The sequence below is a fragment of the Bufo bufo genome, chromosome 4 (assembly GCF_905171765.1).
Source record: "Bufo bufo chromosome 4, aBufBuf1.1, whole genome shotgun sequence".
Taxonomy (NCBI): Eukaryota; Metazoa; Chordata; class Amphibia; order Anura; family Bufonidae; genus Bufo; species Bufo bufo.
In genome coordinates, this window is record NC_053392.1 from 244,312,607 (window position 1) to 244,426,761 (window position 114,155).

The following is a 114,155-nucleotide window of genomic DNA, read 5'->3' on the forward strand; positions in this document are numbered from 1 at the left end:
CTTTGGCAAAATGGGTCAAAAGAAGGACTTGACAGGCTCAGAAAAGTCAAAAATAGTGAGATATCTTGCAGAGGGATGCAGCACTCTTAAAATTGCAAAGCTTCTGAAGCGTGATCATCGAGCAATCAAGCGTTTCATTCAAAATAGTCAACAGGGTCGACTAGTCAAGAAGCGTGTGGAAAAACCAAGGCGCAAAATAACTGCCCATGAACTGAGAAAAGTCAAGCGTGCAGCTGCCAAGATGCCACTTGCCACCAGTTTGGCCATATTTCAGAGCTGCAACATCACTGGAGTGCCCAAAAGCACAAGGTGTGCAATACTCAGAGACATGACCAAGGTAAGAAAGGCTGAAAGATGACCACCACTGAACAAGACACACAAGCTGAAACGTCAAGACTGGGCCAAGAAATATCGCAAGACAGATTTTTCTAAGGTTTTATGGACTGATAAAATGAGAGTGAGTCTTGATGGGCCAGATGGATGGGCCCGTGGCTGGATTGGTAAAGGGCAGAGAGCTCCAGTCCGACTCAGACGCCAGCAAGGTGGAGGTGGAGTACTGGTTTGGGCTGGTATCATCAAAGATGAGCTTGTGGGGCCTTTTTGGGTTGAGGATGGAGTCAAGCTCAACTCCCAGTCCTACTGCCAGTTTCTGGAAGACACCTTCTTCAAGCAGTGGTACAGGAAGAAGTCTGCATCCTTCAAGAAAAACATGATTTTCATGCAGGACAATGCTCCACCACACGCGTCCAAGTACTCCACAGCGTGGCTGGCAAGAAAGGGTATAAAAGAAGAAAATCTAATGACATGGCCTCCTTGTTCACCTGATCTGAACCCCATTGAGAACCTGTGGTCCATCATCAAATGTGAGATTTACAAGGAGGGAAAACAGTACACCTCTCTGAACAGTGTCTGGGAGGCTGTGGTTGCTGCTGCACGCAATGTTGATGGTGAACAGATCAAAACACTGACAGAATCCATGGATGGCAGGCTTTTGAGTGTCCTTGCAAAGAAAGGTGGCTATATTGGTCACTGATTTGTTTTTGTTTTGTTTTTGAATGTCAGAAATGTATATTTGTGAATGTTGAGTTGTTATATTGGTTTCACTGGTAAAAATAAATAATTGAAATGGGTATATATTTGTTTTTTTGTTAAGTTGCCTAATAATTATGCACAGTAATAGTCACCTGCACACACAGATATCCCCCTAAAATAGCTAAAACTAAAAACAAACTAAAAACTACTTCCAAAAATATTCAGCTTTGATATTAATGAGTTTTTTGGGTTCATTGAGAACATGGTTGTTGTTCAATAATAAAATTAATCCTCAAAAATACAACTTGCCTAATAATTCTGCACTCCCTGTATATCTTACATTGTATAGCTAAAGGAATACCTTTTGAAAGTGTATTAAAAATGTTTACGAGGGATTTTAGAAAAAATTATCGTGTTGTGCGCTCCTTTGTAGCGAAGCGCATGAAACAATTATGTATACGCCGTTGTAGTTACACACAAACTTGTCAGTCCCTAAGTGGTTGTTAAAAATGTAAGTTAATGTGTTGTAAATAAAGATAAATTTGTAAAACTTTTTTAAATGATTTAAATTTTGTCATCCTTGATTTTTTTTCGTTGCTATTATAATTAAAAGACGCCCGGCCGTGTAGCATACGTCTTTTGGACATGTCCAGGCATGCCAATATATAAAAGGCATATCAAAATGATATCAAAGTGATATCAAATCACAAAATGATATAAAAGTAGTATAAAAACGTATCAAAATGTTATAAATGGGATATAAAGTGGTAATAAAAGCTTATCATTTGATAAGGACTTATAAAGTGATATAAAAAGCTTATCATTTGATATAAAAAAAAATATTAAACCATATAAAATGATAGGAAAATCATATTAAAGTGGGAGGCATTTAGGCGTGATTTGGGACGGCGAGGGGAGAAAAATGGGTGGATCTGGGCGGGGTTAGGGCGTTTCTGGGAGGGGTTATGATGTGAAAAAGGGGCTGGCACCTGTCACTTTGAGTTTGACGAGACATGTCCCACTATACTACTTGTATGGATGGCACAGCCAGGGTTAACAATCCTGGCACAGCCCTTATAGGAGGCTAGGTATGGGCTGGCTCCACCTGTAACCCTAGGCCTGTCTAGACTGGAGTTCAGGGAGATAGGAAGTTGACATATGCTCCCTCTTCTTAAGCCCAGAAAGCTATACAGACTTACCGATCTCTGCATGATCTACAGAAGGAGAGAGGCCAAGCACTGGAATCACTAAGGTAACCTTCTACCAAAAGCACTGTTAATACACAGGGCCGGCTCTATCATAAGGCAGCCCAAGCGGCTGCTTGAGGGCGCAGAGAAGGGGGGGCAGCGCCGGGGCGGAAAACAATTAACTTGCTGTGTGCCGAGCAGCCCGGCCCTCACTGTCTCAGTCACAGAGCGAGCGGCACGCAGCTTACAGGCTAAGGCAGCAGCCGCAGCAACACACTCTCTGAGCTACGAGACCCGGGTATATTTAAATCTCATTTAGCATGTCTTTCAGAAAAGTTTCTCCTGGGATTCGAACTCGCGACCTTTTACATCAGAGGCAAGGCATTTACCCACACAGCTATTTACCCACTTACTTAAAAAAAAATATATAAGACTTCTACTGTAGATAACTTTGATACCTAGTGTACATACACATGACAGCTGCCCCAGCACACTGTGTATGGATGTAGCAGAGATGGGTGTGTTGGGGCAACTGTCATGTGTATGGTTGTACACTAGGTATCAAAGTTATCTACAGTAGAAGTCTTATATTTTATTTTTTTTAAGTAACTGGCTATACAGCTCTATGTTTCAGCATAAACTTTTCTGAAAGACAGGCTAAATAAGAACACGAGCACCAAATCTTCAACACTAAAGGCTGGTGGGAACACAGGCCGGAAGAGGCCTGCATCGCATCGCTGACATGGAGGTAAGTATAAAATTATATATATATCTATTTTTTAAATACCGGACTGTTACTTTACTGCCACGGGGGAGGGGGGAGGGGGGGCTATTGGCGCCATGATACTGGCACATGGAGGGGGGAGGAGAGAGGCACTTGATACTGGCACATTAGGGGGCAGGGGGAGAGGATGGCACTATGATATTGGCACATGGGGGGCAAGAAATGGACATGAATCATGAGGGGCAGAAATGTGAAATGATGGTGGGGGCAAGAAATGGATATGAATCATGAGGGGCAGAAATGTGAAATGATGGGGGCAAGAAATGGACATGAATCATGAGGGGCAGAAATGTGAAATGATGGGGGGGGGGCAAGAAATGGACATGAATCATGAGGGGCAGAAATGTGAAATGATGGGGGGGGCAAGAAATGGACATGAATCATGAGGGGCAGAAATGTGAAATGAGGGAGGGGGCGCCAAAATGTAGATTCGCTTGTGTTGACAAAAATCCTTGCACCGGCCCTGTTAATACACCCTTCACAATACCGGACTGTTACTTTACTGCCACGGGGGAGGGGCGTAGGGGGGGGGGGCTATTGGCGCCATGATACTGGCACAAGGAGGGGGGAAGAGAGAGGCACTTGATACTGGCACATTAGGGGGCAGGGGAGAGGATGGCACTATGATATTGGCACATGGGGGGCAAGAAATGGACATGAATCATGAGGGGCAGAAATGTGAAATGATGGTGGGGGGGCAAGAAATGGATATGAATCATGAGGGGCAGAAATGTGAAATGATGGGCGGGCAAGAAATGGAGATGAATCATGAGGGGCAGAAATGTGAAATGATGGGGGGGCAAGAAATGGACATGAATCATGAAGGGCAGAAATGTGAAATGATGGGGGGGGGCAAGAAATGGACATGAATCATGAGGGGCAGAAATGTAGATTTGCTTGTGTTGACAAAAATCCTTGCACCGGCCCTGTTAATACACCCTTCACAACTTGACATGACCTAGCCAGTCATATCTCTAAAACCCTGTATCCCTCATTGGACATTTCATCCAACTTTGCAAGAGTACTATTACCTGCCATAGACCCTTGAGACAGATAGAGAGGGAAGAGGGCCATAACTCCCACCAGTGCCAAAATCCATACATCGTTATCTGGGAGGAACTGCAATGTGTACAGTTGGAACTGTGTCTTGCTATCGTTAGATGCACCACAACTCCTATTTTGCACTACAGTAAAGAGAGATGTTTATTCTGTCACCTCTGGCCTGGTTACTGACTCCTGCCCTGCCTTGCACCTATACAGACATTTAACATCATGGGCACCCCAACTACCGTCAGGCAGAAGCCCCAGAACCAGGGTGTGATCTGGGGAATAAAAGGTGCACCCTCCTTCAGACAGAAGCAACAAATGCTAATTCGGGCTGGATCAATGATTTGTTGAGTTTCCTCTCTTTTTAGAAGTGCAGAACAAAGCTGAAGCAGGCAAAGATTATATCTGGAGAAGACTTTTCCACTCCTCCTAACTTGATGGCGAGCAGCTCACAGTGTTCGATGGAATAATTGCACTCTACTGAAGTGAAGGACTTGGAGAAAAAGCCACAGGTAATGTTGTACCACAGGAACTCTTCTGAGTCGAAACCAGTCCAGCACCCACAGAGGAGGTATCTACCTCAAAGGAGAAGGCCTATCTGGAATTAAGCTTTGGCCTCAGGTATCCATTCTTTGCATTCACCCCTTCCTGGTGAGATCAGAGATTGGCACAGTGAGCGCAGAAATGTATGGAATAATCTGCCAATCATAGCTAGCAAAGTCTAAGAATCACTGGATGACATTCGGCCCTGAGGATGGACCTGCCCATTGTCCCACGGTAACCCCAGCAACAAATGACTGATGGATTCTGGGAGAATGTAGATGGAGGTCTCCGAATGCAGGATCCCTACCTGGAGATCCATGGGCACATTAGTGTACTGGATATGTTCTGATAGAGGTACTTCATTGACAGAAGCCACAGCCTAGTACTTCTTCAGGCATAATGTTGGAATGCTGTACTAGATTACTAAGGTCTGAGGCAAGAAGTTGCCAGTGGAACTGGCATGCAGAATGGCCTGTTCAATGAGTTAGACGTCATCACAGCTTCTGCTATAACACTGTGCTAATGACCTTATTTCCTTGTCTGAGCAAAGAGGTTTCTAGCTTGCTAAGTTTCTTGCAAAGGTGAGCTGTTTCCTGTTGTCCGCCCGTCTACCGACCTGTGCATGTTTACCATTGTGAACCTCTGCTGCCAGCCCTGATCTCATATCCGTTCCATGTATTTTCATGAACTTTGCCTGCCCTAACCTCGGTCTGTTACTGGCTATACATTTTGCCTGTTCATTTGGTGCCTTGCACCAGTGACTCTGACCCCCATGGGTCAGCTGTGAACCACACTGGGACTACTTGAAGAGGTAGCAGCCTGGTAGTTCCCAGCAGCGCAGTCCAGATCTCTGTATAGGGGTGAAGGGTGAATACCAGGGAGCCGCCAGGATAACACCCTTAGGTTTAGCCAAAAGTCAAACTGGCAGGTTGACACAGTGGTTTCACACCCACTGCCATAATAGCACCAATTGTAGAGTTCGCCTTTCCTGATCTGAATCGAGACACTCCGTGAAGCAGATATGTATGAGTGTGGCCAGTGTGATTAGGACATTCATGGTAGCTGGTAAATCCTGACCTGCTAATTCGTCTTTCATACAGCCTGCCTGACCCTCCCATAAAATGGCCACCATTGCCTCATTCTTCCTGGACAACTTTGAGGACAGGGTAAAGAATTGGATGGCATACTGCCTGACCATTAAGTTGAACTGCCGGACTCGTAGCAAGAATGATGCTGCAGAGGCCATCCAGACGACTTCCTGAAAGACCTTACAGAACGTTGACAAAAAAAAACTGAATTTAATGCAGGTTAAATGTGAGGGAGTTTCCTAATTCCTAGAGGGGTGTGGCCCCAACAAAGCTTCACCTGACAGGAGGGACATCAGGAAGGCAACCTTGGCACAATGTGAGGGGAACTGGTGGGCCTGCAACTCAAAATGTATTGTGTACTGGTTCAGGAAGCCAAGGCAGGTCTTATGATCTCCCTCATAGCACAGTGGAAGTGGTAGAATCTAGCTGGCACCACCAGAGGGCAGGCTGTGGCTGTGGTGCAGATACTGTGGCTTGAAGAAATGGAGCAGAAGCTAAAACCATCAAGGAGTACAGGCAAGCAGAGATATTAGGTATTGAAGGACTGGTTCATGCAATTACGCTGGTCAAATCTTTAAATATGTCTTGTGGACCCAACTTGGGTGGGACAGCAGGGTCCATAACCTGAGCAATTGTAGCACCACAAGTGTGCACCCACTGTGTCACTGAACTGATTTGATTTATGGGTTACTCCTAAGGGTGTTATCTAAGCAGCTCCCATCATCTTCACATTTTAACCATGATACAGGCCAAAGGTCTGGGTGGAAAGCACAGGGTCAGTACAACAAAAAAACTGGAAGACATGTACAATATGATAAACAGAAAGAAGTGTGGAGATCCCAGAGGGCACAGACCACCGGTGTTACAGATACATTGCTCAGCATTTTGAAGAAACATGTATCTACCTACCTTGCAAAAACCTACCTGCAAAGAATTGACGTGGATGCTGCATGCAGATCTGGACACATGGATTTCAGGAATGCATTTTGGTACTTTATGGGCTTGTCCCATTTGGACATTTATGGGATATCAATGGCATATGCCAAAAATGTCAAATAGTTGTCGGTCCTCTGAGACCTGCTCCTAAGTCAAGAATGTGCTGCAAAAAGTCAGTGTGAATGCTGTAAGTAGACTTGGACACATATTATATAGAGGAAGATATCAGCAACACTTGGGGCTGCTTAATTTCCATTTTGTCAGCTGTTTTCTCCCTCTTGTGGGCTGCAAAAGGCAGCTATTAGCACAAGCAACTGGCCTAGTCCAACTCAAAGGCTGACGGATACTGTAAGTCTCATTGAACCTCTGCATTGATGGAACACTGGGCATGTCATAATGAAGCTCCTCAGCAACCAAGGATGATGACCTCATAAAGGGGTCTGGGCTGATTCATTGCTTAATCAAGTATAAAAGCATTCTGTGTAGTAGGAAGGGGAAGTTGTGGAAATGGATTAAAATGCACAATATGTTGAGGAGGTAACAGAAAAAAGATTTATAATTTTTTTTGCAACATGACTTTTTTCATGTGTGTCATTCCTACGTTATGTGTCCAAACAATGCTCCCCCACCCCCAACCTATGTTTTAGGTAAGAAGCAACCCCATCTCCTCCATGTTTTAGTTAAGAAGTGGCACCTCTAATTGATCCTCACATTTTGAAGCAACAGGTACCCACCTTGCAAAAATCTGGTGAGAATGTCGCAAGCAAACCTGGATACATAGCAAACTGTGGAGGATGTCAGCAATGCTTGTGGGGTCTTAATATCTGTTTTGTTAGCTGTTGTCTCCTACTTGTGGGCTGCAAAAGGCAGTTTTTCACGAGGGCAAGTGGCTTGGTTCAAATCACAATGAAGACAGGGATGTATTTATAAAGCATGCTGCCCTAGGCCCATGTACACTCCCCACTCCTTTTAAAAGGCCTAGTCACACTTAGTACCTAAGATTTCTTTCTTTCTGAGGAATCATACAGTTGATTAGCCAATTGTAAGTTGTGTACCGTGTGGGCTCCCCAGGATACAGTGAAGTCGCGAAGGAGGATAGCAACCCCAACACCAGCTTTTGCCAAAACAGAATTTTACTCAAATGTGTCAATAAACACAACCACAAATGTTGGGAACTTACAATCAATTTACATACACCCAGCCCGAAGTCATACGATGGATGCAGGAGGAAAGTGCGGTAATTTACCTACTAGCGGGCACAACTGAACTGCCACATCTTACCTGTTATTACCCTAGAAAAACAAGAACCACTGTATGGGGGTGTGGTACGGGATAGCCTGCAGGGCAGCACAACAGCTTACAATCTTACAAAGCGCTACAGGATTCCCCCTCCCATAACTGGTCTTGTAGTACGTGCCTGAGTATTCCTTCTGAGTAAAATGCCAGCCTTGCTTGATTCTAGGCGCCAACACGGTGATGAGGTGTGTGCACAATCTTACCGACCCAGGTCTGCTTTGCATCCACTGGTGACTCTGAACAGAACAAATGTCTCTCCAACAAGCATGCGGTACCGCAGTGTATGTTGCTTTGTTCCTCTGCTCTCATCAGCGTTCCTGGCAGCAATCCTCCTTCCTCTGGACAGGATTTTGGACATGATCAGCTTCAATTAGCTGCAGCTCTGGTCACTGTGGGATGCTCTCACACCTGGATGCCGTCAGATTCTCTGCTCACACAGTTCCTTAGTTTCACCTCCCTCTAAGATGGCTGCTCTCTCCTTCTCTTCTCTCCAGACTCTGAGTAAACCCCACCTCTCTGATGAATATGGAGATATATGTGCAGTCTGTAGCTGTGTTTAGGAAACAGCAGCATCTTGTGGCCAAACAGCAGAATGTCAGTCCAGAACATTTAATTTAATCACACAAACAGTTTTCAGACAAGGTGAGCTGTTTCCCCATCTCACACAATGACTAAAAATACTGCAATAAAACTGAATAAAATCACCTTACCATGACTGGATAACACTATGATACCACAACTGAATTGTACCACCATAACATCAAAGCATAACACTACCATGCCATCTTTGGACCACAAAACCATACTGTGACGGAATTATATACCACCACACTGTGCCAGCATATCACCCCCATACCATGATAACGCCACCATACAGTGACTGGATACTCTGACTAAATTATACCACCACAATGTAATAGCATAGCACCAGCATACCAGGACTGTATAACACCACCATACCATGACTGGCCAACAACACCATACTGTGACTGAATTATACCACCATACCATGACTGACTAACACCACCATACAGTGGTTGGATAACACTACCATACTCTGAATGAATTATACCAATGTAAACATCATAGCATAACACCAGCATACCAGGGCTGCATAACACCAGCATACCAGGGCTGCATAACACCAGCATACCAGGGCTGCATAACACCAGCATACCTGGGCTTCATAACACCAGCATACCAGGGCTGCATAACACCAGCATACCTGGGCTGCATAACACCAGCATACCTGGGCTGCATAACACCAGCATAGCAGGGCTGCATAACACCAGCATACCATGACTGGATTGCAATGCCAAACTGTGAATGAATTATATTACCATACCATGACTAGATAACAACACTTTACAATCACTGGATAACACCACCATAACGTGACTAACACTAACACTGCTACACAGTGACCTGATAACTCTACTATACAGTGCTTGGATAACACCAGTTATACAACCATAACATCATAGCGTAACACTAACATACCAGGACTGGATAACAACACCATACAGTGACTAAAAACCAGTACCATTAAGTGACTATATAACACCACCATACCAAGACTTAAAGGGGTTTGATGACTTTTTTATACTGATGACCTATGCTCAGAATAGGTCCTCAGTATCTGATCAGTGGGGGACCCCTGCTGATCAGCTGTTTGAGGAGACCGCAGCACTCACCAGAGCTCCTGTGAGCACCACGCACCAGCTTACCATGCACAGCTCCATACATTGATTAGCGCCTGTGCTTGATATGGCAGTGCAGCCCCATTCACTCGAATAGCACTGAGCTGTGCTTAGACCATGTGACCAATGAATATGATGTCACTGGCCTAAGGTAAGCTGCGAGAAGGCCTTCTCAAACAGCAGCTTGGCAGGGGTCTCTGGTGTTAGACCGCAACCGATCAGATACTGATGACCCATCTAGAGAATGTCATCATCACTATAAAGAGTCGGAAAACCCCTTTAAATAACACCACTATAGTGTTGATGAATAATAGTGCTACAGAAATAACAAAACAACCACTAAACATTATATAAATATTAGCACTATTTTGAGACTGACTACATGTGATCATATACCACACAAATGATCAGATCCCCCCACAGGCGGCCTGCAGAATATCGTCACAACGTGTTAAATCAATAAAATAATGATTAGGTGCACTCAGAATAATCAATCTGTGGATTTGTGAGCCTGTGCCCCCACTGAGGATTTGCAAAGAAAAGGGGGTTAGTCAGCACATCCCAATGCGCAGGTGCACGCTGCCATGGCTAAAAACATAGAGAAAAAAGACAATGCAACAGCACTCTGCATACCAGATAAAGTACAATAATACCATAGTCACAAAAAATATTATAGTGCTAATGCTACGCTTATTTATAAAGTGAGATGCTTGACAAATGCATTTTGTACAAAACCACCTGAGCCCGTCTGCCGAATGTCAAGGCGATCTCTGTAAGACGGGTCCTAACACTAAATACTACCTGTTATGCGCCATAATGGCCGCCATAAAGTTCAGGAAGTGTTGGACCCAGTATGCAGACGGGCTCAAATGGTTTTGTACAAAATGCATTTGCCAAGCATCTCACTTGATAAATAAGCGCAGCATTAGCACTATAATATTTTTTGTGACTATGACATTATTGTACTTTATCTGGTATGCAGGGTGCTGCTGCATTGTCTCTTTTTCCCACTGAGGATTTGGCAGCTGCATACAGTGCATTGAGGTCTGTGGCACCTCTACCCCTTCTCCCTCCCCGAGGATTGAGCTGTGTGGTCTGTGCCCTCCAGAGGATAGTACATTGGGGCCTGTGCAGCCTACCCCTCCCCGCCAACCATTATGCCCTGTGCCCTGTGTTCTCATATCAACAACCCAACCCCCAGGATTTTTGGTTGTCCCAGTTATAAAAAAAGGTCAAAAATAATCATTGCTGCAGCCATGATGTCATCTTCTTGGCTGCAGCGTTGATGTTCCCTCATACCAAACACATACTGATAGGAAACTTAGATTGGGAGCCTCACTGGAGACAGTGTGATGCTAATGTCTGTAAAGCGCTGCCCTGCTATATAGGTGCATAAAATAAATACCCCAAACACTGCTGCAGCCAATCACTGGCCTCAGTGGTATGCAGCTGCAGTGGCCACTCACGGGGATTATACAGGTATGTCATCACTGCAGCCATTGAGGATTGGAGCGGTGGACTGGCGGCGCTAGAAGTGTCATGGGGGGGGGGGAATAGGTGAGTATATGTTATTTTGCTATTTTATGCCCATACCTGTCTGGGGCGAACCCTTTTTTTTTTTTTACATGGACAACCCGTTTGAACACAGCCCTAATAGTGAAGACTCCTATAAAGTAAATAATATAATAAAAAACGCTAGTCTATCGCTAGAGTCTGCCACCCCTTCAGGAATCACTTCTCTTATTGACCAGCAGGTGTCGCTGTACGCCCACACAACATCCCGGAAATGTGCTGCTCAGGACGTCATCTTGAAACCGCTCTATCTATCGCCTTATGTAATGCGCTGCTGTGTGTGGCGCGTCCGTGTGAATGTTACACAAGGAAGAGGCGCGTGAACGGAAAGCACCGGGCTCGGTGAGTGGGACTCCGTGCCATGCAAGGCATTGTTATTATTATGATTACTACTGGAGGGTTCAGGAAATGTTCTGGCACAGATGTTGCTCAGGATGGGGGGAAAGTTGTCCTTTGTGTCAAGCGCTGTACTTCCTAGCAAAAGGCAGCGGTTTATTTTTACTATTTTCAGATCTCGGCTTTTTGTCTAAATTAGAACTTTCTTGTTTCCATCCAGAGGGTTAAAAATCCATCCAGCCATTAACCCCTGCATGCCTGCAGCTCCTCTGAGTGATTGCATTTAAAAGACAAGATGATGGCGGAGGTCCTGTGTATAATAGTTGTATTTCTTTGAATAAGAGGAATGACTTTTTAAAGGGGTTGTCCAACACAATTAGAAATATGCCCTGCAGGTATGTGGCACGTGACCACAGCAGTCAGTCACTTTCCTTGGTGGTACACCTCTGAGGACCGCGACTGCAGCGGTCATGTCCCGTACACCTGCATGTCACTGATTCAGCTTGTAACTAAGCAGTGGCATGACCGCCAGCGCCAGAGAAGGAGGTAAGTATTACGTTCATCTTTATTTTACAGGGGCATGTCTGAGATTTTTAATTATCCCAGGCAAGTCAGTGAATGGCTTCAGTGGTGATATCTATGGCCACAAGCATCACAATACTGCTGGAGTGGTGGAGCATGTGGACTGGAAGATGGAGACCGGAGTGGCGTGGATCAGGTAAGTATGAGTCTTCTTTTTCAGGAGGCAGGTTGGGGGCATTACATAAAATATAATTATTACCAGAAAAACCCTTTAAAGTGGCTGTCCAACTTTGGCAGCCTTTCTTGCTGTTTGTTTAAATTCCATCTGCTTAGCTGCTACTGTAAAAAGCTCTTGATTTTGCGGCAAAATAAATCTGCCGTGTATATGTTATGCTGTCTCAGCTATGGCTTTCAACTACAATTCATTATTGTAGTTTGTGTTATATGTCATCCACTATACTTAGTGTACTTTGCTGCCATCTATTTATTTTATGTAAGTTATATATGGCTGTAATTCCATATGCTTTTCATCTTGTAACCCCCTCCTTCTCTGTGAGCATATATTCTGTGCCCTGCAGTATTTTCCTGTTTGTCAGAGATGCATCACAGAGCCCCAGAGAGGATTTTCCTTTAACCCATGATTTCTCAAGGTACATTTAATAAATTATCTAAAGGCATTCCATATCCATTGCGTGTCCCTCACTGGAATTGTACATGCAACTGGTGCCACCAGGGGACTGCGTATAGTGAGTTCACTATCTTCCATTGCTTTTACAAGAGGTTGCCACTAACACTTATCAGACTCCCTGCTATAGTTTTATTATTGGAGCCTCTCCCATTAAGAATGGCCTCAGTTCTTCTAATAGCCCTGTAAGGCTGAATCTCCGGCATCACACGGGTGCAGTTTGCGCTGTCATAGTGCCCATCAGAAAATTGCAGCCAGCCCTCAGAGCACTCCATTAACAAAATACACCTCTGTACTGGTGACACCTCTGTACTGTAGACCAGTAGTATTGTCACTAATTGCTTCAGTCGTAACTATATATGACAGGACGTTGCTGAATGGGCAATTCTGTAAGATTATTTTTGTCCATTTTGACATGCTAAGTCCCCATTAACTGGTTGATCCTCAGGTACGATGCTGTTAGGACCTTCTCTACAGGGATAGGGTAGATGGAGGAAACCTGGTGCTCAGTGCCAACTCACAGGACTGTTCACAGTTGTTGTGTGGACCTGCCAGTACCTTTTTAAAAATTGTTCCAGACTATTTAATCATAAATATACACCAAGGGGGACAAGTGCAGAGCTTGTTTGTACTGCTGTACATGTGCATGGATAAATATCATATACTTGTACTGACATAGAAGCTGTAATATTGTAAATAATTTCTATCCTTATGAATATATTATTTATATTTTCTCCTAGACCAGCCCTATCTGTTAAAACTGATCCTGCGGTACTGGCATCTTATTCTTCCCTTGACTATAACCAGAACCATGTCTCAGAAGGCAAGGGCTCCAAAGAGAAAAAGTGAAGGGTCTGGAAATGAGAAGTCTGACACGAGCCAGAAAGATGACTCCAAGACAAAATCAATAACTGCCACCAAAAGCCAAGGAAAAAGAAATCCCCAAGAACATAAGAACAAGTCTAAAGTAATATCTGATGCAAGTAGCAGTGAGACCTCAGAAGTTGATGTAAAGAAGAAGAAGCTGCAAGAGAAAAAAGTTGATGTGGATGGAGGTCTCTTAGAGGCAGTGAAGAAGTCTCGTCTAAGTGTTGCCACCTCTGTGTCTGACTTTAAATTTAGCAAGAAGAGGGTACGGTTAGTGTCTGCAGAGGAGAACCTGAAAGATGATGCCTTGGGAATAGTATACTGGATGTCGAGAGATCAGAGAGTTGAAGGTAAGACTATTAGGAAGTATTTTGTGAAAAGTGGAGTAGTTACCCACATCAAACCAGTCAGTCCTTTTGAAAAATGACATCATCCTCCTTGGTTACTCTACTTTTCCCTAGTTTTGATATGAACAAGTTTCTCCTAACATGAGCTGTTTCTTCACTGTTAAAGGGTTTCTGTCACCCCACAAAACTCATTTTTTTTTTTTTGGATAGTTATATTCCTTATAGCGCGATATAGGAGAATATAATGCTCTTACTTACTTTCATGCGGCCGTTTCTTTAGAAAACGAAGTTTTATAATATGTAAATCAGGGCTCTACCAGCAAGTAGGGCGTCTACTTGCTGGTAGCCGCAGCAGAAAACCGCCCCCTCGCCGTGTTGATTGACAGGGCCAGCCGTGATCTCCTCCTCCGGCCGGCCCTGTCAGTATTTCAAAAATCGCCGCCTCTGTTCATTCTGCGCAGGCGCTCTGAGATGAGGAGGCTCGTCTCCTCAGCACTCCCTCAGTGCGCCTGCGCCGATGACGTCTTCTCTTTCGGTGATGTCATCGGCGCAGGCGCACTGAGGGAGTGCTGAGGAGACGAGCCTCCTCATCTCAGAGCGCCTGCGCAGAATGAACAGAGGCGGCGATTTTTGAAATACTGACAGGGCCGGCCGGAGGAGGAGATCACGGCTGGCCCTGTCAATCAACACGGCGAGGGGGCGGTTTTCTGCTGCGGCTACCAGCAAGTAGACGCCCTACTTGCTGGTAGTGCCCTGATTTACATATTATAAAACTTTGTTTTCTAAAGAAACGGCCGCATGAAAGTAAGTAAGACCATTATATTCTCCTATATCGCGCTATAAGGAATATAACTATCCAAAAAAAAAATAAAGAGTTTTGTGGGGTGACAGAAACCCTTTAAATGTTCTAGAAGATTGTGACAATCATTACATGTATCTCTTTCAGATAACTGGGCCTTTTTGTATGCTCAGCGCCTGGCCCTGAAGCAAAAGCTACCATTACATGTTGTCTTCTGTTTAGTCCCGAAGTTTTTAGATGCCACCATTCGACACTATGGCTTTATGTTAAAGGGCTTGCAAGAAGTTGCTGAGGTGTGTATAAGAGGAATCAGGATTAGAAGTGGAAATAAGATGAACGTCTCAAAACACCTAGACTGTCTTTGTTTTCAGGATTGTAAAGGCCTCAACATTCCTTTCCATTTACTTATTGGATATGCCAAGGATGTTCTCCCAGACTTTGTGAAAGAGCATGGCATTGGTGGGGTGGTGACTGACTTTTCTCCTCTGCGTGTACCCTTGCAGTGGGTGTCGGATATCTGTGAACGCTTACCTGAAGATGTACCTCTTGTCCAGGTGAATTTTTATGAGATTTTACCTTGTCCGCTTTTTCTGTATTGATAACCCAATGCCAGATGTGAATTCATACACATTCAGTAGCTGTCGGCTATCTTTCCCTCCTCCTCCCCATACACATACGTCATGTTCAGCTCAAACAAACAAATGTGTAGGTCTTGGGGAGAAAGATTCTGCCAGACACTTAAGGTGACGACTTATCTCCTAGGAGAACAAGAGGATCAGGCAAAAATATTCACTTTGCCAATTCTTCTCTCCTCTGACATCATCTGTCTGGGAAGCGTTGACCGACTGAAGCCTCAGTGATTTTGTAGTCCTGTTGTATGTTGGGTATGTCGACTGTGTCTTGGTACAGGCTTTGAATTTCTGACTGTTAAAAGGAAATCTCTGATGGTGATGATGGGGAGGGAACTTCTGACCAGGAGATCAATGTTTTGGTGGTTGTCTTTGTCGAATATGGCTACAGATAAAAACTTCTCAAGATGTTCATTTGGAGGTTGCCTTCTTTTTATTTGTAATCCACGAGGTTGCTTCCAACACAATCTGTGCTCTGTGTTCTCTATAGGACTAATAGGGTGGCTCACCCCCTATGACTCTGGATAGGTCCTAAAACCCAGGAATTGAATCGCCCTATTCAATAAATACAGATAAATACAATAACGCTGGTGGGCTAGCACTCAAAACATCATGGAGCTAACAATGTGGATAAAGCTATCAATATTTAATGCTGCGACAATGGATAAAAATAATACACACAATAAAATAAAATACCAAAAATCGCGATTAATATGGCACAATAATCAATATACAAGTATTTAGAGAGGGCTCACCTATATGTTCAGGAATGGAAATGGGTGCACCTACCAAGAGGATTCACCCAATCCTCAAAAACAGTAATAAAATTAGAGCAAAGAAAGGTAGGGCACACCAATATTCGGTACCACACGGACGGTTATTATACCAATATTTTATTTGTTGGTGATATACACTGTTAGATAAACATATATAAAATGTAACAATCTTAAAATTAATAAAATACAAAAAATAGAAAAACTATTGAATACAATAAAACCAATATAATAATAATAGTATAATAGTGTAATATTGTGTTTTTATATAGTTTCAATAGTTTAACTGGATATATACCAAGATGATAAATAGTGTCCTTCCAGATGGGTGCTTTCACCCAATCGATACCCCAAGAATTGGGGACTACACCTGCTTACTTGGATAAAGTCTTTTTGAATGAGGGCTTTTTGAATAGTCACTGCGGCTGTTACGGTTCAATAGTCGCTATGTATATTATATCGATACACTCTTGCTGCTTGATAGTACAAAAGAGCCGAAGCACTTATACTCACAGTTTGTAGTGCAGTATTGTCGGCTTTAGTGAATCACAGGTGGCGTCCCACGTGTGGTAAACGGTACTTGCACAAGGTGCAGCAAATGAGAGTGATGCGGCTTTGGGATCCTCAGTGTTTTTTAATATAGCCGTACTGTGTTTGGGGATCAGTCGGTGATATATTCCTTCTGTATTTAGATAGATTCTTTACAGGAGTGGACTCTGCCACGAGGCCAACTCTCCAAACAAACAGGTATCCGGCTGATCTTGGATTGTTCAAGCTGGAAAAACAGCGATCCCTTATTTCTTTATTTCCTTCTTCTTTTAGCGCTTTAGGTCCTCCGGTATACTACTTTATTCCATGGGGTAATTACCAAACATGTTTCGGAGTTAACTACGACTCCTTCATCAGTGGCTGAACTACCCATGGAAAATGACTGACTTTTATATACCTGAATCAGGTGCAGATTAAATTAATTGACTTTGAGTCGGAAGTGACATGCTTTTTTTTCCCTTCAAATCAATGGTACAAATAGGTCGCTTACATATATACTATAAAACTAATAAAAATAGATTAAATATATAAACTAAGTATATCACATTCTAACTGCAAGTTGCGGTAATACAAGTTTAAACAATTTTAAACAATTCACATGTGTATACACGCATATATATGTGTTTGCATATGTCCCCGCAACACCTTCATAAAATCTATTTTCATAAATAATAATAATCCATTTTACACTATTCATTCCTACTAATAAAATAGCGTAGTAGGTGAATAAGAAGGAAACAGTAGAAAATGTCAAAATCCGCACAATATTTGTGCAATTGAATGAAACAATTTTATATGTGTTGCGGTTTCATTGCGTTTTTATTTTATTTCCTTTTTAATTCAACATTATTCCTACATCAATCCTATATCGATAGTTCTATTTGGTACTTAAATGTGAAATGGATATATAAAGCAGGTATGTTTAAGAAATACATAAAAATATAAAATATAAAAATATAAAATACATATATTATCAATGGTTGTATACATCACTAAAATTAGATGGGACAGATAGATATTTCATATTGATTTTATTCATTCTTATTTATTTTATATAATTGCACACGGGAGAGCTTCATAAGTTTCAATATTTGTAGATAATTATCTACAAATATTGAAACTTATGAAGCTCTCCCGTGTGCAATTATATAAAATAAATAAGAATGAATAAAATCAATATGAAATATCTATCTGTCCCATCTAATTTTAGTGATGTATACAACCATTGATAATATATGTATTTTATATTTTTATATTTTATATTTTTATGTATTTCTTAAACATACCTGCTTTATATATCCATTTCACATTTAAGTACCAAATAGAACTATCGATATAGGATTGATGTAGGAATAATGTTGAATTAAAAAGGAAATAAAATAAAAACGCAATGAAACCGCAACACATATAAAATTGTTTCATTCAATTGCACAAATATTGTGCGGATTTTGACATTTTCTACTGTTTCCTTCTTATTCACCTACTACGCTATTTTATTAGTAGGAATGAATAGTGTAAAATGGATTATTATTATTTATGAAAATAGATTTTATGAAGGTGTTGCGGGGACATATGCAAACACATATATATGCGTGTATACACATGTGAATTGTTTAAAATTGTTTAAACTTGTATTACCGCAACTTGCAGTTAGAATGTGATATACTTAGTTTATATATTTAATCTATTTTTATTAGTTTTATAGTATATATGTAAGCGACCTATTTGTACCATTGATTTGAAGGAAAAAAAAAGCATGTCACTTCCGACTCAAAGTCAATTAATTTAATCTGCACCTGATTCAGGTATATAAAAGTCAGTCATTTTCCATGGGTAGTTCAGCCACTGATGAAGGAGTCGTAGTTAACTCCGAAACATGTTTGGTAATTACCCCATGGAATAAAGTAGTATACCGGAGGACCTAAAGCGCTAAAAGAAGAAGGAAATAAAGAAATAAGGGATCGCTGTTTTTCCAGCTTGAACAATCCAAGATCAGCCGGATACCTGTTTGTTTGGAGAGTTGGCCTCGTGGCAGAGTCCACTCCTGTAAAGAATCTATCTAAATACAGAAGGAATATATCACCGACTGATCCCCAAACACAGTACGGCTATATTAAAAAACACTGAGGATCCCAAAGCCGCATCACTCTCATTTGCTGCACCTTGTGCAAGTACCGTTTACCACACGTGGGACGCCACCTGTGATTCACTAAAGCCGACAATACTGCACTACAAACTGTGAGTATAAGTGCTTCGGCTCTTTTGTACTATCAAGCAGCAAGAGTGTATCGATATAATATACATAGCGACTATTGAACCGTAACAGCCGCAGTGACTATTCAAAAAGCCCTCATTCAAAAAGACTTTATCCAAGTAAGCAGGTGTAGTCCCCAATTCTTGGGGTATCTATTGGGTGAAAGCACCCATCTGGAAGGACACTATTTATCATCTTGGTATATATCCAGTTGAACTATTGAAACTATATAAAAACACAATATTACACTATTATACTATTATTATTATATTGGTTTTATTGTATTCAATAGTTTTTCTATTTTTTGTATTTTATTAATTTTAAGATTGTTACATTTTATATATGTTTATCTAACAGTGTATATCACCAACAAATAAAATATTGGTATAATAACCGTCCGTGTGGTACCGAATATTGGTGTGCCCTACCTTTCTTTGCTCTAATATGGCACAATAGCAATAAAATCGTATTAAAATAATCATTAAAAAAATCGAAGAAATAATCGCATTGAGGTTTCGAAAGCAAGGAAATCAAGGTATTGTTCTTATTTGCGCATCTGATGATTCCACTAATTTCGTGACAACCTATATATAGCAGCTGATTCGATAATGGCCTATATGTATCGGCTCATGCAAGCTATGATCTAGCGTTGCGATTTTTGTTCGAATTGTCTCAGAACCGTAGGCTGGAAGGATTCGTAGCCGCCATAAAGTGTCAACGTGCGGGTAATAAAATCTTGCTCACTGAGCACTCACCCCACCTAACATGCGGTCTTCACGCTGGCTGGTGTGCATTCGATGTGCACAAACTTGGAACAGGTCAATGACCTGTGATGAGATCCGGCTGGCTTGTGGTTTTTCAAACCGCTCTGTGTGTGGCTCCGTATGTAATTCCCGCGAGAACTTAGATGTGAAATCACGGGCCGAATTTCTTCTCGCGTAATATTCGAGTATAGCTGAGAGATTGTTTCATAAATCGCTGAACTCGTTCATAAAGTTTTTCAATCGCATGGCCATGCTTAATGGAGTCTTTCAAAGCATCGGTATATCCCTAGACGCGTTTCGAGGTCTTACTGACCTCTTCCTCAGTGGTTATACTTCATATGCCTAGACTCCCTTATTTATACTCTGTTAAGTATTAGACAAATCCTGGAAAAACAGATCTCAAAGCAAAACAATGGTGGAAGATAAATCCTGGAACAGCGGATTTTCAAAAAGATAAAAATCGATCCAATCCGATTTTAATGCGTTTTTTTTATGCGATTTTTATTTTTATTTTTTTTATCAGATGCAAAAAACAAAACAATTCATTTCAATGTTCTAAAAGTTCATTCTCATTCCTTGATCATTCCAAAATAAATGATACGATTTTAGATGAACGACACAATATAAAAAATATTTAAAATAACTAAATGAGTTAAAATATATGGAAATAAATGTGGGGATGTGAGATCTCTGTAGCACCAACAACAAATAGACAAAATACACTTTTTCATAAGATGTCTTTCAGGTGTATTAGGATTTCTTTCAGGTGTATTAGGATAGAGGCCTGCCTCCAAAGGGACACCGCAGCGCAAGAATTACCACTGCGATCTCCCGTCAGAGGCAGGCGCCCACCCCCCTCACAAGAAGCCGAAGATCTCTAATTTGGCATTGAGACCCGCTGGAAGCAAGCTCCCAAATTCATAAATCCGTCTAGACTCAATTCTAGACATGTGATCACCGCCCTTCCAGTGTCGTTCCACCTTCTCCAGTGCCGCAAATGTCAGTTAGTATTATTTTTATCCATTGTTGCAGAATTAAATATTGATAGCTTTATCCACATTGTTAGCTCCATGAGGTTTTGAGTGCTAGCCCACCAGCGTTATTGTATTTATCTGTGTTTTATGAGCCAGAACAGAAAGCTGGTCTGTAAAAGGGTCTCCCAATCTGGCGGACTTGAATAGTACATGTATCATGGGCACAGCCTTTCTTCTGAATGGCAGTTGTGTAACGCAGCACATCTCCTCCTGCAGCAGCAGCTTTCTAGGGGGCCACGGCTGGGGATCCAATCTGAAATGGGTTGTTTTGTTTCTGATGAGACAACCCATTTAGATATTAATCTGAGATTGCTCAATAGTCCAGCAATATGCAGACGCAAAGAAATCCATGTGGCTCTAATATTTCTTTGTTCAGGTCAATGGGTTTTAAACATTATGTTCCTTTCCAGGTGGATGCCCATAACATTGTTCCATGCTGGGTGGCCTCCAATAAGCAGGAGTATGGAGCTCGTACCATTCGGCGGAAAATTCATGACCAGCTTTCTCAGTTCCTTACTGATTTTCCGCCTGTCATTACACACCCATACAAATCCAACTTGAAGGCTGAGGTTAGTACTGGTGTTGGTAAATTCAGTAAGTAAAAATAACCAGTAAGTGCCCGCAGGTAATATTTAAAGAGTAAGGCTACTTTCACACTAGCGTTTTAGTTTTCCGGTATTGAGATCTGTCATAGGGTCTCAATACCGGAAAAAAACGCTTCAGTTTTGTCCCTATTCATTATCAATGGGGAGAAAACTGAACTGAACAAAACCGAGTGCTCCAAAATGCATTTCGTTCCGTTTAGTTGCGTTCCCATACCGGAGAGCAAACCGCAACATGTTTGCTTTCCGTCCTGGGATGCGGAGCAAGACCGATCCGGCATGACCCACAATGCAAGTCAATAGAAATCCATCTTGCCTATGTTAAAGATAATACAACTGGATTCGTTCATAACGGATGCAGATGGTTGTGTTATCAGTAATGGAAGTGTTTTTGCTGAACCCTGCCGGATCCAGTAAAAACGCTAGTGTGAAAGTAGCCTTACTAAACTTTTGTATAAATTAGTGTTAACCTGTCCCTAATGCCCTAATAACACTTTTTGTAATATAGTTTATTAATGTATTTTTATTACTCCTTTTTTTTCCTCCCCCCTAAAGCTCACATTTCGCTGTGCGCTTAAAATCTACTCCTCTGTTCACCACTGACTTGTCAGCGGTGTATGGAGTTGACATTTTTAAGAATGGGGCCGCAGCGCAGCGAGTACGGGCAGGAGCGCATATTGTTGCTCTTGCCCCCCCCGGAGGTTTACTAAATCCTGGCATAACACACAACACATGTGCTATGCCAGGATTAGCTGAGCGGAGCGGGCTCCTGCTTCTCTGACATGCAGAATTGCAGAATTTTAGCAAAACGGGCACAGGCAGGTGCCCGCTCTGCTCAGCTAATTCTGGCATAGCACATGTTATGCCAGTGTTTAGTAAACCTCCAGGGGACACAGGCAGGAGCAGCAATAGGCGCTCCTACCCGTACTCCCTGCGCTGTGGCCCCATTGAGAAGCTGTGTACTCTATACACCAATGAGAAGTCAGCAGTGTACTGAAAGTAGATTTTAAGTGCACAGCGAAATGTGCGCTTTAGGGGGGAAAAATTTATACAAAAGTTTTAGTTACTCATTTAAAATTATAATTAAAGAGTATTTCTCTACCAGCTAGTTATCCTCCATCTACTGGATAGGGGATAAGTGATAAATCAGTGAATGTGCGAATGGGACAGTGGTTGGGGGATAGGCATTTGAAACTTGAATACCACATTAAACATGACATGTTTCCTTCAACGTACCATTCAAATTAACAAAAAAATAAATTTCTGCCATTTTTACATCCTGTATTTTTCTACACTTTTGGAGAATTAACCAGCTAAGATTTAAAAACATGTTTTTAGAAGATGTATGAAAAGCCCAGTATTCCAGGTTAGTCTTACGTATGAAGTGCTTACGCTAACAATATGTAGTTAATACCAAGCAATAAGGGATAGGAAGTCTTGAGATATGTATTGTCTGGATGTTAATGTGCCGTCATATTTCTCCTCTCCAGCCTGTAGACTGGGATAAATGCTACGCCAGCTTAGAAGTGGATCGTACAGTCAAGGAAGTAGAATGGGCAAAACCAGGTTCAAAGGCAGGAATGAACACGCTCCACTCATTTATATCCGAACGACTCAAGTTCTTTAACTCTGACCGAAACAATCCAAACCGGCGAGCGCTGAGCAGCCTGTCTCCATGGTTTCATTTTGGTGCGTTAAGAAAAGTTAAAGGGAGTCTGTCATCTCCAAAACTGGTGTCAAAGTAAGCATCTGGTCCTCCAATCCTGGTAAACGCTTCTATTTGGTGCACCATCACTGCACCAGTAACATTGCCCAGCACTACCCCCCTCTTGTTTGATTGACAGTCCATGAGATTTCAAAGCCAGTCGTGATAACACAGGATTTTCACAGAAAAGGTATGGTATGTGTCAAGGTACCAACCTTATATGGTGGAATGCTTACTTTGACATTGATTTTGAAGGTGACACACTCCCTTTAACAATGAAAAAAACATTATTTTTACCTGTGATCACCATTTTACAATTTGCTTTTAGAGTTAGGGCTCTTTCACACGACCGTATGCCCTCCGAGACATGCGGGCCATATATTCTGGAGCGGCATTGATCGTGTGCAGAAGAGAGCACGGCATCATGGATTACAATGATGCTGTGCACGTCGGGCCACCCGTGGGACTATTGTCCCGCACTCCTACGATCTTATGAGTGCAGGACAATAGCCCTGCGGGCGGCCCGAAGTGCACATTATCACAGTGATCTATGATGCTGTGTACTCCTGTGCGCATGATCAATGCCGCTCCGGGATATATGGCCTGCTCATGGACTGTATGTCTCGGAGGGCATACGGTCGTGTGCAAGGGCCCTTAACCAAAGGTTAACCTTTAACATTACATATATTGTACTGATACGTTATTCGTGTTTCTGACGACTTCAAAATTGAAACCTTTGGAAACGCCCTTCTCTATTCGTTCAGGTTCTTCATAGAGATTGTTGCAGTGATGCTAATTTTTAGAGGTGTCCTATAAATATCTGGCTCTGTACAGTCATCTGGTGTATGAAAAAGTAACTGTAGTACTGCTGTTATGGTGACTGACAAGCTTGCTGACTGTTTCAGGAAGCAACCGTCAGAATTGTGAGTACAGTATCTCACAAAAGTGAGTACACCCCTCACATTTTGTAAATATTTTATTCTATCTTTTCGTAGGGCAACACTGAAGATCTGACACTTTGATACAATATAAAGCAGTCAGTGTACAGCTTGTATAACAGTGTAAATTTGGTGTGCCTTCAAAATAACTCAACACACAGCCATTAATGTCTAAACCACTAGCTACAAAAGGGAGTACACCCCTAAGTGAGGATGGCCAAATTGTGCCTAAAGTGTCAATATTTTGTGTGGTCACCATTATTTTCCAGCACCGCCTTAACTCTCCTGGGCATGGAGTTCACTAGAGCTTCACAGGTTGCCACTGGAATTCTCTTCCACTCCTCCATGATGACATCACAGAGCTGGTGGATGTTAGAGACCTTGATCTCCTCCACCTTCTATTTGAGAATGCCCCACAGATGCTCTAGGGCAGCAGTCAGCAACCTTCGGCACTCCAGATGTGTTGAAACTACGACTCCCAGCATGCTCCATTCACTTTTATGGGAGTCCTGAAAATAGCTAAGCAAGTGTGCATGCTGCGAGTCGTAGTTTCACTACAGCTGGAGTGCCGAAGGTTGCTGATCCCTGCTCTAGGGTTTAGGTCTGGAGACAAGCTTTGCTGGTCCAGCACCTTTATCATCAGTTTCCTTAGCAGGGCAGTAGTCGGTGTGTTTGGGGTTATCATGTTGCAATACTGCTCTGCGGCCCAGTTTCCAAAGGAAGGGGAACATGCTCTGCTTCAGTATGTCACAGTACATGTTGGCATTCATGGTTCCCTCGATGAACTGCAGCACTCATGCAGCCCCAAACCATGACACTCCCACCACCATGCTTGAATGTAGGCAAGACACACTTGTCTTTGTACTCCTCACCTGGTTGCTGACACACATGCTTGACACCATCTGAACCAAGCAAACTATTTGTGGCCTTTCTTGTGCATCATCTTTAGAAGAGGTTTCCTTCTGGGATGACAGCCATACAGACCAATTTGATGCAGTGTGTCTGGTTTATGGTCTGAGCACTGACAGGCTGACTCCACACCGCTTTAACCTCCGCAGTAATGTTGGCAGCACTCATACGTCTATTTGGAAAAGACAACCTCTGGATATGACGCTGAGCACGTGCACTCCACTTCTTTGGTCGACCATGGCGAGGCCTGTTCTGAGTGGAACCTGTCTTGTTAATCCGCTGTATGGTCTTGGCCACCGTGCTTCAGCTCAGTTTGAGGGTGCTGGATATCTTCTTATAGCCTAGGAGGCCATCTTTATGTAGAGCAATAATTCTTTTTTTCAGATCCTCAGAGAGTTCTTTGCCATGAGGTGCCATGGTAAACTTCCAGTGAACAGTAAGAGAGTGTGAGAGCGATAATACCAAATTTAACACCCCTGAGAGCTTGTAACACTAACGAGTCATAAGACACCTTGGAGGGAAAATGGCTACTTGGGTACAATTTGGCCATCCTCACTTAGGGGTGTACTCACTTTTGTTGCCAGCGGTTTAGACATTAATGGCTGTGTGTTGAGTTATTTTGAGGACACACCAAATTTACACTGTTAGGCTACTTTCACACTAGCGTTAGGAGCGGATCCGTCTGATGTTTCATCAGACGGATCCGCTCCTATAATGCAGACGTTTGCATCCGTTCAGAACGGATCCGTCTGCATTATAACTTAGAAAAATTTCTAAGTGTGAAAGTAGCCTGAGCGGATCCGTTCAGACTTTACATTGAAAGTCAATGGGGGACGGATCCGTTTGAAGATTGAGCCATATGGTGTCATCTTCAAGCGGATCCGTCCCCATTGACTTCCATTGTAAGTCTGGACGGATCCGCTCGCCTCCGCACGGCCAGGCGGACACCCGAATGCTGCAAGCAGCGTTCAGGTGTCCGCTCACTGAGCGGAGCGGAGGCTGAGCGCTGGCAGGCGGATGCATTCTCAGCGGATCGTCCACTCAGAATGCATTAGGGCTGGACGGCTGCGTTCGGGGCCGCTTGTGAGCCCCTTCAAACGGAGCTCACGAGCAGACACCCGAACGCAGGTGTGAAAGTAGCCTTATACAAGCTGTACACTAACTACTTTACATTGTATCAAAGTGTCAGATGTTCAGTGTTTTACTATGAAAAGATAGAATAAAATATTTACAAAATTGTAAGGGGTGTACTCACTTTTGTGAGATACTGTACAGGCTATCCTGTGGGGGAGATTTACTGAGCTAAATGGAGTTCTGGCTTAATTTGTGCAAAAAAAAAAAAACTGTCATACGTGTTTTGAACCACATTTACTATGTGTTTTACACTCAAAAGATGCACCTAATTTGTCATCCAGCATCAGCCACTTTGATAAATCTGATGCAGTCAGTATTAATAAGTCTGCCGCATTGTATGGACATTGTGTGCAGGTGCCTATATACCGTAGGTAAGGGTCCGAGTGGGAAGTACCTGTCAATGTTAAGCATGGCCTTCATGAGTAATGTCCTGTACAAAATCTCCTGCTCCTCACAATATATAATGTATTACTGTCCAGGATGGACAATTGGACACATCTAATGGGCGCAAGCAGTTTGCAGCCCATGACTCACTGTCAATGAATCCATGTACATCTCAGGTCAGCTGTCTGTGCAGCGAGCAATCCTGGAGGTGCAGAAGTATCGGAGCAAGTACAAGGAGTCGGTGGACAGCTTTGTGGAGGAGGCTGTAGTGAGGAGAGAGCTGGCCGACAACTATTGTTACTACAACAAGAACTATGACAAAGTGGAAGGTATGGATTTACTTGTATCGCACAGAACGTCGCACCACCTCATCCCTCTCCTGTACGGGTGTGTGACATTTCCATCACATGTATAGAGCTTTTGTAAACTAGTATACTCCATCACATGCCAGCCTAGTGCAGTATTTCATGCCACGCCGGTATCGGGGGATATGTAGACTGGCACTCCCTGCCTATGCCATGCTATATTTGCTGTCTAAGTGGATATAATGATCTGGACTATAAATGGCACACAGCTATAGAAATAGTCGGTCATGGTGTAATGTACAAACATTTCAGGATTTTTCTACTTATTTCTAGGCTTGTTACATATGTCTGTGCAGAACCTGTTTGCAACACAACTGTATTGGTTAAATTGTTCATTTTTAAGTCCATTTTGAGTTTTTGTAGAATCTACATATACAGTGATTTAAAGGGGTTGGCCCATTACAATAACGTGTTCTCTATCACCTTGGATAAAGGACCAGTGTCTAGTCGGCAGAGATCTGACTGCCCGGGCGCCAACCGATCACGAGAACAGGAGCTCCGTGTCCCGTCCCCCTCCCATTACAATGGAGCGGCAAGATCCCCAGTGCCCACCGATCAGACACTTGTCCCTTCTGTTGATTAGGGTATACATTGTTCTAATGGGATAACCCCTTTAAATATTGATGTCCTGTCATCAGGATAAGCCATCAATATCTGATGGGTGGAGGTCTGACTCTTGGGAGCCCACTGAGCAGCTGTTTTGGCCTCTTCATAGTATACCAAGTACAGTGCTGTACATTGTATAGTGGCTGTGTTTGGTATTGCAGTTCAGTCCCTTTCACTTGAATGTAATTGAACTACAAAAGGCCCAATGGACATGACCTCACAGACCAAGGAGGAGGCCCCCGCTTGGAGTTACATCGTATTTTATAGACTACTCTCATCCACAGCTATATGCACAATTCTGCAGACTTCTAAGCTCCATTTTCCCAGCATGCCCTACTGCCTCAATGTCTGCGACCTACTTAAAATAGCAATTTTCATTCTGAAAGTGGAGACTTAACTCCAGGGACTACAGCATAACCTAATGTAGAGCTCAAAACAATGCTTTCTAGGAGCTCGGCTAAGATGTTATTAGACTGTAATAGGCAGAGCATTTTGAATGCAGCTCTGGGGTATAAATGCAGGCTGTAAACTAGGATCAGTAGTAGATAAATAAAGTGTTGTACTTGTAAAGTGACTTAAAGCAGTGATCTCACCTTAAGCATTATGGCATATCCACAGGATACCCCGTAAATGGGTGCAAGCCCCACCTCTCATACTCGAACCTAATGCGAGAATAGTTAATTGTATTGTGCAGACTTTTCCTAAAAGTACTGTGCCTAAAACACTTGATTTTTGACAAGGTGCATATGACTGGGCCAAGAATACACTGAAGGATCATGCAAAGGACAAGCGGACTCACCTGTACACTCTGGAGCAGCTGGAGAGTGGAAAGACGCACGACCCTCTGTGGAACGCGGCCCAGGTACTGGTCATATCTTTTGTTTCAGTTATTTTAAAGGTGTATTTATTAACTTTATTTCATATTTTTTTTAAATAAATATAATTCGGAATATGTAATGTTTGTGGGGAAATAGGTTAACCAGTTCAATACCAGGTCACTTGCCTATCTTTCCTGACCAGACTCCTTTTCCATTTTTTACTACACGTATCTTTGAGAGCATTAACTTTTTCAGTTATGTACCACTTTTTTTTTTTGCTCCCATTTTTGATTATACTTAGACCTGACGCTCCCAACGTGACCATGTGATCAGGTTCTGCTGCCTCACGCTCCTCTGAAAGATCCTTCTACGCTCCTGTACCAATTTTTAACCACATTTAAACAGATGCCCATCTGTCTCAACGCCCTATAATAATGTGCCAGTTGATTTTAATGGGATCTGTCTGACCGTCAAAACTGCCAAAAATAGGACATGTCTTTTTTTTCTGGACATCCGTTATTCACGGATTCACGTGAATAGCCCTATAGACCGCAATGGTTCTGAAAACAGCCGTGTTTCATTATTTTGTGTACAAAATTGAGAAGGTTCAGCCCTAAAATGAACACTTTGTACTGTCCTCCCCTTGACTCAGTTACAGATGGTGCATGAGGGCAAGATGCACGGCTTCTTGCGGATGTACTGGGCTAAGAAAATCCTTGAGTGGACCAGTTCCCCAGAAGAAGGATTACGCTTTGCCATTTATCTTAATGACCGTTTTCAGTTGGATGGGCGTGATCCAAACGGCTATGTAGGTGAGTACAGAAACACTACTGTATCTGTTGTGCTGCTTGAATATGTCTGAGTGGTTCTGTCACTTGAAATGATATTCTCACCTTGTAAGTGTATGGTATATTGCTGTGATAGTCCATTACATGATCAGTGGGACAGTGAAGCACCCATCTACCCCACTGTGCATGAAATTAAAAAAAATAAAATAATTTTAAGTGCATGAAGTCGCGTGTCAGTGGTGGGAGCCATATAACTCACGGAGGACTTGTCACCACTCCTGACATGTCTGTTTTAATAGCTCCGCGCATTCCCTGTGTAATAACCATTCTGTAACATCTATTCTAATGGCTCTATGTTGTGCCTTTCCTATATTATTTATACTAGAAGTTATGAATGAATTGCTAGCAGTCTGCAGTAAGGGTACAGAGGGGTGGTAACCAGTTGGGGGGGGGGGGGGTGTACCTGCACAGTCTGACAACGGCAGCACTGATTGGATTGAGTGAGACCAATTAGTGTCATTCAGTGCAGGTTACTAAAGCCTCATTCAGACGTCCGTGTCCATGCTCAAATCCGTGAGAAGGTGGTCAGTGATGCATCTGTGAAGCTGTCCGCGAAGGATCCGTGTTTGGTCCGCGTGACATCCATGTTTCACTGACCCTGCACAGCTGAAAAATTATTTTCAAAGCATCCCTTCCCAATGATCCATGAAACACGGATGGCATCCGTGGCTTTCATGGACCCATAGACTATAATGAGCGTGATGAATCTGTGAACACGGACAAAATAGAGCATGCATCCGTGCTTAAAAACACGGACCCATAGACCGCGCTAAATACACACATTAAAATGAATGGGGACGTGTGCTGTTTGTGGAGAACACGTACAGCACACGTCCGTGAAACACCGACGTGTGACTGAGGCTTAAAGGGGTTATCCGAGTAATGAAAGAAAAGAAAAAAAAACTTATAAAACTCATCAGGACTTACATATACATTAGTTAGAGAGTCTGTCACCTCCATATGGCCATATACAGTGCTTACATTGTCCTATAGCACACCTATACATGAATGTTATGGTACCTTTGTCTTTACACTTGCAGAAGCTGGAAAAACTAAATTTGATTGATATGCAAATGAGCACTCGCAGGTGCCCAGGGGCGGCGTTCACTGTGTTGGTGCCCAGACTGCCCTGCCTTTTTTTTATTATTCCCCGGCCCCAGCCTCTGCATATGCCCGCCCTCCTATTCCCTTGTGTCATCCTAAGGTCCGGCTGGTTTTGCGCCGTTCACCGGAGCATGCGCAGTAGTTAAAGCGATGCCGTGTCCACAATGGGCATCACAGTGCGCATGCTCCAGCCCGGCGAGGCAGTGCACAGTCGCAGGATCTCGGCCGGACCTTAGGATGACGCAAGGGAATAGGAAGGCGGGCATATGCAGAGGCTGGGGCGGGGGAACAATGAAAAAAGGCAGGGCAGTCTGGGCACCAACACAGTGAACGCCGCCCCTGGGCACCTGCGAGTGCTCATTTGCATATCAATCAAAGTTCGTTTTTCCAGCTTCTGCAAGTGTAAAGACAAAGACACCATAACATTCATGTATAGGTGTGCTATAGGACAATGTAAGCACTGTATATGGCCATATGGAGGTGACAGACTCCCTTTAAGCTTTATTTCTTAAGAGAAAACACCATACTTACACCTTTTCGCATAGTTCTGTTATTCATGCTTTTGTTTACATGCTGCAGTAAAGTTGTGGGGGCGTGTAATAACAATGACTGAGCTCTCCCTCATGAATAGTTGTAGGCAGTGCAGTTTCTAGGTAATTTCTCTCAGGGCGAGTGTCCCCAACCCCCCCCCCCCGTCAAAACTGCTCGATGAAATCATATCAGAAAATTACTTGCAACCGTCTCACCATTATATATATATATATATATATATATATATATATATATATATATATATATATATACCAAAAAAGAATCACAGCAGCACAAGACCAAAGACCGCGGGTGCAAGTCCTCTCAGCCGCAGGCTCAAACGGCTGTAGATGAGTATAGTATCCAAAGAATGAGGCAGCACTCCAGGTAAAATGAAAAAAGTGGATCCTTTATTCCCCTCTGTGCAACGTTTCAACCGTCTCAATGCGGTCTGAGACGGTTGAAATGTTGCACAGAGGGGAATAAAGGATCCACTTTTTTCATTTTACCTGGAGTGCTGCCTCATTCTTTGGATACTATACTCATCTATAGCCGTTTGAGCCTGCGGCTGAGAGGACTTGCACCCGCGGTCTTTGGTCTTGTGCTGCTGTGATTCTTTTTTGATATATATATATATATATATATATATATTATAATTTTTTCTTGTGCAGTGTACCTGCACAGTCTGACAATGGCAGCACTGATGATTGGATTGAGTGAGACCAATTAGTGTCATTCAGTGCAGGTTACTAAAGCCTCATTCAGACGCCAGTGCGGGGCCCCCCCCCCCCCCATCATCATTCCATCATTGGTGGCAGCGAAGAGTTCCGATCAGAGTCCCAGTTTAATCGCTGGGGCTCCGATCGGTTACCATGGCAGCCAAGACGCTACTGCAGTCCTGGCTGCCATGGTTACTTAGCGCAGGTAAGTATAATGCTTCTAAAATTGCTAAGTAACCATGGCAGCCAGGACTGCAGTAGCGTCTTGGCTGCCATGGTAACCGATCGGAGCCCCAGCGATTAAACTGGGACTCTGATCGGAACTCTCCGCTGCCACCAATGATGGGGGGGGTGGGGGGTGATTTTAATTAGGGGGGGGGCCACACTGGCCACCAATGAATTTAACCCCTTAAGGACCGGGCTCATTTTCACCTTAAGGACCAGGCTCATTTTCACCTTAAGGACCAGGCCATTTTTTGCAAATCTGACCAGTGTCACTTTAAGTGCTGATAACTTTAAAACGCTTTGACTTACCCAGGCCGTTCTGAGATTGTTTTTTCGTCACATATTGTACTTCATGACACTGCTAAAATTGGGTCAAAAAAGTTAATTTTTTTGCATAAAAAAATACAATTTTTACCGTAAATTTTGAAAAATTAGCAAATTTCAAATTTTCAGTTTCTCTACCTCTGTAATACATAGTAATACCCCCAAAAATTGTGATGACTTTACATTCCCCATATGTCTACTTCATGCTTGAATTGTTTTGGGAATGATATTTTATTTTTTGGGGATGTTACAAAGCTTAGAAGTTTAGAAGCAAATTTTGAAATTTTCAGAAATCTTCAAAATCCCACTTTTTATGGACCAGTTCAGGTTTGAAGTCATATTGTGAGGCTTAGATAATAGAAACCTCCCAAAAATGACCCCATTCTAGAAACTACACCCCTCAAGGTATTCAAAACTGTTTTTTCAAACTTTGTTAACCCTTTAGGTGTTCCACAAGAGTTAATGGCAGATGGAGAAACAATTTTGAAATTTCTATTTTTTGGAAAATTTTCCAATATAATCAATTTTTTCCAGGAGTAAAACAAGGGTTAACTGCCAAACAACACTCAAAATGGGTTGCCCTGATTCTGTAGTTTGCAAAAACACCCCATATGTGGTCGTAAACTACTGTTTGGCCGAACGGTAGCACATAGAAGGAGGGGAACACCATATGGGTTTTGGAAGGCAGATTTGGCAGGACTGGTTTTGTTTATACCATGTCCCATTTGAAGCCCCCTGTTGCACCCCTAGAATAGAAATTTCAAAAAAGTGACTCCATCTAAGAAAGTACACCCCTCAAGGTATTCAAAACTGGGTTTACAAACTTTGTTAACCCTTTAGGTGTTCCACAAGAGTTAATGGCAGATGGAGAAACAATTTTGAAATTTCTATTTTTTGGAAAATTTTCCAATATAATCAATTTATTCCAGGAGTAAAACAAGGGTTAACTGCCAAACAACACTCAAAATGGGTTGCCCTGATTCTGTAGTTTGCAAAAACACCCCATATGTGGTCGTAAACTACTATTTGGCTAAACGGCAGGACATAGAAGAAGGGGAACGTCATTTTTGGAAGGCAGATTTTGCTGGACTGGTTTATTGACACCATGTACCCTTTCAAGCCCCCTGATGCACCCCTAGAGTAGAAACTCCATAAAAGTGACCCCATCTAGGAAACTACGGGATAAGGTGGTTGTTGTTTTGGGACTATTTTTGGGGTAAATTTGATTTTTGGTTGCTCTATATTAGTCTTTTTTGAGGCAATGTAACAAAAAAATGTAATTCTAAAATTGTTTCTACATTCACTATTTGGTTTTGTGGAACACCTAAAGGGTTAACATAGTTTGTAAAGTAACTTTTGAATACCTTGAGGGGTGTAGTTTCTTAGATGGGGTCACTTTTTTGGAGTTTCTAGTCTAGGCTACATCAGGGGGGGCTTCTAATGGGACATGGTGTCAAAAAAAAAACTGTCCATCAAAATCTGCCTTCCAGAAACCATATGGAGTTCCCTTCGTTCTATGCCCTGCCGTGCGGCTATATAACCATTTACGACCACATATGGGGTGTTTCTGCAAACTACAGAATCGGGGCAATAAATATTTAGTTTTGTTTGGCTGTTAACCCTTGCTTTATTACCGGCAAAATGGATTCAAATTGAAATTTTGCCCAAAAATTGGTGTTTTGGCACAGTTTTTATTTTATATTTTTAACACCGTTCATCCGAGGCGTTTGGTCAAAAGTTATTTTTATAGCGACGACTTTTACGCACGCGACGATGCCCAATATGTATGGCTCTCAGACTTTGGAGACACTAAGCAGGCATCCTAAAACTGCGGCCCTCCAGATATTGTAAAACTACAATTCCCACCATGCCCTGCTGATGGCTGTAGGTTGTCTGGGCATGCTGGGAGTTATAGTTTTACAACATCTGGAGGGCCGCAGTTTGAGGATGCCTGCTCTAAAACTAATATTTTTTGGGGAAAGAAAAATTGTTTCCGTGTCTCCAAAGTCTGAGAGCCATAGTGTTTTATGTTCTCTAGTGGACTGTTGAGGATTATAAAAATTTAGTATTCCATGGAAGTGTGATACTCCCTGAAGCAATTGATAATGCAGAGGCCCGGATGATCGGGGCAAGTGTCACATTGAGTAGTGGTGTCCTTCCGTATCCCCCTCTTGTGACACACTCTGCACTTTTTTTGGGTTCGTCCCTTCTTTCCAGTATGGGGGACCACACCTGGAAAGTGTTGGCCAGGGACGATCCGGGCGCCTCCAATTCCCGAGGTAATCCGGCCTGCTCTTTCCCGGTCCGAAAAGATCAGGTCTTTGAGGACTGCCTCATAGAACTGGAGGAATGTCCCTGTGCTGCCAGCGCTTCGGGATAGTACAAAAGAGTTGTACATGGCAACCTGTACCAAGTAGACCGCAACTTTTTTGTACCATGCCCGGGTTTTGCGCATGGCGTTATATGGCGTGAGGACTTGATCAGAGAGATCAACTCCTCCCATATACCGATTGTAGTCGACGATACAATCGGGCTTGAGGACCGTTGCCGCGGTACCTCGCACAGGGACAGGGGTGGTGCCGTTACCGTGGATTGTGGACAGCATAAGGACATCCCTCTTGTCCTTATACCTGACCAGCAACAGGTTTCCACTGGTAAGGGCACGGGTCTCACCCCTGGGGATAGGTACCTGGAGGGGGTAGGCAGGGAGGCCGCGTTGATTTTTTCCGCACGGTCCCACAAGCGAACGTGGATCTGGCGGCAAGGGACCTGAACAAGGGAATGCTGGTATAAAAGTTATCCACGTACAAGTGGTAACCATTATCCAGCAGTGGGTACATAAGGTCCCACACGAGTTTCCCGCTAACACCCAGAGTGGGGGGACATTCTGGGGGTTCAATACGGGAATCTCGCCCCTCGTACACACGAAATTTGTAAGTGTACCCTGAGGCACTCTCACAAATTTTGTATAGCTTCACGCCATACCTCGCCCGCTTTGTGGGAATGTATTGGCGGAAACTGAGTCTCCCCTTGAACGCAACGAGAGACTCATCAACCGCGACCTCCCTTCCAGGTACGTAGGCCTGCTGAAATGTGGCCCCAAAGTGATCGATGACCGGCCGTATCTTATACAGCCGGTCATAGGCAGGATCACTTCGGGGGGGGACATGCTGCATTATCGGAATAATGCAGACATTTCCGGATGGCCTCAAACCGGTGACGTATCATGACCATACTGTACAGTGGGGTCTGGTATAGGACGTCCCCACTCCAGTATTGCCTGACACTGGGTTTTTGGACTAGACCCATATGCAGCACGAGGCCCCAAAATGTCCTCATTTCGGCTGCACTGACCGGCGTCCAGCCACCGGGTCTAGCCAAAACTGAGCCTGGGTTTTGAGCGACGAACTGTTGGGCGTACAGATTCGTCTGCTCCACCATCAAATTCACCAGTGAGTTACTGAAAAAAAAACTAAAATAGTCTATTTCAGTAAACCCCACTGTGGGAATCTGGATTCCAGGATTGCCAGCAAAATCCGGAATCTCAGGCTCAAAGTCCACTGGGGGACACCAGCTAAGTTCATCGGCAGGGGGCTCCGGTGGACTTATTTGGTGGGCCGGGAAACCAGTACGAACCCCAGGGCGGCTCGTACTAGGGTGGGCCACAGGATCCCTAGCATGTGGGGCCCCTGGCTCCGCCTGGCGGCGTCTCCGCCGCCTTGGTGGCTCATCGTCATCAGATGATGATGAGGAGGATGCGGATGACAAAAGGAATGTGGGGTCATCCTCATCCTCACTGGGGCTCTCAGAGTCGGAGGCAATCTGGGCGTATGCCTCCTCGGCCGAGAACATCCGGTGGGCCATGGGTGTGTGTGCGTGTAGGTGTGCGTGTGTGGCAAACTTTATTATATGTGCGTGTGTGTGGGGGCAACGGGTGTTCGCGTACTAAAAAGTCCAGGCAAAAAAATGGGCAAGTGTTAGAAAAAAAAAAAGTTAAAACTTGCTGATCAGCGGTACAACGCTGATCAGCGGTCGGTGGGGTGGTGGGGCGGGCGATGCGCTAACAGTGGACGGACGCTAAAAAGTGCCGGCCAGTCAGCGCACGCAGAAAAAAAAAAGTGGTGGGGGGTGGGGGGTGCTGGTGGGGGGTGGGTGGGGGGAAGTGGCTGGTGGGGGGGGCAAGTGGCAGGAGGGGTCTGGGTTTAGGGTTAGATGGAAGTTTGGAATAAAAGTACTTTTTTTTTTTTTTTTTCTAACTTACTTTTCCCTTCTTTCCCTGCCTAACGGTGCCTCTCCCTCACTGACCCTAACCTACCTGGGTGGCGATGGGTGCAGGAGGGTGATGGATTCCGATTAGGGGGACACAGGAGCTGGTGCTGGACGATGCTGCACGGTCAGGGTGCTGGACAGGAAGAGGAGGGGAGAGAGGAGCGCAGGAAGTTTGAATCTCGCGCCTCTCTCCCCTGCACCAATCAGCACCCTGGACAGCGGCATTCAGCACCAGGGCCAGCACCGCCTCTCCAAATCCTCGGACTGCGATAGGTGGTGTATAATTACGCCACCGATCGCAGTCTTTTTCCGGTTCATCGGGTCACAGGACACCCGAATGGACCGGAAACGCAGAAAACCGCAGGTCTGAATTGACCTGCGGTTTTCTGCGATCGCCGATACGGGGGGGTCAAATGACCCCCCCCCTGCATTGTTACGGGATGCCGGCTGAATGATTTCAGCCGAAATCCCGTTCCGATTAACCCCTGCGGCGCCGGAGTTCCGATTTTAAGTCAGGACGTACCGGTACGTCCTCGGTCCTTAAGGACTCGGGAAATAGGGCGTACCGGTACGTCCTAGGTCCTTAAGGACTCGGGAAATAGGGCGTACCGGTACGTCCTAGGTCCTTAAGGGGTTAAAACTGGGGAGGGAGGGGGGTCTGGCCCCTGCTGCCTGGCAGCACCTGATCTCTTACAGGGGGCTATGATCCGCACAATTAACCCCTTGTAAGAGATCGGGTGCTGCCAGGCAGCAGGGGGCAGTTATGTACACAGTTCTTAGTATATTCTAACTTGAAGCGTCCCCATCACTATGGGAACGCCTCTGTGTTAGAATATACTGTCGGATCTGAGTTTTCACGATCTAACTCAAATCCGATGGTATATTCTAACATAGAGGTGTTCCCATGGTGATGGGGACGCTTGCATTGTAAGTCAGGACGGATCCGTTTGGCTCCGCTGCAAGCTGCGTTTTGATATCCGCCTCCAGAGCGGAATGGAGGCGGAACGGAGCCAAACGGATGCATTCTGAACGGATCCTTATCTATTCAGAATGCATTGGGGATGAACGGATCCGTTTGGGGTTCCGCTTGTGAGATCCGTTTGAGGGCTCTCACAAGCGGCCCCGAACGCAAGTGTGAAAGTAGCCTAAGGGCTCTTTCACACTTGCGTTCTTTTCTTCCGGCATAGAGTTCCGTCGTCGGGGCTCTATGCCGGAAGAATCCTGATCAGGATTATCCTAATGCATTCTGAATGGAGAGAAATCCGTTCAGGATGCATCAGGATGTCTTCAGTTCCGGAACGGAACGTTTTTTGGCCGGAGAAAATACCGCAGCATGCTGCGCTTTTTGCTCCGGCCAAAAATCCGGAACACTTGCCGCAAGGCCGGATCCGGAATTAATGCCCATTGAAAGGCATTGATCCGGACCCGGCCTTAAGCTAAACGTCGTTTCGGCACATTGCCGGACCCGACATTTAGCTTTTTCTGACTGGTTACCATGGCTGCCGGGACGCTAAAGTCCTGGCAGCCATGGTAAAGTGTAGCGGGGAGCGGGGGAGCAGTATACTTACCGTCCGTGCGGCTCCCCGGGCGCTCCAGAGTGACGTCAGGGCGCCCCAAGCGCATGGATCATGTGATCGCATGGATCACGTCATCCATGCGCATGGGGCGCTCTGACGTCATTCTGGAGCGCCCCGGGAGCCGCACGGACTGTAAGTATACCGCTCCCCCGATCCCCGCTCCTACTATGGCAACCAGGACTTTAATAGCGTCCTGGGTGCCATAGTAACACGGTTCCGTCTTCAAATGCTTTCAGTACACTTGCGTTTTTCCGGATCCGGAGTGTAATTCCGGCAAGTGGAGTACACGCCGGATCCGGACGACGCAAGTGTGAAAGAGGCCTAACCCCTACACAGTGTAGAGGTATACTGTATATTGTGTGGCACAGTGTAGGCTATATGTGTATAACATAAACATACTCCACATGAAAACTTAGTTACTTGGCTTGTGCCTTGGGGATCTCGGACAGCACTTCAACACTTTGGCTTGGGGGCTCGGCGGAGCTGATGTTGTGCTTTATTCTAATGAGAAAGATTTCATAATAAGGATTTGGAGAAGGGGCAGAGAGAGGCTGGTGCTGCTACTAGGGGGTCATACCATGGGGGAGTAATAAAGCCCACCATAATGCCTTCCCAGTAATAATAATTCTCCTTATAATGTGCAAAACATACCCCCTTGTAATGCCCCCAGTTGAGCTAATGTTCCTATAATGTGCCAATATAAAATACCCCTTCTCAGTGCCCCTGTAGATAACCCCATAGTACTCCTCTCCCCCCTTCCCCATAGTACCCACTATAATGTGTCCCAGTATAAAATGCCCCTATACAGAGCCCCCCATATAAAATACCCCTTCTTTTTAGCCTCTGTAGATGCCCCTATAGTGCCACCCAATAATGTGCCAGTAGCCAGAGTGCCCCCCTATCATGTGCCAGCAGCCCCCCTATCATGTGCCAGCAGCCCCCCTATCATGTGCCAGCAGCCCCCCTATCATGTGCCAGCAGCCCCCCTATCATGTGCCAGCAGCCCCCCTATGTCTGTGCCAGCAGATCCCCCCCCCCCCTTATGTCTGTGCCAGCAGATCCCCCCCCCTTATGTCTGTGCCAGCAGATCCCCCCCCCCCTTATGTCTGTGCCAGCAGATCCCCCCCCCCCCTTATGTCTGTGCCAGCAGATTCCCCCCCCCCCTATGTCTGTGCCAGCAGATTCCCCCCCCCCCCCCCCCCTTATGTCTGTGCCAGCAGATTCCCCCCCCCTTATGTCTGTGCCAGCAGACCCCCCCTCCCCCTCCCCCATGTCTGTGCCAGGCTCCAGCAGCCCCCCTTATGTGCCAGTATTGTACTTTTTACGTATAAAAAATAAATAAACTTATACTTAACTCTTCCGGCCTGTGTCCCTCGCTGGCTCAGGCGGCGCGATGACGTCACCTACACCGGCCTCTGATAGGCGGCCGGCAGCCTATCAGAGGAACAGGGAGGGGACACACCTCTCCCTGACGCATTACAGACATTTGTATCGCCGTCCTGAGGACGGCGATACAGATGAGATGACTTTGGAGATGAGTGAGCGCTTCCACAATGGAAGCACAGCGCTCATCTCCTGTTGTGCCCTGACAGCGCCCCCAAAACATCCCTGGTTGTAGGTGTGAATAATCTGCCCCCCCCCCTGCACTGCTTGCTCGCTCTGCACAACCTAACCTTGCATACAAACACATCACATCACAGTGGAATTTATAGGGTTACGAAAAGTATCAATATAGACATCACAGAGAAAAATGACTTTTCATATAAAACATAACTTTTACTGTTGTTGGTTAAAATAATACCCCTTCTTAGTATATATATATATTAGGCTACGTCAAATAATTAGACAAGGCCTTACTTGGACGTATCAAGATAATGAAGTCCGATGTATGGAAAAATTTGCGGCAACTTACAGTTAGATGACTGTTGGACCTGGCCAAACGGTAGAAAGAGAGGTGGTGGATAAGGGGAAGGGAACAATATCCCTAATACAACCCTCAATGTACCCCTGCCTACAGGCGGAGCACATGCCCCGAAAGGGGCGACCCCACCTCTCGGTGGCTAAACCCTCACTGTCGCCTATAGATACCCTGCCTAAACGGATCGATGATGTTCGTCCCTTTTTTGGCAATATGTCCCGACGTGTTTCCCCAGACGTAATCAGGGGACTCAGGATAGTTGGTAAGTTCTTGCAGGTTTCAATAGATAGATGCCCAACTGATGATAGTGGTCAAAGCTCTGATAATTGCATAGCAGACCTCCTGGTATAGTAAGGTGCATACAAACACAGTCACATGATCATGTCCTAGCTCACACAGAAGATCTTCCTGTCACATTGCATATCTATCTATCTATTTATGTACAGGACAGCAGTATATAGTGTGTGTATGTGTATAGGGCAGTACTGCTTTGCCAACTGTAAAGTGGGTGCCAGCGGTAACCCCTCGATTCTGGGTGGTAGACAAATTGCAAAAATCCACGCCACTCCTTAAAAGTGAAAAAAATTTCTATTTATTCACACAGCAACGTTTTGTTTCTGTATGAAATGTTGCTGTATGACATGTGTGAATAAATAGCAAATTTTTTCACTTTTAAGGAGTGCCGTGGATTTTTGCTATATATAATACTATATAATACTTATATATATACATACATATATACACACACCCCCCTCTGTTAAAATGTCAGGTTTCTGTGCTGTAAAAAAAGGGACAAAGATAAATCATTTCAGAACGTTTTCCACCTTTTTAATGTGACCTATAAACTGTACAACTCAATTGAAAAACAAACTGAAATCTTTTAGGTAGAGGGAAGAAAGAATATAAAAATAAAATATGGTTGCATAAATGTGCACACCCTTAAACTAATACTTTGTTGAAGCACCTTTTGATTTTATTACAGCACTCAGTCGTTTTGGGTATGAGTATCAGCATGGCACATTTTGACTTGGCAAGATTTGCCCACTCTTTGCAAAAACACTCTAAATCTGTCAGCTTGTGAGGGCATCTTCTGTGCACAGCATTTTCAATCGGATTCAGGTCTGGGCTCTGGCTGGGCCATTCCAAAACTTTAATCTTCTTTTGGTGAAGTCATTCCTTTGTTGATTTGGATGTATGCTTTGGGTCGTTGTCATGCTGAAAGATGAAGTTCCTCTTCATGTTCAGCTTTTTAGCAGAAGCCTGAAGGTTTTGTGCCAATATTGACTGGTATATGTATTTTCACTGATCATGTTTGCAACAGTATATATATATTATTATTTTTTTTGATACTATTATGTAATTTTTGAGATCAAGTTATGTTTTTAATCATTGTATTTAGATACTAATGAGTTAATGCACCGATTATGTATTCGACACGTGATATGGCGTAATGAATGATGGGTGTGTATATATACAGGTCCTTCTAAAAAAAAATTTGCATATTGTGATAAAGTTCATTATTTTCTGTAATGTACTGATAAACATTAGACTTTCATATATTTTAGATTCATTACACACAACTGAAGTAGTTCAAGCCTTTTCTTGTTTTAATATTGATGATTTTGGCATACAGCTCATGAAAACCCAAAATTCCTATCTCAAAAAATTAGCATATCATGAAAAGGTTCTCTAAACGAGCTATTAACCTAATCATCTGAATCAACTAATTAACTCTAAACACCTGCAAAAGATTCCTGAGGCTTTTAAAAACTCCCAGCCTGGTTCCTTACTCAAAACCGCAATCATGGGTAAGACTGCCGACCTGACTGCTGTCCAGAAGGCCATCATTGACACCCTCAAGCAAGAGGGTAAGACACAGAAAGAAATTTCTGAACGAATAGGCTGTTCCCAGAGTGCTGTATCAAGGCACCTCAGTGGGAAGTCTGTGGGAAGGAAAAAGTGTGGCAGAAAATGCTGCACAACGAGAAGAGGTGACCGGACCCTGAGGAAGATTGTGGAGAAGGACCAATTCCAGACCTTGGGGGACCTGCGGAAGCAGTGGACGCATTGTCTGCGCTGACAGAGCCTGGTGTGAGCACACTTACACTGCCTGGTCCTGTCAATCAGTGCAGCGAATGCGGAGCCTCTAGGTGTAACAGCAACGCCCCCGTTGCTCATAGAGGCTCATTTGCATATAATAAAACATAATTTTTCTCAGCAGTGCGGGCACATATGAACATGGGACCAATACAGATGCCTTCAGCCGCCGAGCACACATCCAATAAGTCAACTGGTTTCATGGGTACAAATCTGCTGACAGATGCCCTTTAATTGACTGATCTAGTCATGTGCCAATGATGGAGATTAGAGTAATAAAAAATAAAAAAAAGGAAAAGTCTATAAAAGCAACCCTTGTGAACGTGGAGTTAGGCTTAGGGCTTATTCACACATCAGTGATTTTTAGCCAAAACCAGGAGTAAGGCCTCATGCACACGACAGTATTTTTTAACGTCCCGCAAAATGTGGTTCCGTTGTACCGTGATCCGTGCCCGTTTTTTCTTCCGTGGGTCTTCCGTGATTTTTGGAGGATCCACGGACATGAAAAAACTGTCGTTTTGGTGTCCGCCTGGCCGTGCGGAGCCAAACGGATCCGTCCTGAATTACAATGCAAGTCAATGGGGACGGATCCGTTTGACGTTGACACAATATGGTGCAATTTCAAACGGATCCGTCCCCCATTGACTTTCAATGTAAAGTCAGGAGTTAATATACCATAGGATCAGAGTTTTCTCCAATCCGATGGTATATTTTAACTTGAAGCGTCCCCATCACCATGGGAACGCCTCTATGTTAGAATATACCGTCGGATTTGAGCTACATCGTGAAACTCAAATCCGACAGTATATTCTAACACAGAGGCGTTCCCATGGTGATGGGGACGCTTCAGGTTAGAATATACTAAAATAACTGTGTACATGACTGCAGCCCCCCCCCCTGTAGTTAACTCGTTGGTGGCCAGTGGGCCCCCCCTCCCTCCCCTGTAGTTAACTCGTTGGTGGCCAGTGGGCCCTCTCCCCTCCCTTATTAAAATCTCCCCCCCCCCTATCATTGGTGGCAGCGGTGAGTACCGATCGGAGTCCCAGTTTAATCGCTGGGGCTCCGATCGGTAACCATGGCAACCAGGACGCTACTGCTGTCCCGGTTGCCATGGTTACTTAGCAATTTGTAGAACCATTATACTTACCTGCGAGCTGCGATCTCTATGTCCGGCCGGAAGCTCCTCCTACTGGTAAGTGACAGGTCTGTGCGGCGCATTGCTTAATGACCTGTCACTTACCAGTAGGAGGAGCTCCCGGCCGGACGCAGAGATCGCAGGTAAGTATAATGGTTCTACAAATTGCTAAGTAACCATGGCAACCGGGACTGCAGTAGAGTTCTGGTTGCCATGGTTACCGATCGGAGCCCCAGTGATGAAACTGGGACTCTGATCGGTACTCTCCGCTGCCACCAATGATAGGGGGGGAGATTTTAATTAGGCGAGGGAGGGGAGAGGGCCCACTGGCCACCAACGAGTTAACTACAGGGGAGGGAGGGGGGCCCACTGGCCACCAACGAGTTAACTACAGGGGAGGGAGGGGGGGGGGGGCGGCCGCACTGGCCACCAATGTGTTAACTCTTCGGATCCGTCTGTATAAAAAGTAATCTACGGCCACGGATGCCAATCTTGTGTGCATCCGTGTTCTTTCACGGACCCATTGACTTGAATGGGTCCGTGAACCGTTGGCCGTGGAAAAAAATAGGACAGGTCATATTTTTTTCACGGCCAGGAAACACAGATCACGGATGCTGCTGCAAAACTGTGCATTTTCCGATTTTTCCACGGACCCATTGAAAGTCAATGGGTCTGCGGAAAAAAACGGAAAACGGCACAACAGCCACGGGTGCACACAACGGTCGTGTGCAGGAGGCCTAAAGGCTACACAGAGCTAAGGTATAATGGAAAAATTTGCACCTGTTCTATTTTTAGACCCGCATCTGATTTTTGTCTTAAAATCACTGACCGAATACTGACTGTGTTAATAAGGCCTTGTTCTTAAAGTTTAGGTACACTTCAAGGGCCTTTTATAAGAACGTGATCAGGAACAATTGTGAGTAGTCGTTCCTAATCATTGCCCCAGGTAAGGCCTCATTCACATGTTTGTGATGACCTTAGCGACAAGATGGTCAGTGGTTCGTCCGTGAAGGATCAGTGTTTGGTCCTTGTATCACCCGTATTTCGAACATTTCCTAGCAACATTCCGTGAAACACAAATGCCATCCGTGTTGTCAGTGTTTTTTCATGGATCCATAGACTATAATGGGTGTGAGGGATCCGTGGAAAAAAGTAGGGCGTGCTTACGTGAAGTAACCAAAGTCCCACAGACCGTGGAGATTCACTAATGTGTAAATACACATATTAAAATCAATGGGTATGTGTGCTGTCCATGGAGAACACTTAGTTCACACGTCCGTGATTAACTGATATGTGAATAAGGCCTCTTGCACAGGGCCGTTGTGGTTATGCTCTGTGCATTGGGGACCGCAGTTTGCGGTCCCCAATGCACGGGCAACGTCTGGGCGGAGTCCAGACCAATTTAACTTGAATGGGTCCGTGATCCATCCGCTCCGCAAAAAGATAGAACAAGTTCTATTTTTTTGCGGCACGGAACTGTTCCGTGCTTCCGTTCCGCATCTCCGGATTTGTGGACCCATTCGAGTGAATGGGTCCGCATCCATGCAGCCGGCACCCCATGTATTGCGGAACCGCCGCAATACGGCCACTGGATCACAATGGCTGTGTGCAAGAGGCCTCAGGCCTAAAGGTGCCCAGCGATCAGATGACAAACCAGCACACTGCTCCACATAAACTATGCAAAATTTTTAATTACCTGCAATTACAAAAGTATTCAGATCCAGATGCTGGTTTGAAAACCTGTAGAATATTTTTCATGAAACAACCCCTTTTAAGCATTCTTAGGCTCATTCACTAACATGTAGCTTAGTAAATCCCCCACAATATGTTTCTAATAATCTAATTTCATAAGCCATTTTTGTTGAGATATTCCCTATTTCTGACATAAGTCGGTAACCTCTTCTCTTCTGCAGGTTGTATGTGGTCTATTTGTGGAATCCATGACCAGGGATGGGCTGAAAGAGCTGTTTTTGGGAAAATCCGCTACATGAATTACCAGGGATGCAAAAGGAAATTTGATGTGGCTGAGTTTGAACGGCGCTACCATCCCAAGAAATTTACTGCCTAGTAACCTTATAAAGATGGTGATGCATGTGTGTTGTACTCTTACTCAGGATTGTGGGGCTGCACTTATAGCTTTGTCTACTAGTAGGCACCGGACATTTTAGAAGTGTTTCTATGGACCTTTTTTCATTACATATTTGTATGTTGCTATAAAATAACCAGTTTGTACACAGTGGTAAAACGAAGGCTTGTATACAAAAGCGCTATACTACTATATACTCAGAATTGTGCATCCATTTCAGTAAAAAAAAAAAAAGATGATCCAAAGCTCTGCACCATCTACCTTACAAAAAAACACTAGAATAGGTTCCGACTTCCCGCACAGCTGCTGTGAGGAGGAGTTTGAATACGGCAATGGTATGCACAGGCATGCATGCACACTGTTCTATTCAATGTCTATAGGACTCAGACACAGCCTAGTAGAGCTCCACAGTGAGGAGAAACAGAAGGGTGAGGCTTGGGACCAGTGGTAGGCCCCTACCGTTCATACACCTATCAGCTATCCTGTAGCTGCCTGCAACTACTGCAAGGGTTTCCTGTATACGTTTATAACAAAATTATATGCAGTTAGCTCCCCCTAGTGGTTGCTGGACTCCTTAGGAAATGTATCTGCACCGAACGTTGGCTGTAAAAATGCTTGAGGTATTAAAAGGTGGATGTTACCTTCAGTGGGGACTGATGGTTGCTGTAGCTTTAGATTTTACTGTTGACAATCTGCCTGCTACCTTGTATATTCCAGAGCTATTTACCAGTAGTAGCGCTGACAGTAGTTGTTTTTGTACAATTTTTTTGATAAAGAAAAAGCAACACAAACTTTGGTTTCCGAGTTCTTGTTTTCATCACGTAGTGAATACAAAATGTGATCAGCGGAGTACTGTTTCTCCTCATAAGGCCTACGTGGCTGGACCTGTAAAAGGAAGATTACTTACCTGCTTCCTGGCACCTGTGATGCTCAGCTGGGCTCCCTTGCTGTGAACGTCTGGTTTGACATTGCTGCAGCCAATCACTGGCCTCCGGAGACTGGATCTCTTTGTCATGTGACCATTTACCATGATGTAAGGAGATCCAGTCACCACCAAACTGGAGGAAATTACAATATTGTGAAAAAACTTGAGTATTATAGACTCGTGGGGGAAGATTTATCAAACTGGTGTAAAGTAGAACTGGCTTAGTTGCCCATAGCAACCAATCAGATTCCACCTTTCATTTTTCAAAAGGAGCTGTCAAAAATGAAAGGTGGAATCTGATTGGTTGCAACTAGAGATGAGTGAATTTCTGCTTATGAAATTCTTTACACTTCGTTTGGTGGTTAAAAGGTGAATTGCGTTATGGATTCCGTTACCACAGACCATAACGCAGTTCTTTGACGGAATGCTTTTAGAGGCATTCTGTCATAATAGAAGTCTATGGGCTGCAAAACGGATCCGTCCCGTTTCCGTTATGCAGGTGAGGACTCACAGCTCAGACTTCTATTATGACGGAATGCCTCTAAAGGCATTTAGTCATAGAATTGCGTTATGGTCCGTGGTAACAGAATCCATAACGCAATTCACCTTTTAACCACCAAACGAAATGTGAACGAATTTAAAAATTCGCTCATCTCTAGTTGCAACTAAGCCAGTCCTACATTACACTGGGTTTGATAAATCTCCCCCATGGTGTCACACTCTAATCACCTAATTAACACAAACCACCTGCAAAAGTTTCTTAAGCCTTTAAATTGTTTGTCTGGTTCAGAAGGCTACATATTCATGGGGAAGACTGCGGACTTGAAAGTTGTCCAGAAGACAGTCATTCACACCCTTCACAAGTGCTTGCTGTATCAAAGGAAATTAATGGAAAGTTAAGTGGAAGAAAAAAGTGTCATTGAAAAAGGCGTACAAGCAACAGGGATAACCTCAGCCTTGAAAGGATTGTCAAGAAAAGGCCAATCAAGAATTTGAAGGGGATTCACAAGGAGTTGACTGCAGCTGGAGTCAATGCTTTAAGATCCACCACACACAGACATATCCAGGACATGGGCTACAACTGTTGCATTCCTTGTGTCAAGCTCCTCATGATCCAGAGATGTCAGAAGAATCTTACCTGGGCTAAGGACAAAAAGGGCTAGACTGTTGTTCAGTGGTCCAAAGTCCTGTTTTCAGATGTAAAGTAAATTTTGCATTTCATTTAGAAATCAAGGTTCCAGAGTCTGGAGGAAGAGTGGGTGTATACTGACGTCTTCAGTCAGTATACACCCTGAGGTATCATATAGCTGGTTACCTTAGTTACATTTCAGGAAAACTGACCATGTACATACCCATTAGGCCCCCTGCACACGAACGTGTGCACCCCGTGGGCGTTCTACAGCCCGCAAAATGCACGAACACAGTCCATGGGGCAGCCGCAGCGGATTGCGGACCCATTCACTTTAATGGGTCCGCGATCCGGCCGTTCTGCAAAAAGATAGAACATGTCCTATCTTTTTGCGGAACGGAAGTATGGGACGAAACCCCACGGAAGCACTCCGTAGGGTTCCGTTCCGTACCATTCCGCATCTCCGGTCCCATTCAAGTGAATGGGTCCGCATCCATGATGCGGAATGCCCACGGAACGGCACCCGTGTATTGCGGATGCGCAATACAGCAACGGGAAGCACACGTTTGTGTGCAGGGCATAACTATTAGGATAGGGGATAACTATTAGATTAATGGGGGTTCTACCACTGGGACCCCCACCAATCATGAGAACAGGGGCTCATACCCCGTGGAGCCCCCATGAAATGGAAGGAGTGGCTGGTCAGAAATGTGGGCCATTGCTCCATTCATTTCTATGGGAGAGATGGAGATAGCGAAGTACGATCAGTTGAAGTCCCAGCAGTAGGACCCTCACTGATCAATAGCTATCCTGTGGACGGGGGATAACTTTCTCTAACCCGAATACCCTTTTAACAACAAAACTTACCTCTGCCCACAACACTCTCCCATTGTAATTATTTTCTGCCTTGACTTTGTGTTGAAGCGGGTGCTGTAAAGCAAGTCCTTGGTACAGTCTTGTGGGTGGTGGCACCTTAGTGCTTTGTATGCACAAGAGCAGCAAGAAATAATCACTTTACAATGAACTGCTTTACTAAATAACATTTATTCAGGACGGATATATCTTCCAAATCTGAACAGACGAAGCATAATACAGCTGGACTATGTATTATTTACAGCGTAAGGATTTAGCCGCCTTTATTTATTTATTTTATGCACTTATATAGCGCTACTATATTCTGCAGCGCTTTGCAGACATTCGCATAAAGCGGTCCCCAATGGTACTCACAATCTAAGTAGACCAAGGTACGGGTTTATTTAGCTGGAGCCTGTAGCAGCAGTGTAAAATGTGTGTTTGATGGAGTGTGTGGACAATGTTCAAAACCAACTAGCTACAGCAATAAGGCAAACCACGCAAAAATGGCTATTAAACACAGTCACTGGTCCTTTAAAAAGAATAAAACTTGACAAAGTGGTCCTGTAAAACAAACGAGCTGCATTTTACTATGATAAAACAGCTTGTTAAGGCAACGTTCACATCTGCGCTGTGAATTGTGTCTGGCATACCCAGATCCCTAGTCACTGTATTGGGGTCCAGTCGATTACTGGCATATATTCCGGTTTTCAGCCAGACAAACAAAATGCTGCATCTAGTATTTTTTTTTGCTTGGCCGAAAGCCGGTGTATAAGCCGGATACAGTGACCAGAACAGTGTGCTGGAGTTCACAACGCAGATGTGAACCCCGCCTAAGTCTAAGACGGAGTGCTGTCCGCATCTTTTGCAGCCCCATTGAAGTGAATGGGTCCGCATCCAAGCTGCAAAAACTGCGGAAAAATGAGAAAATCCACAATATGTCAAAATTTGCTGTGGATTGTACTCCCTGTATGAGTTATGCTGCAGAAAATAACATTTGCACGTCATTAGAAACTGCTTTAACATGTCTTTAAATACAAGTCACAGCAGATATATACACACCCGATTCAGATATTTTTCCTTCTGGGGATTTATTAAAAAAAATAAATATAAGTTCTTCACGTTAAAAATTTAAAAGAATTTTAACCTATTCCTCACACTGCAACTACCTCCATTCACCACAAGTAGATGGTGTTAGACTATAAAGGCTATGCATACATTTGGGAGCAATTCTTTTTTTACTAGTGCACTGTACTCATTTTGAGCTAAAAATAATTTGTTAAATTGGTCTTTATAAAAAATATGGCATCCTTTTCTTCTGTACACACCTGAGATGCTCTAGTAGTAGCCTTTGGATTTTCTGTCTTTTCAGTCAGACCAGGAGCAGACGGACTCCTTATCTCTGCTCTCTTAGGGCTGTCTCACATGAGCGGATGCCGTGCGTGACATCCGCAGAGGGGAATGACAGCCAAGACTCGCTGTGGACAGCAGAAGCACGAAGCATTAACATGATTGATAATGCTCCGTGCCTCTCTGATCTTTTTACTACAAAATCACAGTGACAACTTTATCTCACCGTGATTTTGTAGTAGAGAGGCACGGAGCATTATCAATCATGTTAATGCTCCGTGCTTCTTCAGTCTGCAGCGGATGTCACGCACAGCATCCGCTCGTGTGAAACAGCCCTTACATTTATAGACACTCAGTACTTATGTTACTGATAAAAATGTGGCTTAAATAAGCGTTTATGACCTCTAAGTAGGTTAGAGATGAGGTTTATTAGATGATGGAAAGAGTCACACAGCTAGGAAAACAGTTAACCCTTTGTGACAGAATGGCTCAATATTTTTAATAAAGGCCAATTGAAAACATGCTCCAAAGGTGTACATAGCCTTTAAGTCCACTGTATGCATTTTTTTCTAATCAAGTCTCCATTGTACAGACACAGAGGACCCATCCATTTTGCAGGTGCTTGAGAGATGCCTCTACATATTAAGTGTCTGATAGAGAAACACTGCAAGTGCTATAGCATTCATATGAGGAATGACGCTGGTAAAAAGGCTAAAAAGCCTACAGAACACTGAACATTCATCTGCAGCCAATGGCGCATGCCTCTTATTTGGTTTGTGTGTAATTGTAGACTAAAGAGAGTAACTCCCGTCAGGGAAGGATTCAGAGTTATGCACTAACGCCTTCACACCAACAAGTTAGTCCAGCTCAAGTGCAGGGAGGTGAAAGTGCGTGGGGAGAGCATCCAAGAGCTGCACTTCTTAGGGACACTCCACCTGTGCCTCTCATACACTCTGTAGGTAGGTCATTTACATATAGGCTATCCACAGTGAGGCTCCAGCTAGATAAGTGCCTTTTAATATTCATTAAAGTGCGTCTAATTAAATAACATGAAATATACTGAAACAGACAAGACAATACTGGAGTTGGGTATACAATCAGTTAGTACATTAGTGCAAAACTGCAGGACACTCATGTGACCCAAGGACCTCAAGGTAAAGTCAGTTTAATCTTGTTAGATTAATGCTCTCCAAACACAATTTGGAGATTAAGGGTAATATTTGCTTCTTCATCTCCTCTCGGCACTTATTCCTCCTCAGTTATGTATAAAAAATGGTACCCCAAGATTTCAGTCAGGCTTAGGGAGAGTTCATACCACCTGTCAGAACAGCAGGAAAAAAAAAAAAACGGATCCTGTTCATCAGTTATGCACAGTTGGCATCCGTTTGAGCCATTTACATTTTTTTTTCTCCCGTCTAAAAAGCAGATTTCAAACGAAAATGGCTCAAACAGATGCCAAATGTGCATAACTGATGCACAGGATCCTGTTTTTTTTCTGTTCTGATGGAAAATGAAACAGTGATGTGAACTCTCCCTTAGACAACTTCTTCGGTAAATAACTCCCAGCATGCAATGCTAGAAGCAGAATGGGAGTAAAGTGTCATAGGCAACCAGGGTTAACTAAACCTGCCATGTTTTATGGCAACTGCCCAGACAAATTCCAAAAAAAAGGATTGAATGTCTGAGATACCAGTTATGGCTGAAATGTCCTGGGAAAATACAGACCCTATAGAGATAAACCGCTGCCAACCTGAAGCTAAGGGTAGGAATAGTTGTGTATTGGCATTAACCTGCCTAATCCATCTAATCTTCGTCTCCCTACAATACTATTGATAATAGTCATGTCAAACAACATGGGGCCACAATGTCAATAAGTCTACATCAAATTCTCTGTGACCTTCTGGAAATGTTTCCCTTCTTCATGGACGCATTTTGACAACCACATAAGAAACTTTCCAATAGGTGGCAGCGTTGGCATCAGTTGTCTCACAATCTTGACATTGGCAGCCGTACACAGTTATAAACTGTCCACATGTAACCTATGAGAAGGTTGTAGCTGGAAAACCACCTTGAGTGGGAGTAGCCATCCATAATGTCCAAACTGTAGTGGAATGATGGCATTCCTTGATAGACCAGTAATTGTCGATACCCCTGGACGTTTGCCCTTCATTCGGACTCTGCTCAGTCAGAATTCTTCTCCTGCGAGGATTCATCTTCCTCCTGTTCAGAATTGTACGACTCAAGGCTCTGTCTGGCCATTTGATCCCTCCTTGCCCGCAACCGTTCACATTTAGGGCAATGGTCCGAACAGAAACAATGCTTGTGATAACAGGCCTTACAGTCTAAGTACAGAGAGAAAGGAGTGAATTACACATGGTGAAATAACGTATTTCAGTACTGCAGAGTAAATGCTGGCGCAGAAAAAGATTCAGGCCTTTCTTAGATGTATACTGGCATCGCATTTGGTGGCACATACCTTCACACCTTCTGCACTTTGCCAATTCAAAAGGGAAGATGATGTCTTCGCTCTGACAGAATTCACATATGAAGCCCTTTGCTTGGCACAACTGATGAGCAAGAGATAAGCAGATAATGGGTTAAAGCATTGCCTAAAGGGCCCCTTTACACTTGCCGAGCATCAGGCAGATAATTGCCAAGAAGTGTTTGTAGGAACGCTCATTATTAAATCACATGGCAGTGTAAAGGTGCCACCGATTACCAGATGAAGGCACAAAATGCTCATTCATTGAGTAATAAGATCGTTCGCGTGGACACCTAAACCATCGTTTGCCGGCAGCAGATCGTTCTGTCTAAACTGCCTCTGCTTATGGCAAACAATGATTCTGTATGCGAACGAGCGATTGCATTAGTGATCACTCCTCCCCATACTGTAGAGGAGATCGCAGCATGTAAATGCATTGCTTCACCTCCACTGACAAGCAGGCGATTGTTGGGAAGGAACGTTTCCTTCCCAACAATCATCTGTTCCATCGAGCAGCGTAAAGGGGCCTTTAGAAACATACAGGCATTAATCTAGAAACTAGCGTACTTTATGAACAGCAGACAAAAATAAATTAATTGAAAAATTGCTTTGGAAATAAGTGGAAAATTAATCAAAAGAAATTGAAACAGTTGCCCGTAGCAACCAACCAAGCCCTGGAAACATGAGAGCTTGAATGTCTGGTTGCTAAGAGCACTATGAGACTTCTCCCTTGCACTGCCGAGCCCCCCTGCACATAGATTGTAAGTCTTATGTATCACACTGATCACATTTTTTTTTTTCAATTGCTTGAAGCTGCGTGTTCTCATATTTAACAACTGGACTTCAAAGGATCCGATGCGGCACGGAGGACAGCTTACTCAACAGCCGATGAAAAAAACTATTCCTGCGACGACTTCTAGTTATGCAGTTAAGCTACTTTCACACTGGCGTTTTGGCTTTCCGTTTGTGAGATCCGTTCAGGGCTCTCACAAGCGGTCCAAAACGGATCAGTTTTGCCCTAACGCATTCTGAATGGAAAAGGATCCGATCAGAATGCATCAGTTTGCCTCCGTTCAGTCTCCATTCCGTTTTGGTGTCCATCTGACGAAACTGCGACAAACTGATTTTACACACAATGCAAGTCAATGGGGACGGATCCGTTTTCTATGACACAATCTGGCACAATAGAAAACGGACCCGTCCTCCATTGACTTTCAATGGTGTTTTAGACGGATCCGTCTTGGCTATGTTAAAGATAATACAAACGTATCCGTTCTGAACGGATGCAGACGGTTGTATTATCGGAACGTATCCGCACCAAAAGAGAGTGTGAAAGTAGCCTTACACGTGATGTGGACACTAAGCAAACTAAAGTATAGTATCCTTGAGGGGTTGTCTCACTTCAGCAAATGACATTAAGGCCTCATGCACGCGGCCATAGCCGTTTTTGCGGTTCACAGATTGCAGATCTGCAAAACATGGATGCCAGCAATGTGCGTTCCACATGTTGCAGATCAGCACATCTTGCCATTTCTTAGAAATGCCTATTCTATTTTATTTGCGAGGCCACGCAACGGACAGCGTGCGGTCCGCATCTTTTGCGGCCCTATTGAAATGAATGGGTCCGAATCCAATCCGCAAGAAATGCGGACCAAAACCACAGTCGTGTGCGTGAGGCCTTATCTTGTAGAGGAAGTTAATACAAGGCACTTACGAATGTATTGTGATTGTCCGTATTTCTTCCTTTGCTGGCTGGTTTTATTTTTCCATCACATTATACACTTCTTGTTTCCATGGTTACGGCCACCCTCCAATCCACCAGTGGCCATGCTTGCACACTATAGGAAAAAGTGCTGGCCTCTCTGGTGGCCGGGACCGTGGGAGTGCGCATAGGCTGGCGCTTTTTCCTATAGTGAGCAAGCACGACCACCGCTGCTGGATTGTAGAGGTCAAGCAGTCAAAACAGTAGAAAAAAATAATCCAGCAGCAGGCTCAGGATAAAATCCAGTTTCTTTATTTCTTCATTATAAAATCCATAGGCTGACCAGACAGGCAAGGTCTATGCGTTTCGACTGTACGTCTTAATCATGACCACATTGTGTTATCACATCCTCTCTTGCCATGATCCCATCCCATGATAATCAGCTCCAAGCTAGAGCTGCCTCCAATGGCTTTCTTAAAATGCATACAAAATGCTACTCAATTATAACACAACAAAAAAACTAAACGGGAGCGAGTCAGTACTCATAAATCAAATCATATCGATTATTCATACCCTTCGGATTTCTCGTGTTCAGTGTAAAAATCCAACAGGATTCTCTATTCAGCAATCGTCCATTTATGTCTCCTCCTCGTGCAGATTTAAAGGGATTCTGTCACCAGTTTTTTACCCCCCCCATTTAAAAATATGGTTATGTTCATGGAGCTCTAGCAATTCCTAATGTGGTCTTATAACCGAAATCTGTGGGCTCATTTTGTCTAAAAAACGTTATAACTAACCTGTCATTCATCTCACAAAAGGTGCCCAAGGGGATGCTCATGTCTTCCAGATGCCGCCCGCACACGCCGCCGTTCGTGCCCAGCTCCTCCTTTGCTGTCATCAGCGCCGCCTCAGAATCCTTTGCTACGCCTCCAGCTCTCCCTCACTCCCCCCTCCTTCTTCTCTAACATCCCGCGCGTGCGCACAGGCCTGTGCCTGATGCGCCCGTGCGGACTTCTCCATTCGGCTTCATGGAGCGAAGTGCGCATGCGCCGGCGCTCAACCTCCCGATGACCTGAAGAGCTGTCAGGAGCAAAATGATGTTAGTACCTTTGAAATACTGAAGTGGGAATAGAGCAATAGAATTGAATCCTCCGGTGGGTTTCTGAAATGAGCTGTGGGCGGACGTGCTGCTCCTGACAGCTCACAGGCCTGTGCGCACGCGCGGGATGTTAGAGAAGAAGGAGGGGGGAGTGAGGGAGAGCTGGAGCCGTAGCAAAGGATTCTGAGGCGGCGCTGATGACAGCAAAGGAGGAGCTGGGCACGAACGGCGGCGGGTGCGGGCGGCATCTGGAAGACATGAGCATCCCCTTAGGCACCTTTGTGAGATGAATGACAGGTTAGTTATAACGTTTTTTAGAGAAAATGAGCCCACAGATTTCGGTTATAAGACCACATTAGGAATCGCTAGAGCTCCATGAACATAACCATATTTTTAAATGGGGGGGTAAAAAACTGGTGACAGAATCCCTTTAAATACCTTTTCTATACCCATGACACCCAGTCTTGTCAGGTCACCCTGATGACCATCTCTAAAATGTCTAGATAGCATAGAGATGTTCAGCAGTTTGAGATTGGAGACATCCGACAAGTGCTTTCTTATTCTCACTTTCAGACTGTTTGAGGCGTTGCAGGTCGCCAAATACACTGCTCAAAAAAATAAAGGGAACACAAACAACACAATGTAACTCCAAGTCAATCACACTTCTGTGAAATCAAACTGTCCACTTAGGAAGCAACACTGAGTGACAATCAATTTCACATGCTGTTGTGCAAATGGGATAGACAACATGTGGAAATTATAGGCAATTAGCAAGACACCCCCAATAAAGGAGTGGTTCTGCAGGTGGTGACCACAGACCACTTCTCAGTTCCTAGGCTTCCTGGCTGATGTTTTAGTCACTTTTGAATGCTGGCTGTGCTTTCACTCTAGTGGTAGCATGAGACGGAGTCTACAACCCACACAAGTGGCTCAGGTAGTGCAGCTTATCCAGGATGGCACATCAATGCGAGCTGTGGCAAGAAGGTTTGCTGTGTCTGTCAGCGTAGTGTCCAGAGCATGGAGGCGCTACCAGGAGACAGGCCAGTACATCAGGAGACGTGGAGGAGGCCGTAGGAGGGCAACCACCCTGCAGCAGGACCGCTACCTCCGCCTTTGTGCAAGGAGGAACAGGAGGAGCACTGCCAGAGCCCTGCAAAATGACCTCCAGCAGGCCACAAATGTGCATGTGTCTGCTCAAACGGTCAAAAACAGACTCCATGAGGGTGATATGAGGGCCCGACGTCCACAGGTGGGGGTTGTGCTTACAGCCCAACACCGTGCAGGACGTTTGGCATTTGCCAGAGAACACCAAGATTGGCAAATTCGCCACTGGCGCCCTGTGCTCTTCAAAGATGAAAGCAGGTTCACACTGAGCACATGTGACAGACGTCACAGAGTCTGGAGACGCCGTGGAGAACGTTCTGCTGCCTGCAACATCCTCCAGCATGACTGGTTTGGCATTGGGTCAGTAATGGTGTGGGGTGGCATTTCTTTGGAGGGCCGCACAGCCCTCCATGTGCTCGCCAGAGGTAGCCTGACTGCCATTAGGTACCGAGATAAAATCCTCAGACCCCTTGTGAGACCATATGCTGGTGCGGTTGGCCCTGGGTTCCTCCTAATGCAAGACAATGCTAGACCTCATGTGGCTGGAGTGTGTCAGCAGTTCCTGCAAGACGAAGGCATTGATGCTATGGACTGGCCCGCCCGTTCCCCAGACCTGAATCCAATTGAGCACATCTGGGACATCATGTCTCGCTCTATCCACCAACGTTGCACCACAGACTGTCCAGGAGTTGGCAGATGCTTTAGTCCAGGTCTGGGAGGAGATCCCTCAGGAGACCGTCCGCCACCTCATCAGGAGCATGCACAGGCGTTGTAGGGAGGTCATACAGGCACGTGGAGGCCACACACACTACTGAGCCTCATTTTGACTTGTTTTAAGGACATTACATCAAAGTTGGATCAGCCTGTAGTGTGTTTTTCCACTTTAATTTTGAGTGTGACTCCAAATCCAGACCTCCATGGGTTGAAAAATTTGATTTCCATTTTTTTATTTTTGTGTGATTTTGTTGTCAGCACATTCAACTATGTAAAGAACAAAGTATTTCAGAAGAATATTTAATTAACTCAGATCTAGGATGTGTTATTTTTGTGTTCCCTTTATTTTTTTGAGCAGTGTATATGACATTATTCGTGTTACAGTTGATGTACGATCTGATGTTAAAGACCTCCTTGATTACACTGGATCCAAATGTTTTACCCACTGTAATATAGTGACAGGTTTTACAAATACTATGGCCACATGTGTAACTGCCCACAACATTCAACCACATGGGTTTGCCAGTATCCGTTTTTTCTATGAACAAACTAGGGGACAAAGAGGAGCACAAAGTAGGTGCCCGTGTGCTTACCACTTGAAAGCCTGGCTATAAAATTTGTTGCAAGCGGTCATCTTGAAATAAAATGGGTAGATATTTCCTGATAATACCTTGTATCTCCTGAAACTGGCGACTGTAGGTGACAACCCCCAGTTGTGTGTTGTCCTCACCTTCCCTCCTCACTGTACTATGTGTAATCAATGCCTCTCTATTCACGTTTTACTTTCTCTCCTGTCGGCTTCAAAATCCGATCACTGTACCCTCTCAATCTCCAAACAGAGCTATTCGTTCTGACTCAAACATTGAATCTTCTGAGCAGTTTCGGCAGACTCTAATGGTCTCACCATAGGGAATGCCTTTTATTACACGTTTCGTATGGCATGATGAGGCTAGAAGCAGTCGATGCATTCCAGGGCTGAGTAGTCGGAGTCGGACCATTTATCTACCGACTCCACAGCCCTGATGCATTAAAAAAAAACTCTGGTCTGTGGAGTTCCAGATAATCACAATGTCATCTATGAACCTCCCATACCACACGATCAAGGACATGAATATGTTTATCCTCAGTCATGAGATGACACTCCTCCCAATGGGACATGTATATATTTGTGAACGAGGGGGAGAACTTCGCACCCATGGATGCTCCCCTCGACTGCAAATAAAAATTCTCATTGAAGGAGAAGTAATTGTGACGGAGCAGGAACTCCACAGACATATAAAGAAACTCTTTGAGAGCTGGACTGTATTTACTATATATGTCCAGATGTCTTTTCAAGCTAAGCAAGCCCAAATGGTTTGGAATGGAAGGGTTAAGTGCCACCACATCACATGTGGCCCACCTGAAGGCCTCCCTCCATTCTATTCTACTTACAATATCCAGAACATGCTTTATTGCCCGCAAATAACTTGGAATACAATTCACCAATGGTTGTAAGTAGTGATCCACCCATTCTCCCAATCGCTCCCCCAAACTCCCTATATCCGACACAGTCAAGCAGTGCATAAAGCCAGCAAAGAAGCAATACGGACAATCACAATACATTAGTAAGTGCCTTGTATTAACTTTCTCTACATGATAAATGCTATTTGCTGAAGTGAGAGAACTCCTTTAAGATTATGCCAAGGGCATGTTCACATGGACAAAATACATGCTAGAAAATTCTGCCATGAATTTGTCATTGGATCCTCCGATTTGCATCTACTACTGCTACGGCTAATCCACGTGCAGCTAACCTGCGGCAGCTTCTGTACAGAAACCACATCAAGACGCGTTATGTATAAGGAGCTATGCAGACTTCCACTGAGGACAACGAGGCACAGATTTGGCTGCAGAATACACATCAAAATCTGCGTGACAATACTGCTGTGTGAACACACTCCTAGGGCTGAGGGAGTCTTAGCAGAATCCGTTACAGGTAACGCTTCTCTATCATCCAGATATACATTACAGCCTGCCCTATACGTCATAAACATTTACCATGCATTTATCCACGTGTAAGGTTCCAAGTCTCACTAATTCCTTCAGTTGTGGCACCAGTTCACCCTTCTTTATGGCCGTAAGGTCATTCAAGGAGAAGAGGTGCAGGTCTTCAGTCAGATGTCCCGGGACACTGTCATACAGTTCCAGTATACTGTGATGAAAGGAAGAGGCAGAAAAAGATTAGCTTGTTTCCTTACCTTACTTTCTGGCTCAATATACTGTATATCCCCATATGTGTGGCACGACAGGACCAGTTTTTTTGGGAAAAATATGACCGGATATGTCTGCTACGTGAGTGGCCACCCAGGGTTTGTAGACTGTCAAGGGCTTTGCTAGCATGTCGCAATATTGTGTTGGAAAACCTCATGTGAAATTAAGAGTCTTTAACCAAATTAGAACTAAGGCAAGGGTGGGCACATCTGTACTTCACAGCTTTTACTACTAGAAGCATAAATTCCCTCCTTAAAGAATGAGGACTCACCCTTTGGCCAGTCGGCAGGTTTTAAACATGTTCTTCAGGTGTACCAGTTGGATTCGTAATAGCTGTTAACATAACCAATGAATAACCTGATTAAAAGAGATGTCCAGCCTTGTTAAGTAGTGGCCTATCCTCAGGATAGGGCATCACTAGCTGAACTGCATGGGTCCGGCACCCCGTACCCTTGCCAATCGGATGTTCTGTATAGCTGTCGCCGGAATTCGGCACTAGAACTATCCTGTACTGTCAACATCGAAGTGGATAGCACTCGTCTGTGCGGCGCTGTTCCCATTGAAGTCAAGTGCAGTGACGAGCGCAGTCCATTACAAGGTTGAGATATGGTATGCTGGACCCCCCACCAATCAGCTACTGATGGCCTATCCTGAGGATAGGCGATCCCTTAAAAAGGCTGGACAACCGCTTTATACATATGGAAAACTCCAGCTTACAACTGCCTTATGCAAAAAAAAGAACTGACACCTACCCGAACTTGTTCCAGAGCCTTCACCTTCCTGTACATTGCATTATTGATATCATCCACATTAAACAGCGGGTCACTCCAGATCTTGGTAAGGAGGTCCTTGGAGAAGTTACTGACGTAATATTTGCTGAAGTCCCATTTCCGTAAAATTCTGCCTGGGATAACAGACTGGGCGTTCTCATGGCAACACTGGCAAAAATACTTACCCAGGTACTCACAGTACCGGAGCCTTTTAATGTAATCTATTGAGAAGAACAGAGATGTTTAAATTAGGCACTAGGATACCTAAATGTAATAGGAGCTAGTAAAAAACATGATGCTTAGGTATTTCTGCAAGGAGGTGTAGTTTATCCAGGCTGAGCACACAACCTAACCTAAGAAGAATATGGTCTACTGTATGCCACTTACCAGGCTCAATTCTAATGCCACAACCGGCACATCTGTAATTCTGCTTTGTGACGGTCACTTTTCTCCTGGTGAAATAAACCAGCAGACATGAGCTACTGCACACAGCCCCTCTCACTCCCCATACAGCTACAATCTCATGACATACGTGGGAGCTGTGTGGATATTGAAGATGATCTGCGGTCGTGGAGGTGCCCACTCTAAGTTCCCGCGAACACGAATACGCAGCTTGTATATATCAGCATGTTCTCCATCATCTGGTGAAATTGGCATGGAATCTGGGATTGGCAAGAGCTGAAACAATGGACCACAAAAACATAAGAAGCAGCTAGTAGTAAAGCAAGTGTTAGGCTCCAGGCACATTATGTATGACCCTCCAACCGACATATACATCAAGAGTATTCCCAACAGAAGGCTCTGATGTATACCAATGTATAGCTGTGCAGTGGATAGGTTGCCCATAGCCCCTAAAAGTTTAAAAAACTTATACTGTCACTTTTTGGCTGTTTGCGCTTCCCTAAAAAAAAAAAAAAAGATCCCAATGGAAATTAATCTTTTGGATTCTTTGGATCAGTGAGGGACTACGGATATGTTTGACTGGTGCAAAGCCGAAAAATAAATATACCACAACAGGTGAACACACATCTACAGCCCTTCTAGTTTGCTGTCTTATGTGCATAAGACTGTCCTACGTAAAAGACTAATTTGACACTATTTTCATTATGGTTTCAATGGCTTTCACCCTTGCTATGGTCCTGGATAGAGTTGGTGTTGTACTTGACGGTTGTAGTGCGTATTCTACACTTATTTCATCCATACCTTCTGAGGCGCATCGTGTTCTGGAACCAGCCACTCCAGCTCCGAGGCCGCCGGTAACTGCATGCCCTCAAACTGTTTCAGCAGGCCCATGGCAACGGCTTCAGCGGAGTTAGAGTGAAGGAAGGAGTATGATCTGAGAGGAAATGAAGGAGAGAACGAAGCATATAAAGGATACATTTTTTTTTTTTACCGGACTCTGCAGGATACAAGAATGTGGCGTGCTGCGTTTTTGTATCCTTTTTTATATAAAATGTGCAGGCATAAAATGTAATGTCAACCCACTTTAACCATTTGAAAAGCATCATGTACACTTACATGGACTCCGAGCTCTGCACAGACTGACAGTTTGAGGATTTCTTGACGTCTGCATCTAAATAAAAGCATAAAATGCAATTGGTTAACATCCTTATTAACCCGCAGAAGGTCCTTACGTAAATCAAAATGGAAAATGAAAGGAGGAATCTGACTGATTTGCTATTGGCAACTAAGCCAGTTTTCCCTTGCAACAGTTTTGATAAATCTCCCCCAAAACCCATCATCATAAACTCAGTCACAGCAAAAATAAGGCCTAATTCACATTTCCATTTGACGTACGTGAAAAAAAATAACGAAATCAGTACTTGTTTCATCAGTGAAGATGTCAGTGCTTGGTTCGTGTTCCGTTTTCTGTCCTTTGTGTGTCATCCACATTCCACAGACAATGTTCAGCTGAAAGTTAGGGCTCTTTCACACTTGCGTTGTCCGGATCCGTCGTGCACTCCATTTGCCGGAGGTGCCCGCCGGATCCGGAAAAACGCAAGTGAACTGAAAGCATTTGAAGACTGATCCGTCTTCAAAATGTGTTCAGTGTTACTATGGCAGCAAGGACGCTATTAAAGTCCTGGCTGCCATAGTAGTAGTGGGGAGCGAGGGAGCAGTATACTTACAGTCCGTGCGGCTCCCGGGGCGCTCCAGAATGACGTGTGATCACGTCACCCATGCGCGTGGGGCGCCCTGACGTCACTCTGGAGCGCCCCGGGAGCCGCACGGACGGTAAGTATACTGCTCCCCCGCTCCCCACTACACTTTACCATGGCTGCCAGGACTTTAGCGTCCCGGCAGCCATGGTAACCATTCAGAAAAAGCTAACCGTCGGATCCGGCAATGCGCCGAAACGACGTTTAGCTTAAGGCCGGATCCGGATCAATGCCTTTCAATGGGCATTAATTCCGGATCCGGCCTTGCGGCAAGTGTTCAGGATTTTTGAACGGAGCAAAAAGCGCAGCATGCTGCGGTATTTTCTCCGGCCAACAAACGTTCCGGTCCGGAACTGAAGACATCCTGAACGGATTTCTCTCCATTCAGAATGCATTGGGATAATCCTGATCAGGATTCTTCCGGCATAGAGCCCCGACGACGGAACTCTATGCCGGAAGAAAAGAACGCAAGTGTGAAAGAGCCCTTAATTTCCAAAGTATCTCCTATCAGTGGTCAGTGAAAAACGGACGTAATACTGACGCAACACGGATGCCATCTGTGTTGTTTGTGTTTTTTCACAGACCATAAACTATAAGGGAGCATTCACACGACTGTGTTTTTCTTCCGCGTCCGCTCCGCAATTTTTGCGGACAATACACTGACCCATTCATTTCTATGGGTCCGCAAAAATTGCGGAATGCCTTTGATTGTCATCAGTGTGCTGTCAGGTCCGTGTGTCGGTTCCTTTTATTTTAGAACATGTCCTATACTTGACCGCAAATTGCGGTCCGTGGCGCCGTAAAAAACGGATAGCACATGGAAATGCATCCGTATGTCATCCGTTTTTTGCGGACCCCTGGACTGAAAACATTCTAGCAAACCCCATTTCAGTTTTTTGCGGACTGTGAAAAACGGATGACACACGGAAGCACCACGTCCGTATTATACAGACTTACGGAACAGAAACGGAAAGATAACTGAAGACATACGGAACACACGGATCCATGATTTGCGGATCGCAAGACCAACACGGTCGTGTGAATGCTCCCTAATATTGGGTCCACATCACGGACAAGTAGAGCATGTCTCCGTGATTTTTTCACTGACCTGCGGTCAGTAAAAAAAATACTGATATGTGAATAGACACATTAAAATCGGGTACATGTGCTGTCCACAGAAAATGACGGTGAAAAATAGAAATGTGAAAGAGGCCCAAGAGTACAGGCACACAGTGGTTAGAAGTACAGCGATCTTATATCTTCCTGGACAACCACCTCACATGTGCAAGTAGTTTTTAACAACACACGTGCAAAGTGCCAATAGTGCTAACAAGGTAAAACAGGCGAGAGAGGAGGGCACAGCACTGTCAGTGATCCCTCAATACCCTGCCACAACATTCATACTACCTGAGAGCAGAGAAGCCACTGAGACAGACAGTCCTAGTCATTACAAATCAGGCCCATCCTTACCATCTGTGTAATACAGCAGCGAGTTACACCAGAGCACAGGAAGATTACAAGAAAGAAATGTGCAATGTTCTTCCTTCTTATTTGGTCAGAAGTACTTACTAAAATGTATCTGCTATGGCAAAGGGAACTGTAAAGCACCTCCTTTTTACAAACTTTTCATAAATCAATAGTACAAGCGACGATATGGAACTACAGACATCCCAACCTGCAAAAACTCATTTCAGGGAGGTTTTCTTTTTTTTATTTCACAAACTTTTTATTACATTTTCCAGACATATGCAGTATCTGCACACTTTGCTCTATGGTGTGGAGGACGGGGCTCATTACCCTGCCCCAAATTATCATATTTATGTATATGATTAAAGGGATTCTGTCACCACCTATAAGCCCTGTGAGCTAAACATATGCTCATGTCCAGGTAGCATTCTGATTTCTAAGGTGGCCTTATAAAAGCTATTTGTGGCTTTATTCTGCGGAAAAAAGGAGACTTTTGTATTACTTACCAGTAAAGTCTCTTTCTCGCTCTTCCTTGGGGGACACAGGAAACCATGGGTATAGCTCTGCTCCCTAGGAGGCGTGACACTAAGTGAAAGCTGTAAGCCCCTCCTCCATCAGCTATACCCTTCAGCCTGGAGAAGAGACTGCCAGTTGCGTGTCCAAGTAGTGAAAGATAACCACCAACCGGAAAAAAGAACTGTCGAGCCCCAACGGGGGCAACCAAGCCGGAACCACAACTGTAACCCAAATGAAGGGCGGGTGCTGTGTCCCCCAAGGAAGAGCGAGAAAGAGACTTTACTGGTAAGTAATACAAAAGTCTCCTTTTCTCGCCCATATTCCTTGGGGGACACAGGAAACCATGGGACGTTCCAGAGCAGTCCCAGAAGGGAGGGACCAGAACAAACTAGACCAACACCAGAGGCATCAATCAACTGCCGCCTGCAACACCAGACGGCCTAAAGCAGCGTCAGCCGACGCATGAGTATGCACCCTGTAGAACTTGGTGAAGGTGTGCAAGGAGGACCAAGTGGCCGCCTTGCAAATCTGCTCCGTAGAAGCCCGATTCCTCTGAGCCCAGGAAGCCCCGACCGCTCTAGTGGAGTGAGCGGTAACACCGAGGGGCGGAACCTTGCCCTTGGCGAGATAAGCCTCAGTAACAGCCATCTTGACAAAACGGGCGATAGCAACTTTGGATGCCGTCATCCCTCTGCGCGACCCCTCCGGAACCACAAAGAGCGAGTCAGTACGCCTGAAAGAGCTGGTTACCTCCAGGTAAACCTTGAGCGCCCTGACAACGTCCAGGCGATGAAGCTTCCTCTCCCGCGGGTGGGAAGGCAAAGGACACAAAGAGGGGAGAACGATGTCCTCGTTCAGATGAAAGGCGAAGACCACCTTAGGAAGGAAGGAAGGGACCGGACGAAGAACCACCTTGTCCTGGTGGAACACTAGGAAAGGTTCCAGACTGGAGAGTGCAGCCAATTCGGACACCCTCCGAAGAGAGGTGACGGCTACAAGGAAAATAACCTTGCAGGACAGAAGTCGCAAGGAAACCGTCCGCAGAGGCTCGAAAGGAGAAGCCTGGAGCGCTGAGAGAACCAGGTTCAGGTCCCAGGGCGGTACCGGAGGGCGGTACGGGGGAACCGCGTGAGCCACGCCCTGAAGGAAGGTCTTGACAGGACCAAGGGGGGCCAGTGGGCGCTGAAACAAAATGGACAGCGCAGACACCTGACCCTTCAAAGAACTAAGGCCCAGACCTTGGGCAAGTCCGCTCTGCAGGAAGGACAAAACGGTGGGGAGAGAAAAGCGGAGCGGAGGAATCCCCAGATCGGCACAGAACCCCAAATAGGTCCTCCAGGTCCTATAATAGATCCTAGAAGAGGACGGCTTACGGGCGCGGATCATGGTGCGGACGACGTCCGCAGAAAAACCCCTACGTGTCAGGACGGTGGTCTCAACAACCACGCCGCCAAACGTAGGGACCTTAAACGCGGGTGGAAGATCGGTCCCTGAGAGAGAAGATCTTCCCTGGCGGGCAGCGGCCAGGGCGCGTCTGCCAGGAGCAGCATGAGGTCGGCATACCAAGACCGGCGGGGCCAGTCCGGAGCGACCAGAATCACCGAGACGCCTTCCGCCGCGATCTTCCGAAGGACCTTGGGCAGGAGTGGGATGGGAGGGAATATGTATGGACGCGCGAAGCCTCGCCAAGGAAGAACGAGGGCGTCGGCTCCGCAGGCTCCCGGATCCCTGGCCCTGGACAGATAGGCGGGGACCTTGTGATTGAATTTGGAGGCCATGAGGTCCACGTCCGGTATGCCCCAACGAATGCAAATGGCCTCGAACACCTCCGGGTGAAGAGACCACTCGCCGGGGTCGACGGTGGTGCGACTGAGGAAGTCCGCCGCCCAATTGTCCACCCCTGGAATAAAAATTGCAGATAGGGCCGGGACGTGGGCTTCCGCCCAACGGAGAATGCTGGTGACCTCCCGCATTGCTGCAGCGCTGCGAGTGCCCCCCTGGTGGTTTATGTACGCCACGGCCGTGGCGTTGTCCGATTGCACACGAACTGGATGACCCTTCAGCAGATGAGTCCAGTGTCGCAGAGACAGAAGGGCCGCTCTCAGCTCCAGGACATTGATCGAGAGTTTGGACTCCGATGGAGACCAAATGCCCTGGACGGATCGGGGAGGAAACACGCCTCCCCAGCCCAAGAGACTGGCATCGGTTGTAACCACCAACCAGTTGAGCGGCAGAAAGGACCTGCCCAGAAGAGGGGACTGTAACCACCAGCGGAGAGATGACCGCACCGGAGGCGATAGATGGAAGGGATGATCCAGAGACTCAGGCGATTTGTCCCAGGAGGAGAGGATCGCCCGTTGGAGAGGGCGGGAGTGAAACTGCGCAAATGGGATCGCCTCGAAGCAGGCAACCATCTGCCCCAAGACCCGCATGCAGAAGCGGAAGGACGGTCGACGGTGGAGAAGGAGACCCCGAATCGCCCGACGGAGGATCAGTCGTTTTTCCGAGGGAAGACGTACCTCCGCCGCTCCCGTGTCTAAAAGCATTCCCAGGAAGACCAGTTGTCTGGAGGGGGGAAGGGAGGACTTGGGGAAGTTGATGACCCAACCGAATCTCGCCAGAGTCTCTAGAGTGAGATCCACGCTGGCAACCGCTTGAGAAAGGGACGGAGCCTTGATGAGGATATCGTCCAAGTACGGTAGCAGAAAAACACCCCTGGAACGGAGTAAGGCCAAAACCGGGGCCAGGACCTTGGTGAACACCCGGGGGGCTGTTGCCAGCCCAAAGGGAAGGGCGACAAACTGGAAGTGGAGGTCCCCCACGGCGAATCGGAGGAAGCGATGGTGACACCGGGCTACCGGAACATGGAGGTAGGCATCCTGTATATCGATGGAAGACATGAAATCTCCCTGCTCCAGGGAAGCCACCGCGGAACGGAGGGACTCCATCCGAAACCGTCGAAGGAGGAGAAAACGGTTGAGCTTTTTGAGGTCCAAAATGGGCCGCACCGAACCTCCCTTCTTGGGAATTACAAAGAGGTTCGAATAGAACCCTTGGAACCTTTCCTCTAGAGGAACGGGGGTAATCACCCCCCTGTCCAGTAAGGCTTGAACAGCCGCGGAGAACGCAGCCGCGCTTTTCGGGTCCCGCGGCGGGCGGGAGCGAAAGAACCGATCTGGAGGGAAGGACGCAAATTCGATTTCGTATCCGGAGGACACAATTTCGAGAGCCCAGGCGTCGGAGACGTGAGCCATCCAGATGTCCCTGAAAAGGAGGAGCCGGCCCCCCACCCGGGTGGGTGGGGGCGCGCCTTCAGGCAGAGGACTGCTTTGCTGCGGGTGTGCGGGCAGCCTGCGGCCTGCGCCAGGAGGGCTGCGCCCGAAAAAACGGCTTCCTACGCTTATCCTGGGGAGGGGCCGATGCGGCAGCTGCGGGGGGAGCCCCAGAGGTCCTGCGGGAGGACCGAAAACGAGACGCACCAGGGCGTCTGCGGGGGGCGCCCCTGGCTTGGGGTTGAGGAAGATGGGTGCTTTTACCACCCGTGGCCTCCGAAATAAGCTCGTCTAGGCGGACCCCGAAAAGGCGGGAACCCGCAACCGGTAGCCCCGCCAAGGAACGTTTGGAGGCAGCGTCCGCTTTCCAAACCTTCAGCCAGAGCTCCCTCCTGACGGAAACTGCCAGGGCGGAGGAGCGTGCAATAAGGGCTCCCGCATCAAGGGAGGCCTCACAAACAAAATTCCCGGCCCGAATAATAAGCTGGGCCAAGGAACGTAGGTCCTGGATGGGGACGTCCGAGTCCAACTCCTGTTCCAGCTGCGCACCCCAAGCAGAGATTGCTTTACCTGCCCAAGCAGAGGCAAAAACCGGTCTGAGAGCAGAACCGGAGGCAGCAAAAATGCCCTTGGAAAGGGTCTCCATGCGACGGTCCTCCGCTGACTGAAGAGAGGACCCGTCGGGAACAGGGATGGCCGTGTTCTTTGACAGACGGGCAACAGGGGGGTCCACCTTGGGTGGGGACGACCAGGTGGCCACGACATCGGCTGGAAAAGGATAGCAAATGTCCAGCTTCTTGGGATTGACAAAACGGGCGTCCGGGCGAGCCCAAGCCTTAGACACCACGGAGGAGAAATCAGAGTGGATTGGAAAGACTTTTGAGGCCTGCCTGGGTCTGATAAAGGAGACGCTAGCTGCATCAGAGCTAGGGGGGTCATCTTGCACCTTAAAGGTGTCACGAATATCAGAGATGAGTTGACCCATCGCTGAGGCTAGCTTGGACGGCAGGGCCGAGTCCATTTCCAAATCTGAAACCGCCAATTCACCTTCAGAGAGCGAATCCTTTGGAGAGGAGAGGCCCGTCTGAGTGCGCACGCGTGGCGGGGAGAGGGAGGCATCCGAGGAGGAGGCTCGCTCTACTCTAAGACGCTTCTGAGAGTGCCTAGCTCGGGAGGGGTCACTAAGAGAGGGTGAACCCGCTGCAGCGGCAGAAGCGGTGGACCCGGAGGGCGCGACAGTAAGAGTGGCGTCCTGCGGGGTAGGCGGCCTGTCTATTAGGCGGCCCACGACATGAGTGAGGCTTTCCACGGCCTGGGACAGGGATCTAGCCCAGTCAGGCGGGTCAGAGGAAGCAGGGAGCGACACAGCGGGCGACTGAGGCTGCGGTGGAGCTCGGCATGCAGGACAGTGCGGATCAGACTGCCCCCGGGGAAAGGGTTCCCTACAAGCAGTACAGGCATGGTACCAAGGCTTGGCGGCTGCAGAAGGGTCTGACATGGTGGAAAAAATGTTGCACTTAAAGTGGGAGACCCCAGGGAAAAAGCGGAACAGGGATTATACCCAAGCAACAGTACTGGTGGCACGGAGGGGGTTAACAGTCCTACCAGACCCAGATGATGCAAGCGGCAGCAGCAAGGGGAGCAGACTGAAGGAGGCTGTGGAGGAGAGGCAGCAGGCACGGAGATGAATAGCTTCAGGATCGGACGGCAGAGAGGATTCCACGCAGCACTAAGAGATGTGGAGCCCGACGAAACCGGAAGTAGCGGAGTGCATTTAGGAAGCTCCGCCCCCCCCTGCCGCGCTGAAGGAGAAGCAGAGCCGCGCGCGCGCGGCAAAATGATTTTAACCCCCGAGGTGGATGAAGTGCCGGCGAAGATGAAATGGCGCCGTTCGCGCCAAGTAAGCGGCCCCCGCCGCGCCTGGATGTGGCAGACGGCCTCCTGCCTACAGCCGTCCCCTGAAGGCAGCGTCCGTGCCCTGCCGCTAAATAAAGGACTTGCCCAAGACAAAGTCCCCCCCAAATGATGCCCGGTAAAGTTGCCGGTCCAATATGCCCATGGGGGGGGGGGGGATGTAGCAGCGGTGGGAGGGAGGAAGGGGAGGCTGGAGCAGCCACTCTCACCATACGCTGTCTTCGCCCTCAATCCATCCAGCAGGGTCGCCCCTTCAGCTACTGGCACCGCAGTGGCAGGAAGCCGGGGGAGGGACTTGGCGTGCGGGCGACCCTTGAGCTGGCGGGACGCAGGGGAGCGAGGCTGCCCTGGTCCACCTTGTCTTCTGTGGGGGAGGCGGCAGTGCGGAATTACCGGCACTGGCGCAACTCAACCCCGGGAGAAACAGAGGGGTCTAATGCGCCTCTGTTGTCCCTGTAAGTAGAAAAAAAAAAAAATCGAATTAAAACAAATAACGCAAAAAAAATAAAAAATTATAGGAAAACAACCCTGCATAAGCAGGGGGTGTCTTGCCTCCTTGGACACTAAGCAAAAAACTGGCAGTCTCTTCTCCAGGCTGAAGGGTATAGCTGATGGAGGAGGGGCTTACAGCTTTCACTTAGTGTCACGCCTCCTAGGGAGCAGAGCTATACCCATGGTTTCCTGTGTCCCCCAAGGAATATGGGCGAGAAACAGGTTTTACTAACCTGTCAATCATTGAATTAAGGTGCCCAAGCAGGGGAGGTCTGTGGATGCATGGTGCCCGGCCGCACGCATCGCCGTTCGTGCCCAGCGCTGCCTTCTACTCCTCAGTGCCGCCTCTCCCTCCTCCCGCTTTAAGATTCCGCGCGTGCGCACAGGCTCAGCCTGATGCGCCGTTGCGGACTGCTGGCATCGGCTTCTTCTTGTACTGTGCGCACGCGCCGAGAAGGTTTACTGCGAGTAAACTAGAGATGGGAAGTTCGGATCTTTCACATGAATCGGTTCATTTGAATCAGTTCATTCAAATGAACCGATTCATGAATCGAATCTTCGGTTCATTCGCTGAGCTGACAAGTAGCAAGTGAACCCTGTGTGTAATTATCTACCCCACTATAGGAAAAAAACAAGCATCGGGGGGGATTTAACACTGGGGTAAATAATATATAATTAAAATGGAGGGTTAAATGTGTAAATGTATTTAAAAAAAATGCATCTCTCTCAATAGTTATATAGCTACTGAATGAGACAGAAGAAGATGCCTTTAACATATATATCTCCTTGAGAAGCCAATTTGACCCTAAAGGGTTAATTCAACCTGTAATCTAAACTCTGTGTCCTGTCACTTCTCTCATCTCTCTGCTCTGCTATCAGTAAACCTTTCCGGGAGATATTGTCTCACATGCGGGTGTCAGGGAGCCGCTATCTAATAGAGGGAGACTCCCTGAACTTCAGGGAGACTTGAGATCCCTGGAACTATATCTGAATACAGAAATATGCCTCTTTCTCCACTTATCAGACTTCTATCCTCCTCCCCAGCCTCCTGTACCAATCACTTGGTAAAATCCATACACAGGGCAGGGAGGAGAAGGATATACTGTACAAGTACGAGATTTTGTAGGATATAGCCTACAGCTTCACTAAAGCTAGGGCTACACGGCGACACCGGTTGTGCGACAGCTGTCGCGGCCAGGATCTCTTAGTAGTGGCGATACCACAGACATGAATAGGGTCGCGAGAAATCCAACACGGTGTGCTTTAGGCATCTTTTGCGGCCCCGCTGAAATGAAGTTCTTTTTTGCCTTCCTCTGGATCAACTCGCAGGATAAAAGGCCGAACTGGATGAACAGATGTCTTTTTTCGGCCTTATGTACTATGTTACCCAATCTGCAAAAAATGTGGACCAAACTACAGTCATGTGCAGGATCCCTTACACGGAGAGGTAGAAAAATCAAGCTTACTCAGCTAGGAAAAAGTGCACCTTAGAGGTGATCAGATTTACATGTGATCAGTACAAAGAACTAGCACAAGATGTATTACAGGACAAGGAAGGGACATTCTTTACATGTGGAAAATGGTGATTTAGACTTTATCTGCACAGGAAAAGGTTCTTTACAGTTACAGGTTGATGGACCCGTGTCTCTTTTTTTCAAACTATGTACCTGTAAAGTTTGACAAAGTGTACGCTTTAAAAAGAAATGGTCTCAATTCAGCAAATGGCATTTATAATATAGAGAAAGCTAATACAAGGCACTTACTAATATATTGTTATTATCTATATTGCTTCCTTTGCTGGCTGGATTAATTTTTCCATCACATTATACACTGTTCGTTTCCATGGTTACAACTAGGGCTGCAGTAAACGATTATTTCAGTCAATCGAGTATTCTATCGATTAATTGAGTATTCTAATAAGAAAATATGAATTAATAGACTGTTTTCCTTTATAAAAACTCATCAGACCCCCTGCCATCAGTCCCCAACACCCTTTGTTCCCCCCTGTATGTTTAGCCACAGTGCTTCAGTTCCCCCCAGTGCCATCGGCTCCACTATCCCCCAGTGCCATCAGCTCTCCCCCACCCAGAGCCATCAGCTCTCCCACCTTGTGCCAGCAGATCCCCCCCCACTTGTGCCAGCAGATCCCCCCCCACTTGTGCCAGCAGATCTCCCCCCCCCTTGTGCCAGCAGATCTCCCCCCCCTTGTGCCAGCAGATCTCCCCCCACCTTGTGCCAGCAGATCTCCACCCCCCTTGTGCCAGCAGATCTCCCTCCCCCCTTGTGCCAGCAGATCCCCCCCCCCTTGTGCCAGCAGATCTCCCCCCCCTTGTGCCAGCAGATCTCCCCTCCCCCCCTTGTGCCAGCAGATCTCCCCTCCCCCCCTTGTGCCAGCAGATCTCCCCTCCCCCCCCTTGTGCCAGCAGATCTCCCCCCCCCTTGTGCCAGCAGATCTCCCCCCCCCTTGTGCCAGCAGATCTCCCCCCCCCTTGTGCCAGCAGATCTCCCCCCCCCCCTTGTGCCAGCAGATCTCCCCCCCCCCCCCTTGTGCCAGCAGATCTCTCCCCCCCCCCCCCCCCCCATTTGTGCCAGCAGCTCTACCCCCCTGCTGGAAAGGTTAATATTGTGGGCCAGCAGGAGACCATGGAGCGGGAGTAATAGCAAGCACTTCACTCCCGCTCTGTGGTCACTTGACACAAAAAATTTGCATCGAGGATTTTTTTTGTGTTGAATTACTCGATTCAATCGAGTAATCGTTTCAGTCCTAATTACAACCACCAAGCAATACAGCAGCGGTGGCCGTGCTTGCACAATATAGGAACAAGCACTGAGCTCTCTGCCGGAGTGCACATAGTCTTGCACTTTTTCCTATAGTGTGCAAGCACGACCACCACGGATGGATTGCAGGGTGGTCATAACCATGGAAACAGGCAGTGTATAATGTGATGGAAAAATTAATCCAGCCAGCAAAGGAAGCAATATGGACAATCACAATAGATTAGTAAGTGCCTTGTATTAACTTTTTCTACATGATAAATGCCATTTGCTGAGGTGAGACAATCCCTTTAAGTATATTATATACACTTGTATTGTATTATGTACACAATGCTATTTGTAATACTATCACAGCCAATAAAATGAGTTTAAAAAAAAAGGTTGAAAAAGAAATACCCAATTCCACAAAAGTTTACTCTCTGGTCGCGCTGTGTAAGATATTCTGGTACAAGCAATTCACCACACCATTAGTAACTGGTCACCTGTACAAGGTTGCCTCACCCAGTGATATTCAGTTATACTGTACATGTGACTAAAGGTGCCCAAACACATTAAAGGTGCCAACCATCTAAAGTGTATGGGGGTGTGCAGACTCCCCTCAGACATCAGATGTTCGACACACTCTACCGAGGAATGGCACTGACAGCTTGTCCTTAAAGTGGACCTGTCACCTCTCCAGACATGTCTGTTTTAGTAACTACTTGCATCCCCCTAGTAATAAACATTCTGGAGTATCTATTCTTATGATGTGCCGCTCCCTTATTATTCCTGCTGGAAGTTATGAATAAATTACTAGTAGTGTTACTAGTTGGGGGTGAGGTCCCTGCAGTCTGACACTGGCAACACTGATTGGATAATGGCAGGCTGCCAGGTAACAGATGGACCCTCACTGCAAACTGCTAGCAATTCATTCATAACTTCTTGCTGGATAATAAAGGAACGGCACTTCGTAGAGTCCTAAGAATAGAGGCTCCAGAATCGGTACTACATACTAAAACAGAGATGTCAGAAGAAGTGACAGGCGTTCCAGAGTAATAAGATAGTTGTCTGTAACCAGGGAGCCTGGTGAAATCTCATGTCCATGGTCTGGGCAGGATAAAGCTCCTGACAGGTTCCCCGTAAATTAGAAAATGATGGACTAAATAGTAAATATGGTGTTATGTTAATGACAAAGTATACATGAAGTGAACAGTATAACAGAAGCAGTCAGCATTTACTAGCAGACATACAGCAGGATATGTAGAATCACTGGGTGAAAGGTCTACGGCAAGCTCCATATGGCACAGATTGCAAATGTCTAATCTGCAGGGGATGGAAAAGAAGCTGGAGATTTTAAAGAGGACCTTTCACTAGAATAGAAAATCTAAACTAAGTATACAGACATGGAGAGCGGCGCCCAGGGATCCCCTGCACTTACTATTATACATGGGCGCCGCTCCGTTCGCCCGGTATAGGCTCCGGTATCATCATATGTTAGGCTTCACCCAGTTGAGCCTGCCGGCGTCTCATTCTCCCAGGCTGTAGCGCTGGTTAATCGCAGCGCTCAGCTCATAGCCAGAGAGGTTTTTTTTCCTCTCAGGCTATGAGCTGCGCGCTGCGATTGGCCAACACTACAGCATGGGAGAAGGAGACGCCGGCAGGCTCAACTGGGTGGAGCCTAACTCTGAAGATAACGGGAGAACGGAGCGGCGCCCAGGGATAATAGTAAGTGCAGGGGGATCCCTGGGCGCCGCTCTCCATGTCTGTATACTTAGTTTAGATTTTCTATTCTAGTGAAAGGTCCTCTTTAATCTACATTTTTAATAAAACATGATCCATACAGTTATTAAAAGTCTTCATACACAGGAGTTATTCTCCAGGCATGGAGACACTTGCATCCCCCTGTAGTGCTGCGAGCTGTTTAATACTGCTGTATATGGTAAAAAATAATGTACCTTTGATTTCATACTGATCCCCCTCATCTACAGAGCCAGTATCAGACAGACGAGTTGAGTCATGTGAACTTATCTGGGAACTGCTGTCCGTCACACCAAAGCCTGTAACAGATAATCATTAGGACAGTCACGGCATTTAATTAAATTACCAGCCACGGCATCTGAGCTTGGTCTGATACAGAGCAGGATAAGTAAGCAAGTACTGCCAGACACAGATAAATCTATTCTCCGATCTTGCAAATATTCTATTTTCATTGTCCAACATTTCTCCTTACAAAAGTATACATGAAAAGATTTACTTTAACCCCTAGTGACCGCGGACACGTGTTTTTACGGCGGTCGGTAATGGTCCTTATTCTAGGCCGCCGCCTTTTTACGGCAGCCTGAAGTGCTGCCAGCTGGGTTCATGCTTTAACCGGATGTACAGAAGCGCCAATCTGGGCTGCTTAACCCCCTAGATGCTGCAGTCAATAGCGACTATGGCATCTAAGGGGTTTAAAGGAAAAGAGCTCCCTCTATCAGGCATCAACACCCTGTGAGTGAGATCACAGGGTGCGGACGTTTTTGCATAGCAGCCAGGGTCCTAATGAAAGCCCCTACGTCTGCCTGCAGTGTATGCCCATACTATCAGAGCCGCAGCCTGATAAGTATGCTACTGACCGTATAATACACTGTACTACATAAGTAGTACAGAGTATTATATAAGCGATCAGGAATTCGGTCAAAGTCCCCTTGTGGGACTAGGTAGTAAAAACAAAAGTTAAAAGTTTAATAAAAAAAAAACTCCAAGTAAAAAAAATTAAAAATACCACTCCAGCCTTCACATCCATAACGACCCGGGGGAACATAGTTAAAAAAAAATAAAAAGCAGAATACCAGTTTTTTTGCTTATTCTCTGTGAAAAAAATTGAATAAAAAGCGATCACATATTGTTATGTACTCTAAAATATTACCAATGAAGTCATCCTGCAAATATCAAGCCCACATACAGCTCTAAAAACGAAAAATAAAAAAGTTATGGGTCTTGGAATGCGGCAATGCTAAATCATATATTTTTATTTTTTAAGCAGCTTTATTTTGCAATAGTAGCAAGTAAAAATATAGATATATTTGGTATCACAGTAATCATACTGACCCAGAGAGTATATATATTATGTTATTTATGCTGCAAAATTTACGACATAAAAACTCAATGACGGTATTGCTGGGGGGGTTTTTCCATCCTCGTCATAAAGAATTAAAAAAAGCTATGTGTTCCCCGTAATGGTGCCATATAAAAAAATAAAAATACAACAAAAAATAGGCCCTCATACACTACACAGATGGAAAAATAAAACAGTTACGGCTCTTGGAAGGCGACGATGAAAAAAAAAAAAAAATTAATTGCTTGGTTGCTAAGGCCCGAAAAGGAATACAGGGGAAGGGGATTTCTCGAATATAATAATTAATTGTGCAAACTGTTATAACTACAATTAGTAAATCAGCCTTAGGTAAGGTGATCCAAGTTCAGTTCATAGAACACAGGAGGCTGGATTAAGATCATCTGGATCCAGCTTTCCTCTGCTGAACCTTTTACTTACTGCTTGACTGTTCCTCGTTACTAGGCGTCTTCCTCGTTCGGATCTGTTGTCGCCGTAGACGGATCTTCTGTTTCAGTTCCCGAATCTCCCGATCACTGTCTTCTTCCTCTTCCTGAAGCTGACGGCTCATCATGTTACATTTCATAAGCTCAATAGCTGCTATCAGAGACTCTGAAATGCTGAAGTGAGCATTCTCCTGTACCAAGAGCACAGCTTGGGTGAGATCGTTTACGCTGTAGTCCAAATGAATGGCAAAAATCCTACATCAACAAAAAGATCAAATACATTTTCTCCATACCTTCTCTAAGTCAGCGCAGCTCCCGAAATCCTGTTCAGAGAGATAACTGATTAATGACTGTCCCTCTGAAGGCCTTCGAAATATCCCATCTGTGGAGTTCAAGTACTGGGAGCTGTCTGCGAAACATAGAAAGAAGGATTTTAAATAAATACATGTTTACTGATGGGATAGTGTGAAGAAAAAAATAATGTATGCTGTTAGTGTAAAAGGGAGGGAAAGAAATGGGACCCGCTCCCATCTCAAAAACAGGACCCCATAAAGTCCAGGCTATTTTCAGAAGTCCCATAACAGTTAAGGCCTCTTTCACACTTGCGTTGTCCGGATCCAGCATGTACTCCACTTGCCGGAATTACACTCCGGATCCGGAAAAACGCAAGTGTACTGAAAGCATTTGAAGACGGAACCGTCTTCAAAATTCTTTCAGTGTTACTATGGCACCCAGGACGCTATTAAAGTCCTGGTTGCCATAGTAGGAGCGGGGAGGACGGTAAGTATGCTGCTCCCCCGCTCCCCGCTACACTTTACCATGGCTGCCAGGACTTTAGCGTCCCGGCAGCCATGGTAACCATTCAGAAAAAGCTAAATGTCGGCTCCGGCAATGCGCCGAAACGACGTTTAGCTTAAGGCCGGATCCGGATCAATGCCTTTCAATGGGCATTAATTCCGGATCCGGCATTGCGGCAAGTGTTCCGGATTTTTGGCCGGAGCAAAAAGCGCAGCATGCTGCAGTATTTTCTCCGGCCAAAAAACGTTCCGTTCCGGAACTGAAGACATCCTGATGCATCCTGAACGGATTTCACTCCATTCAGAATGCATGGGGATAATCCTGATCAGGATTCTTCCGGCATAGAGCCCCGACGACGGAACTCTATGCCAGAAGACAAGAACGCAGGTGTGAAAGAGCCCTTAGGCAGAACAAACTGCACAAGTGCAGTCAGCTCTCCCTACACGGACAGTATAATACATTGTATTACATAAGTAGTACAGTGTATTATATAAGCAATCAGGAGTTCATCTGTCAAAGTGCCTTTGTAGGACTAGGTGGTAAAAACAAAAGTTGTTTCATATAAAAATAAAAATAAATTAAAGCTCCAAGTAAAAAAAAAAAATATATAAATTACACCGAAAAAAATTGCAAAAATAAAATTCCCTCCAGCCTCCACATACTTGGAATCACCGCATCCCTAATGACCCGGTGAAGGTCCCAGAACTCACTTCTGGGATCTGCACCAATCTGACATGTGTAGCATATCCTACCGACATGCCAAAATGTTGAGATGGGAAAACCCCTTTACTTGAATGGAGCTCAGCTGCAGAACTAGCATACAAATCCACACAGTTGTACTCCTGTCCACAGAATGAATATGACCCTTCTTTCTTCTGATCCTGAAGGTACCAGGAGTTGAACCCTACTAATCAACAATTTCTGGCCTACTCCAATGATGGTCTATCCATGTTATATACTGGAAAACCCAGTGCAGTGATTGTAGGTATTGATGGTGCACCATAAAAAAGATTTAACAAATCTGTTCCCATACCACTAGATAAATATGTGCTTCATGAGAGTGTGGAGGTCTGGTCTCACTCTTGTTCTCTGTCGCCAAGCAGTCACTAGAGCTTATTTAACCCAAAGCTGTCAAGCTAATTATTCACTAGGTGTCTAAGTACATTGGGTTCCCTTTAACTGCATTTGGACAGAGACTACCATTGATGTGATTACGCATAAACACAGGCTACTTGTGTAGAAGTGGAAAAGGTAGAAAATGGTCAATGCAAATTAGTAGTGATAGACATGCCGATTTCAGTTGTGTGTCATTCAAGAATTAAAAGTAACATGTTGCAGAAAACCAGCATTGTAATTATTGCAGCACGAGCCTTGAAGAATCATGGCTGCATAATGGTCATGGTTATTCATGAGCTCCAGCTCTTCCTGCCCAACTGCGGACAATTAGCAGTTCTCTCCTAAAGAGAAAACTAGAGAGAAGCCGGTCACTCAGCAGGTGGTTGGGGAAATCGGGAGATTATGAATATCCATGACTCTTCTCAAGCAGCCGTGACACTTTTAAAGTCCTGCACTGCAATAATTACAATGCTGGTTCTCTGCATACAACTTACTTTCAGACTATAATTAACACAAAGCTGAAATCAGCATGTCTTTCAGTACTGTATCCTGCCATCAGTGAGGGCAGCATAAAGTTGATGACAGCTTCCCTTTAAAAAGGCTCTGTCAGCATGATCAACCCAATTAAACCAGACATAGTGCCTGGTGGGGGATCATCATGCTCATTAAAACTAGACCTCTCTTTTGTCTGTATGATAAATAGCTGCAGAGGTACCTGTGGTTTTATTCATATGAAAATGAGCAAGTTTGAGCACCAATCCTTTGAGCACTACTTTGTAACACCCCCTGTGCTCTGCACAGTCCCTCCTCCCCTTGATTGAAAGGGCTAGACATCAGCATACTGAGGACAGAGCTGTGTCCTAGCATATACATATCATATATACTATGTACTATAGCTTTACCACACTGAGATCTGCTCAGAAAGCTAATCTACATATTACTGCTTTATTCACAGGCAGAATATAATATATGTGCTTTCTGAGCAGAGAAAAACCATTCATCTCCATGTAGAAAGGCTATAGCTTGGTGATAAGTGCCCAGTCTTATATGTAAAGACCCTAAATTCAAATCCCAAGAGTGATGTATCGGTATTCAACATTTTTTCCAGTTATTTTTTTCCTCTCTCATTTAACCTGTAATAAAAGGCTAATAATAGGCCTTACAATATATTTGAAACCTTTAATATCTATTATATTAGAAACCTAAAACCTATTACTGGTTTAGGCCTCTTGCACACGAACGTTTGCGCCCCGTGGCCGTGCTGTGGCCCGAAAATTGTGGGCTGCAATACACGAACACCAACCGTGGGGCAGCCGCAGCGGATCGCAGACCCATTCACTTTAATGGGTCCGTGATCCGCCCGTACTACAAAAAGATAGGACATGTTCTATCTTTTTGCGGAATGGAAGTACGGGACGAAACCCCACGGAAGCACTCCGTAGTGCTTCCGTTCCACACCTCCGGATTTGCGGACCCATTCAAGTGAATTAGTCCGCACGGAATGGCGTCCGTGTATTGAGGATCCGCAAATGCGGTCCGTAATACGGCCACGGAGTGCACACGTTAGTGTGAAAGAGGACTTATTCAGAGGCACAATATAGGATTATAAAGAAACCAGTAATATTTATTAACCCTTCAAGCATTAAAAAAAAAACATTATTCTCAATATGATAAGGATATAGACTTTTATTATGTGGTAAATATGGAAGAAAAAAAATATCTGAAGAAAAAAAAATAAAAAAAGATTCTCTCCGAAGATTCAAACCTGGGATCACTACATACAACACTGTACACTTATCACTAAGTTATACTCTTTTCATATAGAGAAGACACGTTTTTTCTATGCTTAGAAGCAAACTCATATTACTGGTGTATTTCTAATCATATATTCTGCCTGTGAATAAAGCAGTAATATGTAGATTAGCTTTCTCAGCAGATCTCAGTGTGGTAAAGCTATAGTACATAGTATATATGATATGTACATGTTAGGACACAGCTCTGCCCTCAGTATGCTGATATCTAGCTGCGTCAATCAAGGGGAGGGGGAGTGTGCAGAGACTTTCTCATTGGCATATGAATACTAATGCAAATCTCTGCAGCTATTTAGCAAAAGAAAGGTATAGTTTTAATCAGAATTAGGCCTCATGCACACGACCGTTTTTTTTTTGCGGTCCGCAAAAACTCTATCCGTTGTACCGTGATCCGTGTCGGTTTTTTCATCCGTGGGTCTTCCTTGATTTTTGGAGGATCCATGGACATGAAAAGTGAAAAAAAAAACTAAGTCAAGTTTGCATTGAAAATGATAGGAAAAACGGACACGGATCACGGACACGGATCACGGACGCGGATGACTATCTTGTGTGCATCCGTGATTTTTCACGGACCCATTGACTTGAATGGGTCCGTGAACCGTTGTCCGTGAAAAAAATAGGACAGGTCCTATTTTTTTCACGGACTGGAAAAACGGATCACGGACGCGGAAGCCAAACGGTGCATTTTCCGATTTTTCCACGGACCCATTGAAAGTCAATGGGTCCGCGAAAAAAAACGGAAAACGGAACAACGGCCGCGGATGCACACAACGGTCGTGTGCATGAGGCCTTATAAGCCCTACCAGGCAGTAGGTCTGGTTTAATAGGGTTGATCATGCGGACAGAGTCTCTTTAAACGCTAGTTATAAAGAACAAAAGTTCTTACCATAATCCACATAAAGTGAGTTGGGAGCATGTGATCTTCCGTTAAATGCATTATTGCCTCTTCTGGAAATATCTCCATGAGATTCTATAGTGAGAGCGCAGAGTTAGGCACCAGCCTTGTAGAACACATTGCCTACTTACAAAAACTCTCCTCATATAAAAACATGCAAACGACAAAACTGAAAACTATACAAGACGATGAGAAGTCAATTTAGAAATCATGTCAAACATAAATCCCAAATAAAGTCCAATGAAAATCTGATACAAATAAAATTTAAATATTACACGTAGAGATAAATCCAACAGTACAATACAAACAGGGAACATACATGAAAAAGGGAAGAACTGAAGGGAATAACACATGCAACATGTCTAAGGGTAATGAGAGAAGCAAAAGCACTGGTCCAGAATGGTTTTACTTTTTACATTGCTTTCTGTAATGCAATGATTTTTGGTGCATCCTACAATACAGCTCCATCAGCCCCACTATGACTAATGCCTCGAGAGTCTGGCAGTCGATAAAATACCGCTACTTTAACACATTTAAGTGGCATTTGATGAACATGTGCTTATAGCATTAATGGGATTATTCTAGTTATTTTATCTAAAGGCAAGGAATCTACTAGAATCATGAAAAAATAAAAAAAAATAAACACGGTCCTGAACCCCCACCATTCCAGCACCACCGATCTGACCTCCCTGACCGCAGCTGTGACATGCCCATATATCGCACTTGACGACTGCAACCAAGGTCCATGTGTATGATGGATGAATTCTGTGTGCTTTGCGCATTCGCAAAGGATAGAACATGACCTATACTTGCCTGCAAAGTGCGGACATGCACACGGACCGCATCTATATTTTGCGGACAGCTAAAACAGGACACAGTCGTGTGCAGGAGGCCTTACATGCATTTTAAAAACTCCCTTCTTGCTGGGGGTGAGGACAGAACTCTCCAAGCTTCCAGGAGATAGTGTCACTTCTGATAACCCTGATGAACAAGTTGGGGAGGTTATTAACCTATTGTAGACTACAGAGAGCTACAATTCCTACAGTCTACATGCTACCAATGCTCCCAAACTTTCACTTGAAATTTGCAAAGGTTCATGTTCTATGTTGTTAAGAAATTAAAGTATTCAAGCAGCTCATGTCAGGGTGGGGTCACAATCTCAGAATACAGTTTTTTCTGGATTATTGGGCTACTTTCACCATTACCAGTAACATGCTGGTCATGTGTATGTCAGACTACTGCATTTTTTCTGTAAAGCCATTGTATCTATACCAGTGCTTCTGATTTACAAATGATTATAGATGATGCACCTGCTACAGGATCCTCCATTATACTAGTGATACTCCGTTCACCTCCTAGTGTCAGCAGTCAGAGGTAAAGTAAGAACATACATTACACCATATAACAGGTCATTTACATGATAGTACATGTACTCCTAAAGTCCCAACATCTCACTATATGAACAGTATAATGTCATGAGCACTAAACTTACCCTGATTTTTTCCAATGGCTACATGAGTATCAGAGTGTGAGCGCATGTGGCTCTTTCCGATATGGCTGGATCCATGACTTATTTGGCCCTCTGAAAAGCTGGAGCGGCGGGGGACAGAGAGCAGAGTGATACTTGGTAGCGCTGGTGTCGTTGGAACAGGAGTGTCAGTTTTTTGGGAGCTGGAGAAGAGATTAGAACTACTGCTGCTGCTCTGAGTCGATGCTCTGCGGCTCATGTTTCCGATTGCCAAATATTCTGGGCCATCGTCTGCCTCACTAGCCAGGTCTTCTGGGCTGGCAGTCTCTTCACTGTGGCTGGTCATAGTGCTGATACTCATTTCGCTCACAGGAGAAAAGGGTTCATGAGGAGACAAGTCTTTGGTGGGCGGCATGGACGTATTCGTAGGCAGTGATACACACTCTTTAGAGATGTTGTTTTGCTGATCTACAGCACTGGAATGAAACCCTGAAAGAAAGATGGAATGGCCGATTTATTAAGAATATCTACAATGATACATAATTGGGCAAGGGCTGTGTAGCACCCAACATTGGAAAGAGAGTGTAGCTTTGAGCGCTGAACCCAAGAACACAGAAGAGTTCTCAGATACAGAGGATTCTCCGTATTTCCACTAGAACCAGGAAGGAGCAGACAGTGATACCTCTGGCACAGGAGGGGAGAGTTAATAAGGACAACCCCCAGACTAGTGATGCTTAGCAAATTCCTGCAAGAAGAGGACAGAGCAGCATGGAGAGTTAGGGTCCGTTCACATATTTTGTATGCACAGGGAAAGCTCCAGGTGCACACGTCTAACATGTCCATGGCTGCCACAGAGTGTCCATGGCTGACACAGAGTGTCTTTCTCAGAGACAGTATGTGTATATATTTTGCTAAAAGTCACTAAAAGGGGTCTTCTGGGAGTAAAATATTGATAGTCTATCCTTAGGTTATCAATATCTGATCGATGGGGTCCTGACTCCCAGCACCTTGCGCTGATTAGGTGTTTAAAGAGGCATAACAAGCACAGCACTGTACATTGTACAGGCCCAGCCACTAGATTGGGACAGAGCACAAATAGGCCATGTGACCAATGACAAACATGACGTCACTAGCCTGGGAGGAAGCATTAGTGCTCAAACTGCTGATCACGTGGTGGGTGGACTCCCAACGAGAAAAAGCAATTCAATACTGAATCCCTAGAAACCCCTTTAAAAAAAAAAAAAAAAAAAAAAAGTTTGTGGGTCTCTACTCTATTTCGTCCTTGCTGGACCTGGTTTGTGGAACTCTAACAAAGTCAAGAGTTTCATCTGATGACTGATAATGTGGTAGGTAGACTATCATTTCTAAAGAACATTTAATAATCGTCATTACAATGGAAGGTTCTTAGTTTTCCTAACCCAATTAGACATAGCCCCTTCTAAATCCCCATTATGTAACCTTTATAGATGACATATTTTGGGCTGTAAATCATTTTTTGATTGGTCTTTGTGAAGAACTCCCCAGTATCCGATCAGTTATTTTACCTCCCTGCTACTTAATCCCCATGGATACCTACTCCTAACAATGGACGTAGACATCTTTGTGTATCAAGGACATGTGTACACACACTTCCAGACACTCCATCTGCTTCTGGCCACAAGACTGATCTACTTAGTGAAAATACACGAGATAACACTTTGGCCATTGTCTTGAAAAAGACACAGTGATTGCTTGTAAGCCATGTGACCAAGCCCCTGTTTTGTGGATTGAGTTTCCAGGACTCCATTGTCTCGCTGGCTCAGGGGAGGAGTTTGATGCTGTTTAAATTGAATGCCCTTGCTTTTTCCATAAAACGTGGCTTGTTCCAGCATGAAGCTTTGGCTCCTGTGTGGATTATTATGCGACACCAGCGATATTTTACTCTGTGGATTCTGGGCAATATTATTTCATGGGAATAAGGGAATGACAGACGGTAACTCATATTCAGACCGTCACAATCTTTATTAAAAATATTGAGCTGTTCTGTCACAAAGGGTTAACGGTTTGTCTAGCTGTGTGAATCTTACTTTTTACTTTCACCTTGTGGGTCATCTAATAACTCTAATTTACTAAAAGGTCATAAAGACTTATTTAAGCCCCATTCTCATCAGTAAGAGAAGAACTGAGCTATAATGTTTATAATGTCAGAGAGCAGAGATAAGGAGCAGTCAGATTAGCTGGCTGATGGAGCAGAGAGAATATTCAGATCCCTCAATTAGAGCATCTCAGCTCTGTACAGAAAAAGAGTCCCATATCTAATATATAAAGCTGAGTGTATGTATGTGTGTGTGTATGTCCGCTAAAGGAATTCACCGCCTCCTGTGACTCAGGGAACATCATAGACTACGTTTTGAGTGGAAATTTCCACCGCTTGCTTTCCAATTATTTGCCAAAAAATATACTTATTAACCTAACCGCCAAACTACAGGAGCCATTGTCTGTTGGCTGTTGTGGCAGCTAGCCTGGATATTCATCAGGTTGCATATAACAACCAATCACAGCTCAGCTTCTATTTTGCTACAGGTCATTAATATGAGCTCTGAGGGCATTCTTAGTATAAGACAGCTTATGTGTGAGTTAATATGATTTTGATTGCGACGCTTAGCCAACGTTGTTGTAGAGGCTGATGTAACTCACATGACCTTAAGTGTATAGTAATTCTTTGGGGTTTTATATACTGTCAATTAAAGACAATAATGCCCCGTAAGAAAAGAAATTGGATCTCTTGTATATATGAAAAATTATTTTTGTCTGTCTGTCCTTTATTCACGGCCAAACGATTGGACCGATCTGCACCAAATATGGCATATAGGTACATCGGGTGTACGGGAAGGTTCTCAGCTCTCTAGGACGTACCGTTCCTGAGATATTCCTAAAAAATGCAAATATGGCACTATCACATGACCTGCATAAACCAATAGAAGCCCACAGGTCTTTCATTCATACGCCAACTGCCCCACACACGGTCACATGACTTATCAGCCAATAGAAGCTCGCAGGTCCTCCAGTCTCGACATACACACAGTTTTACACCAGGTTTCCATAACAACCCAGCCATTTTTCTTAACTGCTGTAGGTCCCGTTTAAAGAGGCAGGGCGCTGTGGATGACATTGTTAAGGGAGCGGAGTGCTGTGGAGGTCACAGTTAAGGGGGGGGGGGGGGGGGCTGCTGTGGAGGTCACAGTTAAGGGGACAGTCCGCTATGGAGGTCAGTGTTAAGTGGGAGGGGCGCTGTAGAGGTCACTGTTAAAGAGGACCTTTCATGGGTCCAAGCATTATAAACTAAGTATCAGGATACGTAGGGCATAGTGCAGGGATCTAACTGCACTTACTTACTATTTTTTCTGGGCGCCGCTCCGTTCGCCCGCTGTGGCCCCCGTTGTATTCTCCCGCCTGGTATGCTAATTTTAGCATCAGAGCAATGAGGAGGAGACTGAGTCTTTCTCCATGGGCGTCTCCTTCTCCCTGGCTGTAGCGCTGTCCAATCGCAGCAGAGAGCATCACAGCCAGGAAAAAAAAAAAAACTCTCCTTCTCCCTGGCTGTGATGCTCTCTGCTGCGATTGGACAGCGCTACAGCCAGGGAGAAGGAGACGCCCATGGAGAAAGACTCAGTCTCCTCCTCATTGCTCTGATGCTAAAATTAGCATACCAGGCGGGAGAATACAACGGGGGCCACAGCGGGCGAACGGAGCGGCGCCCAGAAAAAATAGTAAGTGCAGTTAGATCCCTGCACTATGCCCTACGTATCCTGATAATTAAGTTTCTAATGTCTGGACCCATGAAAGGTCCTCTTTAACCTCCTCAGGACCGCCGTACGCAGGATTGCGTCTTTGCGGCGGTCCTGTTGTTCTGGGTGGACGCGCCGGTGGGTGGACGCGCCGTATTTCGTCACCAGCCTGCCAGCAACGATCATTGGCTGGCAGGCTGGCGATTTTCAAAAAATCAAATCAGAAGCCAGATAACAGATCATATTAGTAAATATGATCTGTTATATGGCTTCTCTGCTGGTCCTTTTCGTCGGTTGGATCCAGCAGAGAAGCAGACTTCACTGTGAGTACCCACCAAACACTGTCCTTAACCCCAGATCACCCTCCATCACCCCCATCACCCGAATTAACCCCTTGATCGCCCCCTGTCAATCACTTAGTGAAAGACAAAAAGTGATCAGTGTAAACTGTCACTTTTTTTTTTTTACTAGTATTGGCTGTTAGGTTTTAGGGATAGTTTAGGCCCCTTGGTTAGGTAGTTAGCGTCAGTTAGCGCCCACCCCACCGCACCGCAGTCACTTTTATTCGCTGATTAGCGTATCGCTAATCAGCATTTGTACTTTTATAGTATCTGTAAGTGATCAAAACTGATCACGGTCAGATCTATAATAGTATTAGTGTCACCTTAGCTCGCCCTCCACCCAAAACGCAGTGTTTGCCCGATCAGGCCTGATCGGTCGCCCACACGTGCGTTCACCCACGCCCGCCCCACCGCAGTGACAAAAAAAATTTTGTTTTTTGATCACTGCACATTCACTTTACACGCACTGCGGCGATAAAAAAAATCAGTTTTGATATTTTTTATCAACCGCAGCAGCCTCCGGTACTTCGCTAGCCTCCCCTTTGTAAGACAGGTTTGCTTTTTTTCTTGGGTAGTCTCAGGGAATACCCCTAAATTTAGTAGTCCAAAATGTCAAACAGGGGGTATTCTTCTGAAGAGGCCTACAGGATTCTGACCCAGTCGGATGAGGAGTGGGAACCCTCATCTGACGAATCTAGCGGGTCAGAATATGAACCTGTAGAAAGCAGTGGCTCTCTGACCCAAAGTTCGGACGAGGAGGTGGAGGTCCCTGGCAGCACCAGGCGTACCCGGCCCCGTGTCGCTAGACCACAGGTTACGCAGGATCCGTTTCAAGAGCAGCAGAGTGGGGCTGTCGCTGCCGGATCACGTGGTGAGGCATACACCAGCAGCGCAGCCCTTCCTGGACCTAGTACCAGCACTGCCGTACAACATGGTGACGTGGCGAGCACCAGAAGGGCAGTTGAAGCTGGTACGGTGGCACGTGCACTAGTTACCCCGTCGCAGCCACCGCGCAGACAGGCCCGTAGAGCCCCTAGAATCCCTGAGGTGCTGGCAAACCCTGATTGGCAGTCACCAACTTCAGCCGCACCTGTAGTTCCCCCTTTCACCGCCCAGTCTGGAGTTCGGGTTGAGACGGCTCAAATCGGTTCGGCCCTGGGATTTTTTGAGCTGTTCTTGACTGCGGAACTCTTGGACTTAGTCGTGGCAGAAACAAATCGGTATGCCACACAATTTATATCCGCCAACCCGGGAAGCTCTTATGCCCAGTCTTTCCGGTGGAAACCAGTCCAAGTTTCCGAACTTAAAATTTTTTTGGGCCTTCTCCTCAACATGGGTCTAACTAAAAAGCATGAATTGCGGTCATATTGGTCCACGAACCCAATTCATCACATGCCCATGTTCTCTGCTGCTATGTCCAGGACACGATTTGAGACCATCCTACGTTTTCTGCATTTTAGCGACAACACCACCTCCCGTCCCAGAGGCCACCCAGCTTTTGACCGGCTCCACAAAATTCGGCCCCTCATAGACCATTTCAACCAGAAATTTGCAGATTTGTATACCCCCGAGCAAAACATCTGCGTAGACGAGTCCCTAATACATTTCACCGGGCACCTTGGCTTCAAACAATACATCCCAAGCAAGCGTGCCCGGTATGGGGTCAAATTGTATAAGCTCTGTGAAAGGGCCACAGGCTATACCCACAAATTTCGGATCTATGAGGGAAAAGATCAGACCCTGGAGCCGGTCGGTTGCCCTGACTACCTGGGGAGCAGTGGGAAGACAGTCTGGGACTTGGTGTCACCCTTATTCGGCAAGGGGTACCATCTTTATGTGGACAATTTCTACACAAGTGTGGCCCTCTTTAGGCATTTGTTTCTAGAACGGATTTGCGCCTGTGGCACCGCGCGAACTAGTCGCGTGGGCTTCCCCCAACGGCTTGTAACCACCCGTCTTGCAAGGGGGGAGAGGGCTGCCTTGTGTAATGAAGAACTGCTCGCGGTGAAATGGAGAGACAAGCGTGACGTTTACATGCTCTCCTCAATTCACGCAGACACGACAATCCAAATTGAAAGGGAAACCCGTGTCATTGAAAAGCCCCTCTCAGTCCACGACTATAATGCGCTCATGGGAGGGGTGGACTTCAATGACCAGATGTTGGCTCCCTATTTAGTTTCCCGCAGAACCAGACGCTGGTATAAGAAGGTGTCTGTATATTTAATTCAATTGGCTGCCTATAATAGTTTTGTTCTCTACAGTAAGGCTGGGAGAACAGGATCCTTCCTCAAATTCCAGGAAGAGATCATCGAGAACCTCCTTTACCCAGGAGGTTCCGTGGCCCCATCCACCAGTGTAGTTAGCCGTCTACACGAGCGACATTTCCCCAGTGTCGTTGCTGGTACCTCAACCCAACCGCCACCCCGAAAAAAATGTCGTGTCTGTAGCAGGAGTGGAATAAGGCGTGACACCCGCTATTTCTGTCCTGACCACCCTGCCCTATGCTATGGAGAGTGTTTCCGGAAGTACCACACACAGGTACACCTAGCATAGGGATTGCATCTCACAGGACAGGCACACAGGGCTATTAGGGCCCTTTTACTCACAGCTGCTGCAAACCTCTCCTTTCACCTGGGATAAAGTGCATAACGTACTTCGCCACATCTTTGGGCGATTTGCGCTTTGCACATTGTCCCATGGGGAAGGAGAGGTTTGTTCTATAAAGGTAAAAAAAACTAAACAAAAAAAAAATTACCGGTAAGTAAAAAAGTTAAACGTTCAGTTTCTATGTTCCGTTCAACAGTTAATAAATTTATTGCGTTGCGGCCTGGTTTTTTCTTTTTTGTTTTGTTTTTTTTACCTTCCAGGTGGACCAACCGATCGACTAGCTGCAGCACTGATGTGCATTCTGACAGAAGCATTGCGCTGCTGTCAGATTACACGCAAGTCGGTGTATGCGGCGCTGCAAGACGAGATTTCTCCTCTGCAGTAAAAGATACGTTTGCCGAGGCATATGAGCTGAGGAGGCGGCGGTGTTCATATACTTTGGCAAAAAAAAATAAAAAATCCCGGCAATGATTTATTCATCCACATCGATTGATGTGAATGGAGAAATCGGGTTTGCCAGGGCATACGAGCTAAGTGGGTATGGATGTTGGGCGGAGCTCCTATGTCCTGGCAGACGCCTTTCCCCTCCTTTTTCTTTTTTTGGCAGAGATTTTTAGATAAATATCTTGGTCAAATGCCAACTTTGTATAAAAAAAATGGGAAAAGTTGTCTTTTGCCAAGATATTTCTCTCACCCAGCATGGGTATATGTAAAATGACACCCCAAAACACATTCCCCACCTTCTCCTGAGTACGGAGATACCAGATGTGTGACACTTTTTTGCAGCCTAGGTGGGCAAAGGGGCCCATATTCCAAAGAGCACCTTTCGGATTTCACAGGTCATTTTTTACAGAATTTGATTTCAAACTCCTTACCACACATTTGGGCCCCTAGAATGCCAGGGCAGTATAACTACCCCACAAGTGACCCCATTTTGGAAAGAAGAGACCCCAAGGTATTTCGTGATGGGCATAGTGAGTTCATAGAACTTTTTATTTTTTGTCACAAGTTAGTGGAATATGAGACTTTGTAAGAAAAAAATAAATAAATAAATAAATCATCATTTTCCGCTAACTTGTGACAAAAAATAAAAAGTTCTATGAACTCACTATGCCCATCAGCGAATACCTTAGGGTGTGTACTTTCCGAAATGGGGTCATTTGTGGGGTATTTGTACTGTCTGGTCATTGTAGAACCTCAGGAAACATGACAGGTGCTCAGAAAGTCAGAGCTGCTTCAAAAAGCGGAAATTCACATTTTTGTACCATAGTTTGTAAACGCTATAACTTTTACCCAAACCATTTTTTTTTTACTCAAACATTTTTTTTTTATCAAAGACATGTAGAACAATAAATTTAGAGCAAAATTTATATATGGATCTCGTTTTTTCTGCAAAATTTGACAACTGAAAGTGAAAAATGTCATTTTTTTGCAAAAAAATCGTTAAATTTCGATTAATAACAAAAAAAGTAAAAATGTCAGCAGCAATGAAATACCACCAAATGAAAGCTCTAATAGTGAGAAGAAAAGGAGGTAAAATTCATTTGGGTGGTAAGTTGCATGACCGAGCAATAAACGGTGAAAGTAGTGTAGGTCAGAAGTGTAAAAAGTGGCCTGGTCTTTCAGGGTGTTTAAGCACTGGGGGCTGAGGTGGTTAAGGGGTGGGTGTAGTCGAGGTCACATTTTAAGGGAACGGAGCGCTGTGGAGGTCACTATTAAGGGGACGGGATATTATGAAAATCACTGTTAAGGAGATGGGGTACTGTGGAGATCACTAATAAAGAGTAGGCCGCTGTGGAGGTCACTGTTAAAGCGGCGGGTGCTGTGGAGGTCACTGTTAAGGGGTAGATCGCTGTGGAGGGTCACTGTTAAGGAGGCGGTCCACTGTTGAGGTCTTTGTTAGGGGGCAGGTAGGGTGCTGTGGAGGTCAAATTTTTAGGGGGCAGGGCACTGGGGGGGGGCAGTTTTAAGGGATGGGCTGCTGCAGAGGTCACCGTTATGGGGGACACTGTGGATATCTTTTAAAGACACGCACAAACATTAAATGAAATAGTGGAAATATACCCATGCAAAGCCGGCTCATCCTGCTAGTTTGTAATAAAAAACAAATAAAAAAAAAGATTTTTAGCTCAAAATGAGTACAATGCAATCATAAATAAATTTCCCCCTAATAATGCTGTTTAGGGTCACTTTAACATTCTATAAACCATATACACGGTACTGTATTCATTAGGAAACAGTCATATTTAGTCAGTGTAAAACCACACCCATACAAGTCATACCATTGCTGGGCATACTGGATGGAACCTGCAGGCTGTTGTAGGACGTATAGAGGGGCTGGTGTGGATTTTCAGTGTATGGGATGACTGGAGTAACAGGTAGAGCTGTAAGACTCAAACTTGCACCGGAAATGGCGAACTCCCTTTTTCCAGCAAGCTAGGAAAGAAAACAAACATGAATTAAAAATATATACGCCATCTCAATGACAGACAGATGAGCATGCATGGGATTCATAGTATTCAGTATATTGGGCAGACTAGATGAGCCAAATGGTTCTTATCTGCCGACACATTCTATGTTTCTATGAGACAGAGAGATAATATGAACAGTGCCATATCAGGTGTATAAAATCCAGCCCCCAGCCATACAGCAGGCCTTTATAAACATTTCTAAAAGAATGGGTCGTTTTAATGAACTCCATGAATTCAGTCGTTGTCCTGTCATGGGATGTCACCATTGTAACAAGTCAGTTTATGAAATTTCTTCCCTCCTAGATATCAACAATGAGTGGTATTATTGCAAATTGGGAGCATCTAGGAACCACAACAACTGAGCCACAAAATGGCAGGGCATATAAAGTTACAGAGCAGGGTCACCGAGTGCTGAGGTGCATAGTGTATAAAAGTCACCAACCCTCAATAACTGCAGAGCTCCAAGCCACAAATACTGTGCGCTGGGAGCTTCATGGCATGGGTTTCCATGGCCGAGCAGTTGCATGCAAGTCTTACATCACCAAACACAATGCCAAGTAGTATCCAAGCACATCACTACTGGACACCGAAGCAATGAAAACATTTTCTGTGGAGTTATGAATCACACTTCCCTATCTGCTAGTCGGATGGGTGAGTCTCAGTTTGGTAAATGCGGGAGAACGTTACCTGCCTGACTGCATCATGCCAAGTTGCCAACTGTAAAGTGTGGTGGAGGAGGGATAATACTGTGGGGTTATCAGCGGTTGGTCTAGACCTCTTAGTGAAAGGAAATCCCATGCTTCAGAATACCAAGAAAAGTTGAATAATTGAATGCTTCCAACTTTGTGAGAACAGTTTGGGTAAGGTCCATTTCTGTTCCAGCATGACTGGGCCTCACTGCACAAAGCAAAGTCCATAAGGACATGGTTGGATGAGTTTGGTGTGGAAGAACTTGACTGGCCTTCACAGAGCCCTGACCACAACCCCATCAAACACATTTGGGATGAACTAGAACACAGATGGTAATCCAGACCCTCTTGTCCAACATCAGTGTCTGACCTCACAAGTGTTCTTCTGAATGAAATGGTCAAAAATTCCCACAGACCCACTCCATAATGTTGTAGAAAGCCTTCCCAGAAGAAAGCTGTTTGGGCTCATGCACACGACCGTATGGCTTTTTCAGTGTTTTGCGGTCCCGTCTTTTACGGATCCGTTGTTCCGTTTTTTTGTTTCCGTTGTGGTTTCCTTTCCTTTCCGTTTTCCCGTATGCCATATACAGTATACAGTAATTACATAGAAAAAATTGGGCTAGGCATAAAATTTTCAATAGATGGCTCAGCAAAAACGGAACGGATACGGAAGACATACGGATGCATTTCCGTATGAGTTCAGTTTTTTTTGCGGACCCATTGACTTGAATGGAGCCAAGCACCGTGATTTGCGGACAAGAATAGGACATGTTCTATCTTTTCACGGTACGGAAATACTGAAACGGAATGCATAGGGAGACACTTCAGTATTTTTTGCTAAACCATTGAAATGAATGGTTCAGTATATGTACCGCATACTGAACGCAAAATGCTGTCGTGTGCATGTGCCCTTATAGATGCAAAAGGGGGAAGAACTCCATATTACTGCATAAGGATTTAGAATGGGATGTTATATAAGCTCCTGTAGGTGTCCCAATACTTTTGTCTATATAGTCAAGATATAATCAGAGATTAGATCTATAGATAGATAGGTAGATCGACATCAAAACAGAATGCTCACCACTGATGGGTCAATTTGTGCCAGTAATCTGGGGTTATTCTGTTCAACAGCTTCTAGACACTGAAACATGGCTGTAACGTGAGTGTCACTCAGCAGGAAGGCAAAATCTTAGGAACAAGCAAAGTAATAGTAAGAAAAACTTTCAGAACAAAGGGCTAATTTTTAGCACTTTAGGCTAACTGAACTTTCACCGAAATCTATAAAACTGTTTGCGGTGGAGTTATAAACCAGTTCTAGGAAGAAAGTATAACTTTTATTTTCCAGTTCGATTCTGACCAATTACAGAAGACATCAGTGTTGTACATAGCATAGCCTGTTCTACACGCTAATAGTACCCTGCTTAATACACTGCACTACTGAATGGCCTACAGATAAAATGCCAACTAAACCTGGTGACTGGGGTTTGCTTATTGCCATTCACGCATTTGATGGCAGAAATGGATACATGAAGGTAGACACAGCAATTTGGCAATAGGATACTCGTATGCAGCCTCCTGCCAACGAAGGGTGAATCATGGAAGGGTGAAGGAGATGAATGCATAGGGGAGGCCTTGCTTGCTGCGAAGTGTTGGATTGGGGGGGGGGGGGGGGGGGGTACTGCTGTGACTACCGGGGAATTAGTGTACATTCATACCATAAAGCACAATGCAGATTACCTGAGTAGAACCTCTTGGTGTACTGTCTGTTACCAAGGAGAGACTTGAGCTGTGTGGACAGACAGTGGAACTGCAGGCTATGGTGTAACCATAACTTGCCGCTGTCCTCACCAGTACCGTCACCATTTCTCTGGCTGTTATCGCAGAAACGGAGGAACTACATAAGCAAAAAGATTTTGTGAGTAACAGAAAAAATAAATTCAAAAAAATCTCTGTCCTGCCATAACCATATAAACTTAAAGGGGATGTCTCAGCAGAGACAATACCTTTCAAAGGCTCCAGGCACCGCTGGCAATCAGCTGCTTTTGCAGGGTGGCGCCACAGCCAAACAGGTATTTGCAGAAAAGTACTAATACATGGTGTCCTTTCAGATAATTAGTGGTCCAGAAAACACAGGGATGGCTCAAGACTGCCAGAACTGGATCCGCCTGCACAGAGTGAATCTCCCTGCTGTCTTAAAGGGGCTGACTGAGCAACCTCTATGAAGTCCATATGCCCAAAGGCAGTATATGGACCAGGACTATCTTTATGAGAAAGCCCCTTTAAGTGGGTTCTACTGACTTTCATCTATAGTCGGTATCAGCAACCTTCGGCACTCCAGCTGCTGTGAAACTACAACTCCCACCATGTAAACATGCTTGGCTGTTCTTACTTAGAGCGGGCTGACCAAAGGCGGCGGATGCCAGCTATGTAACACAGCTGACATCCAGCTGCAATGTCAAAGATCGGAGATAATTCCGATCCCAGATCAGAAGCCATGGTTAAAATTGACCACGGCATCGGAAGGGTTAGACAAATGGAAAAACTTCTATCCTCCAATTGGAGCCCCCATGGTGAAACGGCAGGGTGGTTCTGGTCAGTTACTATGGCAGCCTGGGGCCTTGTGAAGCAAGACGTAATAGGATGCATGTCAAAACCCCACAAACTGCAATAGTATTCTACTGCAGTCTATGGTACAAGCAATCAGAAGATCATATATTTAAGTGCCCTAACGGGACCAGAAATTACAGTTGGAAAAAAAAAAAGTTTAAGAATATAAATAAAACATACCCCCTTTCCCACTTTTACATATAAAAAATAAAATCAACAATAACCATCATAATTGGTATGGCTATGTCTGAAAAATATTTATCATGCGTGTTGAATTCCGTAACAGATAAAAAAAAAATTCATGAAAAAATTAATTAAAAAAAGGGATCAAAAAGTCATATGTATCAAAATGGTACCAATAAAAACTACAGTTCATCCAGCAAGAAATTAGCCCTCGAACATAAAACTATATAAATTTGGCATCGCCATAATCATACTAACCCACAGAATAAGGTTGTCATGTCATTTTTAGTGTGCAGTAAACACCATAAAAAAAATAAAAATAAAAAAAAAACACAAAAAAACATTTTTTCCAATTTAACCCCACAAATATTTTATATGGTAAATTAAATGGTGCCATTGCAAAATACAACTTGTCCCTCAAAAAAAAAGCTCTCCTATGACTACGTGAATGGACAGGTAAAAACAATTTTAAAAAATTATTATGGTTCTTGAAAGGTGGGGATAAAAAGATGACAGTTCTGGTCCTGAAGGGGTTAAACCCCTTACTTTAGGTGTGAGTAAGTCCGAGGTGCAGCTTCAGGGACAGCCTTGACCAATGATGTTTGTGTTGCTCAGCAATAAATGTGAAGTCAATCAGCTGACAACATGTAGAAAGCAACTAAATGATGTAACCTAAGAGGGCAGGACAAGGGTGGAGCTGGATAAAGCTACAATTCAGGAGGACTTCAATATACTGTATGTTGTTAAAAAAATATAATCTGCACATAGTGCTAAATATAATTTTATATCTTTCTAACATAATGGTTCTAATGATGGAGCTGAGAACACAACCATATCTGCCGCATACTAAACACAGTTCATATCTTACCTGCTCTACCTGAGGAGACGATCCAGGGAAGAGTCGTGGGCTGCTCTTCACAAAGTTCCAGTAGTTCTGCTGGTTGCTGTAAACCTGAAGCCAAAAGGATAGGGTTAATAGAAATCGCACATCGCACGTCAACAGTCTTCAAATACATGTGATAAGGTCTGGTTTGCTTAGCAGTCAACATAAGTCCCCGAGTTATCAGACATATTCCTTTCAGCTATCACGACATCTAAGGAAGCTGAAGGACAGCCAGTATATTTGCCAATACAATTCCCACAGGGTTTGTTCCATTACGATTTCCCAGACTCCTGAATATGACCACCTAGTCATACAGCAGGGACCAACATGGCAAGGGCACACAGCACTGGCAGAGTAGACAACTAAGGCATTTGCCACCAGGTGCCATCCAAACATCAATGAATAATGAGAAAAGATCCAACGTGTGCCTGAGGCTACCTTCCCCAGCCACAAAGTATGACTTCTCTTTAGACCCATGTTTCAGAAGTCTGTGCATTACATCAACATACTCTGGGACAGAGCAGTCAAACTGTGTTGTCAATGCCCACCTAAAATTCTTTCTGCTGGCTGGACTCCAGACGATCAGATATCCTGAGGATAGGCCATCAATATAAAAGTTATTGTGACTAATACCGTACCCCGACTGACATCAACTAAGTCGAGCTCACGAGAACTGGGGAATGCACTAGACCCCTGCACAGAGGTCTTTCCTTTTCCATTAGCTGGTGTTCCTGGCTGGCTGAATGCAAGTGTGAAAAGTTTTAAACACTGGTGGACTGCTAGAGGTCCTCTGCCATCTGCTGGCTTGGAAGCAGGCCCCCCCTGTGGAGCTCACTACCTCTGCTATCTTTCAGCCGATGGCTGGTGTGGGGACATGGCCGACAGTAAATTGTAATCCATATTCCTCACAGTAATAGACAACCCCTTTAAGGCAGGACACAAGGTGAAGGGCCCTTTTACATGGGCTAATATTAATGATCAGAAACAATTTTTCACACAAACATTCATTCCAGATCATTAGAAGCTCTTACATGCAGCATTGACTGGGGGATGTTAGGAGAATGAATGACCGTTGCTCATGATCATTCATCCCCATGCACATTTATTATTTGTCAGCAGCACATCACCCTTTACACAGAGCGTGCATAGAGCAAACTGGGAAGTTGGCAGCCACTGTAGATGAATGTAGATTAAACTGGACTTAGGCTGAACTGCGCCAGCAGAACTAACGAGAAGGGGGGCCGTGTAGATAACAGAATAGTAGCCTTCATAGTTTCTGTCAGTTAATTGGCCAACTAGATAAAGTAGTATGTCCACATTAGCATCAGATCATAATTAGAGTCACTTTCAAGACCATTCAAGTAATTACCTGATCACATACAAGACCGTGCTGAAGAATGCTGCTCATGTCTCGGCAGAGTCTTTGAAGGCCACCATACTTGGACCATACATTCCGGCTGTTGCCTGATACCAGTCCTTCCACTGTGGTTTTCAGATTATCCAGGAGCCTCCAGTGCTCATCCCTGCTGAATATAGGCACAAAAAGGCTATTTTATTATCAGAAGAACAGAGGAAATAAGTTGTACAGGAAAACAGAAATCTTGCTGACTTGCCAGCATGTAAGGGTTTCCAGATAAGCAATTTCTGAACAAAAACCCTTTAACCAGAAATAATCATTCATCTGCAGGTTTTAGAAAGAAGCCACATGAGGCCATGAGTGTCTGCTAAAAACAAACACTCAATGAAACATAGCCCTATCATAAAAAAGTGAACTGCCCACTGCTTTACAAATGTCTTCAAGTAGCTTAGTCAAGTGAAAAATCTATGGAGTAGGTCTGCAGACATTTCTAGCGGAGAAACAAATTAATTCTCCAATACATAATCTGGATGTTCTCAATTCTCACTAAGATTAGTGGTCAGTGGAGAACTTGTCTAGGTTTTAAGGTTTGAAAATCAGGTGTAAAACCCAAACAGTGGGCCACAGTTACAAATGTGAGGGCACCTAGAATATGATGTAATTTGTACCAAAATGTGATGCGATCTGGCACATCTAGGTTTAGAAAAGTTATACAACCTAGCAAGACCAGAGGAGTGCGGCTTAAATGGAAAGAGGTATGGCTTTAGTGGGAACCGTGACCCAATATTGCCACCTTTGTCATAAAACTCTGTCTCAAACTAAGCCACCAAAAAGCTGGTATAATGTCAGATAAAAGTGTCTTGTCATGTCTACACTTATCAATCAGCTGGAGCTACTGTGAAAAATCTGGTGCAGGTCTAGACAGACTTAGTAAATCAGCCACAGTGACTCTATAATCCAGAAACACCATGCATGAAGGTATCTCCCAGCAGCCGGCCTAAATGACTGAATGGGGCAGAGTAGGTGGAGGTGCCATTTATGATTTATGGCATATTGTACAGATGGGCCATAACACCCCTTTAAGACATTTTATGTCTAACTGTAAAATCCCTTTGAGTTGAGAATACAGTGGGACTTTTTCTTTGCATCTTTCATATAAATAGCACGTGTCTAGGGCTTTCTCATGCATGTCCCCTGTTCTCATGACCGCTCCAGTTAACCAGATCATAAGACAAACTTCACAAAGCGAACGTGGCCATATGTTGTGCCTGGCAAAGTGCCAAAAGGTGTTTTACCGCATGTAGCATTTCTAGCTCTCTCCAATCTTCATATTTCTATAACCTTGGTATTCCTTTTTGCCAATGGATGAACTAAATTTCATGTACAAGCTTCATATCGCCCAATACACCTTTTGAGTTCTTTTCTATTCATAGGAAGTTCTTTGGACTAGATGAAAACATATGCCTCTCTGAATCTACAATAAAGATCTAATCCATGGGAATCCGTGAACCCAGCAGAGAGCTAAGCTGGCCATACATAGACTTTTGCTGGCCGAATTCCCTGAGAATTATGGGCTCGGCCAACACTGTGTGTGTGAAACTCTCGACTGTGGGGGGAGACAAGGATCGGGCAAAATGACTATTTTCACTAGATCCATGTGTTCTCCTGTAGATAAGACGCCAACATAAGTGTCTGGCAGCAGCTTTCTCTGCTGTCCCCATAAAATACAAACCGAAAGTGTATGTGTATGGGGAGGTCGAGAGCGATAGCCGTTGGCCAAATCATAGCTACTGAATGTGTATGGTCGCCTTTAGTCACTTTCCAGTGTAGTATATTGAGGATTGTAAACTTTAGGGGACATTCACATGACCAAATCCGTTTTGCGGTCAGCAAATTGCGTATCCGCAAAAACATTACTCCGAGCCGTACATGTTCTGCATTTTTCAGACCAGCACATCTTTGTTAAAAAATGGAAAGAAAATACGTTCCTGTGCATGAGCCCTAAAGCCGTCAAACCCCTTGTAAAGAAGTACAAACATTATGTTAGAAAAATCGGTAGAGACAAAGATGCACAGGAACGTATTTTCTTTCCGTGTTAGGGACCCATCTGCAGAAGCCACCTTGACGCCTGATAGATGGGCCCGACACACGTTTGATCAAAAATGTGCGCAAAGAGCTTCTATTTTTTTCATTTATAGTAGATATAATACCACTGCTCCCCTATTTCCATAGCTCCCACTGTAGTGAATGGGAGCTATACAAGCATCATAGCAGGACAAGCTGTGCTGCTTCTGTAACTCCGGGAGTTTTTTCTTCTACGCTGTTTGCATAGCTCCCATTCACTTATCCCATCTCACCATATTAATACTGGGTGGGATCTCCCCTTGCTGCAATATAGTCTGCCCTTCTGGCCTGGTAATGGTCATACAGATGCTGGATATCCTCCTGTGGTATGTCATTCCAGGCTCTTTCAACGGAGCTGTAGTTCAACCAAGGTTGTTTAACTGTTGTGCATGGGAGATCTGCCCAATCCAGTCCCAGATATTGTAGATGGGAGAGAGATCTGGTGATCGAGCTGGCCAAGGGATCTGTTGGGACACCCAGAAGAGCACATTGTGTAGCTTGGGCATTGTGTGGACGGACATTATCCTGTTTGAACACCACTTCTCCCGAGTCAAAAAAAAAAAAGACAGTAGGACTGATTACATGATGGACATAATTAAGGCTGGTCAATGTGCCCTCCAAAAATACCAGACAGGAACAGCCATGGTAGCTAATGGTGCTCCACAACATGACACCTGGTGTCAGTCCTGTGGTTCTCCACATAAAGCATGATGGCAATAAGCGCTCTCCAGCCCTCTGGAGAACTGTGATGCGGCCATCACTGGTACCAAGGTAGAACCTGCTTTCATCACTGAACTCTAGTGTTTGCTGTTGATGGCCACATCAGAGTTCGAAGGAGGGCTGGAGAGAACCCAGAAACCATTAAAAAAAAGAAAAAAAAAAGAAGATGCACCAATTTGGTTGTGTGATCATTGACCAAGAACCACTAGTAGCTTATACTTGGTCGTACTAAGTTTTTCAGGTGTTCTTTTTTCGTTTTCCGCTAGTGTAAATATAGCATTACATCCGCTTTCAACATAAGTCATACATTTCACCTTGGAAAATCTATCAGCCATGTCACATTAAAGTGGCTTGAGAAGCTAAAAACTCACTGAAGCTAGGTGCTATGTAATGCATGAACAGCTCGGTAACAAACTCGAAAGAAATCTTTCACCCTTTCAGGTATTTCCCATCATATTAGGGGAACATTCAGTATCATGAAGAACATTTATTATCTTTGTCTGTACAGATTTTTCTGACATAATGTTTGTACTTCTTTACAAGGGGTTTGAAGGACCTAGGCCTCATGCACAGAAACGTATTTTCTTTCCGTGTCCGTTCCGTTTTTTTTGCAGACCGTATGCGGAACCATTCATTTCAATGGGTGCGAAAAAATATTGAAGTTACTCCGTGTGCATTTAGTTTCTGTATGTCCGTATTTCCGTTCCGCAAATAAAATATAGAAAATAGAACATGTCCTATTATTGTCCGCATTACGGACAAGGATAGGACTTTCCTATTAGGGGCCAGCTGTTCCGTTCCGCAAAATATGGAATGCACACATATGTCATCTGTATTTTTGGCGGACCGCAAAGTACACACTGTTGTGTGCATGAGCCCTTAAAGGGATTTTCTGGGAGTAAAGTAACTTATCTTATCCTGAGGATAGGTCATCAATATCTGATTAGAGGTGTCTGACTTCTGATCAGCTGCTTGAAGAGGCCGTGACGTCACATTCATAAATACTCGGAGATTATTGCCCCTTCCTAGGATAGAAACTACCACAGACTGAAAGTGACTGCTGCATTCATGACCCCATGATGATCTCTTGTTTGCAGTGGTGTCTGAATCAGTGTGTATATATACTCATAAGCACTTCCTACTTTGCTCTTGCTATATATATATGCTGTGAACTGTGAATAGTAATGCTTTCTAGTGCAATGTTTTTTGTTTTTTTCTAGTGTAATGCTTTAGTTTAAATGTCAGTTCTTGTTCCTCTGTCCATGGCATCTAGGATTGCTCCAAACAACATTTCATTGTATTACATTGTATTGTACAGTGACAATAAAGGCATCTTATCTTATCAGCCACCTATGGCCTATTTGCAGCTTAGTGGACCTGGGCTGCAATACTAAGCATCAAATCTAAGGGTATTCTGAACTGAAGCCCTTCAGATTCTATGCTTTACTAATCAGAGCCTGCTTGTCTGCAGTGAGGAAGCCCCAGTATGCCGGCCACTTCAAACAGATGATCGGCAGTGGTGCCAGAAGTCGTACCCCCACTGATACCGATAACCTATGCTGGTGTTCTAGTGAGAGCTGCAGCCTTTACCTCGTCCTGTGACATCACGTCCTTCAGTCACATGGGCTGCGTACAGATCAGTGCCATTCAAGTGACTAGGACTGAGCTCCAACACCAAGTACAACCCCTATACTGTCTACAATACTGGGCTTGGTATACCTCAAACAGTTGCTCGGCATGGTGTCGGGAGTAGGGCTGCAGCTAACGATTATTTTAGCAATCAAGCTTTCTACCGATTAATCGAGTAATCTAATAAGAAAAAAATTAAATAATAGACGGTTTTCCTTTATAAAAACTCACTCATCCCCAACACCCTTTGCCGCCGCCCCCCTCCCCGTGTGCTTTAGTTCCCCCCAGTGCCATCAGCTCTCCCCCACCCCGGTGCCATCAGCTCGCTCCCCCTTGTGCCATCATCTCTGCTCTCCCCTAAGGCCGGGCCACACTTTAATTAAACCACGGACGCATGGTCCGTGAAAGCCCAGCCTGCCCTCCACCTGACACCCCCTTGGTGTCACCAACTTACTTTTCCAGCAGGGGCGCCGACGACACTCCATCGTTCCGCACAGCTCTGCGCCTAACGTCACACAGCACGTCAGGTCATGGCGTACGTACGTCAAGAGGTCAGTGGGTGTGCTGTGGAGTGTCCCGAGGCCCCCTGCTGGAAGGTGAGTATTCCGAGTGCATTGCAGGAGACCACAGAGCGGGAGTAATAGCAAGAACTATTTTATGGGCCCCATTGAAAAAAATGCCTATTCTTGCCCGCAAAGCTGACAAGAACAGGACATGTTCTATCATTGGCGGCCTAGCCGCACGTATGTGGACAGTAGACTGATGACATCTGTGTGCGGTCTGCATTTTTTGTGGCTCCACAGAAATGAATGCGACTGTGTGTGGATCAGAAACGGATCAAAAAATACAGTTGTGTGAACGCACCCTTAGTTTCTATTCTCACCACCACAGATCTCTTCTCCATGTCACCCTGCTTAAAGGGGTTTTCTGAGATTATTTTCTTTTACACTGGTGATCTATCCTCGGGATACTTCATAAGTATCTGGCCGGTGGGCATCCGACACCTGGGACCGCCACGATCAACTGCTAGAGTAGGCACCGGCGCCCCTGTGAGTACTGCTTTTCCTGGGCCAGTGACAACACGTTCATCTGTCATGTGGCCTAGGAGCAGCTCAGGAATGCAATACCTATAAGGGTCTATTTCACACGTCCGTAAGTGTTTTGAGGATCCGCAAAACACGGACACCTGCAATTTGCGGACCGCACATCACAGAGACTATAATAGAAAATGCCTTTTCAGGTCCGCAATTGCGGACAAGAATAGGACATGTTCTATTTTTGGGCGGAAACGGAAAATGCGGACGGCACATTCCGGCCCCATTGAAAATGAATGGGTCCGCACCCATTCCGCAAAATTGCGGAACGGGTGCGGACGTGTGAATGGACCCCAACAGCCGCTATACAATGTATGGTGCTGTGCTTAATCAGCTATGAGAAGGCTGTGGCGCTCACAGGAGCAGCGATGTCTTCATCAGGGGTCCCGGGTGTCAGACCCCCACCAATCTGATACTGCTAACTGCTATATAAATCCACTGGGGCAGAGTGCTAAGGGCAGGGCTCATTACAGCTGGTCTTATCTGGGACATCATTTTTACAACCCGGCCTATTACACACCGCTCAAGGAGAAACTGTGAGCCGCCCATGACGCCTGCTATTTACATGGTGTATCACACAGCGCTCCCATGTCTCTGCTCCCAGGATTCCCTCTGGTTTCCCCTTCATCTTCCCTCTCGACCTGTCCTGCATGTCCAGATGAACCAGAAAGCGGAGACAAGAGGGGGTCCACAAAGCATCACAACACCAGCAGTATGACAATTTTGGAATTTTGCACCCCATTCTGAACCTTTTTTTTTTTCTTTCCAAAATATTACCCGTCAGAGATTTCACTTGACTATGTAAGAACAGTATAGTTCAAGGGGATTTCCGAGTCATCAATATCAGAAAGCATTTATCTGTCCCCAATGGGGCTCACAATCTAAGGCTCCTATCAGTACGTCTTTGGAGTGTGGGAGGAAACCGGAGCACCCGGAGGAGACCCACGCAAACACGGGGAGAACATACAAACTCCATGCACTCCAACGCATACAGCCAGTATTTGTGTTTTGCGGATCCGCAATTTGGCAACAATCATGTGTATGAGGCCCTAGGCCTCATGCACACAAATGTATATTCTTTCCGTGTCCGTTCCGTTTTTTTTTTGCAGACCGTGGGTCCACAAAAAAAACCTGAAGTTACTCCGTGTGCATTCCGTTTGCGTATGTTCGTATTTCCGTTCCGTAAAAAAAAAAATAGAACATGTCCTATTACTGTCTACATTACAGACAAGGATAGGACTGTTCGATTAGGGGCCAGCTGTTCCGTTCCGCAAAATACGGAATGCACACGGACGTCGTCTGTATTTTTTCCGGACCGCAAAATACATACGGTCGTGTGCATGAGGCCTTAGTGGAATAACATGGACAGCACAGCTTCCCATATGGAAACAGGACTCAAAGCTAGATTTACAAATGCCAAATGGATATATACATAGATGCAATCTCCAGGAGCGTAGCGATAGGGGAAGCGGCTGCTTTGGGGCCCAAACGCAGAGGGGGCCCACCCAGGAGAAAGAGGTTATTTTCGGGGCCTCCTCAACAGTATTATACAATGACATTATATACAAAAACACAGTAGAAAACGGACAGACAGCGGCTTTTGTGCCTCATCTGAGAGAGTGATCTTGACTAGCCACAGGAGTGGGGGCTGCACAGGAGGAGGGGGTTGCAAATATGTTCCTGGGAGGGGGGTGGCCCTATTAAAAAAATTGCTCTGGGGCCCAGTCATTTCTAGTCATCTCCATTACCATATACAGTAGAACAGAATAATCGCTCAGATGGGAGAGGAGGAAAACGGGCCGGGTGTGGTGAAACTAAATGATGAAGATCCTTCCAGCAAAGAGTCATTATATAACACTCCACTAGCTGCGATGAGTGATCTACACGTAAAGCCGCCAAACCCATGAAGTGTTCAACCGCACAACAGTGACCTACTTAGATTGAGGCAAGCATGACACGAGGAATGTCAGCCACCAAGGGTTTCGTTCAGAGAGCTCACCATCCATGTCATGGCTGCACTAGTTTCCTAGTCACCTATGTGATCAGGAACCTGCTGCACCCAGCAAGCAGGAGACAACGTCTGGTCCAGTGGTGGAGTCATAGCCTAATGCTGGCTGTCCTCGTGTCCCTCCTTGTGGCTAAGGCTGCTCCACTCACCTGACAAAGGTCTATGTGTCCACCGCTGGGCTGATACACCTCGATACATAGGGATGGGCTGGTGTAGTGGACTACATAATGCCGTAGAACAGTATCTACAGGATCAGCCCAGGTCCAACCACCGGGGCCCTCAGAGGATCACCAGGACGTTGGTCTGCGCTGCCCCATTTAAATAGAGCAGTGGTCACACATACGTGCTACTGCTCCCTTCAGTTCTATGGGGTGGCCAGACATAGCCGATCATTGGTACTTACCTATCGCCAGCAGTCCCATAGCATTGAATCGAGCTACGGGCACGCAAGTGGGTGAACATGATCAGCAAGGGCCCCAGCAGTCAGACCCACCCATCGATCGATCAGACACATCCCCCTAAGGGCTCGTTCACACGAACGTGTGCTGCCCGTTGCCGTATTGCGGACCGCATTTGCAGATCCGCAATACACGGGCACCGTTCCGTGGCCATTCCGCATCACGGATGCGGAGCTATTCATTTCAATGGGTCCGCAAATCCGGAGATGTGGAACGGAAGAACGGAACACTACGGAGTGCTTTCTGGGGTTCCGTTCCGTGCTTCTGCACCGCAAAAAGATAGAACATGCTCTATCTTTTTGCGGAACGGAAGTATCGTGGACCTATTCATGTGAATGGGTCTGCGATCCCCATGCGCCTGCCCCACGGACGGTGCCCGTGCATTGCGGACTGCAATTTGCGGTCCACAGCACGGGCTTCACACGTTCCGTGTGAACGAGCCCTAACCTGCAGACACAGGATAAGGGCTCATTCACACAACCAGAGGCTGTCCGTGCTCATGCTGCGGACCCCAAATTGAGGTCCGTAATCATGCACGGGCACTGGTCGTGTGAATCCCATTTACTTGAAAGCGTCCTTGATCTGCAAAATGCGGCAAAAAACAGGACATGTCCTATCTTTTGCAGTGTGGAAGCACAGACCAAAAAGCCCATGGAAGCGCGCTGCAGCGCTTCCGATCCGCGTCTCCGCACCATATCTTGCGGATGGCGGACCAATTCAAGTCTGCAGTCCTCAATACTGGCAGTTGTGTGAATGAGCCCTAACTTAGATATTGTAATGGGACAAACCCTTTAAAGTGTTAAAGGGCTCCCCTGAGATTAGAAGACAGCAATACCAGACATGGGCTATGGACATATAACGCGGGGTCTGCTGATGGACCCCACTCACTGATAATGGGGTCCATGGGGGTCCAACCAGGTGTATGTCATTTTGAGGGGGGGGGCATAGCAATTTACTCAGCGCTATTTTTCCCATCAGAAACTATGGAATTGAGGCAAAAGTGAACATAGCCATAGATGAGACCGATCCAGCAGAGTGTGATTCTACATCTATACACATTCCCGGGCACTGCCCTCCTCTGCAGGGACGCCCACCTGTCCGTGCCCTCCTAGCAGTCACATTGCTGAGCTCCGTGCCACTTCTGCACTCCAGCTAGGTCACCGCACTTTGTGACTTACCTGACGGGCACTTCCCGGCGCAGGCCGCTAACCTCCATGTCCCTACCCGGTGCAGAGACTTTCCATCTCACGTCAAAACACAGATCAGCCCAGCCCAAGGCCCGCCCACATCGCTCGTGCTTCGTACTTCCGGCAAGCTGCAGAACTACAAGGACCGTGAGCCTCCAGCTGGAGATGGTAACAGGCAATGCGCGTGTCTGCCAGCAGGGGGCGCTCGGGAGCTCGCAGACTTGGGTGTGCGCGGTTTTCAGCGCTGAAGCTTGCAGATAATAGTCATTGTCAGCGTGCAGTGCTGTATTTACTACCGAGCACACTGAACGAGGCAGAGGTACAAGCTGGTACCATGTTGTCTTCTGGAAGTTACTGCTGCATTTATATGAGTCAGTTTCCCTAGGAACCAAATCCTTGAGGTGACTCACAGAAAGTAAAATATTAGACAGGGCCATAGACACAAAGGGGGTTATTTACAATGCCTCCTTTACCAGAAATTGGCGTAATAAAAGTCGCAAACCACGGGCCTGCAACTTTTTAAACACAGTTTTGATTAAATTTAGTTTCCGTTGGCGTTTTAAACCGCCCTCTCCACTTTCCGAAAAGGGGCATGAGTAGCGTCCCCAGCACATTTATTATGCGTCCCTTCACATCACGTTTTATGCGTCCGTTTGACATGTATGTTAGAAGAAAAAAAGGATACAATAACACAGCACACACATTCTTGTATCCTGCAGAATCCGGGAAGAAAATGGATACTTTATGGTGAAACTATATGGTGAACGGATGCCACTGTATGGCATCAGTTTAACGTATACGTTTTTTGTATACGTTAAACTGATTGGAAAAATGTGATGTGAACCCAGCCTTTCAGCGATGGGGTCTTATCTGAGGTGTGATGAAAATATATACATATATATATATTTTTATAATTTTTCCTCCTCTAAAACCTAAGTGCGTCTTATAAAGCAAAGTGCGGCCCCATTGAAGTGAAAGGGTCCGCATCCGAGCCGCCAAAACGGCGGCTCGGATGCGGACCCAAACCGGCAGTGTGCATGAGGCCTTATTCTAAGGGCTCTTTCACACGAGCGGATGCCGTGCGGGTTATCCGCTGCGTAAAAGAGTGCCAAGCCCCGCACTACAAAATCACGGTGACAACTTTATCTCACCGTGATTTTGTTGTAAAAAGATCACAGAGAGGCACGGAGCATTATCAGTCATATTAATGCTCCGTCTCTGCTGTCCAGAGCAGGGCTTGGCACTCTTTCACGCAGCGGATTCCACGCACGGGATCCGCTTATGTGAAAAAGCCCTAAGAGTTATATCTTGGGCTATATGGCGGTTAGCATTCTGGTCCTGGTCTTGTCTTCAAGCTTAGATTCTTAACTTTAAAACAAGACCTCATAACCAGTAACTAGGTACTATACAGCCTGAGATATACAGTCCTGATCAAAAGTTTAAGACCACTTGAAAAATGGCAAAAAATCATATTTTACATTGTTGGATCTTAACAAGGTTCCAAGTAGAGCTTCAACATGCAACAAGAAGAAATGGGAGTGAGACAACACATTTTTTGAGCATTCAATTAATTGAAAATAACGATTAAACTGAAACAGGCTGTTTTTCAGCTAATCAAAAGTTTAGGACCACATGCCTTTAAAAGGCCAAATATGTGCAAAGATGTGGATTCATTGTCATTTTCTGTCAGGTAGTCATACGTTGTGATGGCAAAGGCAAAAAAACTCTCCCTTTTTGAACGTGGTCGGGTTGTTGAACTGCATAAGCAGGGTCTCTCACAGCGCGCCATCGCTGCTGAGGTGGGACGCAGTAAGACAGTCATTTGGAATTTCTTAAATGATCCTGAGGCTTATGGAACAAAAAAGTCAAGTGGAAGACCCCAAAAAATTTCACCAGCACTGAGCCGGAGGATCCAATTGGCTGTCCGTCAAGACACTGGACGATCCTCGACCCAAATTAAGGCCCTTACTGGTGCTGACTGCAGCCCCATAACCATCAGACGGCATCAGAGACTGAAGGGTTTCAAAAACAAAAAACGTCTTCAAAGACCTCGTCTCCTTGAATGCCACAGAACTGCTCGTTTGGACTTTGCAAGAGAGCATCAAACATGGGACATTCAAAGGTGGAAGTAAGTTTTATTCTCTGATGAGAAAAAATGTAACCTTGATGGTCCTGATGGTTTCCAACGTTACTGGCATGACAAGCAGATCCCACCTGAGATGTTTTCTACGCACCACAGTGGAGGGGGCGCCATAATGGTCTGGGGTGCTTTTTCCTTCAGTGGAACAATGGAGCTTCAGGAAGTGCAGGGGCATCAAACGGCCGCTGGCTATGTCCAGATGTTGCAGAGAGCATTCCTCATGACAAAGGGCCCTCGTCTGTGTGGTAACGACTGGGTTTTTCAACAGGACAACGCTACAGTACACAATGCCGGCAGGACAAGGGACTTCTTCCAGGAAAATAACATCACTCTTTTGACCCATCCTGCGTGTTCCCCTGATCTAAATCCAATTGAGAACCTTTGGGGATGGATGGCAAGGGAAGTTTACAAAAATGGACAACAGTTCCAGACAGTAGATGGCCTTCGTGCGGCCGTCTTCACCACTTGGAGAAATGTTCCCACTCACCTCATGGAAACGCTTGCATTAAAGCATGCCGAAACGAATAACACCGAAGTGATGAACAATAACGGCGGAGCTACTCATTACAGAGTTCATGTTTGGAAGTTGGATTTCTGTTTTGGGGGGGTTTATTTTTTTTTGGAGGTGTGGTCCTAAACTTTTGATCAGCTGAAAAACTGCCTGTTTCAGTTTATTCGTTGTTTTCATTAAATTGAATGTTCAAAAAATGTGTTGTCTCACTCCCATTTCTTCTTGTTGCATGTTGAAGCTCTACTTGGAACCTTGTTAAGATCCAGCAATGCTAAATAGGATTTTTTGCCATTTTTCAAGTGGTCTTAAAATTTTGATCAGGACTGTATGAGGTTGAAGCTGCCTCTCCCCCCTCAACCAGCCAGCAGGGTGGGGGAAGTGCTGATATGCTGCAGGGACAGAAGAAAATGTATAGATGCTCCTGTCCTGATATACACTCACCTAAAGAATTATTAGGAACACCTGTTCTATTTCTCATTAATGCAATTATCTAGTCAAACAATCACATGGCAGTTGCTTCAATGCATTTAGGGGTGTGGTCCTGATCAAGACAATCTCCTGAACTCCAAACTGAATGTCAGAATGGGAAAGATGAAAAACAACATGGGTTTACTTCAGGGAGATCATGTCAAACAAATCTTATAGATTTTTTTGACTGGGTGACTAAAATAATAGACGGTGGAGGTGCAGTAGACATCGCATATCTAGATTTTAGTAAGGCTTTTGACACTGTCCCACATAGAAGACTTATCAATAAACTGCAGTCATTGAGCATGGACTCCCATATTGTTGAGTGGATTAGGCAGTGGCTGAGTGACAGACAACAGAGGGTTGTAGTCAATGGAGAACATTCAAAACAAGGTCATGTTACCAGTGGGGTTCCACAGGGATCTGTACTGGGACCGATTTTGTTTAATATCTTCATAAGTGATATTGCAAAAGACCTCGCTGGTAAGGTTTGTCTTTTTGCTGATGACACAAAGATATGTAACAGGGTTGATGTTCCTGGAGGGAAACGCCAAATGGAAAAGGATTTAGGAAAACTAGAAGAATGGTCAGAACTCTGGCAACTGAAATTTAATGTGGATAAGTGCAAGATAATGCACCTGGGGCGCAAAAACCCAAGGGCAGAATATAGAATATTTGACACAGTCCTGACCTCAGTATCTGAGGAAAGGGATTTAGGAGTAATTATTTCAGAAGACTTAAAGGTGGGAAGACAATGTAATAGAGCAGCTCGAAATGCCAGCAGAATGCTTGGATGTATAGGGAGAGGTATAAGCAGTAGAAAGAGTGAAGTGCTTATGCCGCTGTACAGAACACTGGTGAGACCTCACTTGGAGTATTGTGCGCAGTACTGGAGGCCATATCTCCAGAAGGATATAGATACTCTAGAGAGAGTTCAGAGAAGAGCTACTAAACTAGTACATGGATTGCAGGATAAAACTTACCAGGAAAGGTTAAAGGACCTTAATATGTATAGCTTGGAAGAAAGAAGAGACAGAGGGGATATGATAGAAACTTTTAAATACATAAAGGGAATCAACTCGGTAAAGGAAGAGAGCATATTTAAAAGAAGAAAAACTACCACAAGAGGACACAGTTTTAAATTAGAGGGGCAAAGGTTTAAAAGTAATATAAGGAAGTATTACTTTACTGAGAGAGTAGTGGATGCATGGAATAGCCTTCCTGCAGAAGTGGTAGCTGCAAATACAGTGAAGGAGTTTAAGCATGCATGGGATAGGACCATCCTTCATATAAGATAGGGCCAGGGGCTATCCATAGTATTCAGATATATATGTCACAAAGCTCGAATCATTTCAAATTGGTTTCTTGAACATGACAATGAGTTCACTGTACTAAAATGGCCCCCACAGTCACCAGATCTCAACCCAATAGAGCGTCTTTGGGATGTGGTGGAACGGGAGCTTCATGCCCTGGATGTGCATCCCTCAAATCTCCATCAACTGCAAGATGCTATCCTATCAATATGGGCCAACATTTCTAAAGAATGCTATCAGCACCTTGTTGAATCAATGCCACGTAGAATTAAGGCAGTTCTGAAGGCAAAAGGGGGTCCAACACCGTATTAGTATGGTGTTCCTAATAATTCTTTAGGTGAGTGTAAATGTACATGACACCAGGGGAAGGGTTAGCAGAGCCGGACTGGTACTGAAACATCCCTGGCAAAACAGATAGGCCCGCTTACTGTGTAGTGAATTTAAAATATATTTGTGCACGCCCAGTGGCGCATCTATAGGGGGGGTCCAGCGGGTCTGGACCCCCCCTAGAACAACCAGCCCAATTTTTTTTTTTTTAATCCTTCAGGGCCTCACCGCCGATCACCACAGGCAGCGCGGCGGCGGTGGGGGGGGGGGGGCCGGGGGGGCAGTAGGAGTACTAAGAGATGAGTGCTTCCATTGTGGAAGCGCTCATCTCCATATCTAATCCATCTGTATCGCCGTCCTTAGGACAGCGATACAGATGCCTGTGCTGTGCTGCGGCAGGGGAGGGAGAGGTGTGTCCCTCCCCTGTTCTTCTGATAGGCCGCAGGCACTAATGCCTGCAGCCTATCAGAGGCCGGCTCAGGCGGCGCGATGACGTCATCATCACGCCGCCTGAGCCGGGCAGCACACAGCAGGGACACAGGCCACAAGAGGCCTGCATCGCATCGCTCCTGATGGAGGTAAGTATCAGTGTATTATTATTATTTTTTTGTTTTGTTTTTTTGGAGGGGGGGAGCTGGCACTATGGGGGCACTAAAGGGGAGAACGGCACTATGGGGCATCTGGTGGTACTTTTTTTTTGGGTGGCACTTCTTACTGGCACATTATGGGGGGGGCACCATGGGGGAGAGGAGCACTATGGGGGCTCTAAAGGGGCTTTTTTTTTTTACACATTATGGGGGGCACTATAGGGGAGAACGGCACTAGGGGGCATCTGGTGGCACTATAGGGGCATTATTTGGGGGGCACCATGGTGGAGAGGAGCACTATGGGGGCTCTAAAGGGGCTTTTTTTTACACATTATGGGGGGCACTATAGGGGAGAACGGCACTATGGGGCATCTGGTGGCACCATAGGGGCATTATTTGGGAGCACTATGGGGAAGTGGAGGTTCTAAAGGGGCCTTTTTTTCTTATTGGCACATGGGGGCATTATGGCATCTGGTGGCACTAAGGGGGCATTTTTTACTGGCACATTATGGGAGGCACTATAGGGGAGGGCGGCACTATGGAGGAGTGGCGCACTATTGGGGCATATGGTGGCACTTTGAAGGGGCATTTTTTACTGGCACATTATGGGGCGGCACCATGGGGGAGAGGAGCACTATGGGGGCATCTGGGGGATCTAAAGGGGCTTTTTTTTTATTGACACATTATGGGGGCACTATAGGGGAGAATGGCACTATGGGGCATCTGGTGGGACTACAGGGGCATTATTTGGGGGCACTAAGGGGAAGTGGGGGCTCTAAAGGGGCTTTTATTCTTATTGGCACATTATGGGGGCACTATGGCATCTGGTGGCACTAAGGGGGCATTTTTTTACTGGCACATTATGGTAGGCACTATAGGGGAAAGCGGCACTATGGGGGAGAGGAGCACTATTGGGGCATATGGTGGCACTTAGAAGGGGCATTTTTTTACTGGCATATTATGGGGGACACTATGGGGAAGGGGGAGAGGAGCACTATGATGGCGTTTACTGGGGCACTATATAGGGGTATTTTATACTGGCATACATTATGGGGACATTAGCTCAACAGCGGGCACTAAGCAGGGGTATTTCATGTACTGTCATATTGTAGGGAGAATTATTACTACTAGGCGGTATTATGCGGAGCTTTGCTAATACTGGGGGGCTATGAGGAACATGATTACTAGTATGGGCACTTTAGGCGCATTATTACTACTAAGTGTGTTCTGGCAGAGAATTATTTCTATTTTGGGGAGCCCTGTTACTTTGGGGGGCACCCTGCCACAGTATCAGCCTAGCACAATAATTTTTGGGGGACATTATCTTTATACTATTAGTGTCTGGGCGCAGTTATTTTTTTTAGAGCACTGTGTGCCAATAATTGTTGAAGGGGGCACTATCTGTGTGGTAGTAGTATTTCCAGGGGGACTGTTTCTGCAGTATAGTATTGGGGGCACAGCGGGCACAGTATTGGGGGTGGCAGGAAAGGGTGTTCAGAAGATGTGAAGATGATGGAAATGTGGGAAACTAATGTCTGTTTGTTAATCTCTGCAGAGACAGGAGATGGCTGAAAAATCATCATGGCGGTCTGGTCTGAATGGAGAAGATGAGGAAAGAGAACGTCTACAACAAAGGTGACATCACTGGATGTAAGAGGTATGGGGCGCTATGTAGGAGAGGAGATGCTCCGGCTCCTCCCCCTGCCATTTGCAGAAGGAGGATTCAGAGCTGGGTGAGGACGGTCAAGGGGACAGCAGGCCACGGGCAGATGGTGGGGGGAACCACAGGCCTTGAGCAGGATCTGGGGAGGGAGGAGAGCGGAGGAGCTTCCTGGCTGTAGCCTGCTGTCTATTGTATAATGTGAAGCAGGCAGAGCAGCCAGGACAGACCTCCCCCCCTCTCCGTATGATGTGTAGAGACAGGCAGCAACTATAGAATGTCAGCTGTACAGTGTTTGTTGGGAGTGGCCTATTATATGTAGGAGGGGCTTTTAATAATGGGCGGGGTCAAAAATTGCGGGGCGCTACGCGTGCCGCGTTGTTGTTTTCCTACAGAGCTTTTAGAATCGCCAAGTAAAAGAATCAGCGCAACACACTACAACCCTTCCCTGCATTTTTAAATATAAAGGGGGCTTTGAAAAATTGAATTAGCACAGCGCACTACACATGCCACATTTTTTTGCCTTTCGGACCCCCCCTAGACAAAATTCCTGGGTGCTCCCCTGTGCACGCCACGCCTGCATTCACCCTGTCATTTCTATTTCCATTGTTTAGCTCCAGTATAGGAGCAGCACAAAGAAAATAATAGAAGCGGTGTTTCCTTTAAATGACAGACCCCATGGTCTATAACAGTATCTGGTTTCCATTAGAACACCCTGCATTTTACTGCATAAAAACTATTTTTTCCCGTATTTTTGACAGAATCTGCAACAGCGGCCCCTGACGAATCCTCTGATGTCATACTTCGTCCCTGATTTTTACATAATGGGGTCTTTTTTTCCCAGTAGGAGTGAGAAGATTTGACTTGCTCATGTAATCATCCCTCTGCACCTAGTTATGTAGTTTTATAGACGCTGTGACCCAGACGCTTACCTGGTCCAGATCACGGCGCCAAATTAGTTACATCGAACTCCGAAACATCAGTAGCTTACATTTTACACTGCCCTCCTTCCACACTGTATAATCAGCATGGTTCCGCATTAAAAACGGAATGTACTCCGTGTGCATTCCGTTTCCGTATTTCCGTTCCGTTGAAAGATAGAACATGTCCTATTATTGTCCGCAAATCACGTTCCGTGGCTCCATTCAAGTCAATGGGTCGGCAAAAAAAACGGAAGACATACGGAAATGCATCCGTATGTCTTCCGTATCCGTTCCGTTTTTGCGGAACCATCTATTGAAAATGTTATGCCCAGCCCAATTTTTTCTATGTAATTACTGTATACTGTATATGCCATACTGAAAAACGGAAAAACAGAACGGAAACACAACAGAACTCAAAAACGGAACAACGGATCTGTGAAAAACAGACCGCAAAAAACTATAAAAGCCATACGTTCGTGTGAAC

The 114,155-nt window shown here is 45.3% G+C and overlaps 2 protein-coding genes across 4 annotated transcripts; one reads left to right on the forward strand and one right to left on the reverse strand.

Annotated features, from left to right (window-relative positions):
* The first annotated feature begins 11,443 nt into the window (after positions 1 to 11,443).
* LOC120998006 (deoxyribodipyrimidine photo-lyase-like) lies at positions 11,444 to 46,162 on the forward strand. 2 transcript variants are annotated; one of them, XM_040428420.1, is made up of 10 exons: positions 11,444 to 11,527; positions 13,469 to 13,945; positions 14,889 to 15,034; positions 15,113 to 15,295; positions 21,155 to 21,313; positions 22,837 to 23,035; positions 26,593 to 26,745; positions 28,128 to 28,249; positions 28,858 to 29,017; positions 44,866 to 46,162. In XM_040428420.1, the coding sequence occupies exons 2-10, from the start codon at positions 13,540 to 13,542 to the stop codon at positions 45,018 to 45,020; spliced, it is 1,683 nt and encodes a 560-aa protein (XP_040284354.1). In that variant the 5' UTR covers positions 11,444 to 11,527; positions 13,469 to 13,539; the 3' UTR covers positions 45,021 to 46,162. The 2 variants fall into 2 exon arrangements, with proteins under 2 accessions (XP_040284354.1, XP_040284355.1); XM_040428421.1 differs by having other exon boundaries at positions 28,864 to 29,017.
* A 3,713-nt stretch (positions 46,163 to 49,875) lies between these two features.
* On the reverse strand, positions 49,876 to 105,841 carry RUBCN (rubicon autophagy regulator). Of its 2 annotated transcripts, none has more exons than XM_040428419.1 (20): positions 105,734 to 105,841; positions 96,535 to 96,688; positions 95,151 to 95,234; positions 93,230 to 93,386; positions 92,574 to 92,680; positions 90,615 to 90,768; positions 81,642 to 82,106; positions 80,141 to 80,224; positions 75,823 to 75,938; positions 75,525 to 75,720; positions 73,945 to 74,046; positions 60,934 to 60,988; positions 60,619 to 60,751; positions 59,948 to 60,093; positions 59,803 to 59,867; positions 59,398 to 59,636; positions 58,917 to 58,978; positions 58,433 to 58,586; positions 51,771 to 51,861; positions 49,876 to 51,636 (listed from the first exon to the last, which is right to left on the reverse strand). In XM_040428419.1, exons 1-20 carry the CDS (start codon positions 105,769 to 105,771, stop codon positions 51,476 to 51,478), a joined length of 2,763 nt encoding a protein of 920 aa, XP_040284353.1. In that variant the 5' UTR covers positions 105,772 to 105,841; the 3' UTR covers positions 49,876 to 51,475. The 2 variants fall into 2 exon arrangements, with proteins under 2 accessions (XP_040284353.1, XP_040284352.1); XM_040428418.1 differs by having other exon boundaries at positions 96,535 to 96,691; positions 105,734 to 105,833.
* Between the last annotated feature and the right edge of the window lie 8,314 nt (positions 105,842 to 114,155).

Coding starts and splice junctions, on each gene's coding strand:
- LOC120998006 (XM_040428420.1), top strand. CDS start 13,540: ATGTCTCAGAAGGCAAGGGCTCCAAAGAGAAAAAGTGAAGGGTCTGGA. Junction 13,946..14,888: donor GAGAGATCAGAGAGTTGAAG/GTAAGACTATTA, acceptor TATCTCTTTCAG/ATAACTGGGCCTTTTTGTAT. Junction 29,018..44,865: donor TGATCCAAACGGCTATGTAG/GTGAGTACAGAA, acceptor TCTCTTCTGCAG/GTTGTATGTGGTCTATTTGT.
- RUBCN (XM_040428418.1), bottom strand. CDS start 105,771: ATGGAGGTTAGCGGCCTGCGCCGGGAAGTGCCCGTCAG. Junction 96,692..105,733: donor CGCCGGGAAGTGCCCGTCAG/GTAAGTCACAAA, acceptor GCCTATATTCAG/CAGGGATGAGCACTGGAGGC. Junction 74,047..75,524: donor TAACGAGGAACAGTCAAGCA/GTAAGTAAAAGG, acceptor TATCTGTTACAG/GCTTTGGTGTGACGGACAGC.